The 112200-nt window shown below is 43.9% G+C and overlaps 1 protein-coding gene and 1 long non-coding RNA gene across 4 annotated transcripts; both read right to left on the bottom strand.

Annotated features, from left to right (window-relative positions):
- Positions 1-13697: 13697 nt before the first annotated feature.
- Positions 13698-18641, bottom strand: LOC137334547 (uncharacterized). The gene is made up of 2 exons (XR_010966171.1): positions 18027-18641; positions 13698-16566 (listed from the first exon to the last, which is right to left on the bottom strand). It is a non-coding gene; the product is annotated as an uncharacterized lncRNA (long non-coding RNA).
- Positions 18642-52808: 34167 nt separating this feature from the next.
- Positions 52809-111209, bottom strand: tmtc3 (transmembrane O-mannosyltransferase targeting cadherins 3). 3 transcript variants are annotated; one of them, XM_067999311.1, is made up of 15 exons: positions 111044-111209; positions 105544-105662; positions 103453-103653; positions 94526-94744; positions 92631-92730; positions 89029-89144; positions 86832-87004; positions 82697-82949; positions 78626-78774; positions 66392-66512; positions 65666-65777; positions 63231-63334; positions 60410-60579; positions 56920-57146; positions 52809-55623 (listed from the first exon to the last, which is right to left on the bottom strand). In XM_067999311.1, the coding sequence occupies exons 3-15, from the start codon at positions 103639-103641 to the stop codon at positions 54800-54802; spliced, it is 2757 nt and encodes a 918-aa protein (XP_067855412.1). In that variant the 5' UTR covers positions 103642-103653; positions 105544-105662; positions 111044-111209; the 3' UTR covers positions 52809-54799. The 3 variants fall into 3 exon arrangements, with proteins under 3 accessions (XP_067855412.1, XP_067855411.1, XP_067855414.1); XM_067999310.1 differs by lacking the exon at positions 105544-105662; XM_067999313.1 differs by lacking the exons at positions 105544-105662; positions 111044-111209 and adding an exon at positions 110950-111023.
- Between the last annotated feature and the right edge of the window lie 991 nt (positions 111210-112200).

Raw genomic sequence — 112200 nt, 5'->3', positions numbered from 1 at the left:
CTCTCGCCTCTCGTGGTCCTCACGGCCCCCACTCTCTTAGATCCCGTGGATCCTGCCTTCCGAGACTTCTTTCCTTCTTCCGATTACTCGGGTGTTAGGCTCCTGCCAGCACGTCCGCCTTAACAAACCTAGTCTGCAGCTTCTGAGGGATCCTCTACGCTGAACTTTTGGTTGAGCTTTATCTTTATACACTGTTAGCTGAAGATCATGTGGTACGCTGACTTAACATCATCAAAATTGATGATGAGGCCAGACTTAGCCCCATCAACTTGCTAAAAAGATCCCGGCTGGTGGCGTTATCAACTTGCTGAGACAATGGCAAAATACTTAACCTTAATGATCTCTTATCTCTTTTGGATGAACGCAGCCCACCCTTTCTCAAACCTGCTACATTTTTCTATGTCTACAAAACTCAAACAAGATGTGAACTGTGGGTTTTTAATACACATCCCCCAAGCTAATCACATTAATATACTGAGTAACTGTGACTACCTAAAATAAATGTGATGTGGAGATGCCGGTGATGGACTGGGGTGGACAAATGTAAGGAATCTTACAACACCAGGTTATAGTCCAACAAATTTAATTTAAAATCACAAACTTTCGGAGATTATCCCCTTCGTCAGGTGAATGAGTGAAAAGGTTCTCAAATCGCATATCTTATACTAGGCTGGGACAGCATCACACCAATCAAAAGGTGTCATTGTTATTCAAACAGGCCAGTCACGGAGAACAGCATGTCCCAGTACACTGGATATACATTGTGTCAATTATACAGACAGACAGAAAGAAACCCAAATGGCAGAGAGAGAGAGAGAGAGAATATTAAAAACATAACTTTTTTTTCCCCTTTTTGCTGGTGGGGTTACGTGTAGCGTGACATGAACCCAAGATCCCGGTTGAGGCCGTCCTCATGGGTGCGGAACTTAGCTATCAACTTCTGCTCGACAATTTTGCGTTGTCGTGTGTCTCGAAGGCCGCCTTGGAGAACGCTTACCTGAAGATCGGTGGCTGAATGTCCTTGACTGCTGAAGTGTTCCCCGACTGGGAGGGAACCCTCCTGTCTGGCGATTGTTGCGCGGTGTCCGTTCATCCGTTGTCGCAGTGTCTGCATGGTCTTACCAATGTACCATGCTCCAGGGCATCCTTTCCTGCAACGTATGAGGTAGACAACGTTGGCCGAGTCACAGGAGTATGAACCATGTACCTGGTGGTTGGTGTCCTCTCGTGTGATGGTGGTATCCGTGTCGATGATCTGGCATGTCTTGCAGAGGTTGCCGTGGCAGGGTTGTGTGGTGTCGTGGACGCTGTTCTCCTGAATAAATGTGGTTGATACCAACTTAAGATTTGTACAATATGTGTGGTGACATACTAAATGTATTTCATGATAACATACATTGCGTAAAAACAATTCTTTGATACTTGTTACACTTTTAGTGCACACCGGCAGAGTCTTACACGCTGTATAAATAGATGTCTTTCTTTCTTCTTTTTCTATTTTAATATCCAGTTGTAGTCAGAGCATCTCTGCCAATAGCTTCTTTTCCCAACACCGTTACCGTGAGAATCCCACAATGTTCCATCCTTGGCCCCCTTCTCGTCCACATCGACGTGGTGCCGCTTGGCGACATCGTCCACAGACATGAGGTCAGCTTCCGCATGTGCACTGATATCACCCAGCCCGACCTCTCCACCACCTCTCGCGACCCCTCCATTGCCTCTGTGTTGTCAGACTGCCTCTTCGACACCTAGTCTTGGAGGACTCACAATTTCCTCCGACGAAACATTGAAAAGACCGAAACCATTGCCTTCAGCCCCAGCACAACCTCTGTACCCTCGTCACCGACTATCCACCTCCCAGTTCTGGCTGGAAGTATTAGGTTAAGGTCAGGGCTCAACTGGACAGCTCTTTCAAAGAGCCGGAGCAGGCACAATGGGCCGAATGGCCTCCTTCTGTGCTGTATGATTCTACGAAGTCTTCTTGTGTAACTTGCACTCGGTTCCAACCAACTGTCTGGAAAACAAGTTCCTGATGCAGGGCAACAGAGCATTCCAGAAATAGATGGCATGAACCAAGCCGAGGAAACGTGCAACTGAGCCATTAGGAGCACGTGCGGAGTTTGAAGGAGTTGCAATTCAGCTTCCAGCAGTGACACGCACAGCTGGTCTAACTCGGTGCTGTCCACCACTACCGTTATCATCTCATCCTAACTCGCACCAAGTCCCAGTCACCCATCACCCCTGTGCTTGCTGACTTACGTTGGCTCCTGGCCCGGCAATGCCTCGATTTTAAAATTCTCATCCTTCTGTTCAAATCCCTGCATGGCCTCACCCCTCCCTATCTCTGTAACCTCCTCCGGCCCTACAACCCTCCGAGATCTCTGTGTTCCTCCAATTCTTGCCCATTGCGCATCCCCGATTTTCATCGCCCCGCCATTGGCGGCCGTGCCTTCAGCTGCCTAGGCCCTAAGCTCTGGAATTCCCTCCCTAAACCTCTCCGCCTCTCTCTCCTCCTTTAAGACGCTCCTTAAAACCTACCTCCTTGACCAAGCTTTTGGCCACCCGTCCTAATGTCTTCTTATGTGGCTCGGTATCAAATTTTGTCTGATAATCGCTCCTGTGAAGCAAATTGGGACGTTTTACTCTGTTAAAGGCGCTATATAAATGCAAGTTGTTGTTGACTTGTGGGCACTGGCCTGAGTAAGAGAGAGTGCAGGTCATTTTATATAAGGGGGGGGGGGATTTTCCAAATCCGTGCTTCTGGCTCGGCGACTCACCCACCGGGAGCACATATTAGGGAAACCATGGGGGCCCTACCTGTGATTTGCCGATATGCATTTCTGGGACGGAGGGGGTGCGAGACCCTGCACTGGGAGCTGAACACTAGCCCGACAGGGTATTTGAAATTCCTCTGTTACATTACAGGAAATGTAATGGTGCTGACTTCATTGGCAAGTAACCAAAGCCAGTACTGTGCCAACAGGCTGATTACGCTAAACACCCACATGTAATTGAATGAGATTCTAGGATATCAGCCCTACATAACAATAAACATCAATCAGTCCTTACAGTTGCATTCCACAGATGGTATTGCCATGGTTTCAACAGGACTGGAAACATACCATTAGAAAGTAGAGACTAGAAACATAAAATACTCCATGTAATATGTAAACATCGTGTCAACATTCTTTAACACTATTCCGACCCAAACATTCACCCAGCTTCCTTTTAACAATCAACATAGCACGAGATATCTTTGATCCAAATACAAAATAGTCAACCTTCCACCCAGATCAAATCTCGGTGAGATTTAAGGTGGTCATGGAAAAGGATAGGGAGGGGCCGGAAATAAAGGTTCTAAATTGGGGGAAGGCCGATTTTAATAGGATAAGGCAGGATCTGGCCAAAATGGACTGGGATCAGCTGCTTGTAGGAAAATCCGCATCGGAGCAATGGGAGTCTTTCAGAAGGGAGATTGAGACCATACAATGGCAACATGTTCCCGTAAAGGTCAAGGGTGGTTCCAAGAACTCCAGGGAACCTTGGATGTCAGGGGATAAACGAGAATGGATTAGGAAAAAAAGGAGGGCTTTTGGCAGATACAAAAGGCTAAAGACGGAGGAAGCCCTAGAGGAGTACAAAAAGTGCAGGGGGATATTGGCTAGTGCTAACTTTCCATTCCAGGTACCGAAGGGTAGAAATTTGTCCCGGTCTGTTTTCAAGCCCAGAATTGGAACTGCGCAGGCCCAAACCAGGAGGCCCGAGATCGGCCTGATATTGGGCCTCAGACCTCATAATTTAGGTGAGCTGCCGGCGCCTGTCATGCCTCCACAGAGAGTTACCCATTTGAATAAATGAATATTGGGCCTCGCTGGCAGTCTCCTCTCTTGGCCACATTGTTTAGTGTCGTCGGTGAATCTGATAATATTACTATAAGTGCACTCCATTTATGGAGACCGTCATCACCACCAGCTCCCCGACAGGGCCTTATCCATTTGTCATCACTTTCTGCTTCCTACTGTCATCCCAATTTTCAATCCAGCCAATTACTTTACCATTATTCTGAGGAGCTATAACCTTCTAAAGTATTAAAGGTGGAGTCTTACTAAACTTCCTCTGAAATCCAAGCAGATTTATATTTACTGGATGGTCTCTCATCTGCATCTGCTAATCCAGTTACCTCCTCAATGAGATCCAATAGATTCATGAAGATTTACCCATTAAATCTCACGGGATCCAAGGTGAGGTAGCCAATTGGATACAACATTGGATTGACGACAGAAGACAGAGGGTGGTTGTAGAGGGTTGTTTTTCAAACTGGAGGCCTGTGACCAGCAGTGTGCCTCAGGGATCGGTGCTGGGTCCGCTGTTATTTGTTATTTATATTAATGATTTGGATGAGAATTTAGGAGGCATGGTTAGTAAGTTTGCAGATGACACCAAGATTGGTGGCATTGTGGACAGTGAAGAAGGTTATCTAGGATTGCAATGGGATCTTGATAAATTGGGCCAGTGGGCCGATGAATGGCAGATAGAGTTTAATTTAGATAAATGTGAGGTGATGCATTTTGGTAGATCGAATCGGGCCAGGACCTACTCCGTTAATGGTAGGGCGTTGGGGAGAGTTATAGAACAACGAGATCTAGGAGTACAGGTTCATAGCTCCTTGAAAGTGGAGTCACAGGTGGATAGGGTGGTGAAGAAGGCATTCAGCATGCTTGGTTTCATTGGTCAGAACATTGAATACAGGAGTTGGGATGTCTTGTTGAAGTTGTACAAGACATTAGTAAGGCCACACTTGGAATACTGTGTACAGTTCTGGTCCCCCTATTATAGAAAGGATATTATTAAACTAGAAAGAGTGCAGAAAAGATTTACTAGGATGCTACCGGGACTTGATGGTTTGACTTATAGGGAGAGGTTGGATAGACTGAGACTTTTTTCCCTGGAGAGTAGGAGGTTTAGGGGTGATCTTATAGAAGTCTATAAAATAATGAGGGGCATAGATAAGGTAGATAGTCAAAATCTTTTCCCAAAGGTAGGGGAGTCTATAATGAGGGGGCATAGATTTAAGGTGAGAGGGGAGAGATACAAAAGGGTCCAGAGGGGCAATTTTTTCACTCAAAGGGTGGTGAGTGTCTGGAACGAGCTGCCAGAGGCAGTAGTAGAGGCGGGTACAATTTTGTCTTTTAAAAAGTATTTGGACAGTTACATGGGTAAGATGGGTATAGAGGGATATGGGCCAAGTGCAGGCAACTGGGACTAGCTTAGTGGTATAAACTGGGCGACATGGACATGTTGGGCCGAAGGGCCTGTTTCCATGTTGTAAACTTCTATGATTCTATGATTCTATTGCTTTCATTAAATTCCCTTCCAGCCTCTATGTAATTTAGATTAAACATTGGGGGTAATTTTGACTTTGGGCGATAGTGTAAAATTGGCGATATCGGATCAGCTGCCCATTAAACATCGCCCCTAATTTTCATTTCCATCGACTTCCATTATCCCCATTGATTGTATGGCGTAGAATTTCCTCAGCGGTTTCCCGATCTCCCGCGGTAACTTTGGCAGAAGAGCGGTGGCGTTAATCTCAGTCTTGACTACTTTTTTGATTCCTTGGATTTATTAAAACTAACTTGTTCTTAGCTTTTACATTATCGCTGCAATATTTAATAAAAAGAAAGACTTGCAATTTATATTGCGCCTTATTGAGTCTCTGGAAAATGTCTCAACCTGCTTCACACAAATTAATTTTGAAGCAGTCTCCATTGTTATGTAGGCAAACACAGCGGCCAATTTGCGCATAGCAAGATCCCACAAATAGCAATGTAATGAATGAGCCGTTAATTTGTTCCTGGTGGTGTTGGTTGAGGGAGAAATGTTGGCCGGGACACCAGGAGGACTCACTGCTCCTCTTCAAAAACATGTCATGCAATCTTTGATGTACAGATAACGAGAGGGCCCCGCCCAAACGACAGAAATAGCACTGATCTCGGTCTTGGTACTTGTTTTCTTGTCCTCAATAGGAAATGGCTCCTATCCAGATCTTTCATGGTTTCTTGTTAAGTATCTTTTACACTCTAAAGCAACAGCTCAGCCCTAATTGCCCTACTTAGGTTATTTGTGATTCATCAGATAAGTTCTATCTACTCCAAAACAAGTCCTACGATTTTTATTCTGCCTAATTAACACAACCCGAATATCCTTTAGGAACCATTACACGTTGCATTGCAAACTTTGCTAATTGGTGGGTAGATTTCCCAGTTTGGCACCACCATCCACCTGGAAAGGCATCCAAGGAATTTGGGAACAGAACTTGGCCTACCGGAATTTGGGCAGAATGGATGGAAAATCCTGTGCCCTCTGACCCTCTGTGCCCGAATTCCCATGCCCGTCGCCTGTTGGATGAAGCTACGTATCAGGAGCCTAAATCCAATACATCTGCTCTTAGAAGCACACGGTTCAATGCTGCAAGCCTCGTGTGCAGCCCATTTAGAAGAATGTAACATTCATAGTATCATAGTAGGTACAGCACAGGAGGAGGCCATTCAGCCCATCGTGCCTATGCCGGCTCTTTGAAAGAGCTATCCAATTAGTCCCACTCCCCCTCCTGCTCTTTCCCCAGAGCCCTGCAAATTTTTTCCCTTCAAGTATTTATCCAATTCCCTTTTGAAAGTTACTATTGAATCAACGTTCCAGATCATTACAACTCGCTGCGTAAAAAAATGTTTCCTCATGTTGCCTCTGGCTCTTTTGCCGATCGCCTTAAATCTGTGTCCTCTGGTTACCAACCTTTCTGCCACTGGAAACAGTTTTTCCTTATTTACTCTACCAAAACCGTTCATGATCTTGAAAGCAAGAGCAGTTACAACGTGCACAGACTTGATGCTAACCCTGGAAAAGGAGAGATCCTTTACTCAGATATCAATGTCCCTTTAAGTATAGAACCCAGCTGGAATATTGTTTAAATCTAAATATAGGTTCATATTCATGAAAGTTTCTCAGGATTATAACCCCCAAAATGCAGAGAAGCATGTGTGTTGGGATGTACTTGGGCCTCCTGACCTGCTAGTACATTCCAGTTGATTTCTTAACCAAGAACTATCAAAACTATCAATTGCTAATCTGTTTTTCCTAAGTTGACGATCCTTGTAAATGCTGTGTAAACTCCTATGGCTTATATACAAATCGCACCTTCCACTAGGAAAGAAGTAATCAGCGCTTAATAATACACTGTGTGAAAGTTGCACAAAGCGTGCAGAGATTGTGAAGGTTGCCTTGCATCAATCTCGCAGAAACACAGCTTCCTGTGGCTTTTAAACAAACGCCTGAAAATTGTTTTTCTATTTCTGCGTATAATTAAACATAACAACAACTTGCATTTCTAAAACACCTTTAAGATACAATGTCCCAGAGTCTTTCATATAGGAGAGAACAGACCGAGTGACTTCAAGACATATCAACAACTTGCATTTATATAGCGTCTTTAACGTAGCAAAACATCCCAAGGCACTTCACAGGAGCGATTATCAAACAAAATTAGACACCGAGCCACATTAAGAGATATTAGGACAGGTGACCAAAAGCTTGGTCAAAGAGGTAGGTTTTAAGGAGAGAGAGGTGGCGAGACAAAGAGGTTTAGGGAGAGAATTCTAGAGTTTATGGCCTAGGTAACTGAAGGCATGGCCGCCAATAGTGGAGCGATGAAAATCAGGGATGCGCAAGAGGCCAGAATTGGAGGAGCGCAGAGATCTCGGAGGATTTTAGGGCTGGTGGAGGTTACAGAGATAGGGAGGAGCGAGGCCATGGAGGGATTTGAAAACAAGGATGTGAATTTTAAAATCGAGACGTTGCCAGACCGGGAGCCAATGTAGGTCAGTGAGCACAGGGGGTGATGGGAGAATGGGACTTGGTGCGAGTTAGGATACAGGCAGCAGAATTTTAGATGAGTTCAAGTTTACAGAGAGTGGGAGAAAGAACTTAAACTGCAAGAGCCAATACGAAGCTCTGTAAATGCTGAGAGACTCAAATAATAAGGAAAACCAGCTGTTTAACAGATTAGTCTCATGTGTTGGCAAATATTTCTTTAAGCATAGTTCTTATTTTCATTAACTCATACGACGTGGAACTATGTGCAATTATAGCTCCACTCGTCATATACAATCTAATGTTTGAAAGTTTAATGTTTTTAAAGCCTCCTGATGAATCTCAACAGTGGCCCGATAACAAGCATCTGTACATATTGCAATGATAATCGTACTGGGCTACCGGTCGGAGAAACACTGAGATTGGTTTTAGTGTGTGAAGTTCTTGAGAGCCTCACTTCCTTGGACTCTAAGCGCAAACTTTTTAAAGGCCCGTATAACACATGGGAATGATTCTCTGAAAGTTTAGTTTTTGGAAGTTCAGAACAAAAACAATTGGCAATGTTAACCGTTGAGTTTTCACTTGATAATTTGTACCAGAATTCTTTCTTTACAACTGCACAGTAAATGTAAATTTTGTTACTATCTTTATGTTAACTTTATTAATCAGCATTAGACTTCAGTGTCAGTCTGGCTTTCTCAGTTAATAGCACTCTCCTATCTGAGTCAGAAAGTTATAAGAACATAAGAAATAGGAGCAGGAGTTGGCCATACGACCCCTCGAGCCTGCTCCGCCATTCAATAAGATCATGGCTGATCTTCTACCTCAACTCCACTTTCCCGTCCTATCCCCTTATAGGTTCAAACCCCACACAAGGACTTGAGCTCATAATCTAGGCTGACACTTCAGTGCAGGACAGAGAAGGAGCTGTTGAAATGTTGGAAGTGTCATCTTTCAGGTGAGATGTTAAACCAAGGCCCCCCATCTGCCTATTCAAGTGGATATAAAAGGTCCCAGTGCACACATTTCTAGAGGGATAGAATTGAAAAGCAGAGAAGTTATGTTGAACTTGTATAGAACCTTGGTTAGACCACACTTGGAGTACTGTGCACAGTTCTGGTCTCCATATTACAAAAGGATCAGGGATGTGGTAAATAAGGTTGGTGACCTGCAGGCTCAAGTCGTGACATGGGTCTATGATATGGTGGCAATGACAGAGACCTGGCTCAAAGAAGAGGAGAAGGGGAGGATTGGGTACTCAATATTCCTGGTTACAAGGTATTCAGTAAAGATAGGGAAGGAAAGAAAGGAGGGGGGTGGCAGTATTGATCAAAGAAACTATTATAGCACAGGAAAGGGATGATTAGTTGAGGGGTCAAGGACAGAATCTATTTGGTTAGAATTAAGGAACAATAGAGGAGCTATTACACTACTGGGTGTATACTATAGGCCACCAAATAGAGGGAAGCAGATAGAGGAGAAAATTTGCAGGCAAATTACAGAAAGATGCAAGAACTATAGAGTAGTGATAATGGGGGACTTCAATTACCCCAATATAGACTGGGATAGTAACAATGTAAAGGGTAAAGAGGGGGAGGAACTCCTGAAATGTGTTCAAGAGAACTTTCTGGAACAGTGTGTTTCCAGCCCAACCAGGAAGGAAACAGTTCTGGATCTAGTTCTGAAGAATGAAGTGGGGCAGGTGGAGCATGTTTCAGTGGGGAGCATTTGGAGAACAGTGATCATAATATCATTAGGCTTAGAATAGTTATGGAAAACGATAAGGAACAACCAAATGTGAAAATGCTTAACTGGAGGGGGGAAAATTTCAGTGTGTTAAAAAGGGATCTTGCCCAGGTCGATTGGAATCAAAAATCGGTAGGCAAAACAGTAATTGAACAATGGGAGGCCTTGAAGGAGGAGATGGTTCAGGTACAGAGTAGACACATTCCTATGAGGGGGAAAGGAAGGGCATCCAAAGCTAGAGCTCCCTGGGTGACTAAATATGTAGAGATTAAAATGAAACCGAAAAAGGAAGCTTATGAACAATGTAAGGTTCATAATACAGTACAGAACCAGGCTGAATACAGAAAGTACAGAGGAGATCTAAAATAGGGAATAAGAGGGGCAAAGAGAGACTATGAGAATAGATTAGTAGCTAACATAAAAGGGAACTCAAAAGTCTTTTATAAACATATAAATAGTAAAAGGATAGTCAAAGGAAGCGAGGGACCAATTAGGGACAAAAAAGGAGATCTCCTTGTGGAGGCAGAGGGCATGACTGAGGCACTAAATGAATACGTCGCATCCGTCTTCACTAGAGAAAAGGATGCTGCTATTGTAGCAATAAAGGAGGAGGTAGGAGCGATATTGAACAGGATAGAAATAGATAAAGAGGAGGTACTTAAAAGATTGGCAGTACTCAAAGTAGAAAAGTCACCTGGTCCAGATGGGATGCATCCTCGGTTACTGAGGGAAGTAAGGGTGGAAATTGCGGAGGCTCTGGCCACAATCTTCCAATCCTCCTTAGGTATGGGGATGGTGCCGGAGGACTGGAGGATTGCAAATGTTACAGCCCTGTTAAAAAAAGGGGAGAGGGATAAACCCGGCAATTACAGGCCAGTCAGCCTAACGTCGGTGGTGGGGAAACTTTTAGAGACAATAATCCGGGACAAAATAAATTGGCATTTGGAAAAGTATGGGCTAATAAATAAAAGTCAGCACGGATTTGTTAAAGGAAAATCGTGTTTGACTAACTTGATTGAGTTCTTTGATGAAGTAATGGAGAGGGTTGATGAAGGTAGTGCGATGGTTGTGTATATGGACTTTCAAAAGGCATTTGATAAAGTACCACATAATAGACTTGTTAGCAAAATTAAAGCCCATGGGATTAAAGGGACAGTGGCAGCATGGATACAGAATTGGCTAGGGGAGAGAAAGCAGAGAGTAGTGGTGAACGGTTGTTTTTCAGACTGGAGGGAAGTATACAGTGGTGTTCCCCAGGGGTCAGTATTAGGACCACTGCTCTTTTTGATATATATTAATGACCGGGACTTGGATATACAGGGTATAATTTCAAAGTTTGCAGATGACACGAAACTCGAAAATGTAGTAAACAATGTGGAGGATAGTAACAGACTTCAGAAGGACAAAGACAGACTGGTGAAATGGGCAGACACATGGCAGATGAAATGTAATGCACAGAAGGACCTGTTGGACTGAATGGCCTGTTTCTGTGCTGTACATTCTATGTAATTTTATGTAATTCCCAATACAATTGTATCAATTTATAATACACAGAAGGACCAATTTTACAAATCTGCCGACCAGGAGCACATCACAGGAATTCACAAATATTCTTTTAACACTTTTCCATTGCCTTCCTGAAGGAGGATTAAATTCAAAACTAATCTGTGGAAACACTATCCCGGTGGGCGAGTGGTCAATCTACGGAACAGGCTCCCGAGCGAGCTGGTGGAAGCAGTTAGTATTGATTCATTTGAATGCAAATTAGATAGATTTCCTTCATAAAATAACATTTAGTGATTACAGTATACGAGTAATTTGAGACATGGCATGTGGGATGTATCATAGTATTATACCATGTTACAGCACAGAAGGAGGTCATTCGGCCCATCAGACCTGTGCCGGCTCTTTGAAAGAGCTATCCATTTAGTCCCACTCCCCCCTGCTCTTTCCCCATAGCCCTGTAAATTTTCCCTCCAAGTATTTATCCATTTACCTTTTGAAAGTTACGATTGAATCTGCTTCCACCACCTTTTCAGGCAGTGCATTCCAGATCATAACAACTCGCTGCGTAAAAAATATGTAACCTGCTTGGGAGGAATAGCTGACTTTGGTTCCCAGAGCTCTCCACCACTGGGGGTTTTCCTCACCTCATGTCTGGTTCTGTTGTCGACTAATTGATAGAGATTGGTTGCTATAATTATTCAACTCCCCTTGTATCATATAACTACCAGGATGTTAGAAGGCAAACTATATGGATCTTGGTCTTATTTCATCTAGCAATTCCTATGTCCTAGGTAATCTTTACGTCATCTAACAATTTCCAGCTTTTCTTTTCTGAAGTCGTTTACAGGTCTTTCAATCCATTAACTTCCTCTCCGTGAGACTACCTGTTGGTTTGTTCCTGCTTCCAACTTTTTTTTTGCCCCCCCCACCCCCCCGAAATCATTCAGCTTTCAGTTTGCAGTTGCAAGGTGGACTTCCCCTCAAATCAGTAACTTGCCTTTTTCTCTCCACAGATGCTGACTGTCCTCCTGGGTGCGTTCCCGGCATTTTCCTGTTTTTGTTTCAGATTTCCAGCATCTGCAGTTTTTCCTTTTTAAATTTCGAGCTTGCTGATTTTTTTTTTTGGAACTCGAAATATTACAAGAATATAAATATGGTTTTATTAGTTAGGCTACATTTGGCCTAAACTTAAAATACCTCCCCCCTGCCTACAGTATCAGCGATTTAAAAATTCAACTTTCTGTTTACCGTACCACTGCGGCACAATAACAGTAATTGTAACAGGTACCTGAGGCACTTCTGATGACTAAGTGGAGTTGGAAATCAGATGTAGCTAAAATAGATTACATTAACATGAAAGATATGCACTGTTGACAATAACCCTTCTCACATGATGTCAAAATAAAACTGATGGATTTCACTGCACCCATCATACTGGACACCTTCCAATTAACAGAATAAATTTAGTTTAAAATTCTGGTCTTGTTTTGCATTTCCAGATTACATATCTTTATCACACAAATTGCACAAAAACTACCAGATGTATGAAGAAAAGACAAAGAAAAGAATTGAAAAGAAAAGCACCAGCTTGGCAGAAGGCCATGGGTTCACATCCCCACTTCAAGGATTGAGCAGATAATCCAGGCTCACAGTTCAGTGCAGTACCGAGGGATTGCTATGTTGTTGGAGGTCACGTCCTTTGGATGAGCTGTTAAACCAAAACCCCATCTGTCTGTTCAGGTGGATGTAAAAGATCCCATGGCACTTTTGGAAGACGAGTAAGAGAGTTCTCGGTGTCCTAGCCACACTTTTCCCTCAGCCAACATCACCAAAAAACAGATTAACCGGCCGTTCATCTCATCTGTTGCCTCCCGGATCCGTGCCCGTCTGTCCTGCAACTCCATGTTTGAATCCCACCAATCGGGTTTCCGCCCCCCCACCCCCGCAACACCGAAACAGCCCGAGCCAAGGTCATGAATGATATTCTCTGTAACTGTGACTGCAGCACATCATCTTTCCTCATCCTCCATTTCCTCTCTGCGGCCTTCACCATACTATCCTCCTCCAATTGCTCTCCTCCATCATCCAACTCGATGGGACTGCCCTCGCTTGGCTTCACTCCTTTCTTTCCATTCGTAGCCGGAGTATCCCTAGCTACGGTTTCCCATTCTGTTCCTGCACTGTTCACTTCCCAAGTTCCCAGGATCTATCCTTGGCCCTCTGCTCTTCATGAACGGTTGTTTTTCGGACTGGAGAGAGATGTACAGCGGTGTTCCCCAGGGGTCGGTGCTGGGACCACTGCTTTTCTCAATATATATTGGGTGTACAGGGCACAATTTCAAAATTTGCAGATGACGCAAAACCTGGAAATGTAGTAAACAGTGAGAAGGATAGTAATAGACTTCAAGAGGGTATAGACAGGCTGGTGGAATGGGCAGACACGTGGCAGATTAAATTTAACACAGAGAAGTGCAGGTAGAACGAGGAAAGACAATATAAACTAAATATTACAATTCTAAAGGTGTTGATCTGGGTTCTTTTCCCTCAGTCTGGTTCAGCAAACACTGACTCGAACACACTTTCAGAATTAAACACATCTTTATTTACCGCGGGGCTTTACTCTCGTGCACCCCAGTGACCCCCATCGGAGTCCGTCGAATCCAGAAGAGAAAAGCAAATTTACATTCAATGTGTTGCATTCTTATACATTTACAGCTAGAACATTAGCATAACAGCAGATTATCAGGAGCCAATCATAAGCGGAGTCACATAGTTCAAAACACTTAAAGGTCAAGGTAATCATTAACCTGTTCCAGCTGCACAATGTCCAGTAAACAACTCAACCGGGCAATCATCTCCAAACCACAGAATGTTCCAGTTGCACAATGTCTTATCAAGTCACCTGCACTGTTAGGACATAACAGGATACTTTATAATGAATGCTATTGTTCGACCCTCAGCATGTTGCAATACCGTGGTCGTGAACTATTTAGCAAGGGGTAAGGTCAGCATTCTTTTAGGGTCCCTAAGCCTAAGGATTCTCATTCCCCCCTTTTATCATTCCATGATAACCAATCAGTACATCGGTCCCTGGTTCTCTCTTGGTAGGGCCTCGTACTCAGTCACATCTACTTTATTCAGTCTATTAAATTCTTACTAGTCCCTGAACTAAAGAGGTCCCAATAGAACTCAGACATGTTTCATCTTTATATTTTGTTTCCAGCCTATCTAGACTGAATGGTACCTTTCAGACCATTTTATACCTGTGAATTGGGGCCCTCCCCTTTATATCCCTTAATCCAAATTTTATCCCTACAATATCCTCTTAGATGCTGTACCTCATCTTAACCAGATTCCCTTCGTGTTGGCCACCAGTCCAGGTGGAAGAGAGGCAGAGCATCTGATAATCCTATCAAACTATGATTGTCTTCCCTTTTACATGCACCTTACCCCAGCGGGTGCTACTCCCGGTATCATTAAGATGTTTTCTTAGTTGAAACCACAGAGACAATGGGGACATTCTCACCCAGGCTCTGTTTTACTATCTTTGCCAAACCCTTCATCCTCTGCTTACATTTATTACTTGCAATGAAAATCAAGAAGCATATTACAACAAATTGCACTACGACTAATACATATGAAATTAATCTAATCCAAAGATGGATCTGTATATTCAGTCCCAAATTCCAGAGGTCATCTCACCAAGTGGTAACTTTAATTTGGTCAATGTCATGCTTAATGTTTTTATTGTCCTGTTGTAGGTTATAATAAACCTTCTGGGAGAGGCATATCTCCATTCGCAATGCTTTCAAGTATTTAGGCAACAGGGGTGTCAGATACCCAAATGTGTCCTGATATTCTTCTAAGTAAACCTGTACGGTGGTGAGGTTATGCTGGTGTATCTCTACCAATTCCTCGGGTCCAATCCGAACCGGGACTTCAGGAATGGAGTAGAATTCTGGACTTAAAATATCACAAGTTAGATTGGCATATTTAAATGTTTTCAAATTAGTTGTAATACAGTATTCGCCCTCTCCGGCATATGCCACTTGAGTGGGTTTTAGATCCTCCATGGTACAGTTAATATCCCGATTGGTACCGGTATTGTTAAACCCACACTGTGCTTCTGGGCTGTGTCCAACACTATGTGGACATACAGTGACAGCATGCCTAGTAACACATCCCTTTAATTTTGTTCCAGCCAATTCCCTACTATCTTTTTCTCAGCATATGGTAACATATTGTGATGGGATATGTGCATTCCGTCCTTCACTACCCCAATATTCTGTACTTGTTACACCTCTCGTCCCTGGGTTTCGGGTGCCATCACCAGTATTACTGGTACCAACCCTAGGAGCCCTCCTTCGTCAGGTTTACACTCCACTTGAGTGGGGTACACCCGCACCATTGCCCTGAATTGGCAAGGGGTGATATTCTTGTTTGCTAACAGCCGCTTGGAGGTACCACCTCCATCATACCCACAGGTCAGGTTCACCCTCAGTTTGTTGATTCATTATTCATAAGGGTACTTCCCCTGCCCTGTATCTGGGCTGGGTTCTCTCGTGTCTGTTCCACAATCCAGTTACCATATGTACTGCAGATGTCATTAGCAGCCGCCTGCTAAGATACGTTATATTCCTCTTTTACTAATTTATTAATGGTTTGGGCATGCGTTTCTAGCACTGTAGCTATCTTTTGCAAATGTATGGTCAGCATTTGATCCTCAGACAATTCCTTATCTGTATTTTCATTTATTTTTTAATATATCTTTAATGCAAGACCCTAAATCTCTGACCTTTTGATCTCATGTTGCCAAATCAATGTTACTGTCCGATACAATATTTACAGTCAGCTCCAATATCCCAAAATTTGTTTATTTTACGTAATTTCCTCTTGAACCGCTTTTCATTTCCCAAAATATCCCACTACATTGTGCCCGAGTCCCTTCTATCATTTCACAATTATCCCAACTTGAGAGCAGTATTGTTGGACTGACAGGACTTGTCAATGTAAAATTTTCTTCCCTCTCGAAAAGAATTCTTCCTTGATACACAGCATTCAATAGGAACCATTTAGACTGGACTTCTTTTATTTTAAAATATCCAGGCTTTGTGGTTTTATAGTAGAGATGAAGTGCTCGTAATTACTTTTGGATATAACTCCCATATCTTCCCACCTCAAACACTCTGTCCCGGAAGACAATAAATGGGTTAAAACAAAACAAATCAAAATGTTTTAATCAGGTTGATATCACCACGCTGTGACATTTGGTATCTGCTGATGTCTGCAGCTAAAGTCTTAAATTTGTAACACCACTGGATCGTTTCGTGCACCAAATTTCTCCAGCAAAGGTTGCACCGTAACTTTGTAAAACCATTTTATGTCAAAGAACTACTCTTGGTAATCCTGCACCATCAACACTCACGTGGTCCCAAAAACCAGGGTCACCTGTTTTAAAATAAACACACAAAATCCATTGCAGCTCTTCTTGAGATCCCAAGGGGTTAATTTGTCTTTCTTTTCATACGATTTGTTTTACATTCCTTTATCATCAATTTTTTTCTCACTGTAGCATTGTCTGTGTGGAAACTTATATCTCAGTCAATTGTAGCCTTTGGCATTTCCGAGTAATTGGGTCAATTTTAATAATATAACCTATACCAATTGTTACCTCATGTTCACCTGTGTTGTGGGCAAGCCTCAGACAGTTCTCAACCGACTGGGTCATTCCTATCTGTTTGCTCTTCACACAGGTTTGACTGATTTTTTTCTCACATTTGTGGATTGCTTCACACTATATTTTGCACACTATTTTTGAGATCATAGTGTTTAATCAATCACAATAGCACAAAATGCTTCGAAGATCAGTTTAATTTATAACTAGAGATCATCCTGCAACTGTAACTTGTAATTCTTTAAATCTGCACTTTATCTTTATCCCATGTCTGGAATTTAACATGCTTAAATAGGTCACTTAACCTCAATAACTCCAATTTTAATTCAGCAATATCAGAATTAAACACAAGACAAAACAGATTCATTACACAAAGGAAGACAACACGTAAGACGCAGTAAGAAGGGGGCGTGGCCCACAACACCGACAGAAAACACTGATCAGGACAGGCTTTTTAAAGGGACAGTACACTGAAACAACAGAACCTTTCTTTTTCGGGTCTCTGTCTTTTAAACATTTTTCTAGTCACTTAATTCTATCCATATTAAATGTACCGTCTTCAGTAAAGGGATATTTCTTAGTCCTGGTCCATTTGGACCAAACTATCAACTCGTCAGTTGTTTCTTTCCCAAAGTTTCTGTACATGTAAGCAGCAGGTGTTCCCTTTGGAGGGATTTTGCTAGCGTTGACGCCCATGGCTTATAGTTTATACAATCCTTCACACTGTAATTACACAACAATCAAGGCCTATCTTAACTATCACAATTCTATACTTGATAATTCAGCTGATTGGACAAGACGTCATGTGTTCTCTACACCTACTTTAACCAGCTCAGGCTAGGTGCGTGAGAGAAACGTCTGCACTTAGTTGAATCAGCTGACTTATGCAAGATTTTTTCTTAACAGTACTGTCTCCATAATCTTTGGCTGTGGTACCTCTGTTATTTTTCTCTTAAACAATTAAGACCGCTGTATATGCGCAACACTTGAGCTCACTTTTTCCCTCAGACTATGCTGACCCTCAGACCAGGCTGCCCCTCAGACCAGGCTGACCCTCAGACTAAGCTGACCCTCAGTGATGTATAATCACTGACCTACTTTCTGTTTCTTCCGGTGTTCGCCAGACTGACCTGGATCTTGTAAGGACGCCACACGAGGGTTAGCGATTGGACGATCCGTCGTCAGACTTAACAGATTTAGGAAAGCCGAAGTAGTAAAAGAAAGTTTTACTCACATTGGGGCGCCCTCTCCTTCCTCCGTGTCCGAGACGATCCGCCTCTTATTTCGCGAACTCTCGGTGATCAACCGTTGAGATCCCACTTCTGACACCAAATGTTGATCTGGGTTCTTTTCCCTCACTCTGGTTCAGCAAACACTGACTCGAACACACCTTCAGAATTAAACACATCTTTATTTACCGCGGGGCTTTACTCTCGTGCACCCCAGTGACTCCCGTCGAATCCAGCAGAGAAAAGCAAATTTACATTCAATGTGTTGCATTCTTATACATTTACAGCTAGAATATTAGCAAAGCAGCAGATTATCAGGAGCCAATCATAAGCGGAGTCACGCCCCGGTTACATAGTTCAAAACACTTAAAGGTCAAGGTAATCATTAACCTGTTCCAGCTGCACAATGTCCAGTAAACAACTCAACCGGACAATCATCTCCAAACCACAGAATGTTCCAGTTGCACAATGTCTTATCAAGTCACCTGCACTGTTAGGACATAACATGATACTTTATAATGAATGCTATTGTTCGACCCTCAGCATGTTGCAATACCGTGGTCGTGAACTATTTAGCAAGGGTTAAGGTCAGCATTCTTTTAGGGTCCCTAAGCCTAAGGATTCTCAAAGGGAGTGCAGGATCAGAGACACCTGGGGGTATACGTGCACAGATCTTTGAAGGTGGCTGGATAGGTCGAGAAAGTGGGTATAAAAGCATACGGGATCCTGAGCTTTATAAATAGAGGCACGGAGTACAAAAGCAAGGAAGTTATGTTGAACCTTTATAAAGCACTGGTTCGGCCACAACAGGAGTATTGTGTCCAATTCTGGGCATCGTATTTTAGGATGGATGTGAAGGCCTTAGAGCGGGTGAAGAAAAGATTGGTTCCTGGGATGAGGGACTTCAGTTATGTGGATAGACTGGAGAAGCTGGGGTTGTTCTCCTGAGAGCAGAGAAGGTTGAGAGGCGATTTGATAGAAGCGTTCAAAATCATGAAGGGTTTAGATAAAGTAAGTAAAGAGAAACTGTTCCCATTGGCGGAAGGGACGAGAACCAGAGGACACAGATTTACGGTGATTGGCAAAAGAACCAAAGGCGCCATGGAGAAAAACTTTTTTGAATCTGCTTCCACCACCCTTTCAGGCAGTGAGTGGTTATGATCTGGAATGCGCTGCCTGATAGGGTGGTGGAGGCAGATTCAATCGTGGCTTTCAAAAAGGAATTGGATAAATACTTGAAGGATTGAATTGGATAAACAGCTTTAAGGGTTGTATTGCCAGGGCCCCTGGGGCTGGTGATAGGACACTCCTACAGTCGTCCCCTACATTTATTTTAACTCAAAATTTTATGGCGGTGCCTTAGTAATTCTTTAAGGAAACAATGACTTCTACCCAGTCAACAAGACTTGATATTTTCTCAGCTGTAAAGAACAAGGATTATTTCTGGGAGAAAATTCTTTTGTTTCCATACATCCTGGAGTTAATGAAATTGGGAATAAAGATTCAGCTGCATATTGTCCAAATCAAAAGAAAATGACAAAAGACTGATTTATTCAAAGCTTTGGACTGCGAGTGGATACATAAATCGTTCACCTCAGTTTGGATGATTTGCTATTTACTTGGGATGTTAAATATTTGTGTTTAAGCAATCTGTATTTGAAATTCCTATTCTTTGGATGTCTTTTATCTCACGTTAATCTAAAGCCTTTAATCATATTTATCAAGTGGATACATGCAGGTTATTGTGGGGTCTGAGCAAAGTATGAAGGTTCACAATATAAAGCTCGAGCTGTGATAATGCCACGGACAGCAACACCACTGTAAACTTGCCCAAGTCACTAAGACCAGTGGCTTTAGCAAATCGACATAGAATTAACAACACAGAAACAGGCCGTTCGGCCGAACTGGTCCGTGCCGCTGTTTATGCTCCACACGAGCCTCCTCCCATCCCTCTTCATCTAACCCCTAGTAACATAATCTTCTATTCCTTTCTTCCTTAAGTTCATACTTCACTTTGATGTTGCCGACAGCTGTAAATCAGGAAGCCAGCATCACTGGCTTGGTTCAGTGACAACCTCTGAGTCAGAAATTTGTGAGTTCAAGACCCATTTCAGTTACTGGAACACATAACCTAGGACCGACACTCCCAGCGTGGTACTGAGGGAGTGCCACATTGTCGGGGGGTGCCATCCTTTCGGATGAGACGTTAAACAGAGGGCCCCGTCTGCCCTCTCGGGGGGACATAAAAGGTCCCATGGCCACTATTTCGAAGAAGTGCACTGGGAGTGTTCCTCCTGCTGCTGAATTGCCGCTCCTACCCGCCGGACAGGTAATGGATCAGGCCGGGACTCCTGGAAAGTTTACGGAAATGAAGCACAGCCATTAAGATGGGCCCCGGGCTCTCCAGGTGTGCCGCTCGCTTCGGGGCTCACACACTCCGTACGCCCCCCCACCACCTCCCCCTCCCCATTAAAATCGGGGCCTAGGTGTCCCAGTGAACCTGAAGTGTTTTTATTCGTTATTTTGCTTTTTGGAAGGGGTGCATTCCCTTCGGTTCTGATGACAGGTCCACACCCAAAACATTTGACTCATCCGCTCAGTGATTCTGGCATTTTTCTATTTGGCTTTCAGATTTTTAGCATCTGCGACACTTTGCATTTCACAAGAGGCAGGGGCTGTTCAGTAGCAACAGCATGTGTCTGAATTATATCCAAATACTGTGACATCTACATACCTAAACCCAGCCTAACAGGTAAGATTACCTTGTTAAAGTCATCAACAAGGAAGCTGCGTAGCTTTTCACAGTTATGCAATTTTAATAAAGGTTGTTGTACCCCAGGTCAGATCGGACCTTAACCCTAGCATAATGAATGGCAAGACTCCAAACCATCTCCATGTCAGGCAGGCTCCCATTCTTTCCATTGCAGTCCCAGCTCTAGTAAACCAAACATTGTTTATTTATATTCTAATAGCAGCGCAGTAAGACTAGATGACATAGTAATGAACTACAGAAGTGCCGCTTTTCATACTTGTAGTTTCTGTTTCTGTATATTTTTAAAAATTCATTCCGGGGATGTGGGCACCGCTGGCAAGGCCGGCATTTATTGCCCCTTGAGAAGGTGGTGGTGGGCCTCCTTCTTGAACCGCTGCGGTCCGTGTGGTGAAGGTGCTCCCACAGTGCTGTTAGGTCGGGAGTTCCAGGATTTTGATTCATCCACGATGAAGGAACGGCCGATATATGTCCAACATCTCCACGAACCACGGCACACCAAGGACGCACCGCGCTCCTGTCGGCCAACGTTGTTACGGCGCAGTTGACGTCTTATGTCGCATTCCTGTCCTTTCCATATCATTACGATATGCCTGCCCGTGTCTGGCCAGACATCTTGGGTGCCTGATGTCACTTATGGTAGGAATTTCCTGAATTGGCGCTGGGTAACGGGCAGAACAAACCCAGTCTCCATTCTCCACCCCCACCCTGCCAGGGAACTGGACTAATTTCAGGGTAAGGTCAGTCCTTATATATATATATATATATACACACATACATATATATCCGTTGTATTCTGGGCTGTACCTGTTTGTTTTTTAATTCGTTACAATCAAAAACTATAGATAGAATATAGGAGATAAACATCAGTGCAATACTGAGGGAGTGCTGCACTGTCGGAGGTGTCATCTCTCAGATAAGACCGTAAACCGAGGCCCCGTCTGCCCTCTCTGGTGGATATAAAAGATCCCGCTGCACTGTTTCAAAGAAGAGCAGGGGAGTTCTCCCCAGTGTCCTGGGGCCGATATTTATCCCTCAAGCGACATCACTGAAAAAACAGATTATCTGGTCATTTATCTCATTGCTGTTTGTGAGATCTTGCTGTGCACAAATTGGCTGTCCCATTTCCTACATTACAACAGTGACTGCACTTCAAAAACACTTCATTGGTTGTAAAGCGCTTTGGGACGTCCTGAGGCCGTGAAAGTAAGCTCTTTCTTTCCTTCTTTCTTTCAATCAAGCTAATGGTGACTGTGCAATGTGGTTTCATCAAATGAATGCTACACTTAGTTCAAAAATTGCCACATGACTATGGACACTACAGGGTAAAACCTAACGTTTGCTCATGCGCTTTACTGCAGGTGCATCATGATTTCGGGAATATTTCAAGTTTGCATAGCCCTGTGATTTCCTTTAATTTTGACCAAATACAAACATTTATCCCCCTTTGTTCAGAAAGTATGAATTTCAGCCCTTCCTGTATTCCGCCAGAAGCTTCTGATCGGAAGGTCAAAGTTCAAGGCCCAGTCTTAATGGATATTTGAGATTGCCGGTCCTCTGTGGGTGACTTTTGCCAGCTCTGAATCATACCACCAGATGAGGCACTGGCAGGGATCAGAATTATATTTGCCGTCAGCCGATAAAGTATAAACAGTGAGCGGGGAAAAAACATCTCAATGAAGGAGTGAGAAAACGGATGTACTACGTGGTGTCATTATCACAACATGGAAGACATCAAAAACTATAGATGGAATATTACATGGAGAGACTAGAGAAGCTGGGGCTGTTCTCCTTCGAGAAAAGAAGGTTAAGGGGAGGTTTGATAGAGGTGTTCAAAATCATGAACGGTTTTGATGGAGTAAATAAGGAGAAACTGTTTCCATTGGCAGAAGGTTCGGTAAACAGAGGACACAGATTTAAGGTAATTGGCAAAAGAAACAGAGGGGGAGGATGAGGAGAATTTTTTTTACGCAGCGAGTTGTTATGACCTGGAATGCACTGCCTGAAAGGGCGGTGGAAGCAGATTCAACAATAACTTTCAAAAGAGAATTGGATAAATACTTGAAAGTGGAGAAAATTGCAGGGTCTATGGGGAAAGAGCAGGGGAGTGGGGCTGATTGGATAGCTCTTTCAAAGAGCTGTCACAGGCATGATGGGCCGAATGGCCTCCTTCTGTGCTGTAAGATTCTATGGGCGCTAAATTGGCCCGTGTAGAGCCCGTTGTTTTGGCGCTACACACCTCTCTGATGTCCAAGATGGCATCTTAGACACGCACGCACGTTTCCAGCATGACGTGCGCCAGACGCCATCTTGGTATAGGAGTTAGCGCAGATAATGAATGCTGGAATCATGTAAAGTAGGGAGAAAATGGCTTCAATCAGTTTACAACGCTGATTTAAAGTGATAGATACCATTTTGGGTCTCAACACTCAACTCAACGCACAGTCTTAACCCCGACCATCTGAACGTGTCTTAGAGTGCCTGGAGGACCCCCCACCGGCGCTATTTAAAGGGACCATGCAGGATTTACAGGTTAGTGGCTGAATTATTGCTTCTGGCTGCCGAGACATTTGTAACTGTTTTTGGAGGTTGTCTATACTTGAATTCTAGGACGCGGGGACATAGCTTAGCATTTAGAGGCAGGACGTGCAGAAGTGAAGTTAGGAAATGCTTCCACATGCAAAAGTTGGGAGAAGTTTGGAACGCTCTTCTGCAAACGACAGTTGATGCTAGCTCAATTGTGAATTCTAAATCTGAGATTGATAGATTTCTGTGAACTAAGGGTATTAGGGGATATGGGGTTAAGGCGGGTATAAGGAGTTAGGTCACAGATCAACAATGATCTTATTGAATGGCACAACAGGCTCGAGGGGCTAAATGCCACTGCCACTTGCTGCCTCCTGATAAGCGCCACCTTCTCCTGCAAGAAAGCAGGACGTGTGCCTGGGTGATGTGCTTGTCATGGTTGAATAGCTGCCAGAGTGCGTGGCCTGTGTGTTGTGGGTGCGCGGCTTGCAACAGTGATAATGTGTGACGGTGAGAGGAAGCATCTGATTGGAAGAGTTGAGTACTGATTGAAAGAGTTTGGTATGTGGGTGATGGGGGGGTGTAGTGTGTGGAGCAGTGGATGCGGCTTGTGGGCCAATTGGTAGGAGACGCCACTTGAGAGTTGACTTCACTCACCTTGACCACTCGTGTCAAAGCATTGAATTTCTTCCTGCACTGCATCCATGTTCGTGGTGCTATGCAGCTTGCAATGACTTCGCCCCCTACTGCCTCCCACTGCATTTTGAGCATATAACTGGAGGGCCTCTTGCCCCCTTCCCCCCCTGCAGATATAGGATGTCCCTCCTTCTGTCCACCTCTTGCACCAAGGCCTCTAGTGCATCATCAGCGAATGTTTGTGCACTCACTCTTGCAGGCCTGGTACCAACTCGGACCGGCAGATTGGTGAGATCCGGCATACAGATTGGAGGATGTGGGATTTGGTGGTGCGCAACCTTTATTTAGTGTTTTAACATATCTCAACAGTTTGTAAACATAGAGACGGGACCTGCATCTGTGTTTTACATGTGTGATGTGTGATCTCCGTTCAGACTCTTTGCAGACAGTAGACTGTTATTTTCAGCAAATAACAGGTACCAGCTACCTTTAAGAGATTTCTAAGAAACATCCTCCCTTTAAGAGATTGAGCTCCCCCTGGTGGTGGAAAGTGAGAATTGCATTGATTCCACGTGCAAGGCCTGGAATCGAAGGCTGATTCCAGGTAAGTGCTCTGGTGGGTCCAAACTTGCGTCCCGCCTGCGCAGGGGCCATTGGGGGCGGGGTACCAGCGCATCGCGCTGCTCGCGTCCAAAAACGGCCCCTGTCGAATATTTCCCCCTATGATTCTACGAATATAGGAGATAAACTCCAGTGCAGTACTGAGGGAGTGCTGCACTGTCAGAGGTGCTGTCTTTCGGATGAGATGTTAAACCGAGGCCCATCACATTGGCCCACCAAGTCCACTCTGACCATATGCAACCCACCCCATTAAAGGACTCCACCTAAATCCATATGATCGCCTGTGAGAACGTTCTGCAAAAATACAAAGTTTTTGATCCCTAAAGTAGTCAAACAAGACGTCAGACAATCTATCCACACCCACTAGTCAGCTCTGGCCTTTGGCTCTTCACAGTCAATATCCCCACCACACCCCCTCCACCCCTCCTATCAACCATCCATCAGCATAGTTACATCAAAACTACAGCACAGAAACAGGCCATTCGGCCCATCTGGTCTATGCTAGTGTTTATGCTCCACATGTGCCTCTCCCCTCCCTATTTCATCTAACCCTATCAGGATACCGTTCTATTCCTTTCTCCCTCGTGTGCTTATCAAGCTTCCCCTTAAATGTATCAACGCTATTCACCTCAGCTTCTCCTTGTGGACGTGCATTCCACATTCTAACCACTCTCTGGGTGAAGAAGTTTCTCCTGAATTCCCTATTGAATTTATTACTGACTATCTTATATTTATGACCTCTAGTTTTGGATTCCCCCACAAGTAGAAACATTTTCTCTACTTCTATCTATCAAACCCTTTCATAACCTTAAAGATCTCTATCAGGTCACCCCTTCAGCCTTCTCTTTTCTAGAGAAAAGAGTCCCAGCCTGTTCAGTCTTTCCTGATAACGATATCCTCTCAGTTCTGGTCCTTGTGGATCTATTTTGCACCTTCTCCAGTGTCTCTATATCCTTTTTATAATATGGAAACCAGAACTGTGCACAGTACTCCAAGTGTAGATCACTGCAGCAAATATGCAGTCGTTATATTAACTTAAACCTTTACTGAGGGAAACTCTCAGAGGAGTATTCTGTATACCCCTGCCATAGTAAAAAGAACTGCTGTACTTGAAAGGCCTATAGCAATGGAAAATTACATCAGCTAAACCGAGTTTTAATTGTTAGTGTCTTATAATTCACCTGTTTGGCGATTTTTGCTAAATTATATCAAAGGCAGTGTATACTTTATTGCAAACATTTAAAGAGAACAAATAAAAGTAGTTTTTGCACTCATTAGAGTCTCCTTCATAACAACAGTGATGGCACTTCAAAAATAATTCAATGATCGTGAAGTGCTTCAGGATGTTCTGAGGATGTGACACGGTGCTATATAAATGCAAGTTCTTTCTTACTTTGGGGAGAGGGGGACTGTGGGTTGGTGCTCGGGGTGGGGTCTTTGCAATGGATCAGTGTGCTGGCGGGACAGTCTGCGCCCTTGGTGTACACCTGCTTTTTTCTTCTCCCTGGATTCCTGGGTCACTGGAGGCTGCTCCGTTTTGCCAGTTTTTCTGGGGTTGGTGCTGGGACCACTGCTTTTCTTGATATATATTAATGACTTAGACTTTGGGTATACAGGGCACAGTGTCAAAATTTGCAGATGACACAAAACTTGGAAGTGTAGTAATCAGTGAGGAGGATAGTGATAGACTTCAAGAGGATATAGACAGGCTGGTGGCATGGGCGGACACATGGCAGATGAAATTTAACATGGCAGAAAATTGTGAAGTGATATATTTCGGTAGGAAGAACGAGGAGAGGCAATATAAACTAGAGGGCACAATTCTAAAAGGGGTACAGGAACAGAGAGATCTGGGTGTATATGCATACAAATCATTGAAGGTGGCAGGGCAGGTTGAGAAAGCAGTTAAAAAAGCGTAAGGGGATCCTGAGCTTTATAAATAGAGGCATAGAGTATAAAAGTACGGAAGTCATGATGATCTTTTATAGAACACGGGTTTGGCCACTACTGGAGTATTGTGTCCAGTTCTGGGCACTGCACTTTAGGAAAGATGTGAAGGCCTTAGAGAGGGTGCAGAAGAGATTTACTAGAATGATTCCAGGAATGAAGGACTTTAGTTAGGCGGATAGACTGGTGAAGCTGGGGTTATTCTCCTTGGAACAGAGACGGTTGCGAGGAGATTTGATAGAGGTATTCAAAATCATGAAGGGACTAGTCAGAGTAGATAGAGAGAAACTATTCCCATCGGCGGAAGGGCCAAGAACCAGAGGACACAGATTTAAGAACCAATGGTGACATGAGGAAAAACTTTTTTACACAGCGAGTGGTTGGGATCTGGAATGCACTGCCCGAGGGGGTGGTGGAGGCAGATTCAATCATGGCCTTCAAAAGAGAATTGGATAAGTACTTGAAAGGAAGGAATTTGCAGGGCTACAGGGATAGGGTGGGGGAATGGGACTAGCTGGATTGCTCTTGCATAAAGCCAGCACGGACTCGATGGGCCAAATGGCCTCCTTCCGTGTTGTAACCCTTCTATGATTCTATGATTCTGTTTCCATTTCTTCCTGCCTCATCGCCTCAGCTATTCACACGTTCTCTGTGTCTTGCAAATGTCTTTAATTTCTTTCATTATGCCTCCAATTATCTTATGTTAATTACCACTACACCCGTTCGCTCAGCTCCCATTTGCCAAGGTGTCAGCTGTGGCTCAGTGGTATCTCTGATCAGAAGGTTAAGGGTTCAGACCTCACTTCAAGAATTGTACCCACTAATGGGATCTTTTACGTCCAACTAAAGGGGCAGATGGGAGATAATGATCAGATGATCTATTTCAGTGACGTTGGTTCAGGGATAAATATCAGCCCGGACACCGGGGAGAACTCCACTGCTTTTCTTCAACCTTGGCATCCAATTTGACCTTGAGATGAACTTACGACCACATATCTGCTCCATCACCAAGACCGCCGACTACCACCTCCGTAATACCGCCCATCTCCGCCACTGCCTCAGCTCATCTGCTGCTGAAACCCTCATCCATGCCTTTGTTACCTCTAGACTTGTCTATTCCAATGCTCTCCTGGCTGGCCTGCAATCTTCCATCCTCGGTAAACTTGAACTCATCCAAACCTTTGCTGCCCGTATCCTAACTCACATCTCAAGTCCCGTTCACCCGTCACCCCTGTGCTCGCTGACCTACATTGGCTCCCGGTTCAGCAACACCTCGATTTTAAAATTCTCATCCTTGTTTTCAAATCCCTCCATGGCCTCACCCTTCCCTATCTCTGTAACCTCCTCCAGCCCTACAACCCTCTGAGATCTCTGCGCTCCTCCAATTCTTGCCTCTTGCACATCACCAGTTTTAATCGCTCCACCATTGGTGGCCGTGCCTTCAGCTGCCTGGGCCCTAAGCTCTGGAATTCCCTCCGTAAACCTCTCCACCTCTCTCTCCTCCTTTAAGACGCTCCTTAAAACCTAACTCACCTGTCCTAATTCCTCCTTATGTGGCTCAGTATCAAATTTTGTTTGATAATCGCTCCTGTGAAGCGACTTGGGACGTTTTACTATGTTAAAGGCACTATATAATGCGATTTGTTGTTGTTGTTGTTGTTGTTGTGATGCCATGGGATCTTTTAAGTCCACCCATGAGAGCAGACGGGGGCCTCGGTTTAACATCTCATCCAAAAGGCAGCACCTCCGACAGTGCAGCACTGGGAGCGTCAGCTTAGATTATGTGCTCAGGTCTTTAGAGTGAAGCTTGAAACCACAACCTTCTGACTCAGAGGCAAGAATATTCGCACCCAGCCAAGAACTGTGAGCGCAGAACATCGTGGAAAGGATGTGAGACAAGAGATAGATCGAATGGATAAAAATAGAGTAGAAGTGAGGAAACCATTCTACTGCCTCAAAAAAGAACATTTTTGGTCATTCTCTTTCCTTTCACCATTTTATATGTAAAAATACTTGAAGGGGAAAAATTTGCGGGGCTATGGGGAAAGAGCAAGGGGGAGAGGGACTAATTGGATAGCTCTTTCAAAGAGCAGGCACAGGCAAGATGGGCAGAATGGCCTCCTCTTGTGCTGTATGATTCTATGATTTACCTTCTCCATCACTGCTGTTATATATTCGTTTTAGCAACAAGATGATTGGTGTGGAAAATGTATGAATGTTGCACATGTACTTTAAGAGTGCGCTTCTGAGGTTGGGGCTGAGGGAAGTCCTTGTGCTTGAATGGGAGATGGGAGAGGTTTACTCTGTATCTAACCATGCCATCCCCGACCTGGGGGTGTTTGATGCTGACAGTGGGTGCAGAATCCAAAATGTCCCATTCTCTTTAATCCTTCAAAACATTCACCAAATAAAAACGGAAGGAAAGCCTGCTTATATGATGTGTAATTAAATTCGTATCTATTAAACTCATTCATCCACTTCTTCGTCCAAGATTAAATCTTCAGATGAAGACCCTCATTGTCACATCTGACAAGCAGAAAGACTTGGGTCGGGAGGAGAACTACTGTTATGACATTAGAGTTCTCCCATCACCCTCCGTGCTCGCTGACCCACATTGGTTCGCGGTCCAGCAATCCTTCAAATTTGAAAATCTCGTCCTTGTTCTCGAACTCCTCCATGGCCGCGCCATTCCCTATCTTAGAAACCTTCTCCGGCCTTAAACCCTCCGAGGACTGTGCGTTTCTCCAATTCTGGCCTCTTGTGCAGAACAAGAGAAATTGAAGATAGTATTAAATTAAAGAATAGTTTTTAACACAACGGGTCATTCTCTGTCTTTCTCTTCCTTTCGGATGTTTCTCTCTCTCTCTCTCTCTCTCTGTCTTTTTTGTTCTGGCCGTTTGTGTATTCGGTGGTCCTGTAGGTAACATCACTCTGTCTGAACACTTCATTCAGACAGAGTGATGTTACCTACAGGACCACATCGTTCACCTGACGAAGGAGGAAGCCTCCGAAAGCTTGTGAATTTAAAATAAAATTGCTGGACTATAACTTGGTGTTGTAAAATTGTTTACAATTCTGAACACTTTGATTGCCTTGACAACGGGCAGTTGGAAAGATTATCTGTAATCACCAGGTATTGTTCTCTGAATATAAATGCGGTAACCTTCCATGGAATCCCACACTCGCTCACCTGACGAAGGAGAAAGCCTCCGAAAGCTTGTGATTTTCAAATAAAACAGTTGGACTATAACCTGGTGTTGTAAGATTCCTTACATTTGTCAACCCCAGCCCATCACCGGCATCTCCACATCATAAATTAAAGAAAGCAGTATATAAAGTTGCCAAAAAAAAGCAGTAAGCCTGAGGATTGGGAGCATTTTAGAATTCAGCAAAGGAGGACCAAGAAATTGACAAAGAAAGGGAAAGTAGAATATGAGAGTAAACTAGTGAGAAACATAAAAACGGACTGTAAAAGCTTCTATAGGTATGTAAAAAGGAAAAGACTGGCGAAGGCAAATGTGGGTCCCTTACAGACAGACGGGAGAATTTATACTGGGGAATAAGGAAATGGCAGAGAAATTAAACAAATACTTTGTGTCTGTTTTCATGGAAGAAGACACAAAAAACCTCCCAGAAATACTAGAGAACCAAGGATCTGGCGAGAATAAGGAACTGAAAGAAATTAGTATTTGTAAAAAAATAGTACTAGAGAAATTAATGGGATTGAAAGTCGATAAATCCCAAGGACCTGATGATCTACATCCCAGGGTTTTGAAAGGTGGCTATAGAGATAGTGGATACATTGGTCGTCATCTTCCAATATTCTATAGATTCTGGAATGGTTCCTGTAGATTGGAAATGTTCCTGCAAATGTAACCCCACTATTTAAGAAAGGAGGGGGAGAGAAAACAAGGAACTACAGACCTGTTAGCCTAACATCAGTAGTAGGGAAAATGCTAGAATCTATTATAAAGGATGTGATAACAGGACACTTAGAAAATAATAATAGGATTTGGCAGAATCAACATGGATTTATGAAAGGGAAATCATATTTGACAAACCTATTGGAGTTCTTTAAGGATGTAACTAGTGGAATAGATAAGGGGGAAACCAGTGGATGTGGTGTATTTGGATTTTTAGAAGGCTTTCGATAAGGCCCCACGCAGGAGGTTGGTGAACAAAGTTAAAGCACATGGAATTGGGGGTAATATACTGGCATGGATTGAGAATTGTTTAACAGACAGAAAACAGAGAGTAGGAATAAACGGGACTTTATCAGGTTGGCAGACTGTGACTAGTGGGGTATCACAGGGCTCGGTGCTTGGGCCCCAGCTATTCACAATCTATATCAATGATTTGGACGAGGGGACCAAATGTAATGTTTCCAAGTTTGCTGATGACACAAAACTAGGTGGGAATGTGAGTTGTGAGGAGGATGCAAAGAGGCTTCAGGGGGATATAGACAGGCTGAGTGAGTGGGCAAGAACATGGCAGATGGAATATAATGTGGAAAATGTGAAGTTATCCACTTTGGTAGGAAAAGCAGAAATGCAGAGTATTTTTTAAATGGTGAGAGATTGGGAAATGTTGATGTTCAAAGGGACCTGGGTGTCCTTGTACATGATTCACTGAAAGCTAACATGCAGGTGCAGCAAGCAATTAGGAAGGCAAATGGTATGTTGGCCTTTATTACAAGAGGATTTGAGTACAGGAGTAAAGATGTCTTACTGCATTTATATAGAGCCTTGGTGAGACCACATCTGGAGTATTGTGTACAATTTTGGTCTCCTTACCTAAGAAAGGAGATACTTGCCATAGAGGCAGTGCAATGAAGGTTCACCAGACTGATTCCTCGGATGGTGGGATTGTCGTATGAGGAGAGATTGAGTAGACTAGGCCTGTATTCTCTAGAGTTTAGAAGAATGAGAGGTGATCTCATTGAAACATACAAAATTCTTACAGGGCTCGACAGGGTAGATGCAAGGAAGATGTTTCCCCTGGCTGTGGAATCTATAACCAGATGTCATAGTCTCAGAATAAGAAGAGGTGGGCCATTTAGAACTGAGATGAGGAGAAATTTCTTCACTCAGAGGTTGGTGAATCTTTGGAATTCTCTATCCAAGAGAGATCAATAGATTTCTAGATATTAAAGGCATCAAGGGATATGGAGATGGTACAGGAAAATGGTGTTGAGGTAGAAGATCAGCCATGGTCTTGTTGAATGACAGAGCAGACTCGAGGGGCTGGATGGCCTACTCCTGCTCCTATTTCTTATGTTCTTATCCCCAATTTCCTTCACTCCATCATTGGCGGCCGTGCCTTCAGCTGCCTAAGTCCCAAGCTCTTGAATTCCCTTCCAAAACCTCTCCACCTCTCTATCTCTCGCTCTCCTCCTTAAGACACTTCTTAAAACCTACCTCTTTCCTGTCTTAATATCTCCTTATGGGGCTTGATGTCAAATTTTGTCTGGTAACGCTCCTATGAAGCGCCTTGGGACATTTTACTACATTAAAGATGCTATATAAATGCAGGTTGGTGTTGTTGAGATCCAACATCCAAGGGACATACCATTGGTAGGAATGGACAAAACAGGGAACGCGTCACCTCAATTGAAGGATCCTCTTCAAAGCCGCCTCGTAGAAGATTAAGGACTCCTGCCAAGGCACCTATCAAACTGGGAAGAATCAGATCAGCTCAGGGATAAGAAGATGTCCTCCAATCAACCTTTGTTGTTATAGTTGCCTACAGTGACTGCATTTCAAAGGTAATCCGTTGGTTGTCCTGAGGAGATGATAAGGTGCTATACAAATGCAAGTTCTTTCTTTCTTACTTTCTTAACATTGCAGGAGGCAGGGCTGCTTCTAGGCACTTAACAGGCTTTTGAATCTTTAATCTAAGGCCAGTGGGAGATCAGGTCCCTGGTGATCTAGTGAAAGTTCCCTCACCTTGTGTATCAAATTACTTAAAATGTAACCTTTAGGGTTTTAAAACTCTGAACTTTGGACTCTTCAATTCTGAGCTCCAAATCTGTGCAAAAAACCCAGTCCATACTATCACCACAGAATAAGTTTCTCACAAGAAACCCAAACAGTAGCAAATGACTGCACAACATAGGAAGTGATTTTAAATCACTTGAATGCAAACACAGAAAAGCAAAACTACAGTAATATTGGGACATGATTAATTAAGTATGAGGAGCAAGGCTAGGAACTGAAGGATACTTGGCATGAAGTGATCTACAATTTTAATTTTAAGGTGGATGACAGCATTTCCAAACTGACTCAGTGGCAGCCAAGTTTGGTTCCCTCAGGACTTCTGCCACTCATAAATTTTCCATTTTAAAACAAAAGGAAATTCAACCTCTGCAAACAACAATGAATGCTATACAACAAGAAGCTCCAGTCTGAGCTAATTGACTGCCTGACAAATTATAAACACATTGGAACATAGGAACAGGTGTAGGCCATTCAGCCCCTCGAGCCTGTTCCGCCATTCAATGAGATCATGGCTGATCTGTATCTCAACTCCATTTACCTGACTTGGCTCCCTAACCTTTAATACCCTTTGACTAACAAAAAACCCATCAATCTCAGTTTTGACATTTTCAATTGACCCCCCAGCCTCAACAGCTTTTTGGAGGAGAGAGTTCCAGATTTCCACTCCCCTTTGTGTGAAGAAGTGCTTCCTGACATCACCCTTGAACTGCCTTTGAACTTTCAACATTGCCAAATCTCCCAGCTAAACAGAAAACTTCTTGCTCCAATTTGCATCATCGTGGTGTTCTACTATTAGGACAAAAATGCACTTAGTGCAGTCCACTCCATAGGTTTATCTTAAGACTGTCATCTCCATCCTCTGCAACATTGGACAAATATGACCAGATTGTGATTAGTTTGGTAAGAGAGCAGAAAAAAGAAATTGTGCAAAATCAGCCCTGAAAAGGGCCTAAATTCAACACAGACAAGAAGGGCTGTACAGTAGCCTAGTGGTTAGGACACTGAACTAGTAACCCTGAGATTATCAATTCAAATCCCACTGTGGTAATTTAATTCAAAAAATTCTGATAACTTGTGGGCTACCACCAGAAGGAAAAAAAAATTGACCCTAAAAGTAGCCAGATTGTTGTAGAATAATCAACAACCCAATTGTAAAGCAATGGCTATAAAGTTCAAGAAGGCATCTCAGGTCAACTAAGGATGGGCAATAAATGCCAGAGTTTCCCACATCTGGCAAACAAATTTATAAAAGGCCTCATCATGTTGCTCATACAGAATATCAGTGGCAAAGTTCCATACACCACTTCCCCTGTCTGTGGAACTCATTCCCGGCCAGTATTTGCCAAGTCTTTCAGCACTCCCAGTAAACACGAGGGCCAAATTGTGTGACACACCTGTAACTCCCTACTACATTGGCCTTGTAACAGTCAACCCAGGCTACAGCACCCTGACCCTCCCTTAATACATCTGGACCATCTAATTAAAAAAAAAAATCTTTCTCCACTCACCAACTGGTGTTCTCATTTGTTCTTGCTCTCTCTGATTGCAATTTCTTTTCTAAGGCCAGAATTGTCTATCCATGGACAACAGGACTATTTTGTAAATAAGAAGCTTAGATCATTTTCTTTGCTCAGAGGGTGGTGAACCTATGGAATTCTCTACCACAGAAGGCAGTGGAGGCCAAGTCATTAGATGTATTCAAGAAGGAGATAGAAATATTTCTTAATGCTAAAGGGATCAAGGGATATGGGGAAAAAGCGGGAACAGGGTACTGAGTTAGACGATCAGCCATAATCATTTTGAATGGCAGAGCAGGCCCGAAGGGCCGAATGGCCTACTCTTGCTCATATTTTCTATGTTTTCTAGCTTTGCATGCTTGTGTGTCAGGCTGATACACCTCACTCTGACTCAGGCACCAAGCAGTTGTTTAATCTGGGACTTTCACAACCATTTTCATTACCATAACAGTAGTTATGTGTATTACAACATTCCCATAGCAACCAGTCATCCCACTTCTAAGAATAGTCTCATTGTAACCTTTCCTCATAAACATTCACATATTAAAAACTGTTTATCCCTTATTCAGCCAAAACTGGCTGCAGATTATTGAGAACAAATCTACAAAAGCAGATTGGTCCTTTACTACAACAACAGGAAATATTAGTAATGCACAAGCTCTCGGGGTCTACGACGCTGCACAGTTATCAGAAGGCCTCATTTCCATGGATACCTGAGGTATTGGTGTTGGCCGTGGCTCAGTTGGTCGCACTCTCACCTCTGAGTCAAAGGATTGTGCTTTCGTAGTCCTACTCCAGAGACTTGAGCACATAATCTAGGCTGACACTCCCGGTGCAATACTGTCGGAGATGCCGTCTTTCACTTGATACGTTAAACCGAGACCCTCTCAGGTGGACGTAAAAGATCCTGCGGCACTGTTTTGAAGAAGAGCAGGGGAGGTGCCGTCTTTCGGATGAGACGTTAAACCGAGGCCCCGTCTGCCCTCTCAGCTGGACGTAAAAGATCCCATGGCCACTATGTAAGGAAGAGTAGCAGGGATCTACTGAGCCCTGGGCGACATTTATCCCTCAACCAACACCCAAAAAAAACCCAGCTCTACTAGTCATTCCTTTTTCCTGTTTGAGGGACCCTGCTGTGTGCAAATTGGCTGCCATATTTGCTTATATAACAAGAGTAATTACGTTTCAAAAATAATTCAGTGGCTTTGAAATGTTTTGGGAGGACATGAAAGATGGTACTTAAATGCAAACCTCTATTTCTTTTCTTTGTATTAACTGCACCAGGTATTAATACATTACAACAATGAATTGTGATGAATTGGCAGCTCCTTAGAATCACATTCCTTTCGCTCAACTGTTTGCCCCTCAGCTACTGTCAAATCACGATTAAGCACTTTAGAAATTGGCAATGATGAACTGCAGAGGTAACACTTGTTTCTGCAGGTGAACACCCAAGGCCTTTTAAAATGTTCTTCAGTCAACGTGCAGTACTGAGGGAGTGCTGCGCTATCAGAGGTGCCATCTTTCAAATAAATTGAAATTTGTCTATTATGCCAAGCTGCTAGCACACCTCCTGCGGACTAAGTTAGTAAGTGGCTATAGTTATGGAAGCCTGCAAAAGTTCACATACCTGGCCACGAGGGATTGGGGAGGGATGAGACGTTAAACCGAGGCCCCATCTGCTCCCTCAGGTGGACATGGGCTACTATCCAAAGAAGAAGAACTGGAGAGTTCTCACCATTGTCCTGGCCTCAACCAACATCAATAAAACAGATGATCTGGTCATTATCTCATTGCTGTTTGTGGGATCATGCTGTGGGATCATGCTGTGCGCAAATTGGCTGCCGCATTTCCTACTTTAAACAGTGACTACACTTCAAAAGTACTTCATTGGCTGCAAAGCGGCTTTGGGACATCCTGAGGTTGTGAAAGGCGCTATACAAAGGCAAGCCTTCCTTTCATTCAGCGATGGCCTCCTGAACCCAGAGACCTGCCGGATGGCCTGTGGTGGGGACAGCAGCAGCCGTGCACCCGTGCCGGCCAAAACACACCTAGAAAGTTGCGACTCCGCAGCGCTGCTGATTTACAGGACCGGCCGCCAGTCACCAAACTAAGTGCAGGAGAGCAACTCACTCAGTCCGCTCTCTGAGGTCTGAGCCACCTTGCTGGAAGCAGCTTGATTCTCAGTTTTATACACTGGGCATTTTTGTATCATGACGCAGCTGAAGGACACAAGAGGACGTAAGAAAGAGCCCAACAAGGGAAAGGCCATTCAGTCCATCAGATGCGTTCCTTCCACCGAGCGAGTATAATTTCCTGATTGTAAATGCTACCCGATTTACGTCATCTTGTGAGGCAAGGATCTGCAAAAATGTCTTTAATCTTACACTGCCTCCTCTAAGGCCGTTCTCTGTTCCTACGGTGAGAGTTAAGTGACTCTTTGGGCATGATTTTATCGGGGAGCTGAGAAGGGGGTGGGGGGCTGGAATTCCTGACGGGAAACCCGGAAGTCCTTAGGATTTTGACATAAGGACGTCTTTTATTTTTTTTCTGTGTCCGTTTCCCATCCGACAGGCCAGCCCGCTTGGCAGGCTGGTCTCAGTCAGACAGGAGAGCATCAGGGAGAGGACGTGAAAAGGTAAGTGTTAGATGGGGGGGGGGGGGGGGGGTCATCGGTGTGGGGGGGTGCGGGGTCAGGGGTCATCACGGGGGTCAGAGATCATGGAGGGGTTCGGTCTGTCACATTTGTAGGGTCGTTGCATGGAGGCTTGTGGGGCCTAGGGGAAGCACTCCTGCTCCTCCGAGCCCACAAGCTGTGCTATAAAGGCACTTAACTGCAGTTTTAGGCCTTCTCGCCTCCTCTCATGTGCCATGAAGTAGAAGGCCCAGGAATTCCGGCCCCCAGGGTTTAAAAACAAAAAACTTGTAAAAATGGAGGCCCGCAGCCACCTTGAAAGCTTTTACTGACTGACCCGCCTCCTGAGAGCGGGCTGGTCGCCCGCCCCTCATCCCGCCTCCGTTAAAAGTGGAAGTGGGCGGGCTGGGGGCGGGTTTTAGATTTTTTTTAATTTTTACTGCTCCCCCCCCCCCCCCACATCATCCCCACCCCACCCATTTTTCCCATTTAAAATCGTGCCCGTTGTCTTTCGATCAGAAGATCAAACAGCAGCAATGAAAGAGGCTATGCAAACAGTGCACAGAGCACACATTCGAGTATGTATGTAAAGCTTTCTCAATCCTCCTCCCCCCGCCCCGAGCAGTACACAAGCCACTATAATTGGCCAGCCACTCGTTGCACTACAGAGTAAACAGAGACTGTACTGACACACAATATAACAGACGTAAATAGGAAGTGCTAGCAACCAGCTAAACTTCCACAGAGGCGCCTGCAATAACAATTTAAACATTACTTAAGATCAAATTGTTCCAAAAAGTCATTGGTGGCTCTTCATCTTTTGCACATGCGGAGTATTGCGTCCCCATTCGGAGCTCGCTTACCATTCACTAAGCTGGTGGTTTCTTAACTTCATGCTGCTGTGCATCTTGTGCGGCCCTACTCCCTTCCCACCGTGACCGGTCCTCTACGTCACAACTCCTCCACACCTTCTTCGTTCAGATGCAGCAGCAAAATTGGCGAAAAGACTCCTTGACAAAATCATGCTGCCAATTCACTCTGCTTTGTTCTATCCACCAACAGCAAGGCTCACTTCGAGGCACCCAATATGGTCAAGCTTCCCTGATTCCTCTGACTTTTTCTTACCAACTCGCTGGCATGAAGAGTGGGCGTCAGATGCTCCTATAAATCACCATATCACCTCTGACTCTAGACTGTCAGCCAGGGTTCAACTGGCCAAGTTGTAGTTGGGAGCTTCTCAACTGTCTTCAAACTGGACAGGGACAGTGCACCTCAAATCTTCGCTATGCGGTCTTCGTGACAACTGCAAAAGTCCTTGCGGACAAATACAAACCATGTCCCACGTCTTTGAATCATATCCACTAACTAAACTATTTGGAGGCCTACGCAACTCTGCATGCCAGTGATGACAAATCCCTAAGATGGCTGGAATTATAGCCCGAGTCTGCATCCGCTAAACAATAATTAAAATCTTTTGCCATGATGTTTTCTAGTTTCAGAGAGTTTTAACCTGCCTCGTTATTACCTCACATTGTTGCCGTGCGTATCTCAGATCTACGTCCTGAAGATTATTAATAAAACAACACACTTAGTTCAGGCTCAAAGCACATAGACAGGCTCCTTCAATGATAGTCGCAATGCAAAAGTATTGGTTTGATCAGATTGTTCACGAGCCCAGGATGAAGAAAAGAACTAGTGTGATTTGAGGCTTATAATGTAAACTGCATGGCAGTATTGTCCTTATGAGACATGACATACCAAAGGAATTCAATGCAAATGGGGAAAAGGACATTGTAGTACTTAGATGCTTTTAATGGCTCGTAGAGATTTCTTTCAGAAAATAGCATTTTGAGATACAGTATATGTGTAATTTGAGACATGACATGGGGTGAGTGTAACATGTTTGGGAGAAAGGGGTGACTTTGGGTCTATGATTCCCAAAGCTCTCCACCATTGGGGGTTTTCCTCATGTGATGTCTGGGTCTGTTGTAGACTAATTGATGGAGATTGATTGCTATGATTAGTCAACGACTCCATTATCGTTGTATCACGTGACTACCAGGATGGTAGAAGGTCAACTAGATGGACCTTGGAAAGATGGACTTTTCTCATCAACCTGTGTTCCTAATGAGGTGCATGATGCACATATTCAAATTAAAAAATCAACAAAAAAGTGTGACTCTCGAATAAAAGATTTGCCCCTTAAAAGTTTAATTGAGGATAAAGCCCTACAATGGCCTCAACTTCCAGTAGCCACGTTCGCAGTCGTAGTTCAGTAGCAGTCCCCCACTCTACTCAAGGTACCAACTCTAACAGGCACCAACTTTCTTCCTGTATCTCACCCAAGTGGTTATACTTGATGGGGTAGATTTTTCGAGGGAGAGTTGCCCACTGGCCAGGCATCTCTGGAAACCATTGGCACACCACCTGAAATGTGCAGCCAATGGGATGAGGCACCTTACCAGCAGCACAGACTGCCACGGGATACTTTACATCCACCTGAGCACGTCCTTGGGTTGAGAGGCCCCGATTTGAACCTAACCTCCTCGGCGGGCACGGAGCAAGTTCGGGTCAGGCGCGGAGGAGGGTAAAATCAGGTGGGTGCAAAAGGGTTGTCGGACACGAGCCACCCTGTTCCCGGCGGGCGGGTCAGGTTAATAATCGGGGCTTAGTGATTCTTTTGAACGGCAGCATCTCTGACAAGTGTCATACTGAAGTGACGGCCTCGATTACATAGTCAACTCCTGGATTGGGGCTGAGACACACAATCTCCTGACTCAGAGGCGAGAGGGCTACGACTGAGCCAAGGTTAACACATAAGTGGGAACGGGAGTGACATAAGCTTTTCCATCGTAGAGGCTATAACAAAATAGAGCTTCTATGTGTCACGGTGCTGACTAATGGTCAAATAACCTTTAACAATGAGTCTGAGTTCCTTCCTGTTTTTAAAGTCCATTAAGTTTTGGTCAAAATAATGGAGTTTTTTTTTTAACCCAAAGTACAATTGCAGGAAATAATTTAACAGGAACCCTTCCAGCCTAGTCGCACCCTAATTTTTTAACCAAAGGAAAAAATAGCAGTGATGCTGTACTGTGATGTGGCAGGTCATAAAGGGGAACATTAAAGACAGAGAATTCTGCTGCTGAAGTTATTTAAATACAATTCTTCTGAATCTAAGAAGCTTGAGGTGAACCAACCCCAAGACTGCACCCATTCATTTAACGGCTCCAATGAAAATACTTTTAGAGTGTAGCTGAGACTTGTGATCCTGTTGACAGAGAATGACAGATATCTTGGAATTGCACATCTAGCCTGTCAACACTACCAAGGGATTGGGAGGATCTTATAGAGCGTGAGAACGAAGCTCAAAGTAATTTACAAACATCATCAGAAGCCTGAGTGCATTATATCCTTCGGTATATTTCCAAACATCTCTTCTTATACAGAACCTTCCGGGGTTTCTTTTTTTGGTTTAAAGGACTTTCCATTCAAGGTCATATATTTTGTTACCGTCAAACTTTGCTTTAAACTGTGTCAGTTTGGCTCAGTCGGTAGCGCACGACCCGACTGAGTCAGAAGGTTCTGGGTTCAAGGTGACCTTTATACAATTTAAGGTAAATGGCAAAAGAGCCAGATGTGAGATGAGGAGAATTTTTTTCTTAATGCAGCGAGTTGTGATGATCTGGAATGCGCTGCCTGAAAGGGCGGTGGAAGCAGGTCCAATAGTAACTTTCAAAAGGGAGTTGGATAAATACTTGAAGGGGAGAAAATTGCAGGAAGGAGCAGGGGAGTGGGATGAATTGGATAGCTCTTTCAAAGAGCCAGCACAGGCATGATGGGCCAAATGGTCTCCTTCTGTGCTGCAAGATTCTATGATTCCATGAATCTAGGCTGACACTTCAGAGCAGTAATGAGAATCTGAAATGATAAACTGTCTGCCTGTTCAGGTGCATGCTAAAGATTTCGTGGCATAATTTGAAAAGCAACAGATTCTCCTGGTGTTGTGGTCTCTTAACCAACACTGCCAAAAATAGATTAATCGTTCACCTGATTTACTGCTGTTTGTGTGGCTTGGCTGTGTCAAATAACAACAGCAACTATTTCAAAGAAGAGCAGGGGAGTTCTCCCTGGTGTCCTGACCAATGTTTATCCTTTAATCAACAACACTAAAAGAGATTATCTGGTCATTATCACATTGCTGTTTGTGGGAGCTTGCTGTGCGCAAATTGACTGCTGCGTTTCCCTACATTACAACAGTGACTATACTTTTAAAAAGTCTTCATTGGCTGTAAAGCGCTTTGGGATGCCCTGAGGTGGTAAAAGATGCTCTAGAAATGAAAGTCTTACTTATTTAAACAGTAGCCTTTTGTGCAGAACTTAGGTATTTTTGAAAGTCTAGGTACAGTGTGTTGTAGAACTTCCCACAGTCGTCTTGAGATGTTATTTCCTTAATAAACAACAACAACTTGCATTTATATAGCGCCTTTAACATAGTAAAACGTCCAAAGGCGCTTCACAGGAATGATTATCAAACAAAATTCGACACCGAGCCACATAAGGAGATATTAGGACAGGTGACCAAATGCTTGGTCAAAGAGGTAGACTTTAAGGAGCATCTCAAAGGAGGAGAGGGAGGCAGAGAGGTTTAACGAGGGAATTCCAGAGCTTAGGGCCCAGGCAGCTGAAGGCACGGCCGCCAATGGTGGATCAAAGAAAATTGTCAACGCTCAAGAGTCAAGAATTGGAGGAGCGCAGAGATCTCAGAGGGTTGTAGGGCTGGAGGAGGTTACTGAGAGTGGGAGGGGCGAGGCCATGGAGGGATTTGAAAACTAGGATGAGAATTTTAAAGTTGAGGCATTTTTAATAAAGACAAGATCATCTTAGATCTTCCATCTGCTTATTAGGTTATTATAATTCATATATTTCTGATAATTGATTTCATTATTTTGCATGGCTAAATTATGAGGACAGGTTGCATAAAATGGGCTTTGTTTTACTTAAGTATTACTGCACTGTGATTTGAACTGAATGACATTAGGTTTTAATTTGCCGCACATTACAAGAGAATGGCATATACCTTGTACTTACATTTCAATTATATAATACTCATTATTTTTCTTCACACCTCTGTGAAGTGCCTTGAGACATTTTTCTACATTAAAGACACAATATAAATACAAGTTGCTCTTGGTGTTGACACATACAGTGTTCCTCAGTTGGGGCTATTATCATTAGAACAGAAGGGATTTCGGGGTGATTTGATAGACCCCGAATTAAAATGCTGAAAGAGTGGAATAGGGTACATAGAAATTGACTGTTTTGAGTGGTTGAGGGGTCTAGAATGAGAGGACATGGATATAAAGATGTAAGAGATTTAGGACAGAGAGCAGGAGAAACCGTTTTACACAGAGGGTTGTGAGCCTGTGGAATGCACTGTTAGTGATTGAAGCAGAGACCATGTCAATAGGTGAGATAGGTTGTTGAAAGAAAGCGGGCACATGGGATTAGGACTACTACTCATGTGGAGGATGAACACCACCATGAACTGGAAGGACTGAATGGCCTCTTTCCATGTTGTATATTTTATATGATAGGAAGCACTTCTTCACACAAAAGGTAGTGGAAATCAGGAATTCTCTCCCCCCAAAAACACTTTCATCTCAAACTCAGGAGGTCATGACTTCAAGTCCCACTCCAGAGACTTGAGCACAAAATCTTGGCTGACACTCCCAGTGCAGTACTGAGGGAGTGCTGCACTGTCTGAGATGCCGACTTTCATTTGATACGTTAAAAAGCAAAAAGCAGTTGAGGTTATTCAATTGAAAATTTCAAAAGGTCCCAAAGCACTTTATACAAAAGGCTCCACACGAGCCTCCTCCTGCCTTACTTCATCTCACCCTCTCAGCATATCCTTCCATTCCTTTCTCCCTCGTGTTTATCTAGCTTCCCCTTAAATGAATCTATGCTAATCACCTCAACTACCCCTTGTGATAGTGAGTGCCACATTCTAACCACTCTCTCGAGTAAAGTTATATAGCGCCTTTCACGACCTCAGGACATCCCAAAGTCCTTTACAGCCAATGAAGTACTTTTGAAGTGTAGTCACTACGCTGTTGTAATTAGGAAACGCGGCAGCTGATTTGCGCTCAGCAAGCTCCCACAAAGAGCAACGTGATAATGACCAGATCATCTGTTTTAGCGATGTTGGTTGAGGGATAAATACTGACCAGGACACTGGGGAGAACTCCCCTGCTCTTCTTCAAAATAGTGCCGCGGGATCTTTTACGTCCACCTTAGAGGGTCTCAGTTTAACGTGTCAAATGAAAGTTGGCATCTCCAACAGTGCAGCACTCCCTCAGTACTGCACTGGGAGTGTCAGCCTAGATTTTGTGCTCAAGTCTCTGGAGTGGGACTTGAACCCACGACCTCCTGAGTTTGAGAGGAGAGTGTTACCCACTGAGCCACAGCTGACCTGAATAAGTGTGCCAACGAGACCAGGAAGGATAACCGCACCTTCTAAAAGAAGGTAGATGGGGCCAGGTCGGAATGGCGAAGACACTGAAAAGAAATTGCCGTGCTGAGCAAGTTGGAACTTTGAAAATTAAATAAAATGAGCCAAATACTGTTGTCTCTGGATATCTATAAGGGATGAATAGTTCTGACCAAATTGTCTTTTGCAGGGTGTTCCCCCCTATGCTGTCAAACTTTCCAGGTCAGTTTTCTCGCACTGTAATTTCTCAACAGCATCCAAAATCTAACAGCGTTAAAAAAAAAAAGAAAAAGCACACATGCCACTTTAACAACCACAGCAGAATTTAGCTACGCATTAGCAGGAGGGGAAACTGGTACTTGACCAAACCAAGATTGCCCTAGCTGGGAAGGGGGCCAGGGAAGAGAAAGGAGAATGTTGCCCACCTAACCAGCCTCATAGTCAATACAGAAGAATGCCAAAACTTCTGATGAACTAAGCAGAAAATACACCGCCACAGGAGTTTCCGAAAGTGCTTAAACAAAAGCGAGGATGAAATACGATTATTTTTATTGGTGACAATTGACTGTGATCTGTTAACAGTTACATGACTTGCAGTTTAAAATAATTTATTGAGCGGATTAAATTTCAGTCTATTAGACAGTTTGATCGATTTAACCCAATACATGCTTTAATATAAGCAGGCTATTGTACTATCTAGGGTTCCCACTGATTTTCAAAGTTAGCAGCAGACAAACACTTGTATGATCTTAGCCTGTGATTAATTGGTTCAGGAACACTAGTCCCCGCTTTTTATCAACCGTTACTTCCAGTGCGTCGGCAGTGGTGGGGTGGGGGGGGAAAAGAGAGTGGCGGGGAAGCTTTTTTTTGTTTTAAATCCAATTTTCTCCCTAAACTAGTGACTTATTCTGGGATATGATTCCATAGGTGAAGACAGGCATCCAGTACCTCACCTGAGTGACCCTTCTTCAGAGGAGGTGAACCATGGCCACAGTAGACTATTTGACCAGAGATAGCAGTGGAGCCTGATCTTGTCCATGCCTGGAGTCACAAGGAGTGGGAAACCTGGCTTACTCTTTACCCCTCTTCCCAGCCAACCGTAGCATCCAAACTGCTACTTTATTTATAGAGTAAATCAGGAAAAACTGTTTCCAGTGGCAGAAGGGTCAGACACAGGTTTAAGGTAATTGGCAAAAGAACGAGAGGGGAGATGAGATTCTTTTTTTAACGCTGCGAGTTATGATGGTCTGGAATGCGCTGCCTGAAAGGGCGGTGGAAGTAGATTCAATAGTAACTTTTAAAAGGGAATTGGATAAATACTTGAAGGGGAAAAATTTGCAGGAATATGGGAAAAGAGCAAGGGAGAAGATAGCTCTTTCAAAGAGCCGGCATAGGCACAATGGGTCAGATTGCCTCCTTCTGTGCTGTATAATTCTATTATGGTCAAGGAACCTCCATGATCTACATTATTGCAGCCACAGCACAGAGCGCACTTACCCACCAAAGTAGACTTGTTCGTATACAGATCAAACTATTTTTCGTTCAGAACCTTACGGATTCAACCTCTCAGTTCAAACAAATACCTGAATATGTGGAGTGCGAGGGTAAAATATCAGGCCTCAAAACAAAGACACGAAATCTGAAATTTTCATCCTTTCTGACATACACTTTATAGAGGGTGGGCAGGATCTTAGTAAGAGTAAGGCAAAATCTGGTGAATGATAATTATCTCAAGTCAAACTTAACATTCCTAATTTCAACAAGATATTCCACCACTAAATTGGGCTGAGAACAGAATTCTATACCTGTCCTTGCAGGAGGCATCCAACTAACCAATAGGAACGTCTGAAATTGTCGCTGGGTCAAAATCCTGGAACTCCCTTCCTAACAGCACTGTGGGAGAACCTTCACCACACGGACTGCAGCGGTTCAAGAAGGCGGCTCACCACCACCTTCTCAAGGGCAATTAAGGATGAGCAATAAATGCTGGCCTTGCCAGCGACGCCCACATCCCATGAACGAATAAAAAAAAAATTGACGGGCAGGAGAAGACCAGCTGGTCCATCAAGCCTGCCCCAAACCATGACGGCCAGATCATCATGGCTAAACACTTCTTCCCTCCCCCAGCCCCTCACACCCCAGACATGTAATCTCCTGGGAGAGGCAAAGAAATAACGAGAAAAGACCCAGGGCCGATAAGGGAAAAAATATTCTGGAAAATTCCTCTCCGACCCCACCTCAGGCAATCGAAACCAGTCCGGGAGGGCTAACTCGAGCTTTTTTAAAGCAGTGTTCACATTTAGCAGGACCTCAAAAGGTAGTGATCTCAGGATTACTACCAGTGCCACGTGCTAGTCAGCATAGGAACTGAAGAATAGACCAGATGAATGCATGGCTGCAGGTATGGTGTAGGAGGGAGGGATTTAGATTCCTGGGACATTGGAACCGGTTCCGGGGAAGGTGGGACCTGTACAAGTGGGATGGGTTACACCCGAGCAGGACCAGGACCGATGTCCTCGCGAGGGTGTTTGCTAGTGCTGTTGGGGGAAGGTTTAAACTAGAATGGCAGGGGGATGGGAACCTGAGCAGGGAGACAGAGGAAGGGGAAACAAGGATAGAAACAAAAGACAGAAAGGGAAGAAGCAATAGTGGAAGGCAGAGAAAACAAGGGCAAGAAACAAATAGGGCCATAGTGCAAAATAAAACTAAGATGACTAGCAATCTTAAAAAAACAAGTCTAAAGGCATTGTGTCTTAATGCTTGGAGCATTCACAATAAGGTAGATGAATTAATAGCGCAGATAGATATTAACGGTTATGATATCGTTGCGATTACGGAGACATGGCTGCAAGGTGACCAAGGATGGGAACTGAACATCCAGGGGTATTCAATATTTAGGAAGGACAGGCAAAGGGGGAAAAGGAGGTGGGGTAGCATTGTTAGTAAAGGGGGAAATCAATGCAATAGTGAGGAAGGATATTGGTTCGGAAAATCACAATGTGGAATCCGAATGGGTGGAGCTAAGAAACACCAAGGGGCAGAAAACATTGGTGGCGGTTGTCTATAGGCCCTCAAACCGTAGTGGAGATGTAGGGGAGGGCATTAAACAGGAAATTAGTGATGTATGCAAGAAGGTTACAACTATAATCATGGCTGACTTTAATCTACATATAGATTGGTCAAATCAAATTAGCAATAATACTGTGGGGGAGGAATTCCTGGAGTGTGTACGTGATGGTTTTCCAGACCAATACGTTGAGGAACCAACTAGAGAACAGGCGATCCTAGATTGGGTATTGTGCAATGAGAAAGGATTAATTAATAATCTTGTTGTGCGGGGTCCCTTAGTGAAGAGCAACCATAACATGATAGAATTCCTCATTAAGATGGAGAGTGAAGTAGTTGAATCCAAAACTAGGGTCCTGAATCTAAATAAAGGAAATTACGAAAGTATGAGGTACGAGTTGGCTATGATAGATTGGGGAACTTTACTAAAAGGGATGATGGTAGATAGGCAATGGCTAATATTTAAAGAACGTGTGCAGGAATTACAACAATTATTCATTCCTGTCTGGCGCAAAAATAAAACAGGAAAGGTGGCTCAACCGTGGCTTACAAAAGAAATTAGGGTTAGTATTAGATCCAAAGAGGAGACATATAAAATTGCCAGAAAAAGCGGCAAGCCTGGGGATTGGGAGCAGTTTACAATTCAGCAAAGGAGAACAAAGAGATTGATCAAGAGGGGGAAAATAGAGTATGAAAGTAAACTAGCAGGGAACATAAAAACTGACTGTAAAAGCTTCTATAAATATGTCAAGAGAAAAAGATTAGTGAAGACAAATGTAGGTCCCCTACAGTCAGAAATGGGGGCAATCATAATGGGGAACAAAGAAATGGCAGAACAATTAAACACATATTTTGCTTTTGTCTTCACAAAGGAAGACACAAATAACCTCCCAGAAATGTTAGGGAACCAAGGGTCCAGTGAAATGGAGGAACTGAAGGAAACCAGTATTAGTAAAAAAAAAGTGCTAGGGTCTACATCCCAGAGTACTAAAGGAAGTGGCCCTGAAAATAGTGGATGCATTGGTGATCATCTTCCAAAATTCTATAGACTCTGGAACAGTTCCTACAGATTGGAGGGTGGCAAATGTAACCCCACTATTTAAAAAAGGGAGAGAAAAAAACAGGGAATTACAGACCAGTTAGCCTAACATCAGTAGTGGGGAAAATGCTAGAGTCTATTATAAAGGATGTGATAACAGAACACTTGGAAGGCATTAACAGGATTGGACAAAATCAGCATGGGTTTACGAAAGGGAAATCATGCTTAACAAATCTACTGAAGTTTTTTTTAAGGATGTAACTAGTAGAACAGATAGGGGAGAACCAGTGGATGTGGTGTACTTGGATTTTCAGAAGGCTTTTGATAAAGTCCCACACAAGAGATTAGTGTGTAAAATTAAAGCACATAGGATTGGGGGGAATATACTGGCATGGATTGAGAATTGGTTAGAGAGTCATAGAGTCATAGAGCACGGATAGAGGCCCTTCGGCCCATCGTGTCCGCGCCGGCCATCAAGCCCAGTCTAATCTAATCCCATATTCCAGCATTTGGTCCGTAGCCTTGTATGCTATGGCATTTCAAGTGCTCATCCAAATGCTTCTTGAATGTTGTGAGGGTTCCTGCCTCCACAACCCTCTCAGGCAGTGAGTTCCAGACTCCAACCACCCTCTGGGTGAAAAAGTTCTTTCTCAAATCCCCTCTAAACCTCCCGCCTTTTACCTTGAATCTATGCCCCCTTGTTATAGAACCCTCAACGAAGGGAAAAAGCTCCTTAGTATCCATCCTATCTATGCCCCTCATAATTTTGTACACTAAATTGACAGACAGGAAACTGAGAGTAGGAATAAATGGGTCTTTTTCCAGGTGGCAGGCAGTGACTAGTGGGGTACCGCAGGGATCAGTGCTTGGGCCCCAGCTATTCACAATATATATCAATGATTTGCATGAGGGAACTAAATGTAACATTTCCAAGTTTGCAGACGACACAAAGCTGGGGTGACTGTGAGCTGTGAGGAGGATGCAAAGAGGCTCCAATGTGATTTAGACAAGTTGGGTGAGTGGACAAGAACATGGCAGATACAGTATGACGTGGATAAATGTGAGGTTATCCACTTTGGTTGTAAAAACAGAAAGGCAGATTATTATCCGAATGGTAATAGATTGGGAAAAGGGGAGGTGCAACAAGACCTGGGTGTCCTTGTACACCAGTCGCTGAAAGCGAGCATTCAGGTGCAGCAAGCAGTTCGGAAGGCGAATGGTATGTTGGCCTTCATTGCAAGAGGATTTGAGCACAGGAGCAGGGATGTCTTACTGCAATTATACAGAGCCTTGGTGAGATCACATCTGGATTATTGTGTGCAGTTTTGGTCTCCTTATCTGAGAAAGGATGTCCTTGCCATGGAGGGAGTGCAACAAAGGTTTCCAGACTGATTCCTGGGATGGCAGGACTGACGTATGAGGAGAGATTGGGTCGACTCGGCCTATATTCACTAGAGTTTAGAAGAATGAGAGGTGATCTCATCAAAACATGTAACATTCTAACAGGACTAGACAGACTAGATGCAGGGAGGATGCTCCCGATGGCTGGGGAGTCCAGAACCAGGGGTCACAGTCTCAGGATACGGGGTATGCCATTTAGAACCAAGATGAGGAGAAATTTCTTCACTCAGAGGGTGGTGAACCTGTGGAATTCTCTACCACAGAAGGCAGTGGAGGCCAAGTCATTAGATGTATTCAAGAAGACGACAGATATATTTCTTAATGCTAAAGGGATCAAGGATATGGGGAAAAAGCGGAAACAGGGTACTGAGTTAGATGATTAGCCATGATCATTTTGAATGGGGGAGCAGGCCTGAAGGGCCGAATGGCCTACTCTTGCTCCTATTTTCTATGTTTGGAGAGTTATTGGAGGGATTTTTCAGTCATATAGAAAGGAAATGTTGCTCCCGCAGGAAACATAAAACAAGCCATTAAATTGCAACAATAAAGGTAAGGTTGCCTCAGGTTCTTGCAATTTGTAACCAGTGTAAAGTAATGAAGATGGAATCTCACACAGCAGTAACTAGGATCAATTCACCCCGAGTGCTTTGCATACTTCCTTGCAGCAGTGAGAATGATTTATCAGTTACTCTAGTAGCTAAGTTGAACGTTGGCAGGGATATTAAATATGCCTCCAGCCTTGCAGCTGTGACACAGGTGCAAGCTTTGGCTCAGTAGCAAAGCATTCGCCTCTAAGTCAGAAGTTCATGGGCTCCAGCCCCACCTAAGCACATAATCTAGGCTGACACTTTAGTGCAGTGCTGAGAGAGGGTTGCATTGGCGCAGGTGCTGCTTTGCAGATGAGATGTTAAACTAAGACCACCCCCCCCCCCAACCTGCCCTCTCCAGTGGATGTCAAAGATCCTATGACACTATTTGAAGCAAAGCAGTGTCCTGGCAGATGTTTATCCCTCAACCAATACCAAAAAAAAACCCACATTAGTTGTCCATTATTTCATTATTATTTGTGGGACCTTGCAATGTGTAAATTGGCTGCATGTTTGTTTTTTTATGTAACAACAGACTGCATTTCAAAAGTAATCCATTTTCTGTAAAGCACTTTGGGATGTCCTGAGAATGTGAAAGATACTATATAAATGCAAGCTCTTTCTTTAACATCAGCAGTGAGTACGGTGGCTTGAGTGTGAGACATAGGCAGAATTTGAAGGATTTTTGGGCCTGTAATACGAGCAATGGTGCTTTACTGAATTTGATGACTGCAAACTATGGAAAGAGAAATGTAATTCTACCTTTCAGGTGATAGGTGGTGACCGTCTCTTAAAAATTCCAGTAGGAAAAGAACTTGCATTTGTATAGCGGCTTTCACATCCTCCGGACATCCCAAAATGCTTTGCAGCCAATTAACTACTTTTGAAGTGGACTCACCGTTGTGATGTAGGAAAACACAGCAGCCAATCTGCGCACAGCAAGATCCCACAAACGGCAATAAAGATGAATGACCAGGCAATGTGTTTTGGCGTGCTGGTTGAAGGGTAAATATTGGCCAGAAAGCTCCCCTGTTCTTCTTCCGATAGTGCCATGGGATCGTTGACATCCACCCGAGAGGGCTGAAGGGGCCTCGGTTTAACATCTCATCCGAAAGACAGCACCTCCGACAGTGCAGCACTCCCTCAGTACTGCACTGAAGTATTAGCCTAGATTACGTGCTCAAGTCCTCCAGTGAGGTTTAGAAAATTAGAACTACGATGTAAATCGGTGCAGCCTTGGAGATTCAAGCTGAGTTGTTGATATTCCACAGATTTTGCCTGTATCAGCAGATACGGCAAAAATATCTTTTAATTACAAAATGGAATTCTGAACCAAACAAAAGCAAAATACTGCGGATGCTGGAAATTTGAAATAAAACAGAAAATGCTGGAAAACACTCAGCAGGTCAGGCAGCATCAGAATTGGAAGATGTTGGAGATGAACAGTTTTTAAGTGAGTACAGAGCCAGGTTAAATTCTACAATCTGTTTGAAGCTGAATTCTGTACTGGTCACAGTGGTTATCAAAAACTTAGAAGCTTTAAGTCACAAATTCTGTGTCAGTTTCAAAAGGGACTTATCCTGTCATACCTCTTTTAATTCTAACCAATCACATACAGCATAATGTGCAAGTCTAACAAACTTAATGTCGCACCATTTGTCTCCATCTTACACTAGACAATCTCACGGACTCTGCTGATTCAGTTTATAACAAGACTCCGCTGAGTCATTGTATAACGAGTCAGCTTATCAAGTGACTGGTGAGTCGGTTTATTAAGAGAATTTGCCGTGAGCAGAGCACATTTTGGCAATCGTTTTTAAAAAAAAACAGCTCAGCACACAGGGATTATACACTATTATATTTATATATATCTACCTGACAATGTGGAAAATTGCCCGGGTATATCCTGTCCACAAAAAGCAGGAAAAATCCAATCCAGCCAACTACCGCCCCGTAAGTCTACTCTCAATCATCAGCAAAGTGATGGAAGGTGTCGTCGACAGTGCAATCAAGCGGCACTTACTCACCAATAACCTGCTCACCGATGCTCAGTTTGGGTTCCACCAGGACCACTTGGCTCCAGACCTTATTACAGCCTTGGTCCAAACATGGACAAAAGAGCTGAATTCCAGAGGTGAGGTGAGAGTGACAGTTTTTGACTGAGTGTGGCACCAAAGGAGCCCTCGCAAAATTGAAGTCAATGGGAATCAGGAGGAAAACTTTCCAGTGGCTGGAGTCATACAGAGCACAAAGGAAGATGGTAATGGTTGTTGGAGGCCAATCATCTCAGCCCCAGGACATTGCTGCAGGAGTTCCTCAGGGCAGTATCCTTGGCCCAACCATCTTCAGCTGCTTCATCAATGACCTTTCCTCCATCATAAGGTCAGAAATGGGGATGTTCGCTGATGATTGCATAGTGTTCAGTTCCATTCACAACCTCTCAAATAATGAAGCAGTCCGTGCCCGCATGCAGCAAGACCTGGACAACATCCAGGCTTGGGCTCATAAGTGGCAAGTAACATTCGCGCCAGACAAGTGCCAGGCAATGACCATCTCCAATAAGAGAGAGTCTAACCACCTCCCCTTGACATTCAACGGCATTACAATCGTCGAATCCCCCACCATCAACATCCTAGGGGTCACCATTGACCACAAATTTAACTGGACCAGCCATATAAATACTGTGGCTACAAGAGCAGGTCAGAGGCAGGGTATTCTGCGGCGAGTGACTCACCTCCTGACTCCCCAAAGCCTTTCCACCATCTACAAGGCACAAGTCAGGAGTGTGATGGAATACTCTCCACTTGGCTGGATGAGTGCAGCTCCAACACTCAAGAAGCTCGACACCATCCAGGACAAAGCAGCTCGCTTGATTGGCACCCCATCCACCACCCTAAACATTCACTCCCTTCACCACCAGCGCACCGTGGCTGCAGTGTCTACCATCTACCACGTGCACTGCAGCAACTTGACTAGGCTTCTTCGACAGCACCTCCCAAACCTGCGACCTCTGCCACCTAGAAGGACAAGGGCAGCAGGCGCATGGGAACAGCACCACCTGCACGTTCCCCTCCAAGTCACACACCATCCCGACTTGGAAATATATCGCCGTTCCTTCATCGTCGCTGGGTCAAAATCCTGGAACTCCCTACCTAACAGCACTGTGGGAGAACCTTCACCACACGGACTGCAGCGGTTCAAGGCGGCGGCTCACCACCACCTTCTCAAGGGCAATTAGGGATGGGCAATAAATGATAGTCTTGCCAGCAACGTCCACATCCCATGAATGAATAAAAAAAAATCCTTGGCAGTCAACATCCAGGCTCACCTGCTTCTGTCCTCTTCCTCCATCAGCAACCACAATTTTTGACTTCCCCTGTCAATCTTTCTACTGTTGCAAAAACAGCGATTCTCTATCAAAGATACAGAGAAGAGAGCAGGGCAGCGGGACTAATTTTGGATTGCTGTAGCAAAGAGACAGCACAGACACGATGAGCCAAATGGCATCCCCTCCTGCACTGTAAATCCTTTAACACAGACTGGCCCAAAGTCACAATTCTCCGAAATTCAAACTTTATTTGCATTCAGGCAAAGACAGAAAGTCATCCATTTAAGTGAGAGATTATACCATTTGTTAGTCTCAACTAAGCACGCAGATCAAGACATTATAGTAGTCAATGTTTACTAGCCTCGATTAAAAGGGCACATTTCTAGTTAGTGATTCTATCGACCAAAAACTTGGTCAATTCCCTATGAACTGAAATGACGAAACTGTGAATAACTCAGAATGAGTTTGCAGTGTAACTTCATCAGCAGAATTTTGACTTTACCGCATTATATGCGATTGCTGTGGCTACAAGTCGGAGGGAACAATCAGGGTGTCAAAATTGCTTCCTTAATATGATGAGAATTAGTTTGTGATTACAGCACAGCAACTTAACACAAACATGGAAAACACTCAAAAATAAAGTTTCACCCAATGCTAATTTGAATATAAATGAATGTAGATATATTTGATTTTTTTTTAATATATCAGTGCATGATTTGACTCATTATAGAAGACTAAATGCTAATATATGTTCAACATGGAAAATCACAGCAATGCACATTCTGTTAAAATCTTCTGCTGCTACATAACAATGTCAGGAGTGGTTTTTTTTAAATATAATTATAGCAAAGATTCTTTTACTGCCACATTGTATATTAACAGAGACTTCTGCACAGAAAGGGAAAACTAAGCACTGGCCAAACATGTGAAGGCAGTGAACGTAACATTCAGCTACATATATAAATAAGAGGTTGTGGAAGTGTGCTACAGGCCGTAAAACAATTTCAGAATTCAAATAGTTCTCCTTTTTGTGCTCAAGGTAAGAGATTTGAGTCCTGGGGAACTTTATCTTTTAAATAATCAAAGATTCCCAGATTGGCGGGTGTGAAACTCACGATCGGTACTGTAGAAGAAGTGTCCCTTAACTACAGCCTGAAAAGATTACCCCTTGCTGCAGTGTAAAGTTTCTATGACAGAACCCATTCCTGTGGTCGCTGGCCGAGATTGTTAATTAGTTCTCACCATAGCAGAATACAGCCTAAACTCATTCTATTTATAGGCTGCACAGCCAGCAGAGAGAGAGAGAGAGAGAGAGAGAGACAACTTTTGGCCCGTCATTCTGGATGAGTGGGACACCAGACCCAACCCTCAGAAAGCTTGTTCTCCTTCCCAACATTTTCCCCCCCCATTTCTTTTCTGAGGGCGTGTCAGAGGTGCAGTTCATTAGCATCTCATTCATGTCACCTTTCCTGAAGTGTGAGCCTGGTCACCGAGTGCTGTCCGGCTATTAGACCTTAGGGGAGAAGAATTTTCAGCCAAGCCTCCACCCTGTCATCCACATGCAGTTTAAAGCAGGGCCACCAAACAGTGATCCAGAAAGGGGGACCTGCCCCCACCCCCGGCAGATTTTTTTCCTATTCCTCAGCCCAGAGACTCCAAGACCAATTGTTGTGCCTCACCGCTGCCCTAAGTGAAATCAGCTAACTTCTCATAACTTGGGAACTTCCTGATCTGTAAGTCCCACATGTTGCGATTCATCGACTCATTGAACCACAGGGTGGGGGAAAAAGAACCTGGAAATCTTTTCATCTACTGGACCACCCAGTAACTTTCGGTTTGCTTAAGTTTACCTCAGCACTCTGAACATCCAAACCCTTGGATTGTGTTACAGCCCTGAAATGCAATGCAACATTTCTAATAGAAGCTACTCTTTCCAAGTTCTGCACACTGCTTGTTTCTGCATGAAGGCTATTGCTTCTAGTTTATGAAGGTGACTGGAGGTAGGAGCCTTTGCGTTTTGTTAAATTAGTGTTTAAATTTGCGTTCAGAAAAACCATTGGTTCTTGTTGGTATTAATTGTGATTCCTATTTAAGTTACTTTGCATAAAATAACGTTCCCTGCATGGCAGGGAACTGTAAACCATTGTTGCCACAATAATATAGTCCATCTAAAAGGACAATGCTTGTACACATCCTTGAGTTTTCGCAATTTATTTTTTCTATTCAACGTTCAAAATACGTTCAATCTCTTCTAGCCGCTTTAAGGCTGCAGCTCTTTTCTTTTCAATCTCTTTGATCTCTTTATTGGACTTTTTCTTTGTCCGTTTGTTCAGACTATTTTGGGACTGCGCTGATTGTTTAGAGTTGCTGGGAAACTCTGCGTAATCTTCTGCGGCTTCAGAAGCTTTGCTCCGTTCACTGTCGCGCCCCTTCAAATTTTCGATTGAAGTTTCTTCCCCCGCTGAGTTCGGCGGAGCGATGGCAGCTGAATGCTCCAACGGCCCACCGCTGCCCCGAGCAGCTATCTTGCTGCGCACGATGCTCAGATGACGGTGGATGTACTCCTCCTCTGGCGCCAAGGCCAAGGTCTCAGCCAGGCAAGCCTCAGCCCTCGCCAGGTCCCTCTCTTCAAAGTACACCACGCACAGGTTGTGCTTCCCCTGAATGTTGGAGGGGTCGATCTCCAGAATCCTCTCAAAGCACCGCTTGGCCCCTTTGATGTCCTTCCTTTGGTTCATCAGAATGTCTCCTTTCAGGATGAGGCCTTTGATGTGATCAGGGTGATGGCGCAGCAAATCCGCCAGAACTGGAAGAGCTTCCAACTCCCTCCCAGTCTGAGAATATAAAAGGGCCAGGTTAAACAGGGCGCTGCGGAAGCCTGGTTGCACCTGGATGGACTTCTTCATCCAGGACTCAGCTTCAGCGTTCTGCTCTCCGTCCATGGCAAGCATGCCCAGGTTGAAGTATCCGTTTGCATCCTTGGGCTCCATTTCCACGTAACTCAAAAATCGCTTCTTAGCCTCGGGCCTTAGCCTGGCTTCACCTATTAACACACAGAAGAGCCAAAAACATCAAGCAAATAATTCAGTACTTTTTTTTAGTTCTATTAATTTTCCACCCTTCAATTATCTTGTTAACTGAACTAAATTCCTGTCAGAAGCACCTGATTGCATCCATGACAAAGACGAAATCATCATTTGTTGAACCAGAGTTGCATTGAGTGCATGTCAGTCTATGGGATTACATACAATGTACAGCACAGAAACAGGCCATTCGGACCAACTGGTCTGTTCGGTGTTTATGCTCCACACGAGCCTCCTCCCATCCCTCTTCATCTAACCCTATCAACATATCCTTCTATTCCTTTCTCCCTCATGTGTTTATCGAGCAGCCCCTTAAATGTATCTATGCTATTTGCCTCAACTACTCCAGGTGATAGCGAGTTCTAACCACTCTCTATGTAAAGAAGTTGCTCCTGAATTCCCTATTGGATTTATTAGTGACTATCTTATATTTATGACCCCTAATTTTGGACTCCCCACAAGTGGAAACATCTTTTCCATGTCTACCCTATCAAACCTCTTCATAATCTTAAACACCTCTATTGGGTCACCCTTTGCCTATCTAAGACTGGCTCATTGTGCCATCCAGTTAAGGAAATTGAGCATCTAATCACATAAATTCTTCTCTGCCATCAAACAGAAGAATTTTGGATACTCAACACGAAGACTTGGGGGTGAAGTTAAAATTAATCTGAATGTTTACAACTTCTAAAGATAGTCCAAAAATTCACAAGGCACCTTTTACTCTTTCACTACCTTAATTTTTTTTTAAACTTTATCTGAAGTGCTTAAAAAGAACCCCCAATTGAGATTTACAGCAAGGCAAAAAGGGGAGTTGTTCAGTATTTACAAATAAACTTGCCAGCTTTTTAATGTGTGCTACAGTCAGTTTTTACATCTTTGGGCTAAAGTTGCTGCAATGCGTGCTCAAAATGTTTGATTCAGCTTATGTTTGTCTAGATCTGTGCAATTTTCACTCCTTTAGAGATGACAACCGTGGAATTAATTATTAATAATTGGAAAACAAACATTCATCCTGAGTACTCAAACTTTACAAATAGCAGCTCATAAATCTCAAAAGCTCAAAGGTTGAAATTAGCCATAAACCTATAACACAGGTTTTGCATTCTGCATACAGCCTGCGTTAAACAAAGGCTGGTTAAACAAAGGCTGGTTAAACAAAGGCTGGTTAAACAAAGGCTGGTTAAACAAAGGCTGGTTAAACAAAGGCTGGTTAAACAAAGGCTGGTTAAACAAAGGCTGACCTGCCGATTTACCTGATTCTTGCATTAGTAGACCCGAGTTAAACAGTGCCAGCTTGTGCTTAGAACTGATTTCCAGAGCCTGGTTGAAATGGTTCAAGGCTTCGGATGGGTCTTTGAGCTCAATGTAAACAATCGCCAAATTGTACCAGAGATCAGCATTGGTCCTGTCCAGTTCCAGGGCCCTTATGTAGGCATCCTTGGCCTCCAGAGGCCTGTCCATTTTCAGAAGCAACTCCCCCCTGAGAATTAAACATCAAGATCTTAGCACACGACCAGGACAAAAACTGTCATTCTGAATCGCAGAATGAAGCATTAAATTTTCCTGCTGCTCTGAGCAGTGAAGATCTAAAAAGAAAGAACTTGCATTTATACAGCACCTTTCATGACCTCTTTTGAACATTATCCAGCCAGTATATTCGAACAAATCTCCTTGAATCATAGAATCATAGAAGTTTACAACATGGAAACAGGCCCTTTGGCCCAACATGTCCATGTCGCCCAGTTTATACCACTAAGCTAGTCCCAATTGCCTGCACTTGGCCCATATCCCTCTATATCCATCTTACCCATGTAACTGTCCAAATGCTTTTTAAAAGACAAAATTGTACCCGCCTCTGCTACTGCCTCTGGCAGCTCGTTCCAGACGCTCACCACCCTTTGAGTGAAAAAACTGCCCCTCTGGACCCTTTTGTATCTCTCCCCTCTCACCTTAAATCTAAGCCCCCTCGTTATAGACTCCCCTACCTTTGGGAAAAGATTTTGACTATCTACCTTATCTATGCCCCTCATTATTTTATAGACTTCTATAAGATCACCCCTAAACCTCCTACTCTCCAGGGAAAAAAGTCTCAGTCTATCCAACCTCTCCCTATAAGTCCCTATAAGCATTTGGAAAGTTTACAACAGATACTGGATAGGGTCATTAAATGTGGATAAAGGCAGCATGGGTGTGGGAAACTCCAAGTTTCTGTGCGCGATGTAGACATGTGCAATAAAAGTTATGGAGCAGGAGCGGGATCTGGGGGCCACAGTGAATAAATCATCAAAGGTCTGCAAGCAGTGCGAGGCGGCCATTGAGAAAGCAAATTGTCAACTTGTATTTATATAGCACCTTTAATGTAGTAAAACGTACCAAGGCGCTTCACAGGAGTGATTATCAAACAAAATTTGGCACTGAGCCACATAAGGAGATATTAGGAGAGGTGACCAAAAGCTTGGTCAAAGAGGTAGGTTTTAAGGAGCGTCTAAAAGGAGAGCGAGAAGTAGAGAGGTGGAGAGGTTTAGGGGTGGAATTCCAGAGCTTGGGGCTTAAGCAGCTGAAGGCACGGCCGCCAATGGTGGAGCAATTAAAATTGGGGTTGCGCAAGAGGCCAGAATTGGAGGAGCACGGAGGTCCTGGAAGGTTGTAGGACTGGAGGAGGTCACAGAGATAGGGAGGGGGCGAGACCATGGAGGGTTTTGAAATTGAGGCTTTCCCAGACTGGGGGGCCAATGTAGGTCAGCGAGCGCAGGGGGCGATGGGTGAACTGGACTTGGTGCGAGTTAGGATACGGGCAGCAGAGTTTTGGATGAGCTTGAGTTTATGGAGGGCGGAAGATGGGAGGCCGGCCAGGAAAGCATTGGAATAGTAGAGTCTAGAGGTAACAAAGGCATAGATGAGGGTTTCAGCAGCAGATGGAGCTGAGGCAGTGGCGGAGACGGGCGATGTTACGGAGGTGGAAGTAGGCGGTCTTGGTGATGGAGCTGTAATGTGGTCGGAAGCTCATCTCAGGGTGAAAAAGGGCACCAAGGTTGCAAACGGTCTGGTTCAGCCTCAGACAGTGTACAGGGAGAGGGATGGTGTCGGTGGCTAAGGAACGGAGTTTGTGGCGGGGACCGAAGGCAATGGCTTCGGGTCTTCCCAATATTTAGTTGTAGGAAATTTTTGATCATCCAATACTGGATGTCAGACAAGCAGTTTGACAAATGAGAGACAGTGGAGGGGTGGAGGGAGGTGGTGGTGAGGTTGGGTGTCATTAGCTTACATGTGGATGTTGCCAGTTGTCTCAACCTGCTGCAATGGTTCAAGAAGCAACCACCACCTTCTCAGAACAACTATGGATGGGCAATAAATGCCGGCCTTGCCAGCGACACCCACATATTATAGTAGATACAGCACAGGAGGTGGCCATCTAGCCCATCGTGCCTGTGCCGGCTCTTTGAAAGAGCGATCCAGTTAGTCCCATTCCCCTGTTCTTTCCCCAGAGCCCTGTAAATTTTTTGCCTTCAAGTATTTATCCAATTCCCTTTTGAAAGTTACTACTGAATCTGCTTCCACCACCCTTTCAGGCAGTGTATTCCAGATAATAACAACGCACTGTGTTACAAAAAATGTTTCTTCATGTCGCCTCTGGCTCTTTTGCCAATCACCTTAAATCTGTTTCCTCTGGTTACCAACCCATCTGCCACTAGAAACAGTTTCTCCTTATTTACTCTATCAAAACTGTTCATGATTTTGAACACCTCTATCAAGTCGCCTCATAACCTACTCTGTTCAAGGGAGATGAACTCCAGTCTCTCCACTTAACTGAAATCCCTCATTCCTGGCACCATTCTAACAAATCTCTTCTGCACCCTCTCTAAGGCCTTGACATCCTTCCAACAATGTGGTGCCCAGAATTGAACACAATACTCCAGTTGAGGCCTAACTAGTGTTTTATAAAGGTTTAGCATAACTTCCTTGCTTTTGTACTGCCTCTATTTATAAAGCCCAGGATCCCATATGCTTTTTTAACAGCCTTCTCAACTTGTCCTGCCACCTTCAAAGATTCGTGTATGTGCATCCCCAGGTCTCTCTGTTCCTGCACCCACTTTGAAATTGTGCCATTTAGTTTATATTGCCTCTCCTCATTCTTCCTACCAAAATGTATCACTTCACACTTCTCTGCATTAAATTTCATCTGCCATGTGTCTGCCCATTTCACCAATCTGTCTATGTCCTCCTGAAGTCTGCTACTATCCTCCACTTAAGTTTACTACATTTCCGAGTTTCGTGTCATCAGCAAACTTTGAAATTATACCCTCTTTACCCAAGTCCAGGTCATTAATATATATCAGAAAGAGCAGCAGTCCTAATAGTGACCCCTGGGGAACATCACTGTATACTTCCCTCCAGTCTGAAAAACAACCGTTCACCACTACTCTCTGCTTTCTCTCCGTAGCCAATTTTTTATCCACACTGCCGCTGTCTCTTTAATCCCATGGGCTTTAATTTTGCTAACAAGGTACAAGGTGCTAATATGGTACTTTATCAAATGCCTTTTGAAAGTCCACATACACATCAACCGCACTACCCTCATCAACCCTCTCTTATTTCAAAGAATTCGATCAAGTTAGTCAAACACGATTTTCCTTTAACAAATCCCTCTGACTTTCATTTATTAGCCCATACTTTTCTAAGTGCCAATTTATTTTCTCCCAAAATACACAAAAAATGAAACAGAAAATAAGGCATCTGCTATACCTGTTGATGTACGCCTGTTTAAAATCAGGTCGCATACTGATCGCTTGGCGGTATAGTTGGTCGGCCTCCTCCAAGCGAGATTCATTTCCTCGAATCAAATTTGCGAGATTAATGTAAACGTTTAGGTGATTGGGTGCGACACGTGCTGCGTACTTCTTTCCTGGTATTACCTTTTTCGGAAAAAAAAACGAGCATAACTTCATATTGAGCTGGATGTCAATTCTGTAGTGATTTGCACACTGATCTCCTCTATAAAGCTCTCAGTCCACACACTGACGGGGAGAGATGGACAGCTATGAGCACAGGCAGGGGGGGGGGGGGGGGGCGCGCACACACAACCCCGCTCAGGCGGAGGGGGCCGTGCATACATGCGCGCTCAGGCAGAGGGGGCCGTGCATACATGCGCGCTCAGGCAGAGGGGGCCGCTCAGATGCGCCAGGCATGATGGACACGAATATAAGCAAATGATCAATCTTACTTGCAGTCATGTAAACATTTCACACAATAACATCAAACGTTATTGCCAATTATGTTCGCGTGACTTCTTTTTTAAAAATTTAAATATGCTAACAGGACCACAAAGAAACAACTAGTTTTACAATAATAAGGAAGCTGCTTACACAAATGCCAAGAAAAGTGATAATCCAGCAGACTGGGAGAAATGCAGAAAGCAGCAAAGGGGCACAAAGTAAATATTAAGCTGCAGAAAGGGAATACGGAAAAGAACTTGCAAATAATATAAAGGCTAATAAGAGTAAGAGAATGGCTGAGGGAGATGTGGACTGATTAAATACAGACCCAGGTGATACTAACAGACAAGGTAATAGCAGCTTTATTAAACAAACACTTTGTATCAATTTTCACAGTAGAGGAAGAGGATAAAATAGCAGTGATAGAAGGGAAACTAAAAATAAATCAAAGGGAGGAACTTATTGGGGTTCATTATAAGTTAGAAAAATGACAATGGAGAAAATAATTGGACTTAAGATAGCTAAATCTCCAGGATCTGAATGTTTCCACCCCAGGGAATTAAAAGAAGTGAGGAAATTGTAGAAGCATTAGTCGTAATCTTTCAAAGTTCTCTTGATTCCAGAATTGCGCCGTTAAGATTAGAAATTTGCTAATCTCACTCCATTACTTAAGAAGGGTGGGAGAGAGCAACCAGGTAACTGCACCCTTGTAAGTTTAACATCAGCTGTGGGGAAGCTACTAGAATCTTTCATTAGGGAGAGTGACTGAAAATTTGAACAAATATGAGCTGATCAGGGAGCGCCAGCATGGCTTTGTTAAGGGTAAGTCATGTCTGAATAATCTGGTTGAGTTTTTTTTTGAGGTCACCAATAAGGTAAATAAGGGAGTGTCTATGGATGTTATCTATATGGACTTCCAGGCATTTGATAAGATTCCACACAAGTGATTAACAAAATGAGAGCGCACAGAATTGGTGGCAGCTTTTTGACTTGGGTTGGAGATTGGTTGGGAGGTCGGAGACAGAGCGTGGGAATAAAGGATACGTACTCTGATTGGCAGGCTGTGACAAGTAGTGTTCCCCAAGGATCGGTTATGGGGCCTCAACTTTTCACCATATTTACCAATGACTTGGGTGAAGGAATAGAGAGTTGTACATCCAAGTTTGCAGTTGACACAAAGTTAAGAGGGACAGTACGTAGTGCAGATGGGAGAGAAAGTTGCAAAGGGACACAGACAGATTAAGTGAGCGTGCAAAACTATGGCAAATGGAGTTCAATGTGGGCAGGTGTGAGGTCATCAAAATAGTGAGAAACTAGGAACTGTAGAGGAGCAAATAGATTTGGGAGTTCAAGTACACAAATTAAAAACTAGTAGACAGGTACAAAATGCAATCAAAAAGACTAATGGAATGTTGGCCTTTATTTCAAGGGGGCTGGAATACAAAAGGGGAGGAAATTATTCTTTAGTTGTACACAGCCTTGGATAGACCCCATCTGGAGTACTGTATTCAGTTTGGGGCACCGCACCTTAGAAAGGATTTATTGGCCTTGGAGGGGGTGCAGCACGGTTTCACCAGAACGATACTGGGACTTAGAGGGTTAAATTATGAAGACAGGTTGCATAAACTTGGTTTGTATTCCCTTGAGTATAGAAAATTAAGGGGTGATCTGATTGAGGTGTTTGAAATGTTAAAAGGATTGGATTGGGTAAATACAGGGAAATTATTTCCTCTGGTGGGGGAATCAAGAACAAGGAGACATAATGTTAAAATTAGAGCTGGGCCATTCAGGAACAAAATCAGGAAGCACTTTTTCACACCAAGGGTAGTAGCAATCTGGAATTCTCTGCCCCAAAAGGGTGTAGATACTGGGACAATTGGAGCTTTCAAGACTGAGATAGATAGATTTTTGTTAGGTAAGGGTATCAAGGGATATGGAGCAAAGGCAGGTAAATGGAGTTGAGATGCAGATCAGCCATGATCTAATTGAGTGCTGGTGCAGGCTTGAAGGGCTGAATGGTCTCCTCCTGTTCCTAATAAAAGTAATTTTACAGAGATTTTGCTAAGCCCTGCTAATTGTTAAGCAGACTTTCTGTAACAAATTTTTGCTCGTTCAATCTTGTGAAAGTAAAAACCAGCAAACTGAACTTTTGACATCCTTCAAACTTCTGAATTGAGCTACATAACTACAAAATCAAAAACAGTGCAATAGCGGCCTGGAGTGTATAATTTTACCGTTTATTTCTGAAGATACAGTGAATATCTGAATACAAATACACTCCTTTATGTGACCAGTTTAACACAAATCAATTTGACATAAGATTTGCTTGACCATGTAAAGGCTCAGCATACCTGTGGCATAAGGGATTTTGCTAACATGTAGGCAGCTTCTGCCTCTTTGGTTTTGTTCAGGTTTTTATAGGTTCGTCCAACATTCATATGGGCACCAATATCATCTTTACAATAAGAACAAAAAACAATTAAACACACCACATAGCGTTAGCAAAACAAATCCAATGTTCTACTGTCTTTACACTTATCCAATCTGTAATGCATTAAAAGTATGGTCCATATGTGGCCCTAATCTCACATGTGGGGGTTCTTGGTTTAAGCAACCTTAATGCACCTTTGAAGTTCCTGTACTTCTGGATAGCGAAGCACCACGTTATAACGTTGTTTAAAAAGGGAGAAAAAGATAGACGGAGTAGTTATAGGCCAGTCAGTCTAACCTCGGTGTTGGGCAAATTATTGGTGTCAATTCTGAGGGACAGCATAAATCATCATTTAGAAAGGCACAAGTTAATCAAGGTCAGTCAGCATGGATTAGTTATGGGAAGTGTCTGACTAACTTAATTGAATTTTTTGAGGAGGTATCAAGGAGGGTCGATGAGGGTAAAGCGTTTGATGTAGCGTACATGGATTTTTAGCAAGACTTTTGACAAGGTCCCACGTGGCAGACTGGTCAAAAAAGTAAAAGCCCATGGGATCCAAGAGAAAGTGGCTAGTTGGATCCAAAATTGGCTCAGGGCAGGAAGCAAAGGGTAATGGTTGACTGGTGTTTTTGCGACTGGAAGGCCGTTTCCAGTGGGGTTCCGCAAGGCTCATAACTAGGTCCCCTTGCTTTTGGTGATATATATTAGTGATTTGGACTTGAATCTGGAGGGGGGGGGGGGTGGGGGCTTGATCAAGAAGTTTGCAGATGATACAAAAATTGGCCGTGTTGTTGATAGTGAGGAGGAAAGCTGTAGGCTGCAGGAAAATATCAATGGACTGATCAGGTAGGCAGAAAAGTGGCAAATGGAATTCAATCCAGAGAAGTGTGAGGTCATGCATTTGGGGAGGGCAAACAAGGCAAGGGAGTACACAATAAATGGGAGGATACTGAGAGGTGTAGAGAAACAAAGGGACCTTGGAGTGCTTGTCCACAGATCCCTGAAGGTAGCAGGACAAATAGATAAGGTGATTAAAAAGGCATACGGGATACTTTCCTTTATTAGCCAAGGCGCAGAATATAAGAGCAGGGAGATAATGCTAGAACTGTATAGAACATTGGTTAGGCCACAGCTTGAGTACTGCGTACAGTTCTGGTCACCACATTACAGGGAAGATGTGAATACACTAGAGAGGGTAGAGAGGAGATTTATGAGGATGTTGCCAGGACTGGAGAATTTTAGCTATGAGAAAAGATTGGATAGGCTGGGGTTGTTTTCTTTGGAACAAAGGAGGCTGAGGGGAGATTTAATTGAGGTGTATAAAATTATGACGGGACTAGATAGAGTGGATAGCGAGGACCTATTTCACTTAGCAGAAGGGTCAGTGACCAGGGGGCATAGATTTAAAGTAATTGGTAGAAGGATTAGAGGTGAGCTGAGGAGAAATTTTTTCACCCAGGGGGTGGTGGGGGTCTGGAACTCACTGCCTGAAAGGGTGGTAGAGGCAACTCATTTAAAAAGTACTTGGACATGTACTTGAAGTGCCGTAACCTACAGGGCTACGGACCAAGTGCAGGAAAGTGAGATTAAGCTGAATAGCTTTTTTTCGGCCAGCATGGACACAATGGGCCAAATGGCCTCATCTGTGCTGCAACTTTCTATGATTCTATGAAAACTGCCATTCTAATGACACGAACCATAAATACGAGCAACATTACGAGCGATGGCCTGACAGTACAGATCACAAAGTAATAGGTCAGGAAACAAAATAAAATAGGCTTCAATACAGCAATGCACAGTGAAAAAAAAGTCTTAGTCTACGTTATTTATAGTGAATTTGGGACTAGCTTCAGATTTTTTATTACTACAGGATGAAAAAAAATCATATTGTTGCTTACTAGGTGTCACCGAACACTTGCAAACATTTTATATTTCATCTCAAACTTTTCACCTGATTCTTCTTTTTTTCATTTTGTAGTATTTATTTGGCTGTCTATTAGTTTATTTGAGATCCGATTTCTGCCGATACACAGTTTTGCTCATTTTTTTTTTGTCTGGTATCTCAAATGAGTACATCAGCTATTTTGTCCTACAAACCTCAGTTCACGGCCTCCACACGAGCGTCGGGTTAGATTTTGCATCGCGTGTGCTCTAGCAACGCCCAAAAATTCCAATGCCGCTCGCACATGTTTGCAATGTGCAAGTGTGCATTTAATGAGTCATGTGTTCACTCAGCACAGCCAAGTTGCAAAAGATTCAAGTTCTCATTTCCTACCTCAAGTCAACAATCACCAGAAGGGATACGCCCACGCGAAGCTGCACAAGTATTTGGCAACTGAATTGAGACTGCGTTACCTGGTTGAACCCTTGTGGCTTGAATGAAGTACTTCAAAGCTTTCCCGTAGTTATGCTCATTTTCCAAAGCATGACCCACGTTATTCCAGAGCTTTGCATTGTTTTCATTGACCTTTAATTAAAAAAATTGTGCAATCAAGTTTTGGAGCAGAACTACCGAAGGCTGCCAAATCCATGTGCATCTACTTTGAAGCAGAATGCCAAACTATTTACATTCTAACTATCAACTCCTTTTGCCCAAAATTCCCATAGATCCAAGGCCCAAATAATACTGAATAGTCAAAACACACAAACCTGAGCAAAAGTTAACATTTACAACTGCACACTTAAACCGCAGAGGACTGCAACGGCCTATGGCGACAAAAGTGAAGATTAAAATAATTTTCTTCATGTACCATTTTCAATAGAAATCTGTGTTTATATTTAATTCCGCTTTGTTATATTTAGATGCAGTGGGTTATTCTCTAGGGCAATTAGGGATGGGCAACAAATGCTGGCCTCGCCAGCGACGCCCACATCCCGTGAACGAATAAAAAAAATAAAATAAAAAGATGCTCTTTGAAAGGAGAAAGCGTTACGAGTCAATGAAAGGACATTCCAACAGTTTTTTTTTAAAAAAGAGATATACACTAACTTAAAAATGTACTCAATCCTCTAGTCCGAGGCTTACCACCCAAGCACATCTCCCCCCTACCCCCCGCCATTCCAAACAAAATCTCAACGTACCTTCAGACCAGACATGAATAGAGTGTACTCAGATTCCCAATCCCAATTTCTGTAAATTGTTTTACTGGTATGAGCAACAAGTAGAATCGTCAAACCAATCCATGACAACTTCTTTAGATTCCTAAAAAGAAACATTAAGAAAGTAGGTCAGTTAACTGGCAGAATACACACGGCAGCTTGTATTAGTAGTGTTTGGCCCAGCTGAAGAGCTCGCAGTAGAATTAGTTATTATATGCAAAAAGTGACTGCAAATACTGGCCTCAAGCTGCTTACAGCAATGTAGAGTCAAGCAAGGCTGACTTATATGGCCAGCTCCAAAACTCCTGTGCAGAGCTCTCCTCCCAATATTGGTAAATCCTGAATCCAGTGCAAAGCCTCAAGATAGTCTCAGTGTTTGCCTAAATACAATGCACTGTCAACCCAATGACTTCACTGATCAGAGATACTAGTTTTTGAGGCCCGAAAATTACCTCACACTGACAAGAATTGTACTACAGCCAAGCCCATTAATTAAGTTGAATTTTTATAGCACCTTATCATGTCTCTGAAACATCTCAAAGCACTTCACAAACAATTGCGCACAGCAAGGTCCTACAAACAGCAGCGACATGAATGATCAGTTAATCTATTTCTGGTGGTTTTGGGTGAGGGAGGAATGGTGGCCAGGACACTGCTGTTTTTCAAATAGCCCCATGGGATCTTTAATATCCACCTGAACCACTAGAACAAAAAGACACGAGTTTAATGTCCCATCTGAAAGACAGTACCTCCATCAATGCAGCACTGAATTGGCAATCGATATTGTGTGGGTCTTGGAGCAGGACTTGAACCCACAACCTTCTGGCTCAGAGGCGAGTGCTACTAACTGAGCCAAGCTGACTTTTTAATATGTGATTAACTCCTGCACAGATGTGCCAAATCTTTTTTGAGCATGGTGCTGGAGGGAAGAAACACTGTGCTTCAACATACGAAAAGTGATGCACCACAAAAACAGGCCACAGGAAGCTTTCATTATATTTGGACTACATGGAGTGGTTGAGGAGAATAGCTTAGATGCCTTTAAGGGGAAGCTAGATAAGTATGAGGAAGAAAGGAACAGAAAGATATGCTGATAGGGTTAGATGAAGTAAGGTGAGAGGAGGCTCATGTGGAGCATAAACACCAGCATAGACCAGTTGGGCTGAATGGTCTGTTTTTATGCTGTAAATTCTATGCAATCCAACAATTCAAAGTATGCATTTAAAAACTGGTAAGATTTATAATCAACAATGAATCAAATAAAGAAACCTGGATCAATATCCTGAAATTTCCTACCTAACATCAGTAGGGCAGCACCATTACCACACGGACTGTAGCAGATCAAGGAGAAGGCTCATCGCCACCTTCTCAGGGCAACTAAGGATGGGCAACAAGTGGGACTCCAAAATTATTGTGTCCCTAAATCAATTTAAGACATTAACTTATTTGTTTCTCATTTGATCCCAAAGTTAACTAGCACTGCAAAACCAATGTCACTGGGATTTTCTTTAAGATAGGTCTTTAAGATATAGAAACTAGGACAAAGAACTTTTTTTTAAAAACTGTGACCTTTCATAAGGCGAACTTAAGTATGCGTTACAACAGCTTACATAACTGCTTTGTATTTATCTAACCAAAGTTCCAAACAGCATCACTTTGAGCAGAGCAGAACTTACATATGCACAAACATGGACTTGTATTTATTCAGCTGAACATGAAAAACTCTTGTTCAGCCGATTTCTCACACATTGCACAAATCACAATCACAAAACCTTCCTTTTGTGTATCCACCCTTTCTGATCTCTTTCAGGGCTGCAGCAGTCGCACGATTGGATTTTATTTCGCTGCACACACTTCTTCTGAAGCCCGTACAACCACCAGGTACTTGTTCTAAAATTTGATGTCACCCCCTGCCCTCGAGCTAAACCATTTGCTTCTGTGCACAGTATTGGTCCAGAGAGTGGTACAGCCGATCAAACCAGGCATGTAAAACAGAATGCAAATCAATTGATGTTTGAGTCCTCGTTTTGGGTTAGGTCAGTGCACGACATATCACCCGGTCTTCTGTACTGTTTGAACGCAATTCTAGGCTGGACCTTGGTATCTGCTGCCTCCTCCAGTCCAGTTTGTGAAATACAACCTATTTAATTATCCCGTTATAGAGAAATTAGTTAGCTGCTCTGAATTCATCTTGCCAAACATTTTTTTTTTTTTTAAAGTTTTAAACTGAACATGTGGAAAGCAAAGAAGTTAGAATAGGGCCGTTTTATACAAGAGGGATGGAGAAAGCTACCTGATCAAGATGGCTGATGTATGGGGCCAGGAGCGGTGTCCTGAATGGTTCCCCCATCTTTGACAGCAGACAAATGAACAAAAGAATCACAATGTTTCTTCAACTTTCGAGCGAAATCAAAGTTTGATAAAACCGTGAGCTCTGAATGTTCAAGGTTCTTCAAGCTGGGGACTTTTGTTTCTCCTTCACTTCACTGAGGTGGTCCGATTTTCTTTAACAAGCTCATCATTTACGAAGCATTTAAGAGGCTTGTTAAGACTTAACTGACAACATGAGTGAGATGAAGCAAGAGTGTTCTTGGTTTAAATATTTATATCCAATCCCACGTTATCAGAGGAGCAAAGCTTTAAGCTTCTAATCGCAAACCACGTGGATTTTGTCCAAGTAATTAAATACCGATAAACCACAATAAACAAATGTCACATGAGGCTCCAAACATCACTCTAGATGCCAGTTGTAGAATTTTTATGTTTAGATCATAGAGGCAGTTGGCCATGTTATTGTATAGAAAAACAAACCAATTTGCAACATATTCAAACAGCTGTGATTAATTTACTGTGCAACTGGATATTTTCACATGGAAGTTATTTTGGAACTAGGTCTTGATTTTTAAAAATGTTTTTAAAAGTGTAACTGCCAATTCATCAAGTCAGAATGATATTTTATATATTTTTTTCCAAAACTACAATAACTGCCCATTGTTATGAAAGGCACAGATCAGTTAGCTATCTCATGTGGTTAAAGACATTTTTACAGGTCTAAAATAAAATGTCTACAAAACTCCCACACAAAATTGGATAGGCTTTTCAGGTGATCTTACAGAATGTTCATCGAGAATACAGTCTGTAAAGTTACTCTAGTTGCTTCCACATAAATCGCAGAAACTGCTTCAAACTCCTGAACAAAACACTGGGGCAGAAATTGCTTGTGAAATAATGGAGGAGCTCAACAGCACCCACCATTGTTAGCGGCGAAATCGAGGAGCAACTCCCTGCGCTCGCACATGCGCAGTGAAACGTGGAAATCCGGAACTTGCTCCTACTGGTTTGCCGGCGATATGACAGCTTCGAATTAAAGGTATATCGCCCGCTGCAATCAGGAAAATCATTGAAACAGTGCAAAGTTGCTCATCTGCCCAGCTGCAAAGTAACCAATTGTGCCACAAAACAGGTACGCTTAAAAATACCAGGTCTAAACTAAGTTTTAACAGCGTGATAAGTCTTAACGACTGCCCCACAACCAAGTTAGTGGGTTAGTATAAGTCTATGGAGCGACGAGCAGTGTTGGTTCGCCGCTCCGAGCAATTTCTGCCCCATTACAGCTCAAGTGCTTACACTGCACGTGCGTGGGTAAGCGCGTGGGTGCGTGCGTGCGGGGGGATCATTTTTGTTGCAAATGCGATCACCCTGCAGGAAAAGTACATTATTTATTTTAAATTATATTATCAGTTACGTCAACGTTGCTCAGCCATGCAAAAACTTTGGCACTTTCACCATGTGAGCTGTCAATTAAGTCTTCTATCTCCAAGGCCCGACTCTAGATAGCAAGCTCTGGCTTGACTGGTTAAAGCTACAGCCCCTCCTATATATGGTTAGAGTTGCAGACAGTAATGGAAGAATGTTTTTGCACAATCTACTTTGATAAAACTGAAAGTCAAGTGAGTTAAGTATGAAGAATTTTAAGCATTCGCACAGTCAGCATAGAGACTTTCACCCCATGCCAACTTCAAACCCAACTGCAGAGATAAAAAGGACAATGGATAGGGTTAGATGAAGTAGGGTGGGAGGAGGCTCATGTGGAGCATAAACAGCGGCATAGACCTGTTGGGTCGAATGGCCTGTTTCTGTGCTGTGAATTCTCTGTAATTCTATGTAACATTCCAACCCAATGTACCAAGCTCTTACGCTCCAGCCATAAGGAAGTAATGATCTTGAAGATGGCTGACAGACTAGGCACACCTCTGCAAAACTGCACAGGATGGAACCTGGCATGAAATAGGGATACTCTTAATGGCCTAAATTGCATGGGAGCAATTTTCTCTGTAAACATGAGGTTGCTGAGTGCAAGAGTCTGGATTGGACTTCAAGAACTCCCCCTTGGCAAACCTGCACTCCAATTCTGTCTGTATTTACATGGCAATGATTTGGTCACTGCTTGTCTTTCGAATGATCACTGTCCACTGTATCATATTCGGCCGGTTGATCATTTTTGATCATTATGCAGTAAGAAAAATGAGCGATTACGGAGCTGGTACTCGTGGCTTCTGAGCAAGTCAAATAGCTCACCAAACGCACAAGAATCCAGTTAAATAATGAGGCATGGGCCACATCTTGTCCTTCCACTTGCTACTGAACAGTCCACAAACATCAAAGGCTACTGCTCTGACTAAATGCTGAGTTCTGCTCCACAAGTTTAGGAGCGCCACAGGTAGATAAGTTTGCTTTGAAACTCAATAGGCAGTGAGGTGTCATATTACTGCCTGCAAAACTTAATCATTTATACTGTTTCCATGTGTTTTAACCAGCGGAGGTCTCAGACCCGTCGTTCCAATGCAGCCCATAGAGCTCGTGCTAGTTGTTTCACAGACCTACATATGGACTAAGGTCTCAGCCGTGGCTCAGTGGGTAGCACTCTCACCTCAGTCAGAAGGCTGTGGGTTCAAGTCCCACTCCAGGCTCTTAAGCACAAAATCTAGCCGTCACTTGGATTACTGAGGGAGTGCTGCACTGTCGGAGGTTCCTTCTTTCAGACGAAACATTAAACCCGAGGCCCCGTCCGTCCTCTCGGGTGGATGTAAAAGATCCCACGACACTATTCAAAGAGCAGGGGAGTTCGCCCCGGTCTCCTGGCTAATATTTATCCCTCAACCAACATCACTAAAAACAGATCTGTTCATTATCTCATCGTTGTTTGTGGGATGTTGCTGTGGGAAAATCGGCTGTCCCGTTTCCCTAGTAACTACACTTCAAAAGCACTACATTGGCTGTAAAGTGCTTTGAGATGTTCTGAGGTTGTGAAAGGTGTTATATAAATGCAAAAACAATATAAAACAAATACACAACTTGTTTTGTCTCTAATCATGGACCTTTGATGGAAGTTCATTTACTGTAAACTTAGATTAATCTACCCACCACCGCTGCCCACCCAACCCACCCATCCAAAAGCCAGGCCTGCCTAACAGTTGGTAATTGTGAGTGCCAAACACTCTGGCCGGCTCCAGACTCTGGCTCCGGACCAACTTTGGCTTTCAATATACTACAGGATGAAGTCTCTGTCCATCAAGCTGTCAATCACAGAGGGCTCCGGCCAATCAAGACCCTGCCTCTTCCTACTAGTCCCAGAAACAGCTGTCGACTCCAGCCAGCGGCCTATCCTTTGAACCAAGCGGCTAGTGAACAGCCCCCACAGATCGTGCAACAAAGGCAGCAGATGCTCCACCTCTCATGATTTGACTGAACAAAGGCAATCTCAAACATCTTGGGCAATGTCTGTCATTGAACGGGATAATACCAGGCAAATAACAACTGGACCTTACTATTGTATAAAGAACACCCCCTCTAGTTTGTCAGGAACTGAACAGATGAGTTTCCCTTTGAGAAATACCTCGTCTAATGTTGTTTTAACTCCTGATTCTAATAATACAAAAATACAAGTAAAAAAAATCATGTACAGGGCAATATTAATTTTGCTAAGTAATGAATAATTAATTACCTGAGATACATGAAGTTGTCATGTTATTGGTGGTCCCTCCAACTGTCCTAATGTTATTGCCTTCAAAACCAGAGAATTCCCCTTTCTTCCAAAATGACACAAATAGCAGTTTTTACCCTTGTATATAACTGTACAAACACAGAGTACCTTAAAAGAAGGCTGCTTGCACACTCCAAAAAAAAAAGCTGCCGTTTGCTTTGACTGAAACTGCCTCCACTCAGCTGACAGATAGCAGGCTACCGAAACGGGCAGAACAGGTCAACCTAAATCAAGGAGCGTGACGCCTCCAGGGATCACGCTCAAATTGGAAGCAAGGCTTCTTCCTAACTACTCACCAGACAGACCAAGAAAGAATCACAAGTAAAAAGCAACACTGGAGGAATGTCTTAGAATATATCTTTCTGAGCAGTAACTTTTAAAAAAAATATATAGTAGCACTGACAGGTTGTGCCCTCAGCACAATGGAAAACTTACTGAGTTAATATGTTTGCAGCGTTTGGTGCATTTATGTTGAAGCGTGGCCGGTGAATTACGGAGCAGCACATTTATCACTGTCTAGGGGGGGAAAAGAAACCAACCACTCAGAATTAACTGTTCTGGCAGATGGTGGCTCCTCTGACATTGGCAGCCCCCAATCTTTATCCAAGAACTGCAAATATTGAGACATGTTGCTATCAAAATCTTCGCAGCTGAGACAATTCCAAATCATAGCAACAAGGAAATCCTTGCTTATTTTTTATTCCTCTGCAAACTCTTGATTCCTGCAAGTGTGGTATCAGCAGAAAAATCTTTCAATTGTCTTGGGACTCATCAAAAACACATCTGCTTTCTACTCTGAGCCAAGAATGCCTCTATGGATTGGCTGAGCTTTGGACAGAGTGGGATATTGCTGAATCGGTGGATTACAACCATCTTGCAAATAAAAGGAAAAGAAAATTATGGCACTCCATTATGAATCAGACTTCTCAGTAGAATATCAGAGATGGCAAATTAAACTTGTTCACATGCTGATGGATATTTTAAGGAAATTGCAGAATATGGAATTTGTGCCAAGGGACTGGAGAGGGGCAAATGTGATGCCAACTTATTACATTACATAAAATTACATCGAATGTACAACACAGAAACAGGCCCAACAGGTCCATGCCGGTGTTTATGCTCCACACGAGCCTCCTCCGACCCTACTGCATCTAACCCTATCAGCATATCCTTCTATTCCTTTCTCCCTCATCTGTTTCTCCAGCTTCCCCTTAAAAGCATCTATGCTATTCGCCTCAACTACTCCTTGTGGTAGCGAGTTCCACATTCTAACAACTCTCTGGGTAAAAAAATTTCTCCTGAAATCCCTATTGGATTTATTAGTGACTATCTTATGTTTATGGCCCCCAGTTCTGGTCTCCCCCACAAGTGGAAATATTTTCTCTACATTAACTTTATCAAACTCTTTCATAATCTTAAAGACCTCTATCAGATCACCCCTCAGACTTCTCTTTTCTAGAGAAGAGCCCAAGTCTGTTTAATCTTTCCTGATAGGTATAACCTCTCCGTTCTGGTATCCTAGTAAATCTTTTTTGTACCTGCTCCAGTGCCTGTATATCCTTTTTATAATATGGAGACCAGAACCGTTCAGTGTGGTCTAACCAAGGTTCCATACAAGTTTAACATAACTTCTCTGCTTTTTCATTCTATCCCTCTAGAAATGAACCCCAGTGCTTTGTTTGCTTTTTTTTAAAAATGGCCTTATTAACCAGCTTCGCTACTTTTAGTGATTTGTAGCCATTATAAAATGGGATGGAAGGATAACCCATAAACTTGTATAATGCATTTCATGACCTCAGGGCATCCCAAAGCACTTTACAACCAATGCTTTTTTGAAGTGTAGTACATTTATGAAGTGCCGTCACTGTTGTAATGTAGGAAACGCAACAGTAAATGTGTGCACAGCAAGGCCCCACAAACAGCAATGTGATAATGACCAGATAATCTATTTTTTAGTGATGTTGGTTGAGGGATAAATATTAGCCAGGACATCAGGGAGAAATAGTACCATGGGGTCTTTTAAGGCAGAGGGGGCCTCGGTTTAACATCTCTTCCGAAAAGACAGCACCTCCGACAGTGCAGAACTCCCTCAGTACTGCACCAGAGTGTCAGCCTAGATTTTGTGCTCAAATCTCTGGGTCGTAGGATCATTACAGCCATTCAGGAAGGAAGCCATTCGGCCCATCAAGCTCATGCCAGCTGTTTGTAAGAACAATCCAGTTAGTACCATTCCCCTGTAGTCCTGCAAATTTTTGCCCTTTAAGTATTTATCCAATTCCTTTTTGAAAGCCACGATTGAATCTGCTTCCACCACCCTTTCAGGCAGCACATTCCAGATCATAACTACTCGCTGCGTAAATAAGATTTTCTGCATGTTGCCTTTGGTTCTTTTGCCAATCACCTTAAATTTGTGTCCTCTGGTTCTCGGCCTTCCGCCAATGGGAACAGTTTCCCTTTATCTAAACCCATCATAATTTTGATCACTTCTATCAAATCTCCTCTCAACCTTCTCTGCTCTAAGGAGAACAACCCCAGCTTCTCCAGTCAATCCATGTAACTGAAGTCCCTCATCCCTAGAACCGTTCTAGTAAATCTTTTCTGCACCCTCTCTAAGGCCTTCACATCCTTCCTCAAGTGCGGTGCCCAGAATTGGACACAACCGAACCAGTGTTTTATAAAGGTTCAACATAACTTCCTTGCTTTTGTACTCTATGCCTCTATTTATAAAGCTCAGGATCCTGTATGCTTTTTTTAACCGCTTTCTTAACCTGTCCTGCCATCTTCAAAGATTTGTGCACATATACCCCCAGGTATCTGTTCTTGCACTCCCCATTAGAATTGTACCATTATGTTTATATTGCCTCTCCTCATTCTTCCTGCCAAAACGTACTACTTTGCACTTCTCTGCGTTAAATTTCATCTGCCATGTGTTCGCCCATTCCACCAGCCTGTCTATGTCCTCTTGAAGTCTATTACTATCCTCCTCACTCCTTACTACACTTCCAAGTTTTATGTCATCTGCAAATTTTGAAAACGTGCCCTGTTCACCCAAGTTCAAGTCATTAATATATACCAAAAAAAGCAATGGTCCTAGTACCGACACCTGGAGAGCACCACTGTATACCTTCCTCCGGTCAGAAAAACAACCATTCACCACTATTCTCTGTTTCCTGTCACTTAGCCAATTTTGTATCCATGCTGCCACTGCCCCTTTTATTCCATGAGCTTCAATTTTCCTGCAAGCCTTTTATGTGAAAGGCATTTCATAAAGTGCCACATCAACCGCATTACCCACATCAACCCTCTGTTACCTCGTCAAAAACCGCAATCAAGTTATATAAACACGATTTGCCTTTAACAAATCCGTGCTGGCTTTCCTTTATTAATACCCACTTGTCCAAGTGATTGTTAATTTTGTGCCAGATTTTCATTTCTAAAAGCTTCCCCACCACCGAGGTTAAACTGACTGGTCTGTAGTTGCTGGGTTTATCCTTACACCCTTTTTTGAACAAGGGTGTAACATTTGCAATTCTCCAGTCCTCTAGCACCACTCCCATATCTAAGGAGGAGTGGAAGATTATGGCCAGCACCTCTGCAATTTCCACCCTTACTTCCCTCAGCAACCTAGGCTGCATCCCATCTGGACTGGGTGACTTATCTACTTTTAAGTACAGCCAGCCACTTTAGCACCTCCCCCTTATCAATTTTTAGCCCATCCAGTATCTCAACAACCTCCTCCTTTACTGTGATTTTGGCAGCATCTTCTTCCTTGGTAAAGACAGATGCAAAGTACTCAATTAGTACATGAGCCATGCCCTCTGCCTCCATGCGTAGCTCTCCTTTTTGGTCCCTTCTGGAGTGGGACTTGAACCTACAACCTACTGACTTAGAGGCGAGAACGCTACCCACTGGGCTCCGGCTGACGCCTGCTCTATGCATAGAGCAATAACATGAAGATAATCTTCCCAATTCTTCGGCTCTAACAAACCACCATACAATGCTTCAGCACGCGTTTCACAGTACTAGGATAGTCAGCCAATGCCACAGCAAAGCTGCTTGGATGCAATGTGGAGTTAATCAACACAAGACATAGTGTGCTTGATACAAAAGGGAATTGTTTAAATACTTGAAAGGGAAAAATTTGCAGGGCTATGGGGAAAGGGCAAGGGAATGGGACTAACTGGATAGCTCTTTTAAAGAGCCAGCCCAGGCACGATGGGCCGAATAGCCTCCTTCTGTGCTGTATCATTCTATGATTCTATTAGCCATGACGGCCAACATTTTTAGACTAATTTAAAACCAGCAGCTTCCTGACTGAGAATTAGCCTGGATGTCATGCTAACTTTTGTGGTCTTCCTTTCAAGATAGTAATAAAAGGCTTCTTGGATACTATTCAGATGATATCGTATTCAGACATGCTGACTGGTGCTCTGCCGAGCACGTTCAGACAACTGGGAAGTTGCCAGATCTGAAGTAGCTATTGGCCTCGGGTTTCCAGTCATAACATGAACAGTGATCTATTTAATTTAATGGATGACTATCTGCATTACGAACGGAAAATCTAGGCCATTACTTCTCACTGGGAATGTTAAATAAATTGAGGACACTGGTGGCAGCTTTCTACTGCTGACTCCTGTGTTCAATACCATTGCGTTCCTTCCAATCAGGGAATGTGTTTTGAATCATTCTACACACATTTACTGATTCTGACTGTAAGAGGGTCAGTCTCAGAAAGAAGAAAGAAGTTGCATTTATACAGCTACCTTTCACGACCTTAAGACGTCCCAAAGCATTTTACAGGCAGTGACGTGCCTGTTGAATTGTACTCGCTGTGATAACGTAGGAAATGCAGCAGACAATTTGTGCACAGCAAGGTCCCGCTAACCGCAACGAGATAAATGGCTTGATAATCTATATTAATGGTGTTGGTTGAGGGATAATGCTGGCCACAACACCAGGAGAATGCCCCTGCTCTTAATAGTGCCATGGGATCTTTTACATTCACCTGAGAGGGCAGACATGGGCATGGGGGAGGGGGGCGCGGGGAGAGAACAATATTGGAGGGAGAGTCAATATCAGGACCACTGGAAAACTGCGGGTGATTTGGTCAAAATTATGGGAATTGTCGCTCATTTTTGTTATTCTCTATCGCAAAGTAAAATTTAAAAAAAATTTTTTTTTTTAATTAATCCCCCTAACCGCCCAAGTTCATGAGGCCACTCATATTTCTCCCTCTCTCCAGTTCATGCTGGCACTGCTCTTTACACCCTCCCCAGTCTACACTGGCATTTTCCTTCTGCCTTAGGTCAAATTGGCATTCCCCCCACCCCACCAATTCTAGTTCACGCTGACACTGTTCTCCCTCCGCCCCCCCCCCTCCTCTCCAATTCACGGGGACGCTCTTTCCTACCTCGCCCCTCATCACCGCTCCTAACTTGCTCCAGGGATCAAACCAGAACTTGGACAAGGAATTCCAAATCTCAGAAAACTATCGGCCGGAGCTGCAAGGAGCAAAGGTCAGGGGCGAGTCAGGAGGGACAGCAGGACCATTTTTTTTTTTCACAAGGGAGGGGTGGAGGGCTTTAGGTTGTTGCAGGGCAGGGCAGGGCTATTTTATACAGATTCTGCAATAAAACCCTGGCTGTAATTTCGCAGGGCCCGGAACACACTCGCTTAAAAACAACTCACTGCGTTGGAACTATTAAACTGCAACAATGGAGGCAGCCTGAGACACAAGATGTAGAGGGAGCTGACTTGACCTGGACTTCTCTCATAGGAAGGGTGAAGAATTGAGTCGAGGAGGACTTTGAAGTTGTTTGTTTTCTTAAAGAGAGAGGTAGGGAGATGGAGAGGTTTAGACAGGATGTTCCGATGAGGATCACAGTCCCTTTGATGAGGCAAAGGGAGGGCGGGGGTGGAGATGGGTTGCATGGAAGGCCTGAGTTAGAGGTACAGAGTGTTCAGCTGGGCATATAGGGCTGGGAGAGATTGCAGAGAACAGCATGGTACAAGGCCATGGAGGGATTTATAGACGAGGCCAAGAATTAAACAGTAGTCTCAACCTTATTGTACAGCACATGCAGCTATGCTCAGGGCTAATAATCAATGCAGAACATTTTGTGCACTGTAAAGTCAAGTTGAAGCTTTAAGGATTAAACATGATTATACAATACCGTGCTCCTGCTATCTTTGTCCATCCATGGGCAACCAGCAAACAAAATCCCATACTCGGTACATACAGCACCCGCTCTGCTACCACAAAACCAACAGGGAAGAACAGGTTTGATGCCGGAATGAATGGCAACACCATGAAAGAAAGTGCCTAGAAAGAGAGAGCAATGTTTGAGCCACATGACTCATTCCTAAAATGTATAATTAGAAGTCAAACAACCACCATCATTTATAGAGGCCTTCAACAAACAAAAAGTCTCTTGGTACGTTAGAGAGAGCGAGCGAATGGAAGCTGAGCCACGGAGGGGAGGCCGATAGCTTGTTTTAAAGGAAGTTTTTGAGGGAGGAGAGAGAAGTGGAGAGGCGGAAAGGCTTGGCGAGGAAATTCCAGAGAGTTAGAAAATTTTTCTCCTGTATTTCCGCACAGTGTCCAGAATCAATTCACAAAACGAGCTGCAGGCGGGCGGGGGGGTGGGGTTACCGAGTCGCAAACAGCGGGGGGTCAACGAGCCGCAAATGGCGGGGGGGGGGGGGGTTCACCGAGGCGCCGCAAACGGCAGGGGGGGGCGTCGGTTACCGAGCCACGAACGGCCGGGGGGGGGGGGGGGGGGTGGTCACCGAGCTACAAACAGCAGGGGGGGCGGGGGGGTCACCAAGCCATTCACAGAGTCAATATCAGACAACACGTGAGTCAGACTGCTGTGCAATTCAACAAATGTTGCGCACGTATAGACCCAATTCAACAGGAAAACTTGGCCCAGGTACTTGCTTCCACCTGCTTAATGTTTAACTGAATCAGGCCTCCTTTGTTAAACATAGCAATACCCTTTATGCATCTGTTAAGTCCTTTAGTATCCTCTCTAAGAAGCAGGTACCAGCCGTGGCTCAGTGGGCAGCACTCTCGCCTTGGAGTCAGAAGGTCATGGGTTCAAGTCCCACTCCAGGGATTTGAGCACAAAATCTAGGCCAACACTCCTGTGCAGTACTGAGGGAGTGCTGCACTGTCAGAAGTGCCGTCTTTTGGATGAGACGCTAAACCGAGGCCCCGTCTGCCCTCTCAGGTGGACATAAAAGATCCCATAGCACTAATTAGAAGAACATAGGAGTTCTCACCGATGCCCTGGCCAATATTTATCCCTCAACCATCACTAAAAAACAGATTATCTGGTCATTATCACATTGCTGTTTGCGGGACCTTGCTGTGTGCAAATTGGCTACTCTATTTCCTACATTACAACAGTGACTAAAGTACTTCATTGGCTGTAAAGCACTTTGGGACTTCCTGAAGTGGAGAAAGGTGCTTTATAAATGCAACTCTTTCTTTTTTTACCCCACAGTAATATTAATTTATTGTTCATTTGAAAGAGAATCATAGAAAGGTTACAGCACGGAAGGAGGCCTTTCAGCCCATCGAGTCCCTGCCGGCTCTCTGCAAGAGCAATCCAGCTGGTCCCATTCCCCTGCCCTAACCCCGTAGCCCTGCAAATTTTTTCCCTTCTACTTTGACAATTCCCTTTTGAAAGCCACAATTGAATCTGCCTCCACCACCCCCTCAGGCAGTGCATTCCACTCGCTGTGTAAAAATGTTCTTCCTCATGTCGCCTTTGGTCCTTTTGCTAATCACCTATGTCCTCTGGTTTTTGACCCCTCTGCCAATGAACAGTTTCTCTCTATCTGCTCTGTCTAGACCCTTCATGATTTTGAACATTTCCATCAAATCTCCTCTCAACCTTCTCTGCTCTAAAGGAGAACAACTCCAGTCTATCCATGTAACTGAAGTCCTTCATCCCTGGAATCATTCTAGTAAATCTCTTCTGCACCCTCTCTAAGGCCTTCACATCCTTCCTAAAGTATGGTGCTCAGAACTGGCATTTATATAAACACCTTTCATGATCTCAGGACGTCCCAAAGTGCTTTACATCCAAAGAAGTATCTTTGAAGTGTAGTCACTGTTGCAATGTAGAAAAAGCTTTGAAATTCAGGGAATGCAGTCAGATATAGATCAAAGTTTCTTGTATCTTGTCCCAACAACGTACCTTAACCTGAACTTCAGAAGGCTTATCCTTTGTTCACAAGCGTAAATGCTCCCATTTTCGTTAGAAATCATTTTTATGGACCCTGAGAGACTTGGGTTATACTGTGAAAACTAAATCCAGCTGGCCTATCACCCCACTCCTCCGTCCTCACTGACCTACACTGCCACCCCGTCCCTCTAAAGCTCTGCTGCTCGTTTTTAAACCTCTCCAGGCCTTGCAACGCTCCATCTCCACGACCTCCTCTAGCCTTCCGGGACAGGCTGCTGGCTTGTGCTGTGGACACTGATTTTCTGAATTTACTCAAGCAAGCGCTGGGCCTGTTTGTGGCTGGGGCAGAGATCACCTTGTACAAAAAGTAGGTAATGCATAAAATTATCAGGGCCAAAGTGACCTCCTGAACTAATTTCGATCGTCTTAGGGAATCGGAGAGGAATTTCCCAGATTTTTCTCCCAAATTGGCCTGGGTTTTTAATTTGTTTTTTCCGCCTCTCCCAGGAGATCACATGGTTTCGGGTGGGGGGGGAAAAAAGGCATTGCATTTGTGTGGGACAGGCTGGATGGATCAGAGGGTCTTTTCCTGTCCATTATTGTTCGTATGTCCCTTCTCCTTTTGCCTCGCTGTTGGGTGGGGGGGGGCCTGTAGTAGCATACTCTCTGGAATTCCTTACCTAAACCCCAACACTCCACCTCGTTCTCCTCCTTTAAAAACCCCTTTACTGGTTTGGAATGCGATTAGCAAGCAATTATTCTGCAAAGTGCTTTGGGACCTTTTTATTGTTGGTGCTAAAAGCTCCTTTAGAAATGGAAGCTGTTATTGAAACTGGTTCACAGTGACAGGAAAGTTACAGTTTAAATGTAGTCTTAGGGAGATATTACCTGTGGAGAAGGTGCAGAGGAGCTTTACCAAAATGGTACCAGGGATGAGGGACTTCAGTTACCTGGGGAGACTGGAGAAACTGGGAATGTTCTCCTTAGAGCAGAGAAGGTTAAGGGGAGATTTAACAGAGATGTTCAAAATCATAAATGGTTTTGATAGAGTAAATAAGGAGAAACTGCTTCCAGTGGCAGGTGGGTCAGTAACCAGAGGACACAGATTTAAGGTAATTGGCAAAAGAACCAGACGGTTGATGAGGAGAACATTACGCAGCGAGTTATGATGATCTGGAATGCACTGCCTGAAAGGGTGGTGGAAGCAGATTCAATAGTAACTTTCAAAAGGGAATTGGATAAACACATGAAGGGGAGAAAATTGCAGGGCTATGGGGAAAGAGCAGGGGAGCAGCACTAATTGGATAGCACTTTCAAACAGCCAGCATAGACACGATGGGCCTAATGGCCTACTTCTGTGCTGTAAGATTCTATGATTCTAAGTATTATTTTAAAAAATGATGAAAGTGTTTGTATAAACTCACTAGAGAGGAGTCCATTTACACATTTAGAAGGGTTCTATGGAGCGGTTAGTAAATGCTTTGAAAAAACTTTAGTAGAAAAACTGCTTAGGTAATATATAAAATTGTTTTATGTGTCAATCTGTCCACACATCATAAGAATGGATAAATAACCCAAATGTACAGACAATGCAATTAAAAAAAAAACATATCTAGCAAAATAGCAGCATACCTGAATCTTTAGAATGAAAATCATTTTGCAACAATCATACAGCACAGAAGGAGGCCAGTCAGCCCATCATGCCTGTGCCAGCTCTTTGAAAGAGCTAGCCAATTAGTCCCACTGCCCTGCTCTTTCCCCGTAGCCCTGAAAAGTTTTCCTTTTTAAGTATTTATCCAATTCCCTTTTGAAAGTTACTATTGAATCTGCTTCCACCACCCTTTCAGGCAGCGCATTCCAGATCGTCACAACTCGCTGCGTTAAAAAAAAATCTCATCTCCCCCTCTGGTTCTTTTGCCAATTATCGAAGATCTGTGTCCTCCGGTTACTGACCCACCTGCCAGTTTCTCCTTATTTGCTCTATCAAAAAACCCCTCATATTATACAGTAAATTATACAATTAGTAGGCTACTCCTGTCCAGCTCTTACCATTATTACAGCTCGGGATGATTCTCCAGGATAGCGAAGACTATAAAGTATCAGCAGTCCCAATAAAAAGTAGAAAATGACTGTAGCGAGGTTTCGAATATCCAAGAACGATTCTACTAGCGGGATAGTGCCCATTGTCCAATCGCAGCACAATTCAGACGGATTCAGGAGGAGCCAGCCGTTCAAGGGCAAGAGATAGTTGAAAGTGAGCTGCCTTGCAGGGCTCGGGCTGACAGCTGCTGGATTATCAAACCTGTGACAGCAAATTCAATTATTACCAAACTTTAAAAAAAAACTTGTATCCATATAGTGCCTTATCATAGCTCTTTGAAGCAGTCCACGTACAATCACATAGAATTACTTAGAATTTACAGCACAGAGCAGGCCATTCGGCCCAACTGATCTATGCCAGTGTTTATGCTCCACACGCGCCTCCTCCCACCCGACTTCATCTCACCCTATCAGCATATCCTTCTATTCCTTTCTCCCTCGTGTTTCTCTAGCTCCCCCTTAAATACCTCTTTGCTATTCGCCTCAATTCCTCCTATGATAGCGGATACCACATTCTTACCACTCTCTGGGTAAAGAAGTCTCTCCTGAATTCTCTACTGAATTTATAGGTGTAAACAATTTTACAACACCAAGTTATAGTCCAACAATTTTATTTTTAATCCCACAAGCTTTCGGAGGCTTCCTCCTTCCTCAGGTGAACGGTGTGGAATTTATAGGTGATTGATTATCTTATATTTATGGCCCCTAGTATTGGTCTCCCCCATAAGTAGAAACATCTTCTCTATGTCTACCCTATCAATCCCCCTCATAATTATAAAGGCTAATCGAATACAAATTTAACCCTGTGGACCATTCACCTGGCAAGGTATATAGAAAAGGCAGGTCGCATTTATTCAAGTCAGCCCTTAGCCTTCTCTTTTCTACAGAAAAGAGCCCCAGCATTTCCTGATAAGTGTATCCTCTCAGTTCTGGTATCATCCTTGTAAATCTTTTATCCTTTTCATAATATGGAGGTCAGAACTGTACATAGTACTCTTAAATTACTTTGAAGCATTCATCAAATTCAATGACTTGCTTTGTAGTACAAAGTACCAATAGTGGTGCAATGAATGACCTAATCTTTTTTTTGGCTGTGTTGGTTGAACGAAAAATGTTGGCCAGGACACCAGAGGAACTGGCTGCTCTCTTCAAATGGTGCCATGGGATATTTTGGCAACCACTTGAACAGGCAGGTCAAGCCTGGATTTAGCGTCTCATCCAAACAATGGCCCCTCTAATAACACAGCGCTCCCTCAGTACTGCACTTGATTATCAGCCTAGAGTGGGGCTTGAACCCACAACTTTCTGATTCAGAAACGCGAGCACTGGCAATCGAGCCAAGCTGACAAAAAGATTAAGATTGCACTGTACGATAGTATGTTTAAAATATTAAAAATACTTTGGGGTGTTACAGGCTGTTAGGCATGCTTCAAAGTAATAAAAACGCAATTACATTTATAACCTTCCTAACTTTTATTTTGCGAATTTCAGTCCGAGCAGACTGCGAGTTAACAGCTTGCAAAAATGTGTGCGCTGGTTTCAGCTGGCTTCCCATCGGCCCATGTTCAGCAATTTGAAGGCACCATTGCTTTGTGAGCTGTACTATTTGAAAAATCTAGAACACCACCTACTGACCAAACAAGCATAACTTTCAAACCGGTTTTCCCTTCCTTCATAAAGAAGCTCAAGTCCTTTTCTAAACACCCTTATGGTCTTTAAAACCATGGAAAATGGTTATATGTTTTATTTTAAATTTTTTAATGTATTAGTGGATCTCCCATGGTGTGGCTCTTGATAAATCATAGGGTACACTGTTTTATAATGGTAATACAAAATGCAAGTTATATACAAGTATATAAGTATAAGGTTGCAGGTTCATGCCCCAGAGACTTGAGCACAAAATCTAGGCTTGACTCTCCAGTGCAGTACTGAGGGAGTGCTGCACTGTCAGAGGTGCTGTCTTTCGGATGAGATGTTAAATCGAGGCCTCGTCTGCCCTCTCAGGTGGACGTAAAAGATCCCATGGCACTATTCGAAGAGAAGGGGAGTTCTCCCCAATGGCCTGGCCAATACCTATCCCTCAACCAACATCACTAAAACATTATCTATCGCTGTTTGTGGAACCTTGCTGTGCGCAAATTGGCTGCCTTGTTTCCTACATTACAACAGTCACTTCAAAGAAAAATCCAAGTTTCTCTTTAACACATACTATAAATTTAACCTCAATGCCGGAAAGGTTGTAATAGAATATATATTTCCAATACACTAATGGTTAAAATCAATTGGAAAACCCTGAAACTTTGAATAGCTAAACTACAAACGACCCTGGTCAAACAGGATGCCTCACTTCATCAATGCACTCAATTTAGTGATCTGACCGAGAATGACTGGAACTCATGCAACTGATGCACACGCGTGACACCCAGTTCTGGAACTTGCAACGAGCACCTCCTGGTTGATAAAGTAGCAAACAACAGATCCTATACTGCACTGTCACAAGGTCTGCTTTAAGTTAGGAACAGGAGTAGGCCATTCAGCCCTCAAGCCTGTCTGCCAGTCAACAACTGTATATTAACACCATCTACCCGCCTTGATCCCAGAACCCCGAATTCCCTAACCTATCAAAAAGCTGTCAATCTCAGTTTTGACATTTTCAATTGACCTCCAGCCATAGCTATTTTTTTGGGGGGGGGGTCCAGATTTCCACTACCCTGTGTGTGAAGAAGTGCTTCCTGACATCACCCCTGAACGGCCTAGCTCTAATTTTAAGGTTATGCCCCCATGTTCTGAACTCTCCCACCAGAGGAAATAGTTTCTCTCTATCTACCCTATTGAATCTTTAATCATCTTAAACACCTCAATTAGATCACCCCTCCTCTCTCTGGATAAGTTTCTCTTCGCCTGGATTTGGAAATGTCAACACGTAAAGCGAAACGCTGCAAGTGTGCCCGTCAGCAGCACGTATTGTAAAATGGCGGGGCTTGCCGCACCAGTGGTCCGTCCATTAACAGTTCCCCACTGCTAGCGCGCGATCAGATAGTGACCCCGTTCATTTCAATTGAACTTAGAAACATGATGCTAAAGTGTATCTGTTTATTGATATAGCAGGGTATAAATTACGACTGGCACTGTCGTCATATGAATACGAATTCCTCTCTGAAATTTTAACAACTTGCATTTATACAACTCCTTTAACATAATAAAATGTCCCAAGGTGCGGGCTTAACACAGACGTGTACATGAAAATAGCACAGAGGGGAATTTGATATGAGCGTGTTAAGCATCATACGAGCAGAGGGGAATTTGATATGAGCGTGTTAAGCATCATACGAGCAGAGGGGAATTTGATATGAGCGTGTTAAGCATCATACGAGCAGAGGGGAATTTGATATGAGCATGTTAAGCATCATACGAGCAGAGGGGAATTTGATATGAGCGTGTTAAGCATCATACGAGCAGAGGGGAATTTGATATGAGCATGTTAAGCATCATACGAGCAGAGGGGAATTTGATATGAGCGTGTTAAGCATCATACGAGCAGAGGGGAATTTGATATGAGCATGTTAAGCATCATACGAGCACAGCGCTGATCAGAATTTCTACCCCTATGCCTGCAGTTACAAATAGAACTTTTCCCAAACTGTCCTCAATGACCACAGGAAACATATTTTAAGTTTAGGTTTGAACAGAGTCTTCAGGAAAGCACTGGGCATTTAAGTAGCGAATGTTTTACAGATGAAAATTACATAGAATTTTTACAGGCCATTCAGCCCAACTGGTACATGCTGGTGTTTACGCTCCACACGAGCCTCCTCCCACCTCTACTTCATCTCACCCTATCAGCATAACCATCTGTTCCTTTCTCCCTCATGTTTTTAATCTAAGCTTCCCCTTAAAAGTATCTATGCTATTCGCCTCAACCACTCCCTGTGGTAGCGGGTTCCACATTCTTACCACTCGCTGGGTAAAGGAGTTTCTCCGGATTTCCTTATTGGGTTTATTAGTGACTATCTTATATTTATGGCCCCTAGTTTTGGACTCTTATCACCAGTCATGTCAAGTTATTAAGCCAAACACGTTTTACCTGGTGAAAACTGGCAGCTGGGACTGAATGACCTGAACTCGGATAATGACGAGCAGAAGAGTGCTGAGCATCAAAAAAATAAGTTTGATTAAAGTCTGGAGCACCCACGATGGCAGATTACCCTTCCCTCGCACCAAGTGTATCACAATCTCCCCCAGAACGTGCAGAGTGAACTGTAAGAAAGACAAACAGGCACAGTTTCAAGAGAACTTCAGGCATAGTTTCAAGAGAACTTCATTCAGTGGTCGCAACTCTAAACTGTTCAGAAAAAAAGGCCAGAGAATTAATCGGGACGAATCTTGCTGGAAAAGTAATGGCGTGTTAACAACACACGCCGGTATTAACGTGCCAATCGGCCAGCAAGGTCAGGGGGTTGAGAGATACGCCGTGAGTTGCGAATCTCCAGAATTGCCGGTTGATCTACGCTGCTTCGCACAAACGGCATCTCACCCTCAACCTCCCCGTTAATTTTTTTAAAGAACTTGCTGGGATTGCACATTAATTACGCGTTAAACTTACCACAGAAAGTTAGGGTTGGCGATTGAGAGCGCAAGTACCCTTTTAACGAGTGATAATTGTCAATGCGATGCCAATCAACCTCTCCGGGTGCGCCCTTGCCATGCCATTATCAGCTCAGCAAGTTACGGCGCCAAAACTTTTCAATCTGAAGGGCGCAGGAAGAAGTCTAACGTGGCACACCGCAAGATGCCCCACTCCAGCAAGATTCAGCCCAACACGCATTCATTGCTTGGCAGTTCCACACTAATTGTAAAGGACACGGCTCAGTGAACATTTATTTCTTTACAAATGTATTATGTTACTTTAAAATGACAAGCTTCCCAAAACGAAGCCGAATTTAGAGACCGTTCACCTTTAACACCATCTGTAAACAGTCTTAAGATTGATATATACACATTTAATCTCGTCTATAAGTGATGCCCTCTATCTCAGCGAAGCTCTAAATATATAGCGGAAACTGCCTGCAACTCAGCAATTTCGACTTGGAAAGATCACAGCTAAAGGTAGAGAGAAAAGTCGCTGGTAAAGTGAAGTGGACTGTTCAGAGCTACCAGTGGAGACGGCAGCCTGAATTTTTCCCCCAAGTCCGAGCCGGTGGCGAGGTTCCTCGACCGCCGTTGGGCCGTTTTTGGAAAATCACGGGAGAGGTGCCTCAATGCCGGACCAGGCCCCGGGAAGTTTATCGCAGTGTCTCCCCGAAATTCTTGGGTCTCTGTGCTGCCGCTGGAAGTGTGGCAGAGCAGAGATCTGTCCACCTGCAGCCAGAGACATCGACTCTGTCCCAAATCATAGGGATAGGGGTCGTTCCCATAATCGGGGCAGGCAGCCTGCCTACTGCAGGGGCACATCAGGGGTGCCCACCCCGTCGTGCTGGCAGAGCTTGGAGCGGTACGCTGCCACTCCAAGAGGATTGTAAACAATTTTACAACACCAAGTTATAGCCCAGCGATTTTATTTGAGGAAGGAGGGAAGCCTCCGAAAGCTTGTGAATTTCAAATAAAATTGCTGGACTATAACTTGGTGTTGTAAAATTGTTTACAATTGTCGACCCCAGTCCATCACCGGCATCTCCACATCATCACTCCAAGAGGAGGCATTCATGACCCAGAAAGGGTCGGAGGAGGAAGTGCCAAAAAAAGACATTTTAATTCTCCCTTTAGGGAGCAAAGTGCCACGCGACGATGGATAATCGATCTGTCGGGATCGATTACTTCAGCTGCTTTTTCATTTCCTGCGGCCCAGGAAGGGACACGTCAACTCACAGCTGGTGTGGGTACTGCTGGGCCTATCGGTGGGTAAAGGGTGGAATTCTGCAGTAGCCCGGGAAAACCCCTTTACGCACACCCCCCCGAACCAGTGCGAAGATTTGTGGAGGGGGGGGGGGGGGGGGGGTGGGAAATGGGCGTAAGACTTGCCGACCATCCTCATCCTCCTCCTCCTCTCCAGACGATAAAAATATTTCTCCTCATCTCCCCTCTGGTTCTTTTGCCAATTATCTTAAATCTGTGTCGTCGGGTTACTGATCCTCCTGCCGGTGGAAACAGTTTCTGCGACGATTCTGTCCTCTAAAACATATATAAAAATGACAAACAGCAGCAGCCCCAACACTAACCACATGGGACTCCACAGCAACCCATTGCCAACAAGGTGAACAATACATTTACGGTATTTTACTTACCCCTTGAGCAACAAAGATTTCATAAACAAAGCATATGCCGATGACCGTTATTCCTTGTTCCTTGCATAAAGTTGCAACAGCAACTAAAATGACAGTGACCACGATAGGTGTCCACACTGTGAGGAGATAAAAAAAATACTTTGTCATTTCATTCTGAGTAATTGGTCCCCCAAGTGCAAACTTTTCTCAAAGTCAATCACCCAGATTTTCAGTAAGGAAAAACAGTCCAGTAAATAAAGGAGTAAGAAATAAGAAAGAACTTGCATTTATATAGTGCCTTTCACAACCTCAGGATGTTCCAAAGTGCTTTACAGCCAATGAAGTGCTTGTGATGTGTAGTCACTGTTGTAACGTAGGAAACGCGGCAGCCAATTTGCGCACAGCAAGGACCCACAAACAGAATAGAGATAAATGACCAGATGATCTGCTTTGAGGTTTTGGTTGAGAGATAGATATTGGACAGGACACCGGGGAGAACTCCGTCTTTTGGATTAAACTGAGGACCCGCCTGCCCTCTGAGGTGGACTATTCGATGAGGAGCAGGGGACTATGCCCCGGTGTCCTGGGCCAACATTTATCCCTCAACCATCATCACGAGAAAAAGATTATCTGGTCATTATCACATTGCTGTTTGTGGGATCTAGCTGTGCGCACATTGGCTGTTGCATTTCCTACATTACAACAGTGACTACACTTCAAAAAAGTACTTCATTGGCTGTAAAGCGCTTTGGGATGTGCTGAGGTTGTGAAAAGCGCTATAGAAATGCAAAGCTTACCTTCTTTCGGAGGGACTAGGCTTGGAGGTATTTAGAAACCAGGATGAGGATTTTCAATTGAACGCAGCATGGAGGTTGACGAGGACAAGGGATAGAAGAGCGAAACTTAGCGTGGGAAAGGATAGAGTCGGCGGAGTTGGAGCTTATCTGACGTTGGAATTCAGGAGGCCAATGAGCAAAGTGTTGGAAAGATTGAGCGTGGAGGTGAGAAAGGCACAGGTATGGATTTTTAGAGACAGCATAGTGAGGTAAAGGCAGAGGTGGAAATACAGGGTCTTGGTGATGAAATATGCGCTGCGGGTTTATCAGAAGATATGAAAATTTTTAGTAGAAAAGTACCTTAATGGAAAGTGAACCATAAAATTATCGCAAATAACTTGATAAGTATTTTTATCTGCTGACTGTGAGCCAGTGACCTAACAGGGTTAGTAGTGCTGTTTAGGCTGTGTAACATGACAGAATTTGATTAGCAGCGAACATCCTGTATTAATTAAAATTTCTCACCTAAAATGTTCTCTTTTTGAATGATGAGCTCAATGCTGTCATAGTAGGTACAGCACACTGTGCTTATGCCGGTTCTTTGAAAGAGCTATCCAATTAGTCCCACTCCCCTGTTCTTTCCCCATTGCCTTATAAATTTTTTCCCTTCAAGTATTTATCCCGTTCCCTTTTGAAAGTTTCTACCTTTCAGGCAGTGCATTCCAGATCATTACAACTCGCTGCATAAAAAAATGTTTCCTCATGTCACCTCTGGCTCTTTTGACGATCACCTTAAATCTTTGTCCTCTGGTTACTGACCCTTCTGCCACTGGAAACAGTTTCTCCTTATTTACTCTTATCAAAACCGTTCATAATTTTGAACACCTCTATCAAATCTCCCCATAGCCTTCTCTGTTGTAAGGAGAACCACCCCATCTTCTCCAGTCTCTCCACATAACTGAAGTCCCTCATCCCTGGCACCCTCTCTAAGGCCTTGACATCTTTCCTAAAGTGTGGTGTTCAGAATTGAACACAATACTCCAGCTGAGGCCTAAGTAGGTGTTTTATAAAGGTTTAGCATACCTTCCTTGCTTTTATACTCTATGTCTATATTAATTAGGCCCAGGATCCCATATGCCTTTTTAACAGCCTTCTCAACTTGCCCTGCCACCTTCAAAGATTTGTGCATGTACACCCCCAGTTCTCTCTGTTCTTGCACTCCCTTTAAAATTGTACCATTTAGTTTATATTGCCTCTCCTCATTCTTTCTACCAAAATGTATCACTTCACACTTCTCTGCATTAAATTTCATCTGCCATGTGTCTGCCCGTTTCACCAGTCTATCTCTGTCTGCCTGAAGTCTGTTACTATCCTCCACATTGTTCACTACATTTCTGAGTTTCGTGTCATCTGCAAACTTTGAAATTATACCCTCTTTACTCAAGTCCAGGTCATTAACATGTATCAAAAAGAGCAGTGGTCCTAATACTGACCCCCTGGGGAACACCACTGTACACTTCTGGAAACCACCACTACTCTTTGCTTTCTGTCCCCTAGCCAATTTTGTATCCACGTTGCCACTGTCCCTTTAATCCCATGGGCTTTAATTTTGCTAACAAGTCTGTTATGTGGTATTTTATCAAATGCCTTTTGAAAGTCCATGTACACAACATCAACCCTCTCTGTCAGCACACAAATCCAGATGAGTTTTGCTTTCTTTTTTTTAGAAAAAATACTGCCTCCCCCCCCATCATTTTAAGATTCTCACTTGCAAAGGGTTTCTCAGCTCAGCGACTATCTTATACTTAAGGCCCCTAGTTTTGGACTCCCCCACATCAAGTCGCAAACTTTTACTGGAGCATAAACATGCAGCTAAATGATGAACCGAGTCATACACATCAAGTTGCAAGCTTCTTTGTTATTATACTCTGGTGTCTAAAGTCAGAGAGAGGCAACGTTTCCATCAATCTCGCTCAGATGGCCAAAGCAAACCACTTCCCTGTGAATACAGCAACCCCTTGCGAATAGGGGGCTAGAATATAAAGGGGAGGAAGTTTTGCTACAGCTATACAAAGCCCTGGACAGACCGCATCTATAGTACTGTGTACAGTTCTGGGCACCACAACTTAGGAAGGATATATTGGCCTTGGAAGGAGTGCAGCGTAGATTCACCAGAATATTACCAGGGCTCCAAGGGTTAAATTATGAGGCGCGATTCCATAAACTAGGCTTGTATTCACTGGAATATAGAAGGTTAAAGGGGTCATTTGATTGAGGTTTTTAGGATTTTGAAAGGAATTGATAGGGTAGATGGAGAGAAACTTTTTCCGCTGATGAGGGAGTCTAAGACAAGGGGACATAACCTTAAAATCAGAGCCAGGCCATTCAGGAGAGAAGTTAGAAAACACTTCTTCACGCAAAGAGTGGTAGAAGTGTGGAAATCTCTCCCACAAAAAGCAGTAGATGCTAGCTCAATTAATCATTTTAAATCTGAGATGGATAGGTTTTAGCTAGCCAAGGGTATTAAGGAATATGGAACCAAGGGAAGTGGATGGAGTTAGGATACAGATCAGCTATGGTCTCATTGAATGGCAGAACAGGCTCGAGGGGCTGAATGGCCTATCCTTGTGCCCATCCTGTTCATTTGTCATTTCAAGGACTAATACAAAAACAATCCGTACTAAGCAAAGCAGCGTTGAAACTGTCTGAATGAGAAAACATGACACTTTTTAACCACCAGCTTTTTGGCGTAAAGAACTGGATCACTAAATTTGCATGAATGAATTTGTGCTCACATTCCAGATACACAGACTTTGGTAGCCATGACAGGTAAGGGAAGTACGTTACCTATTGAATTGTTGGGGCCTTTAGACTTAGTGTACGACAAGAATGCAGCCAAAAAGAAAATGGAGGACAAAAGCTCAGCTCGACCCACGACTCCAGTAACCTATGGTATAAAAAGAGAGAGATGTAAATCTCTATGCAAGACCAACGTTTAATTATTTGAACTGGATTAGGTAGATGGTGTTAGGTTAAAACCTACGGTGGTTATTTACCAAAAGACAGGATTTTGTTAACTTCAGAGAAACTTTTGTTCAATTACTTATCTTCAATATCTTCTATTCAATCATGAGTTTTTAAAAATAATGTGCTCAACAAGATGAGATGGCAGTGGTGGGGAATAGAGCACTTTCCAATTCAGGCACCTAGTGTCAGCATTAAGCACTCCCAGGTCAGGAATAGTACGCCCACATGCAGAGTAAAGGTCTCTCTACTCTGCCTAACAATTTGCTCCCAAACCTCACCCTTGGAAAAGCACCTCCTACTGCACCAGCATGACATTTCTCCCCCCCCCCCCCCCCCCCCCGTTTCCCACACTGGTCATCCCCGGAGCCAGAAGGTCGTGGGTTCAAGTCTCACTCCAGAGACTCGAGTCCCATAATCCAGGCTGGCACTGCGGTGCAGTACTGAGGGAGTGCTGTGCTGTTGGAGGTACCGTCTTTTGGATGAGATGTTAAACCGAGGCCCCCATCTTCCCTCTCAGGTGGACGTAAATGATCCTATGGCACTATTCGAAGAGCAGGGGAGTTCTCTAGTGTCCTGGCCAATATTTATCCCTTAACCATCTAAAAAAAAGATGATCTGGTCATTATCACATTGTTGATGGTAGGATTGTGCTGTGTGTTCCCTACATTACAACAGTGACTGCACTTCAAAAATCCTTCATTGACTATAAAGCACTTTGGTACGCCCTATTCTCATTGGAAGGCTATATTGCTTGGGTAAATCCCCTGGGGGGAGGATTTGCACTGCGGGTTATTGATAGTGAAATCATAAATACTCCTCTTACACATGCATTTATAGCAAACAGTGAAAGTCTTCACTTAAGATGGTTAAGGTCCAAGTTATATAACCATTCAGCTGCATGTTAAATATTTAGCCAGTCACAAGCACCAATCTGAAATGATTGTGTGGTGTGTGACAAAGCACACTGCTAAGCTCTCTTGTGCCACACAGTGGCAAACATTTGGTACTACACACAAATACTGTCATACCATTACTACCATTAGACCAGACTTGTCTATTATTCATTCATCAATTAAGCAGGGACACTCAAAATGGCGAGTGCAGAAATTCACAATACTGAAGCCCAGAACGTTCACCAGAACTAAGTTGACACTTCTGTGCTCCAGAGAAGATATGGTAAGCAGGATCACTTCTGGGATCGAGCTGTGCCCTTCCCCACATGGCCCCGCACAAGCCTCCTAATGGCAGACATGAGCAACATTGGAAGCTCACAAGATAATTAAGAATGAGGGAGGCCATTTGGTCCTTTGTAATTTATCCGTCCAGAAATACCTTATAGCCCCCACCCCCCCACTGTAGCAGCCAATGATTCTTAAATGATTGTAGGGCTTGTTCTTCTACTACTCTGTGTCAAAGTCTGTCCCTTGTGCTGATCACTTTGTGTGAAGAACGTGCTGAAATTAATAATTGAGAGCAGGATACCTTGACTACGGAATTACTGAGGTAGAACATTAATTCTTTTTAATTAAAAATGGAGCAGTAGAGAATGGAGAAGGATCTTTCATTTTATTAATACCTACATTGACTCGCTGTAGGAAGAGAGATTCGAAAACCCAATCGTCTTTTGTGCATCTGACATCAATATGTTTGTGCATGGCACTGCACTGTACTGTACTGCACATTACATACGTACACACATCCAAATCCTTACTTACCGCTTCTGTGTGAATTGGATGAACCGCAAAAAGCAGAGAGGCAATCAGACTGGATCTCTTGTCCAGGAACAGCTGGCATACTTTGAGATAGATTATGCAGACCACTGCATGCAGAACAAGATTCAAGAGGTGGTAGAAAGCAGAATTCAGTTCACTGAAAAGGTAGTTTAATCGAAAAGTGAGCACAGTCAGGGGTCGATATGATTTGTGGCTCCTCTCCTGCGAAGGAAAGCAAACATTGATTTTTAGATTGTCAACTTGAAAATCTACACATGATTAGCTACATTAAAAAAAAATCTTTAATTCTCCATTTAGAAATAGCTTTAAAAATAGAACAGGAATGTGACAAATTGAATGCAGGAGTTGGGATGTCTTGTTGAAGTTGTACAGGGCATTGGTGAGGCCACACTTGGAGTACTGTGTACAGTTCTGGTCACCCTATTATAGAAAGGATATTATTAAACTAGAAAGAGTGCAGAAAAGATTTACTAGGATGCTACCGGGACTTGATGGTTTGACTTACAGGGAGAGGTTAGACAGACTGGGACTTTATTCCCTGGAGAGTAGGAGGTTAAGGGGTGATCTTATAGAAGTCTATAAAATAATGAGGGGCATAGATAAGGTCGATAGTCAAAATCTTTTCCCAAAGGTAGGGGAGTCTATAACGAGGGGGCACAGATTTAAGGTGAGAGGGGAGAGATACAAAAGGATCCAGAGGGGCAATTTTTTCACTCAAAGGGTGGTGAGTGTCTGGAACGAGCTGCCAGAGGCAGTAGTAGAGGCGGGTACAATTTTGTCTTTTAAAAAGCATTTGGACAGTTACATGGGGAAGATGGGTATCGAGGGATATGGGCCAAGTGCAGGCAATTGGGACTAGCTTAGTGGTATAAACTGGGCGACATGGACATGTTGGGCCGAAGGGCCTGTTTCCATGTTGTAACTTCTATGATTCTATGATTCTATGAAAATATAAATCAATCAACTCATTCACCTCAGGAAATTCTGAGCTGGTCAAGATTCAACCTGGTCAGCATTAACTTATTTTTCTGTTTGAATTGCAATCTTAACTTTGGCAATAAATTGTTATATCTAAATCACTTTTTCACCAGGAGAAATCCCCTGGTCTTCTTCGGATAGTGCCATAGGATCTTTTACGTCCACCCGTGAGGGCAGATAGGGCTTCGGTTTAACGTCTCATCTGAAAGACGGCACCTCCAACAAACAGTGCAGCGCTCTCTCAGTATTGCGCTGGGAGTGTCAGCCGAGATTATGCGCTCAAATCTCTGGGGTGGGGCTCAAACCCACGACGTTCTGACTCAGAGGTGAGAGTGCCACCCGCTAAGCCACGACTGACAATGTAATGCTCATTGTTTATACATTATAATAATAAAACCCAATACTTCCAAATCTGGATCAATGAATGTAGATATTTTGTACAAACCTGTAACATTCTACAAACTATCAGCTAGGGGCTGAGTGACAAAGGTTTCGATCGTCACTTTGCAAACTGGATCTGCCCCCATCCCACACAAACAACAATAACTTGCATTTATATAACGCCTTTAATGTAGTAAAACATCCCAAGGCACTTCACAGGCGTTATCAAACAGAATTTGACACAGAACCAGATAAGGAGATATTAAGACAGGTGACCAAAAGCTTGGTCAAAGAGGTAGGTTTTAAGGAAAATCTTAAAGGAGGAGAGAGAGAGGTGGAGAGGTTTGGGGAGGGAATTCCAGAATTTAGGGCCTAAACGGCTGAAAGTTCGGCCGCCAATGGTGGAGCGGTGAAAATCGGGGATGCGCTAGAAGTCAGAATTGGAGGAGCGCAGAGATTTCGGAGGGTTGTAGGAGGTTACGAGATTGGGAGAGAGCGAGGGCTATGGAGGGAATTGAAAACAGGATCGAAGCCTTTCTTGTGCATTCATCCTGACTTCTTAACCTGGGTTATCTCCCCAGACTAATGTTTAAGGCTTACAGGGGGCGCTTCATAGAATGTTGCAGCAAAGGAACAGTTCATTCAGCCCTCAAGTTTTCCCCACATAAGCCTCCTAGTCCAATTCTACTTTCCTGCTCAGTCCCCATATCCTTTAATATTTCAGGTAACTATCTAATTATCTTTTAAAAGAATAGATGGGTTCTTTATCAGCAACAGTTTGTGGCAGAGAATGCCACATTCTAACCATTACAATTGCAGGCCTGCCTGAGATACCTCCTCGGGTTCAGTGGCGCTAACTGCTCCTGTAAGCGGACCCCAGGCCCCTTACGTGGCGAAGTTGACTCTGTCCATTATCGGCTAATTCAACAGCATAACCAGGTAACGTAACAATGCGTCCCCTTGACATACGAACTGGATATTGTGTCTTTCATACTTGAATCTTCAATCTTTGGAAAGTTGGACAAGGCCAGATACAAATTGTTAAGCTGCTTTATTTCACAGGCAGCGAGTGAACAAGCAAAGCAACAGTCATGATCAAACTCACTTAATTCAATGAGTACAACTTGTCTTTGTGTAATAATACAAAATAATGAATATGGTACGCCTCCACCTGTCAGTGGATTGTCTTGCTTGATTAAACAAAATAACTCCTAACCATGTTCTGCATTCTAACCTTCTCGCAACCTTTGCCGATCACCCTCAGTGTTCTGTTTAAAACCTGACTGCCTGTCTGTCTTTTTTTTTAACCTCTGTGTTCACAACCCCTGCTGAGCACCTGAGGCCAGGGACCTCCTAACATAATGAGTGTGAGCTGTTTATTGATTACCGAGCCAGCTTAACAAATTGCTTATTGTTATCTATCTTTAGGCAAACAACTTCAGAGCTTAGCTTAGAAGCATTCTAACCACCTTCCACCTCAGTGCCATTTTTTTTTATTAAACTTGTGTGAATACACTCTGCTTTAAAACATGGCCCGTAAATGTAACTGCTTTCTCCAAAATTTTTCTGTGGAAAAATGTTCAAGTCCCGAAGCGTAACACAAACCACTCTCTGTGTAAAGAAACATTTTCTAAACTCCTCCTTAATTCCTACTGTGATTATCTTAAATTTGTGCCCTTTTATTGCCATCTTCCCAACCAATGGAAATAATCTATCACTGGAATCATAGAATGGTTACAGCACAGAAAAAGGCCATTCGGCCCATCAAGCCCGTGCCAGTTCTTTATAAGAGCAATCCATTCCCCCGCGAGCCCTGCAAATTTTTTTCCCTTCTTGCCTCATCATAAACCCCTCATAATCTTGAAAATTTCTATCAGGTCACCCCTTCTCAGCCCCTAATTTCTCAAGCTTCTCTTCATAACTGTAACCCCTCATCCCTGGTAACATCCTGCGTTGCATCTTATCCACTGCTTTTAGAACCTTGCCATAATGGGGTAGCCAAAATTGTACACAGTAATACAACTTAAGCCCAAGGTCTTGTACAAGTTCAACATTACCTCCTTGCTTTTGTATTCCATGCCTCTAGATACAAACTTAAGGATTCCCTTTTGACCAATGATGCTTGAGCCCTCAATTTTTAAATTTTTTTTTAAAAAGTCAACTGACTTATAAGGTAATCTGGATACAACCCTTCGTTAAGAGAATTAACACTGCTTCCACCCTTTTGTGGTGATCCATGAACGTACAAAAAAGAATGGGGAAAGACTAACTGGCCCATCAAACTATACCAGGACCTCAAAGCTATTTTGTTTTGAGATGAGGAGAATTTTTTTTTTAAATGCAGCGACTTGTTACGATCCAGAATGCGCTGTCTGAAGCAGATTCAATAGTAACTTTCAAAAGGGAGTTGGATAAATAATTGAAAAGGAAAAATTTGCAGGGCTATGAGCAAAGAACAGGGGGAGTGGGACTAATTGGATAGCTCTTTCAAAGAGCCAACACAGGCCAGATAGGCCAAATAGCCTCCTTCTGCGTTGTAAGATTCTATGAAGCCTACCTTATCCAAACACGGTGCAGCCGTGTACAGCATCAACCTGTCCCCCTTGGTCATGCAATCTACTGGGAGGTGTGAAAAATCTGTGGCCAATCTTGGAAAAGATCTGGGAAATTCCTCTCCGACCCTAGCCCCAAGGTAATCAAACAAGATTCCAGAAGACAATGGTAACTCATGAGTCTCCCTTTTTCCAGTTACTCAACAAATTTATCCTTTATAACTTGAAACGTCCTCCTCTCTCAGGAACTTGTCCAGCCCCCTTTGAGGGACTGCAGTCAATCCACACCCACCGCACGTTTCAGTAATCTACTTCTCAGGCTGCCATAATTCTAAGCACTGAAAAAAAATTGAATTATCAGGTAATTCAAATTAAGTGACTTTAGGAGCAGACGACTGTATTCCCTTCATCATGTTAAAAGCCTCAATCAATCCCCTCTAAGCCTGTGGTTCTGAAATGAAAATAGCTCAGAGCTCATCTTGCTGGCCAAGAGCCATAAGACTCAGTATGATTATTGATCGCCCTCCTCTGTACCTTCTCCAGGACCTCACTATCCCATACCATGAATGTGAGGAGTTTACTAGGCTAAGTAGCAGCAAAATGTGTCATTTTATGCTACAAACTTGTCTCTATGAAGATCTAGACTGTCCAAACTCATTTTACTTAGGAAATCTAAGGTCCATTGAAAATATCTTACTATATTCACACAGAGCGTTGGTCTGTCAGAGGAACAGTTTCACTGGATTAAGATACGCAATCTCAGCAGCATAGCTCCTTTACACTAGATTTACATAGGCAGAATTTATCAATTTTATTTTGAGGACAACTTATCTTTACTGTGGATCAAGACCAACTTACAAAGGCCTGCTTTATATTGTGGTACAATTGGTTAACAGAAGGAACATCATTTATTTTGGCGATCACATCCCTTTGCTTACCGTGCTCACAAGGGGTCAATTTATGCATAATTCACCACTGCAAAATATCACAATACCCTGTGAATTCCTTAATTACAGCTACATAATTAGAGCTCTCACAGCCGAACAATTTTTAAAGCATGTTTTTTTTGGTAATGATTCACGTATTGCCATACAACATAAACAGTGGATGGTGGTCAGTGAGACAGAACAACTTGCATTTATAAAGCACGTAGGAAAACCACCCAAGGTGCTTCAGGCATCTGAGAACAAACACTGAGCCAGAGGAGGAAAAATTAGGTCAAAAGTTTAGTCAAACAGGATAGTTTTAAGGAGGGTCTGGGGGGGGAGGGGCTGGGGGTGGCGGGCAATGGGTGGATGCACAAGAGGCAAGAGTCAGGGGAATGGACAGTTTGGGGAAGGGGGGGCAAGGCCAGGTAGGGATTTAAACTCGATGATGAGAATTTGAAATTTGAGACATTGGGGGAGTAGGAGTCAATGTAGGTCAGCAAGGAAAAGGGTAGTGGGTGACAGGGCTTGGTGATGGGATAGGATACGGGCAGCAAAGTTTTGAATGAGCTGGTCGTTGGGAGGATAGGACGCTGGTCAGTTGAAGTAAATCGAGTCTGGAGGTGAGCAAGGTATGAACGAGGGCTTTAATGGCAGATTGGTGAGCTAGGGGAGGAAATTGGTGATGTTACAGAGGTGGAAGTAGGTGGTCGTTGTAACAGAGAGGATATGTGGTTAGAATCTTAGCGCAGGGTCAAACCATAACAGCATAAGAGATAGGAGCAGGAGTAGGCCATTCGGCCCCTCGAGCCTGCTCCGCCATTCAATGAGATCATGGCTGATCTGATTTTTATCTCAACTCCACTTTCTTGCCCTTTCCCCATATCCTTTGAGTCCCTTGCTGATCAAAAATTTGTCTAACTCAGCCTTGAATATATTCAATGACTCAGCCTCCACAGCTTTTTGGGGTAAAGAATTCCAAAGATTCACAACCCTCTGGGAGAAGAAATTCCTCCTCATTGCCATCTTAAACGGGTGACCCTTTATTCTGAGACTATGCCCCCTAATTTTAGATTCCCCCATGAGGGGGAACATCCTCTCAGCATCTACCCTATCGAGTCCCCTCAGAATCTTGTACGTTTCAATAAGATCTCCTCTCATTCTTCTAAACTCCAATGAGTATAGACCCAACCTGTTCAATCTTTCCTCATAAGACAACCCTTCCATACCCGGAATCAACCTAGTGAACCTTCTCTGAACTGCCTCCAATGCAAGTATGTCCTTCCTTAAATAAGGGCACCAAACAGGACATCAACATTACAAGCAGTCTGGTCCAACCCAAGACAGTGGCCAGGTTGTGAACCCCAGATTTTGCATGAAGGCATATTAACTGGTTGAATTAATGACTGATAACACACTTCCTTGTTATCACAAGAATGGATGTCACCTCCTATTAGAATCTGAATATTTACATCTATTTATGACTTATACTAGTTAACCAGGTGCAGCTGCGGAGCCTTGTTTTCATTGCTCAGCCAGATTTTAGTGAACAAAGTCTCCCTCCAAGATGCGGATATATAGAAAACACAATGACGTGAGGCAATGTATTACAGTATCTCATGCATGTAACTGCAGCCGCTGATGGAATACCACATGCTCATTCTTGATGCCAGCCCCAGGGCTGATCACATGAATTCATTCCACATCACTAAACTCCAGTAAAATTTAGTAATGGCTGGCGGTACATCTGCATTTACAGATCCCGCAGTCAACATGTTTGGACAATGTGTAATTTTCTGAGTGGCTGTTTCAAAAGGAACCTACTGTCTGACAAGTATCCGCCCTTTGGTTAAAATCTGAAGAGTGTTAAGGAGGAAACATAGCGACAGGAGTAGGCCATTTAGACCCTCGAGCCTGTTCCACCATTCAATTAGATAATGGTTGATCTGTATTCCGCCTTTGCTCCATATCCCTTGATAGCCTTAACCCAACAAAAATCTATCGCTGTTAGTCTTGAAAACATCAACTGATCCAGAATCCAGTCTTTGGGGTGGGGTGGGGTGGAGAGTTCCAGATTTCCACTACTCTGTGTGGAAAAAGTGCCTCCTGATTTTACTCCTAAATGGCCTAGCTCTAATTTTAAGATTATGCCCTCTTGTTCGATTATGCCCAAACACACAAATCTGAGTTTCCAAAAGTCTGAATTGTAGACATTTCGGTGTCTGCACCTCCACCAAAGAAAATCAGATTGGTTTCTGTTGCAGAATATTACGCTGAAAACTTGGAAGCAGTTGCCATTCCAAAAATCATCTCAGATTTGGCTGCCAACTATCCAAGGGCATGTCATGACTCGAACATTTTGTCTCAAAGTTCGGACTAGAAGCTTGGGCCTGAAGCTTTGCCAGGGAGCTAATCAGCAGTGATTTCTCCATTTACCAAATTTTCACAGGTCATTCCATTTGCTTAAAGTACTTTTTGTTCCTTTGCATACAATCTGAAACGATGGTTAACGGCATCAACTCCAAACCCAAGACTTGCTGGTGAACAGAGTCGGCAAGAGACTTCAATCGAACTGAGTATAAAATACAAGAACACCTTTTGAGTATTTTAGGAGTTATTACAAAATACAGGCAACTCCTGATAATTCAAAGGATTTTTCTAAACGCAAAAAATTGAATTATCCAATAATTCAAATTAACCAATTTTGAATTAACAGGAGCAGACTGTATAATTTGCGTTTAGATACGAACTTACGAATTAAGAGCACGAGTAGGCCACGTGGTCCCTCGAGCCTGCTCTGCCATTTGATAAGATCATGGCTGATCTGACTGCGACCTCAACCCTACTTTCCCGACTACCTACTATAACCTTTGACTCCCTTGTTAATCTAACTAACTCAGCCTTAAAAATGTTCAATGGCCCTGCCTCCACCGCTCTCTGGGGAAAGGAGTTCCACAGACTCACGACCCTCAGAAAAAAATTTCTCCTCATCTCTGTCTTAAATGGGAGACCCCTTATTTTTAAATTGTGGCCCCTAGTTCTAGTCTCTCCCATAAGATAGCACCTTTAACATAGCAGTGTCCCAAAGCACTTCACAGGAGCGTTATCAGACAAAATTTGACACCCAGCCACATATGGAGATATTAGGACAGGTGACCAAAAGCTTATTCAAAGAGTAACAAATTTATTTTAAATTTCACAAGCTTTCGGAGGCTTCCTCCTTCCTCGGGTGAATGTTGTGGAAACATCCACAACATTCACCTGAGGAAGGAGGAAGCCTCCGAAAGCTTGTGAAATTTAAAATAAATTTGTTGGACTATAACTTGGTGTTGTAAAATTGTTTACAATTGTCAACCCCAGTCCATCACCGGCATCTCCACATCATGACTTATTCAAAGAGGTAAGTTTTAAGAAGCGTCTTAAAGGAGAGAGAAGTAGAGAGCCGGAGAGGTTTAGGGAGGGAATTCCAGAGCTGAGGGCCGAGGCAGCTGAAGACACGGCCGCCAATGGTGGAGTGATTAAAATCGGGGATGCGCAAGAGGCCAGAATTGGAGGCGTGCAGAGATCTTGAAGGGTTGCGGGGCTGGAGGAGATTACAGAGAATGGGAGGGGCGAGGCCACGGTGAGATTTGAACACAAGTATGAAAATTTTGAATTTGAGGCGTCGCTGGACCGGCAGCCAATGTAGGTCAGCGAGTGCAGGGATGATGGGTGAACGGGAATTGGTGCGAGTTAAGATACGGGCAGAGTTTTGGATGACCTCAAGTTTATTGAGGATGGAAGATGGAAGGCCGGCCAGGAGAGCATTGGAATAGTTGAATCTGGTGGTAACATTATTTATAAAACAATCTATTGGATTTCTGGTTGATATTGAAAGAAGAGACTGAGATTTGATTATGGTAATGAAAAAATATTGACCAAACATCCTCTTAAGACGGTTTAACATCTAAATTGTAAAAGTTGGTTGAAACCGATGTTAAAAAAAAAACTAAAACACAGAGCAAAAAAGTTGCATTTGGAAAGTTAGGATATTTTTTGAAATGAGATCAGATAACTGCAGAAGTGGCATTACCTCGGTCATAGGAGTGCCCCAGAAGTCATTGCGGAAAAGGTTCTTCAGTGGCGTTGAAGGGTGCAGGTCTTTGTTGTCCAGAATGGCAGACACATCATCAAAGACGAACCCACAAGAAGTGCCGTTCCAGTAACACACGATCACTACCCCGGTCAACAAAACTATCTCCTTCCAGCTCACCTCAGCCATTCTCACGGGCTGCTGCGGAAAATTTAAACAAAATTTTTTAAAGCATTTCTTTCATCTTTGTAAAATGAACTAAATACCAACAATGAAACCCGCAATTTAAAATTTACCAATCTGATCGATAAAAGCTTCGATATTTTAGTTTTGCGTATCTATCTTGCCCTGATCCACACTCAACTACAGAACCCACAATCTTCGTTGGACTATTTCTACACAGGTCTACTTTACCCTCTTCCAAATATCACCGCAAGCTGCCACAAAATGGTGCGCAAGGTACTCTGTTGTTCTAGAATGGAAGTAACATTTTAAAGCCGGTCTCCACAACAGTCTGCCCTTCCCCTTTCCTTTGTGAACAGTCTCTGTCTCCTTGGAGATTCCCTACCTTGTACAGACAGTGCATTATTTACATTACTCAGGATTAAATAGGACTGTATTAATATGCACTTCAACCCCTTGCATGTATTTGTGTAGGAGATTTATTTCACAAAATTATTTGGCATGCACTACCACACACAAGAATATGCCTTCACAGATCAGCTCTCCTTAATAAACCACAAGAGCCAGCAGAACAATAAGCCAATCCACTCAAACTAAGTTACACATGTATATAGGCCAGGTCCTTCACAGAATTCACGAACTATTAAAAAATTGTTTTCTATCCTGCCTCAGTCACGGCAACAAGGAGAGGACTACAAATGGGCTCAGCTGGGAGGAGTGTGGGAATCATCCTGGGCTCATATTCCTAAAAGACTAGCCGCAGACCCCTGGCGGAAGTGGAAGTGGACATGGAGAGGGGAAAGCGTTGGATTGACTGTAAATCCTGCCAACATTCACGTGCAGGCTTCCTTCCGTGAGCGCATCTCATTGGATTTTAGCTATGAGGAAAGATTGGATGGGTTAAGGTTGTTTTCTTTGGAACAGAGGAGGCTGAGGGGAGATTTAATTGGCCAATGTAGACGTACTGGCCGAGTGCTGTATGCTGGAATGATCCAGATAATGTAGAATCGAGCAACAGGAGCAGAAAGGAAACATTACGGAACAGTAGAGTTTTCCGTGAAATTAGGTCAAGGATACAAGATGTTAAATATCGCAGCTTGATTAGATGAAGTTAAATCACTTATACTAAAAAATTTAAATGATGAGGGGCCTGGATAGAGTGGATAGGCAGGACCTATTTCCCATGCAGCGAGGTCAATAACCAGGGGGCATAGATTTAAAGGAGTTGGTAGAAAAATTAGAGGGGAGCGGAGGAGAATTTTTTTCACCCAGAGGGTGGTGGGGTCTGGAACTCACTGCCTGAAAAGGCGGTAGAGGCAGAAACCCTCATCACATTTCAAAAGTACTTGGATGTGCACTTGAAGTGCCGTAACCTACAGGGCTGCGGACCAAGTGCTGGAAAGTGGGATTAGGCTGGATAGTTCTTTTTCGGCCGGCACAGACATGATGGGCCGAATGGCCTCCTTCTGTGCCGTAAATTTCTATGATACCTGTGTTAAGCAAGGAGGAAAAGCTGTCCAGTGATGGGGCTCCTCCCAGTTGCAACCCTAGAGGGGTTCATCCGAGTTCAAGCATTGATGAGGCTGGATGGACTGTCCATGGGCTAGAAGTGCCCGCATTCTGGACAAAGGGCAGCAGGATGGTGGAGTGCAATAGTGTAAGTGATTTGACTTCACCTAATCAAGCTGCGATATTTAACATCTTGTATCCTTGACCTAATTTCACGGAAAACTCTGTTCAGTAATGTTTCCTTTCTGCTCCTGTTGCTCGATTCTACATTATCTGGATCATTCCAGCATACAGCACTCAGCCAGTACGTCCACATTGGTCAGTGGTACTTCAAAACTCAAACTCAGACACAGTAAGGTAAAGCAATATAGCATACCAGCGTTCAGAATAAGTAAATACCTGTTCTTCAATGTTCACAGTGAACTAATTATTCTGCTTCTCAAAACAATCCTTTTAAAGCCAGAAGGATATGTTCTATTGAATCTCCACTGGCGACGCTCAGCGACTCGCCGGACATGCTGTTTTAAAATGAGTAAGGCTGTCATCAACAAATTGTGATCACGACTACAATTTACCATCCATTAGCAATCTGACACAATTTCTCAGACTAGCAAACAGGCAGTGCCAGATATGATAAGACACAATAATATATCGACCATTGATCTGGAGATAGAACCAGCTGGGTCAGAGATGCGCCATAGCAACTTTAACAAAAAATGGAAACAAAGTTCAACTCCTGTGGCGTTTACAAAACCAATCAAGATCAACTGACACCAGAACTTTCCAGGGAAATACGGCCTGGACATAACAAGTTGACGACATTACCGCCAGTCTGGACCAACTCCAAGTCCTGTGAAGAAAAGCATGGAGTCAATGCCACAATTTTCCTCACACTGTACAAAGCCTACACCCGTCCAGTCCTGGAATGTGAACATCTGGCCCGGTGCACGGCAAGTCAGCCAGGGATGAAGAGGCCACAAACGATCCAGAATCGAGCAACAAAGACAGCGTGTCGCCTCCCACACTTTATCTGCTGAGCTTCTCTGCATAACACCGGTAGACTCCAAAACAATGGAAGGCTTCTGAGGCACCAGCAGAGACACCAGTACAACACAAGGCACAAGGACTAACCAGTCAGTGTCACTGCTGATGATGGGTATATGTCCATACTTTCTGTAGATTTCAGTAACATGCATGAAGATTGGAAAGACTTGCATTTATATAGCGCCTTTCACGATGTCCCAAAGCACTTCACAGCCAATTAAGTACTTTTGAAGCGTAGTCACTGTTGTAATGTAGGAAACGAGGCAGCCAAAATTATGCACGGCAAGGTCCCACAAACAGCAATGACCAGATAATGTACTCTGGGTGGGGGACTTCAATATCCATCAGCAAGAGTGGCTCGGTAGCATCACTACTAACTGAGCTGGCCGAGTCCTGAAGGACATAGCTGCCAGACTGGGCCTGCGGCAGGTGGTGAGCGAACCAACACGAAGGAAAAACTTACTTGGCCTCGTCCTCACCAATCTACCTGTTCGCAGATGCATCTGTCCGTGACAGTATGGGTAGGAGTGACCACCGCACAGTCCTCGTGGAGATGAAGTCCCGACTTCGCACTGAGGACACCATCCAACGTGTTACATGGCACTATCATCGTGCTAAATGGGATAGATTCAGAACACATCTAGCAGCTCAAAACTGGGCATCAGCAGCAGCAGAATTGTATTCCAGCACAATCTGTAACCTCATAGCCTGGCATATTCCTCACTCTACCATTACCAACAAGCCAGGGGATCAACCCTGGCTTAATGAGGAGTGTAGAAGAGCATGCCAGGAGCAGCACCAGGCGTACCTAAAAATGAGGTGCCATCCCGGTGAAGCTACAACTCAGGACTACATGCATGCAAAACAGCGGAAACAACATGCTATAGACAGAGCTAAGCGATTCCACAACCAACGGATCAGATCAAAGCTCTGCAGCCCTGCCACATCCTGTCGTGAATGGTGGTAGACAATTAAACAACTAACGGGAGGAGGAGGCTCTGTAAACATCCCCATCCTCAATGATGGCAGAGTCCAGCATGAGAGTGCAAAAGACAAGGCTGAAGTGTTTGCAACCATCTTCAGCCAGAAGTGCCGAGTGGATGATCCATCTCAGCCTCCTCCCGATCCCCACCATCACAGAAGCCAGTCTTTAGCCACGTGATATCAAGAAACAGCCGAGTGCACTGGATACAGCAAAGGCTATGGGCCCCGACAGCATCCCGGCTGTAATACTGAAGACTTGTGCTCCAGAACTAGCCACGCCTCTAGCCAAACTGTTCCAGCACAGCTACAACACTGACATCTACCTGACAATGTGGAAAATTGCCCAGGTATGTCCTGTCCACAAAAAGCAGGACAAATCCAATCCGGCCAATTACCGCCCCATCAGTCTACTCTCAATCATCAGCAAGTGATGGAAGGTGTCGTCAACAGTGCTATCAAGCGGCACTTACTCACCAATACTCAGTTTGGGTTCCGCCAGGACCACTTGGCTCCAGACCTCATTACAGCCTTGGTCCAAACAAGGACAAAAGAGCTGAATTCCAGGTGAGGTGAGTGATGCCCTTGACATCAAGGCAGCATTTGACCGAGTGTGGCACCAAGGAGCCCTAGTAAAATTGATGTCAATGGGAATCAGGGGGAAAACTCTCCAGTGGCTGGAGTCATACCTAGCACAAAGGAAGATGGTAGTGGTTGTTGGAGGCCAATCATCTCAGCCCCAGGACATTGCTGCAGGAGTTCCTCAGGGCAGTGTCCTAGGCCCAACCATCTTCAGCTGCTTCATCAATGACCTTCCCTCCATCATAAGGTCAGAAATGGGGATGTTCGCTGATGATTGCACAGTGTTCAGTTCCATTCGCAACCCCTCAGATAATGAAGCAGTCCGTGCCCGCATGCAGCAAGACCTGGACAACATCCAGGCTTGGGCTGATAAGCGGCAAGTAACATTCGTGCCAGACAAGTGCCAGGCAATGACCATCTCCAACAAGATAGAGTCTAACCACCTCCCATTGACATTCAACAGCATTACCATCGTCATTACCAAGTCAGGAGTGTGATGGAATACTCTCCACTTGCCTGGATGAGTGCAGCTCCAACAACACTCAAGAAGCTCGACACCATCCAGGACAAAGCAGCCCGCTTGATTGGCACCCCATCCACCACCTTAAACATTCACTCCCTTCACCACCAGCGCACTGTGGCTGCAGTGTGTACCATCCACAGGATGCACTGCAACAACTTGCCAAGACTTCTTCGACAGCACCTCCCAAACCCGAGACCTCTACCACCGAGAAAGACAAGGGCAGCAGGCACATGGGAACAACATCACCTGCACGTTCCCCTCCAAGTCACACACCATTCCGACTTGGAAACATTTCGCCGTTCTTTCATCATCGCTGGGTCAAAATCCTGGAACTCCCTTCCTAACAGCACTGTGGGAGAACCTTCACCACGCAGACTGCAGCGGTTCAAGGCGGCGGCCCACCACCACCTTCTCAAGGGCAATTAGGGATGGGCATTAAATGCTGGCCTCGCCAGCGATGCCCACATCCCATGAACGAATAAAAAAAAATCATTTTTTAGTGATGTTGGTTGAGGGATAAATATTGGCCAGGACATCGGGGAGAAGTCCCCTGCTCTTTTTCGAAATAGTACACCTGAGAGGGCCGACGGGGCCTTGGTTTAAAGTCTCACCCGAAAGATGGCACCTCCGACAGTGCAGCAATCCCTCAGTACTGCACTGGAGCATCAGCCTAGTTTACGTGCTCAAGTCTCTGGAGTGAGACTTGAATCCACTGGCCCTTCTGACTTATAGGCGAGAGTGCTACCCACTGAGCCACAGCTGACCCTAAGTAGATGTATCCTCAGGGCCAGCGATGGCAATTTGTCTCCATATTTTTTGTAGTAGAGTCTGACCTGTGGCTCATTAGGTTTCCCGAACTGCAAGTGATGGAAACCAGATGTCAACATATTCAACAGTGACTACAACTGTGAAAGACACTTCAATAATCCCATCTGCCACCCCCCAGAAACTTTAGCTCAAACAAAATTCTGCTGCCCATATCCTATCTCGCACCAAGTCCTGTTCTCCCATCACCCCTGTGCTCGCTGACCTAAACTGGCTCCCAGTCCGGCAAATTTAAAATTCTCATCCCTGCGTTCAAATCCCATGGCCTCGCCCCTCCCTATCTCTGTAACCTCCTCCAGCCCTACAACTCTCCGCGATCTCTACGCTGCTCCAATTCTGGTTTCTTGTACATCCCCGATTTTAATCACTCCACCATTGGCGGCCATGCCTTCAGCTGCCTAGGCCCTAAATTGTGGAATTCCCTCCCTAAACCTCTCTCTCTCTCCTCTAAGACGCTCCTTAAAACCGATCTCTTTGACCAAGCTTTTGATCACCTGTCCTAATTTCTCCTTATGTGGCTTTGTGTCAAATTTTGTTTGATAACACTCCTGTGAAGCACCTTTAGGACGTTTTACTACATTGAAGGGAAGTTGTTGTTGTTCTACACAGCCACAACACATAAGCGCCCTAGCTATGGAGTTAAATTTCACATTGAAATGACTGAGAAACAGTCTCAGCCTGAAAAATGCAGTACAATGCAAAACAACCTCAACTGTTCCAGAGGTGCGCTCACTTCTATTTTTCTTGTCAACGCACGTTACACCAACTGTTTCCTGAACTCTCATTCAATCTACATTTGGAGCATCCCATCAGCACTTGTCAATTAAAAAAAAACAGTAATAATGCACACAGCAGCGCAAATCACACAACTGATAATACTGTACACAGATTTATGTTCAGTTTGAGAGCGGTTTCAGATATTGTAATTTAAGTTAATTTTTTTTCATACTCAGGTGTTTTGAGAGCTACCCTCTCACTTTTCCTCCCTCCTAAAGTCTGTCAGAATAGGTCACCTTATAAAACAAAGGGCCACATATGAAAGACTGTCAGCAGATCAGTGCCGGACTCACCCCGAGTCCCATAGGCTTCCTCTGCCAGTTTCTGGGCACCCCTTGCTCCAGATCTCACCATGCCCTGTCGCCCCAAGCTGCCCCTGCGCCGCCCCACACCCCGATCCCCATCATCTCCCCCTGCCGCCCCTCAGACAGCCCCAGACCCCTCTAATCTCCAGATCTCTCCCGCACACCCCCCTGCTCCTTCCCCCGAGCTCCCAGGCCAACGCACCCCCTGTTTTCTTCCCCCCAAGCTCCCGTGCAAACGCACCCGCTGCCCCAGGCACCCCCTGCTCCTTCCCCCGAGCTCCCAGGCCAATGAACCCCCCGCCCCAGGCTCCCCCTTGCTCCTTCCCCCAAGCTCCCAGGCCAATGAACCCCCTGCTCCTTCCCCCGAGCTCCCAGGCCAATGAACCCCCTGCTCCTTCCCCCGAGCTCCCAGGCCAATGAACCCCCTGCTCCTTCCCCCGAGCTCCCAGGCCAATGAACCCCCCGCCCCAGGCTCCCCCCTGCTCCTTCCCCCAATCTCCCAGGCCAATGCACCCCCTGCCCCAGGCTCCCCCCTGCTCCTTCCCCCGAGCTCCCAGGCCAATGAACCCCCTGCCCCAGGCTCCCCCCTGCTCCTAGGCCAATGCACCCCCTACCCCAGAGGCTCCCTGCCCAGTCACCCTACCGCGTTTCCTACACAACAACGGCGACTACACTTCAAAAAAAAAAGTATTTCATGGTCTGTAAAGCGCTTTGGGACGTCCTGAGGTCGTGACAGGCGCCAAATAAATGCAAGTTTTATTGTATTACATAAATCACTTCAGTCTCCGGCTTCCAGGCCTTCTCCTCTCCTGGTTATGTGTCGTCCACCCGGGGGCCGCTCCCCTCCCCTCCCCTCCCCTACCTCCGCTCCGCGCCGCTCCTTCTGGCTCAATGGGTCGCCCGACCTGCTCGGCTCCGCTCGGCCGTGCGCTAAACGCCGTCTCCAGCCGGCCTGTCACCGCTTCCCCGCGGCCTCGGCATCTCCAGGCAGCGGCTGAGCTGCCCCCACCCCACTTCCGGTCCGTCCACCCACAGGGGCCGGGCAGTAACTGAGCAGCCCCCGCCTCACTTCCGGTCCGTCCGCCCACGGTGGCCGGGCGGCAGCGGCAGCAGCGGGCGAGGTGTCCTGGAGCACAGACTTGCCCCATCCCACCCCACCCCATCCCTTAGTGGGCTGGACATTGCTCCACAAACCGGCACAAAGGCTGCAAATCAGAAACAAACACAGAGAATCTGGAAAGGGAAGGAATATTTGAAATAAGTCCCTGCAACAACTGAAATAAAAACATTGAATCTGAAATAGGTCCCTGTAAATCTGGAATTAAAAAACAGAAAATCTGAAATAAGACCCTGTAAATCTGGAATGTCAACAGAAAATCTGAAATAAGACCCTGTAAATCTGGAATGTAAACAGAAAATCTGAAATAAGACCCTGCAAAATTGAAATAAACCCCCTGAGAATCTGCAATAAAAACAGAAAATGCTTAGAAATACACAGCAGACTGGCCAGCATTTGTAACAAGGAAAGATAAGGCAACCTTTCAGATCTAAGACCCTCGGGTAGATTTTCCTGCTCCTGAGCACACTCACAAGACAACCAACCTGATTTTCCATTCATTCATTTCAATGATGCATCAGCTGAGCTCCTCCCTGGCTGATTTTCCCCGACTGGCTGCATCCAGACGATCCAATATGCCCAGACCCAAGACCTAAGGATGCTAAGGAGCTTTTTCCCTTCGTTGAGGGTTCTATAACAAGGGGACATAGATTCAAGGTAAAAGGCGGGAGGTTTAGAGGGGATTTGAGAAAGAACTTTTTCACCCAGAGGGTGGTTGGAGTCTGGAACTCACTGCCTGAAAGGGTTGTGGAGGCAGGAACCCTCACAACATTCAAGAAGCATTTGGATGAGCACTTGAAATGCCATAGCATACAAGGCTACGGACCAAATGCTGGAATATGGGATTAGAGTAGACAGGGCTTGATGGCCGGCGCGGACACGATGGGCCGAAGGGCCTCTAT

Source organism: Heptranchias perlo, chromosome 18 (assembly GCF_035084215.1).
Source record: "Heptranchias perlo isolate sHepPer1 chromosome 18, sHepPer1.hap1, whole genome shotgun sequence".
NCBI lineage: Eukaryota > Metazoa > Chordata > Chondrichthyes > Hexanchiformes > Hexanchidae > Heptranchias > Heptranchias perlo.
The sequence above is the reverse complement of the archived record's forward strand: the minus strand, read 5'-3'. Positions and strand labels throughout refer to the sequence as shown.

Bases quoted from the DNA above. Each gene is read 5' to 3' on its own strand.
- tmtc3 (XM_067999311.1), bottom strand. From the start codon at position 103,641: ATGGCTGAGGTGAGCTGGAAGGAGATAGTTTTGTTGACCGGGGTAGTG. The intron at 82,950-86,831 runs GTAAAACGTGTT...TTGCTGTCACAG, and splicing joins CAGCTGCCAGTTTTCACCAG to GTTTGATAATCCAGCAGCTG. The intron at 60,580-63,230 runs GTATGCTGAGCC...TTTCCGAAAAAG, and splicing joins CAAAATCCCTTATGCCACAG to GTAATACCAGGAAAGAAGTA.